At 38.8% G+C, this 144179-nt stretch overlaps 3 protein-coding genes across 11 annotated transcripts in view; 1 reads left to right on the forward strand and 2 right to left on the reverse strand.

Moving 5' to 3' along the window:
* The window catches only part of MPHOSPH8 (M-phase phosphoprotein 8), a 24412-nt gene extending 16139 nt beyond the window's left edge, over positions 1-8273 (reverse strand). Inside the window, exons 1-3 of the mRNA XM_014259666.2 lie at positions 8010-8273; positions 4258-4413; positions 2513-3358 (exon numbers count right to left, since the gene is read on the reverse strand). Coding sequence (XP_014115141.2) covers positions 2513-3358; positions 4258-4413; positions 8010-8273 — 1266 coding nt within the window. The remainder of the gene's footprint in view (positions 1-2512; positions 3359-4257; positions 4414-8009) is intronic.
* A 20904-nt stretch (positions 8274-29177) lies between these two features.
* On the forward strand, positions 29178-46577 carry CPAP (centrosome assembly and centriole elongation protein). Of its 7 annotated transcripts, none has more exons than XM_088051333.1 (17): positions 29178-29221; positions 30621-31131; positions 32110-32233; positions 33017-33247; positions 33903-34047; positions 35226-35331; positions 35629-37240; positions 39832-39964; positions 40784-40949; positions 42014-42253; positions 42863-42962; positions 44136-44233; positions 44921-45019; positions 45125-45265; positions 45368-45452; positions 45546-45666; positions 46271-46577. In XM_088051333.1, exons 2-17 carry the CDS (start codon positions 30754-30756, stop codon positions 46461-46463), a joined length of 3972 nt encoding a protein of 1323 aa, XP_087907459.1. In that variant the 5' UTR covers positions 29178-29221; positions 30621-30753; the 3' UTR covers positions 46464-46577. The 7 variants fall into 7 exon arrangements, with proteins under 7 accessions (XP_087907459.1, XP_087907460.1, XP_087907456.1 ...); XM_088051334.1 differs by having other exon boundaries at positions 46191-46438; XM_088051330.1 differs by having other exon boundaries at positions 45368-45666.
* A 1000-nt stretch (positions 46578-47577) lies between these two features.
* RNF17 (ring finger protein 17) lies at positions 47578-89010 on the reverse strand. 3 transcript variants are annotated; one of them, XM_088051472.1, is made up of 36 exons: positions 88887-89010; positions 88424-88502; positions 87740-87831; positions 87009-87067; positions 85962-86017; positions 84591-84690; positions 83372-83449; positions 81886-81983; positions 80245-80416; positions 78827-78903; positions 75179-75270; positions 73484-73645; positions 72684-72876; positions 72081-72246; positions 70570-70760; positions 69872-70010; positions 69255-69408; positions 68447-68562; positions 67373-67493; positions 66517-66634; positions 64683-64904; positions 63628-63778; positions 62467-62585; positions 61773-61863; positions 60808-60923; positions 60182-60483; positions 58877-59040; positions 57960-58079; positions 55426-55506; positions 54646-54771; positions 52307-52411; positions 51596-51746; positions 50553-50688; positions 49040-49229; positions 48615-48716; positions 47578-47759 (listed from the first exon to the last, which is right to left on the reverse strand). In XM_088051472.1, exons 2-35 carry the CDS (start codon positions 88495-88497, stop codon positions 48618-48620), a joined length of 4431 nt encoding a protein of 1476 aa, XP_087907598.1. In that variant the 5' UTR covers positions 88498-88502; positions 88887-89010; the 3' UTR covers positions 47578-47759; positions 48615-48617. The 3 variants fall into 3 exon arrangements, with proteins under 3 accessions (XP_087907598.1, XP_087907599.1, XP_087907600.1); XM_088051473.1 differs by lacking the exon at positions 88887-89010 and adding an exon at positions 88710-88813; XM_088051474.1 differs by lacking the exons at positions 80245-80416; positions 81886-81983.
* Between the last annotated feature and the right edge of the window lie 55169 nt (positions 89011-144179).

The raw sequence follows: 144179 nt of genomic DNA on the forward strand, positions 1-144179 counted from the left end.
ATTCCAAAGACCTTTCCTATTCTTGTCTCTATTCTCACAAACACTATAGCCTTGAACTATAAGTAAAGTATTTGGGTAATGAAGGACCATATCACTTCAATTACAGAGGCTCGTAATATAGTCAATACCTGTGCTGATTGCCAGGGCCACACTGCTGCGCTACAGATGGGAGTTAGTCCCTGTGGTTTAAAAGCTTTACAAATCTGGCAGACTGATATTACACACATTCCTGAATTCGGATGTTTAAAATATGTGCATGTGTCAATCGATACTTATTCCTCAGCTATATGGGCATCAGTACACTTGAGAGAAAAAGGTTGGGATGCCATCATACATTGGCAATTTGCCTTTGCTGCTTTGGGTATCTCTTATAACATCAAAAGAGATAATGGACCTACATATACATTACATAAAAGCAGACATTTCCTACAACTCTGGGGTGTGTCACACCACCGGTATTCCCTGATTAGCAATGGGACAAGCCATCAAAATCATCAAAAGAGCATATGGCACTTTAAAGCGCATTTTAGAAAAACAAAAAGGAGGAATGTGTGATGAGAGCCCACAGAGCAGTGTAGCAAAAGCTGTTTATACCTTGAATCACTTAACAGTACCAGAACAATCTCAGAATCCAGTTATCTTAAATAATTTTCTATCACAGCAGTAATCTGATGATGCCCAGTCACCTACACCTAAAATACTGGTAAGATATTATGACTAATAAGTGGGAAGGTCCGTGGGATCTTATTACATGGGGATGGCGGTATGCTTGTGTTTCCATAGAAACCAGAACATGATGGATACTTGCCAATTGTGTCTGCCCTGCCCTACGTCCTGCTCAGGACCAGAGACATCTTCCTGATGAAGCTCCAGCAGATGTCATGAAGCAGTGAGTTAAGACAACTTGTGCAACTGATACATGGAGATCTGGGACATCTAAGGTGACAAATTTATTTAAGGACTTTATTTAAGGACACACATATTTTATATATTTGAAGATGAGGAACTGAGGATTTTATATATTTAAGGATGTGAGTTGGAGACCTGAACTAAACCAGATTGTTTTCCTTGTTGGTACGTTTTCCCATGGTTTTAAAAGTTGAAATGTTTCCTGAATTAAGTTGTTTGTAACTTCCTAATAATAAACCTGTGGCATGCCAATTTGGAAGGTCATATTGTTGGTAATCCCACCTGACAGCTCCTGGGAATGAACATAACATCTTCAATGATATGTGGGATGCATCACTGGCTGGAAGAGGCTAAGCTTGTCCAATTAGGTAGAATCGTATGTGTCATCATGCTGTCCTGTCATTCTATCTGCAAAGGGTCCTTGCAGAGGGATGACAGAGAACACCCTGCAATTTTAAAACAGAAAGGGGGAACTGTGACAGCTACAGCTGGTCTATAGCTGCACAGGTAATTTGGCTTAATTCAACTCAACGTACCTAGTTTGTTACAGAATAGAAGTAAACCAGTCCCTAGGCATGTTGGCATGTTACTGATTGGTCAGATTCAAACCTGAACAGGGACTGCAGCCAATCCCTTTGAACCACAGATGCACCCGCATCATTGGCCAGGGAGCTGGGCAGAGCTAAGACTCTTAACCAATCGCGTTTGTAGTGTGGGAAATGTGAAGCCCCTATAAAAGGGGGCACCCAACAATAAACTTCGTCTGTCCCTGCGTGGACTCACTGTGTGCTTGTCACATTCCTGTCTCCGTCACCAACCACAGTCTCAGACGTGGGATATAGTCTAGTATCAAGGTGTGTAACAGGCTGCAATCCTGTTAAATCACAACATGGCTGCTCAATGTTTTATGAACTGCTAACTGTATTAGAACAGGCTGAAGCACCTGAAATTACATTCCCAGAACATTACAATAAACCTTTATTTTTGTCATATTTTTTTTTCTTTTGCCTTTACAATACTGCTTTTCTTAAAATTCTGCTGCATTAAATAAGGAAAAATATCCTGGTATTTGCTTAGCTCATTTCTTACAACTGGCACAGCATTTCTATTTCTATTTAATATGAAACCAGGTCATGAAACTAAGCATTTGCTATAAGCACACCAGGAATTCTAACAAGACAAGCCTACTACACAATTGTCTTGGACAACAGGGCTTCAGAAGTGATTTCACCATTCCAGTTCTCAGGCAGATGCAACCACATGTAAGCCCTAACAGAATGGCCGGTGTCTTGAGAGAGCAAAAGCAACAGGATACCTTGCAAGAACTGGAAATTTCATTCTAAGACGCCATAGTATACGGGAGAAATTTATCCTTAAATATGCTCTCCTCTCCTAAAGAATTCCTCCCTTTAAAGTGTTCAGAATTCAGAAATTTCCTAGTCTCTGTTATACATTGCACAGTGGTTGTTTCTTTAAATTCATGCAGCTCAGTACCTTTCCAATTTGTACTTTTCTCTTTGCCATCATGAACAGTTGTGGTTTGAGGTATCTGTACCTCGAAATGACTGATTTTACACCCCAGCCACCATCCTACCATGCTCACCTCCTCAGGAGAATCAGTGGGCTTGCACACCCTTTCAGCAGAGCTCAATTTCAAACCCTTCTGCACTGGTGAAGGAACAGGTGACACTTTCTCCAGCTCTCCTGGTACTTTTTCTTGACCTGTTTGCTTTTTGTGCGTGCTCTTCTTCTCTAAATGAGTATCCTGAATTTCTACTTTTCCACCTTCTTCTCTACAGTCTTCTACTTTCTGAATTTTTTTCTTCTTTCTTTTAGCCCTAGTATCAATACTGTCATCCTCATTACTAGCTGAGCCATCAAGATATTTATCAGTTATGGCATCTTTTTCATCAATTTCTTGTTCCAATCTCTCTTCTTCACTTGCTACCTTTTGTTTCTCGTCTTTATTTTCAGAATTTATGTTTGAATTTTCATTATCAGTTCCTCGATAAACTGAGTAATCTACAGTGCTTGATTCTGATTCAAACTGAACCTCTCCATGCTTCTCCTTCTGTGATTGTTTATTTTCTTTAGAATCTTCTTTAGATTTTATTTTTGAATCTTTAACTTCTCCCTTCTTTTTCTTGATTTCTTTAGTATCTTCTTTTCTCTGCTTCTTTGGGTCCTTTGAATCTTCCTTAGTTTCTGAAGCCCTCTTTTTTGCCTTTGAATCTAAAACCAAAGTATCTGAGGAGTTCTCACATTCTGTTCTGGGTTTTTCCTTGAGTTTTGCAGACTTAGATTTTTTCTTCTTCAGGTCATCTGAACTTTTATCTTCTCCCTCTTTTGACTTCTTCTTTTTCTTCTTTGGTGAAACATCATCTTTTGTTTCACTTTGCCAGTCGCTGTCAGACTCTGCTTCAAATATATCATCATTTAGAGACAGTTTCTAAAAGGCAAAGAAAAAGAAGTTTTTCCTTCCCCAATAAACTATCACTTTAGATGAAAGTATAAAAAAATGGTAGTGGTTGTGCTTGGGAAAAGTAAATTTTTAAGCACTTTAATCTTTTGATCCCTGCCAAGATCATTCCTCATTGCCAAATTGCAGAATGTGACAATACAATTCTATCTTAATTACCTAAATTGCATTACTAACTGCTTGGATGAGAATCAATACACAAACAATTCAAGTAACCCAACTACACATCCAACAACCAGATTTTAGAACAGAACTGAATCTGAGCTGTTTTACATCAAAAATAATTTATCTGATTTTGTAGGATTTACCTACAGGTTTCCCAGAAGCAGGGTACCAGTTTTCAAAAAGGATCCTTTTCAAAGGATCACTAATTTTTCAAACTGACTGAGCAGTTAAGAAAAGAAAAAGCCGTATTATGCCCTCTGGCATCTAATCTTTCTGTATTCCTCTCATACTAAATTTAATGACTACATGTTAAAACTCATTGATCTCCTACAGAAAGCAGGAGGGTGGTTGGAACAGTGTGCTCAGCTTCAGTGACAAGACAATATGCATGTGGGTAGGGGAAGGGGTTTATTTATGTTGTCAAAAACAAACTAAAATGACCATACATTACCTACATAGTCCCATTAGAAATGGAACTGAAGTTTAGATGGATTCAGTCTACAAGCAAACTTCTCAGCAAAAAAGTCCCTACCAGACAACGGCAACAATATTAAGTTTCACAAGAAATAAAGCAGTTTTAGGTGAGATTCCTGAAGTCTTCTTAATTCCACATTGCAAATGCCTTCCCTTCTCCCCTCCTCTCATTAGTAGAGTCTAGATAGGGATTATGTCTCCAGTGTAAGACACTTAAAGTTGAAACACACCTGTATGTCTTTTTTAACAGGTTTAGGCTTATTATCCACAATCTTTTTTCTGAATTCAAGAAGCACTTCTTTGCAGGCTTTCAAGTGAAACTCTGGTTCCCAGGTATCATCATCAGAGGTGTATCCTTTCCACCGGACTTTATAGAGAGTTTTACCCTGCAAGAAAAACACACAATATTTAATACAATATAGCATAGTACTGCATCAGCTAGTCAGTTCTTGAGGATGTCAGTGGATACACAATTATGTGTGTATAAAAATCAGTATTTCTGTAGTTGGAATAGTTTTATCCAAAATACTTGCAGTATGTAACATTTGTTCAGAACCAGAGCTACAAATGTACATATCATAAATTCCCAGTCAGTTCATCAAAATGCATTTTCTGACACTTATGAAACTATTTTTTAAAATTTTAATGCTTCTTCCATAAAAAATTCAAGCTTGATTGCTTTCTCTTTGCTGAATTACTTGATATAAGCCCTAAAGACTTCTAACTAATTAATACCATTCACCAAGTTTCATATTGGAATTTATAATTTATGCTACATTTGTAATCAATTCTATTTTTGATAAACTGAAATACCAACAATTAGGAAAAAAATCCCAGCAATGAGATCAAGTTAAACCTAGACAAAAATCATAGTGTGTGCATCTCAGTGGACTTAGTTACAAAGATTCTGATAGATTACATACAAAAATCTGAGACCAATTGTTTCAACAGTATTGAACTTCACTGAGGGATAAAATTGCACTTTGGAGTCTCTATCTAGTTTCTTGTACTAAATTACAAAGTCCTTCACCATTAAAAAAATATTTTTTCAGCAAATGTGCTAAGGAAAGCACCTTTACAGAGGCAAAATAGTACCTCTTGCTTTCAAACGTAGACTGATAATGCTCTGACAGAACTTACAATGCTAACCAAGCCAGGAGAAAGGAATCTTCAGAAGAACTGCCATTTGGCACTTACTGTTAAATGTCTATGCATAAATCTGCCTGAGCATAATTAACCTTTGACCAAGTGTGTACACATGCCACTGAACTTCAGCAGCCAACTCTATTTACAATCTTCTGTATTTTGCCTCACAGACATCTAAATAAATAAACAGCCTATATTCAAACACCTTAGTTTAACATTTCTCTTAAAATTTAGCTTAACTCATCTCTCTTCATTTAGGAATTAAGTTTTAAAAATCGTATTTCTTCCTTCCTTCCTTTCTCTCTTCTATTGGCATTACTTACAAAATAAGCAACAACTTCTTCAGAGCATAACTTTCTCATTACAGTCATAACAGAGTGTGTTAGGTTATAAGAGCTCTCCAGAACTAACAAGTAAAATGCCCTCTCAAAGCAGGACCACTTACATCAGATATCTGCCCAGTCAGTGTATCCATGCAGGTTTCCCTGTCTTCCAGGTTGTGTCCATTCTCTGTCTCATCCTTTCCCTGTGCACCCCCAAGAAGGATCTGATTCCTAACTGTTTTCATCACCCTCTTCTCCGGTATGTACATGTCTCTTCTGTCCTGGGGAGCTCAGAACTTCACACAGCACTCAGCGCTTCTCACCACTCTGAGAAGAGGGACTGAAGCATCTCTTGATCTTCTGGCTACACTCTTGGATGCTTCTGGCCTTCTTTGCTGCAAGAACTGCTGACTCACGTTCATCTTACTTGTCTGTGGGGACACCCTTTCCTGCAAATCTGTGTCCTAGGCAGCTGGACTCCCACCTGCCTGGTGGCACAGGATTATTCCCTTTCAGAGGCAGGACTTCTGCTAGCTGCAGTTAGGTACATCCTTGTAACTCAGGTACCAAATAAGCTACAAGTCCTTTTTCTCATTAATTGAGAAAGCTGCATAAAATAAAGTCTAATGCAAACGCAAAACCATTTGGCTGTTGAATGACTACATCCCATACATGGAGAGTGACAGAAAAATGCAGCTTAGGAGAGTGATACAAAATTCAGGTGAAGGCGGAAGATTGATTCTCACACTTAAGAAACACAAACTTACACTCACCTATCAACACTCTTTGACTACAATATTGGGTTGTTTTTTTCCTCTTATCACTTAGAATGCTTCCAAGCATTTTTATACTGCTCTAGCTTCTGTGAGAACCAGTGATGAGATAGAACCAACATGGGGTACCACCATGTCATTAAACTGCAGAGTCAAAATTTCCCGCTTCCACTGGGGAATAATTTGCACCAGAGCCTATTGTTTTAGTATAACAGAGATGCAGTAAAAAAGGCTTTATTGATACATGGACAGACTACATTTCCAAACTTTCACTGCTTATTCTCTTGAGTAGGACACATTAATGTTTTATTTATCCACAGTTCTAACTCCTCAGGCCAAACCCAGGAGTGCTGTTTCTCATCCTACGACTACTGCCAAGCCCAGTAACACCAGTACTGTGTGTGGGAAGAGCTGTGCAGGGCTCTCCAGCTGTGACACTTCTGTTCTGTGATACAGAACACCCCACCCGGCCTCATGCCACGCTGGACAGTGGCTGACTCACTCTGTCGTGACACATGGCTCTTCCCAGCCATTTGGGAACTTACACCTGAGAACGAGTTCCTGCCTCGCCCTGCACTTGTGGAGCCCGTGAGCACAGGCCCTGCTGCAGAGCAACTGAGAGGGCACCTGATGCATTTGGAGCTCATGCCACAAAGCCACAATCCAACGTGTGCTGGGTACACCCACATGCTGAAGCTCATTGCACTGACCCAGCCTGGAAACTCAGAACCTGCTGCACAACAGGCTGCTTGGAGGGGGATGGAAAGGAGACACCCTCTTACCAGCAGGTGCCAATAACACTTGAGATGGTACTTGATGTATTACAGTACTCTTTAATGGTATGTCTCACACCACGACCACCTAAACCTACAGATTTCAGGTGCCATCACTTGGGGATCGGTGCAAAAAAAAAGAAAAAAAAAAAAGAAAAAGGAATCCTCTTGTTTTCAAGCATGACTTATGCTGACCAACTTCATACAGGCAAAGCTATAAATACTGTATACCCTGAAAGCATAACATATTCTTAAGACATCAACATATTTCAGCTGAGGTGCAATTTAATAACATCACAAATATCGAAGAAAATGCTGATCTTAAGGTTCTCCAGCCTAAAGCTTTCAAGACTGATCTTTTTCATGGATTTGACAGAATTTTATAATGTCTTGTACTGACTAAAGATTAAAATAAAAAACATAAATTAGTTAAAAATCTTTCAGGTACAAAATAATAAAAAAAAAGTGTTAATTATTTTTTCTACTTGAGGTTTAGGAAAATTTTTCAAGAACTTCAACCAGTTTAGGTTGCTTTCAAAGAAACAAATGAAACTCTGGTATTTCAGTGTAAACAATACAAGATCACTACAGTTTATTATTTCAATTAGGAGAAGACTCTTATTTTAGGAGGTTTTCCCCCGTTTTCCATATGTGAACACGGTCCCTGGCAAGATACCTTGAAAACACTTCTAAGTTCTGTGATATTCGACCCTGCCCATCTCTGCACTAAAACATTTCACATCAAAATACTACCTCAGTTCAGCCCTAAGAGCCAAGAGCAGTTTAACACTGCAGACAAAACCTAATAACTTAGTGAAGACTTATCTTTGGCGGAAGAGACTGAATCTGGAACAAGGGACAAAAAGCCTCTCTGCACAACTGTGCACAGCACGGTTAACTTTGCAATTGTAACGTGATTACTCTTTTCACGTGCTCCTCGCTCAGGGTAAAAGACCCGCGCACTCACCCCCTCGTTCTTCACGTCAAGGATCTTCTCCACCTCGAACACATTCTCCCCCTCCTCGTCGTCCTCCTCGCTCTCGCCGCCGCCAGCCTCCCCGCCAACTGCTGCCGCAGCACCCGCCGCTTTGCCCGCCCCGCCGCCGTCTTTCTCCCCGTCCTCCTCATCCTCCTCCGCCGCCGCGGCCGCCGTCTCCTCCTCCTCTCCCTCCGCCCCCTCCAACCTGGCCGCCGCCGCCGCTTCGGCCGCGCTCCCGGCCGCCGCCGCCATCTTGGGCCGAGTTTCGAACGACAAGGGCGCAAAGCGCTGCGACATCCGCGCCCGGGCGCGGGAGGCGGAGCAGCGGCCGCTCCGGCCAATGGCCGCGCGCGCAGCCCGTGACGCAAGGGGCCGCGCGCCCTCCGCGCGGCCGCCGCTGGGCGGGGCTTGGGAGGGCCCTGAGGGAAGGTCGCGGTGCGGCTCCGCTCGCGGGTGGGGCCGGCTCCTGCGGGAGGCGCGCGCTCAGAGCCCCCTCCGACCTGGCCTTGGGCACGTCCAGTCGTGGGGCATCCACAGCTTCTCTGGGCAACCCGTGCCAGTGCCTCACCGCCCTCACAGGGAAGAATTCCTTCCTAACATCTAATCTAAATCTCTCCTCTGTAGTTTAAAAGCATCCTCCCTTGCCCTATTGCTATCTGCCCATCACTCTTCCTGTAGGTACTGGAAGGTGCTACAAGCTTTCCCTGGAGCCTTCTGCAGGCTAAACAATCCCAGCTCTCTCAGCCTGTCTTAGGGGAGGTTCTCCACCCCTCTAAACACCTTGGTGTCCCCCACTCTGGATTTGCTCCCACAGGTCCCCATCCTCCCTGTGCTGGGATCCCAGAGCTGCTGCAGCCCTGCAGGTGGGGTCTGAGCAGAGCAGAGGGGCAGAATCCCCTCCCTGGCCCTGCTGCCCACGCTGCTCTGGATGCAGCCCAGGACACCTTTGGCTTTCTGGGCTGGGAGTGCACACTGACAGCTCATGGCCAGCCTCTCACCCACCAGCACCACCAAGTCCTTCTCACAGGACTGCAGTTCTCCCAGTCTATACTCATGCTTGGGATCGCCCTAATTCAAATGCAGTATCTTCCACCTGGATTTGTTGGATCAAAGGTATTTTTTGCCTTCAGCTGGATGAGGTTTTGGAGAAATGCACAAGAAAGATGTACATGGACATCTCAGGGCAAGGTCCTGCTGTGGCATTGATATGGTTTCTTTCTAAGGAAAAAGAACTGCTTTTAATTCCATAGTATTTTGCACGTTAAAGTACTTGTCAGGTGTAGGTTTTTTTATGTAACATGTAGGAGGAAGAAACAAGAAGTCTTGTAATAAAAACCAAATAAACCACGCCTTATTTGCTTATTCCTTATTGCCTTTAGCTAGAGCCAGTGCGTCAGTATATTGGATCTCAGCAACAGATCCTTAGGGAACACACATCACTGAACCAAAACTCATGTTTTAGCGTTAATGTGTATCTTCCACACACACATACCCATGTGGGACGTATTACTGCAAGAGTGACAGGCTTACTGAAGAAAAAAAATTCTTCCTATTTTTGCCAGCACTAGCTTTCTAAGTAACTCTAGTAATGGATAAATTGACCTCAGCAAAAAAAGACTGAACAGCAAATTTGGAAGCTAGTTTATCATTGTCTATATTAAGAAATCTTTCTAAGACTAATTTTATTTATTAAGAAACACATATCCCAGCTCTTCTCATAGTGTAGTACAAATATTTCCTTTGCATTTTTATTAAAAGAGCCAGTCTCTTCCATCTTGAGAACAAGGATTCAGAGCACCTTAGAAACAGAAGGACATTGAGCTATCCCTCCTGGCAATGTCCTCTACACAATCAGGTGTATCTGCTCTACCCTTAGCATGTTTGCTTAAATTCTCAGAAAAACATCTATGTGAAAAGTTCTGCAGTTTTCCTCAGTAACCTCTTAGTTCTGTATAACTGCTAGGGAGCATTCTTCATTTGTAAGGGCAGCATGAGGCATTATCTATGGTACTGTTGAATCTCCTGCTTCTGAATATTTTCAAAGGATGAACAAGTCTGGAGTATGTTCCATACCCAATGGATCCCTCAGTGCAAGCCATTGTGCAGTCTCCAACTACATTTCATCAGATCACAAAGTACCAAAGTGTTGTTCTGTGCAGCTCCTTAATTTAGAAGATGTAGTGTGTTCATTAAGCACCTGTGAAAAACCCATCAAATTAAAATAAATGTTAGTCTGGTTTTGTTATTAGGTTACAGTGTTCGGTCTGGTATAGAATAAAATAAATTTATTTGTTTTTCATCAGCATAAAATCAGAACACAGAGTAACAACAGGAAAAAAAGAGAGAACTCTTTCCTCCTGACAAAACTGACCAATGTATTCACAAATTAACCTATGATCAGTAAGAAAACCAGTGCAGTAGAAAAATATCTATTCTGCTGTTTATGCATTTCAAAATTATAGAATTATAGGAATTATAGAACCACCCAATTAAGAACACTGATATGTTATAAGGATATTTATTTGTTCCTTGTTAATCACACTCTTGTATCTGCCAAAACATCTCCCACCATACTTAACTGAATTGCTACATTATGCTTTCTTTACTGTGCCATAGAAGTACATGAGATTTAGGAGAAATGAAAACAAAGATATTATATATATAAATATATAAAAGATATATAAGATATATAAATATAACATATATAAAAGTACTTTACAATGTGCAACAAAGCAGAAATTAGCATAAAAAATAAATATTAAGGTATTTCAAACAGTTACAGATAAGTAAAATATGACATATAAGTAAAAACAACACTTACTAACTGTAAGACCCATTATTTCCATACCTTAAAGTATATGACTGTCAAAGTTATTATTTAGTAACAATATAAGATCAAATGCCCTCAACTTACACATTGTATGTAAAACTGCAAGGAAAAAAAACTCTGTTATTTTCTTAAGGAATTATTTCATTAAATATTTTTTTGCAGAAAGATAATTCACGTTAGATAAACTCGATACCAAATATCTTCTTGGTAGCAGAATACCAGTCTTTCCCAAGTTCAACTTGATAACAGATAGATGGAAATTGACTTCTTACGAACTCTATTGCTTTCTTCATCAACACAAAAGCCCAATGAACACCACAGTGAGCAGAAATGAAGTGTCATTATAATAAAATCTTGTAAATCCACCAAAGGAGCAGGAAAAAACCCAACTTCTTCTAATGATAATTGTTTTAAAGACATAATTTTCTATAATGTGATGACCCAGCATGTATAAAATATCATCTTATGAAGAATGAGTAATATAATTCCTCCAAAGAGGAAGGAAGATTTCCAGGGCTCTGCTGACTGTTTCTGTATCCTTTTCCTATATGCCCAGTAAAGTATGAAGTGTGTAGATCTTTCCCTTTTGGCACATGGAATATATTACATATTGGTTATAATATTATTTAATATAGCCTTTGGATCTCCATGATGATATTAGCCTTTGTATGTTGAGAGGATTTATACATATGATTTTTTTTTAAAAGGTCACCTTCAATTAGTTGAATCTTCCAATTTCATTAGTGTTTTGAAAATTATCCCTTTCAATTCCTTTGGGTATCATATGAACTGTAGCACAAGAACAGCAGGAATCAAAGGCAGTAGCTTTTCTTTTCCGTTTGGAACCAAGGAAGAAGAAAAGGGAAGCAACATTACTATTTAAATGATTTATTGACAACTAAAACAGTACTCTCTGCAAAGGCCTTTAAACCAGCATTTGCCTAATGCCAGTTAATTGTTTCACCATGCAATCACTACTAGGGAGACAACTCACATTAGTGGTTTGTTAAACATGCTTCTGGGTTTCACACTTCAACTTGGTAATGGGTTATTGGGAACTTTGCAGTTTGTGTTTGCTAAGGTTCCAGTCTGCTTCTGGCACTGATGAAATACAGCACTAACCAAAACCTCCTGCCCTAAGTAGTCTACATCTGATCCTTTGGTGGCAAAAGCATTTTCCTTTTCACTGAATGTTCTTTGGTTTAAGTGCAGCCTTCACTTACAAATTACAAATTTCCAGAAGGAAGGAAATAATTTCTGCTATGAGCAAGCAATGAGAGGTATGACACTCCAAAAATATATTTAGGGGGAAGTAGTATTCAGATGTGACTGTGCTTGTTATTGAGGTAAATTTACTTCACATAGACTAAATTACAGAAAAATCTTAAAAGCTGGCCTAAAGAAAGAAAAAAAAGATGAAAAGTTGCATGTTAGATTGCAATGATAAGCATTCCATACAAAAAGCATTCTTTAAAACAGAACCAAAGTGATTTATTTACTGTAGTAAACCCCTTCAGTGATGCCAAATCATGTATGATGTTCACTGAAAATGAAGAAAATTCTGTGAAATCTATGGGTAAAGACTGATTTTAAGATCATTAAAATATAAAGCAGGGAGTAACAATATGGAAACACAAGCTTAAGATTTATGACTGGAATAGCAGAATAGAAGTATTACAAACTGCCACACGTTCCTGGTCGTGGTTCAGTGTGTTTTGCTGGTTTGATAATAATGATGTGCAAAAAATTAAGCCATGACAAGAAAGTAACAGCTGGCTCTTGGGTAAAAAGGAAGTAGAGGAACTCATCTGTTCCAAATTTGACTGTATTAATTCTTTCTCTGAAAAAAATTCCAAAATATGTAAAGCAGTTGTCTTTGCTTGGTGTAAAGCTGAGCCTGCCATAGAATTTGAACAATATATTAAAATAATAATTTCATTGGACAGCTGCTCTTCAACTGCTGTTTCAAACTCTGGTTGAAACAGAAGCATGCAAGCTTACAGGAGGAGAAGCAAAATCGTCAGGGCAATGGACAAATATTACTTCATTAGAAGTGTACCCAAACATCTTCATTATTCTTATTTTGGAATAAGAGCAGAATACAGAGTTTTAACAAATATATGTGTTTTGCTTCTAATGCCTGAAAAGTGAAAATTCCCTGTCCTTCACCTATATCCCAGGAATCACAAGAAAAACTGAAAAAGAAATTTTCTGGTTTCATGTCCTTATCCAATTTACTCTTCTGCAGGCAGCACTGATTCTAAATCTTAAAAAAAAATCACAGGTATAATCTCTTAGTCATCACTGCCACCATCAGTTTGTGAGAAGTACTAGAATTAAAAAGAATGTGCAAACCAGAAGTGCATACCATCCTTGCTAATAAGAGAGATGCTATAAAAAACAAAGGTTTGTAAAAATGGAACAGTGAAATGCCTGAAGAAGTGAAGGTGTTTCTACTAGGAAAGGAAAGCTTTGCATAAATAAGAACCACTTTCTCCTTTCCTTGAGGGAGTTGCTCTATTATTGATTGCAGTCATCAGAAAGAAATCCCAAAACTAATACATTTAAACTAAGCAACACTAATGAAAAGGAGGAATAAGTAAAGACATCATTATTGGAAAGAAAATATTATCCTATTAAGTATTATCTTACTCATTTTGGTCAATTTCAACAATGGATGGACAGATTAGTCATGTGAAGACTTTGCATTTCACCTCTGCAGCATTTTATTTTATGTAAGAAGAAAACTATAAAAAGGAGCTGAAAATAACTAATAGAGCCAGGGACTTAATATAATGTGTGGAAAAATAGTAAGCTGGAATCACATATTTTAAGATATTCTCTTGAGTTTTAAGTGTATTTCTCAGGCAAGGTGTTTCTGTGAGTGAAAGAGTGGTTGAATTATGTTTTCTTTCCTACCTAACCTTTTATTAATGTTTTCCAGTGGTGATAATGACCTTTTCTGTGACAGCCATACCTGGATTCTGTTTGTGGGTGCTTCAGAGTGCCAGAAGTGCCAGCTATGTCTTTTTCACTTTTTAGTGAAAAAGATTCAAATACGTTTGAGAAAAATCACTGCAGCAGCAACAACTACAGCAGAATGCAAAATTTCGTAAGGCTAAATGCCTTAGAATAAAATACTGTCAGATTCTATAAATATTTGTATGTAAATTGTAAATACAATCTTTAAAATGTAATGGTTTAATAATTTGTTTATATTTAATTAGTATAGCAATTACATGACTCATAGATGGCACTTAGTCCCAGCCTCAGCTGTGACTTGTTTGTTCGCATCCACTGCTTCAAATGTAACATCTGTATCAAAAGCTGTAGTCACATTTTTAGGAAATACAAACAGCAGCACAACAGTTGGGAAAAAAACCAGCTGTGATTTAACAGAAATAATTGGACACTGTGTTGAGACATTTTACTTGTATGAGGCAAAGGATAAACTCCCAAAGATTCTGTGCAACTGGAAAGAAAACTAATTTCTGGAGAATGCTCAGCTTAAGAAAATGGATCAAAATGCATTTCCATGGTGTGAAATACTCACCAAAACTAAGCTGTTTTTGTTTATGATGTTTTAGCATATTCATTATTACATCATGAACAGTATAAGTTATGCACCATGTCTTTCATTTTGTTGGGATGCTTCTCTATGAACTTTTGAGGTACGTGCACATGAGAAATCTAGATATTTAGATAAAGCCATGTTAACTAATTTAATTACAGCCTGGCAGTTTGTTTTCTAGCAGAGGAAAAAAACCCATCACAATATTTATTTAATAACAATATAGTGAGTATTAATTATTTTGTAAGGACAGAGAATGACAACAGTAGATTTAATAGAGGTAGTCCCAAGGCTTATTCCCAAAGAGGTTACAGAAAGCCTACAAGGTGCAGTTTCCATTTACATTTTATGTTCTTTAAAATATCATTTGCTTTCCCCAATGCATTTTTAGATAAGAAGACAAAATTTTTTAGATAAGAAAGGCTTCAAGTACAATAGAACTTTTCAGCTGAGAAGAACAGAGAACGAAGCTGCTTGCGAATGAACAGTAAAGAGATGAGAAACAAGTGTTTTCTAGGATAAAACTTACATTTTAAATACACAACAGAACTGTCAAGGCAGAAGCATGGCTATACTGAACTTTACCTTTATCTGTACAACTATGTATGTGTTTAATATTAGATGGTATCTCAACACCCATATCCATGGAATATGATAAATAAAGAGAAAAAAGCCATGAATGGCATTCCAGGAAAGTTGACGTTTAATCTGCATGCCGTGAGGACCAGCTATGTCTTCTGTCTTTTTTAACTCTTTAGATGAAAGTGGGGAATACCAAACTTGTTAGAGAAATTTTTGTTCCTAGGCTACCCAGAGAATAACCACCTTGATTCATTACAGCTATTCATAGCTTAAAAGGTTAGAAAGGTCATTTGGCATGATCTCCTCTATAACACATTACATTAATTTTCTAAAGCAAAGCTTTATAACATCCAGCCAGATTGGATTTTAGAGAAGGCGAGTTCATAATTTTCCCTGGCTAACAGTTCCAAACCTCACTGGTAAAACTGCATGTCTTTTTTCTTCTTTTTAGCTTTAATTTGCAGACCTTGCTTCTCTTCTTCCACAACAGCATTAAAAAGCAATTTGATAGGTCTAATAATACAATCAAGATACAAAAAAGACCCAAGACACCACATGATGTTGTAGAATCACCTCCCATTTTGCAGAGGTCAATATGTGCAGGCCAAAGGAGAAACAGCAGCACAGACACAGCAGATAACACAAAAAGATCTGTCAATGCAAGTCAATTTTCCAAGTCCTACAGGAGCAAATACATCCTCAGAGACAGTTACAAGGTCTTCTACCAATCACAGCAAGCCTAAGTTTATGGTTTAGTTGCTTTATGACAAGAATGATTAAAAACAATTATCCTCTAACAAAAGAGGAGAAATTTAAAGGAAAACAATCATAAGCTTGTTGAAGTCTCTTGTGTAACTACATTCCTCCAGGCATGGAACTTTTGCTTCTTAACAAGATGTTATTTTAAGACTGTGTTTTAACAAACCTGCATGTTTTCATTCAATGTTTTTTCCTATTGCCATAGTGACACAGAAGTTGGCATAGGCAAGGAGCTACAGCCATTCTGAAAGTGCAGTGCAATGACTGAGTGCAATAGGAGATTAGATCACAACTGTAGAACATGGAGATTAATTTCCAGCACTTATTACAAAACTATCCTAAGAAAACCCCAAAACATAAACCAGAAACAAGATTTAATAATCTCATTAAAGCCCATGTTTTCCAAAACAATAATTTAATTAGTGTTTAGAGGCACTGAAACGAAAAGCTAAAACAGAAGCTACTATTTGATATTTTATGATGAAGCGTTGAATTGATAATGAATTGATAATAATAATAATATGAAATGTCCAGCTTCTCATAATTCCTTCATTTCTGGCAAAACCTGAAGAATGGTATCAAATGTATGGTCTAAATATGCTTTAGTAGAAAGAAATTTCTCAACAAAGACATGACTCAGCAAGGAGTCTGTAACTGGAGAATTGTAAATTTTCTGGTAGGCACTAAGCCACGATATTCAATGTACTGCTGCATCTTGGTCCATTTGCTAAGCTCCATCACCCTGACTGATAGCTTTTTGATATTACCTATTCTTTTCATTCACCACTCTCTTCTTTAACCTATGAAAGATTTTTCCAAAATAATCCATTTAATCTATATAGACAGAAAACTTAGCCAATATTCTCTTAAATGACATGACTACATTGAAATACTGCTAAGTGGTGACAACAAAAATCATGAGAAAAACTAAGATCAGCATTGTACATCTTCATTACTAATTAAGTGGTTTCAGACCTTGAGATTGAAGGAACTACATCAAAGGCAAAGTACAATAATATTTTATCTTTCCAGTGATGGGTTTTCCATTGGTAAAAGCTTCAAATCCATAAACAGCAGCTTTATCATCTGAAGGAAAGATATATTTAGCTTCAACAGATTTCCTGTTTTAATTGGTGTAAGGCTGTAACATCACTACCTGAAATGAGTATTTTTTTGTGCAATACTTAAATTGTGATTAAAACATCAACACTTTCAGTGTAATACTGCTTTTCACTACAAAATGTCAATCATCATGCCACAATTAGAACTTCTATTTATACTTTAGAAATGAAGGTATAATATTCATCAGTGCTTGACAAATAGACATCTCCAGAAATACAAAAGGAGCTGTAGAATTTTAATCTCTAATTCGTTAATCAAATTGCTTCCAGAAGAGGAAAAGCTGGCCTTTTCAAGGTTATTCAAGCAGTGGCAGAGCTGGAGATGTCAGGCTATTGTCTACAAAAGAAGGCACTGTAGTAGTATGTCTATAAAAGTACAAAATCCATTATGTGCTTTTCACTACAAAATGTCAATCATCATGCCACAATTAGAACTTCTATTTATACTTTAGAAATGAAGGTATAATATTCATCAGTGCTTGACAAATAGACATCTCCAGAAATACAAAAGGAGCTGTAGAATTTTAATCTCTAATTCGTTAATCAAATTGCTTCCAGAAGAGGAAAAGCTGGCCTTTTCAAGGTTATTCAAGCAGTGGCAGAGCTGGAGATGTCAGGCTATTGTCTACAAAAGAAGGCACTGTAGTAGTATGTCTATAAAAGTACAAAATCCATTATGTGCTTTTATGTGGCTGCTTTGGCACTAAAACACCTTGAATACAGATTCTTGTGCAATGGGAAACTGGCAACCAGCTTGTCTGTGAGTCTGGATGGCCAACTTGAAGCTCTCTTGGATGGCATTTTTCCATCAACCAATGAGTTTCCTAAATTGGCAGACAGTGGTGGGAATAGGGAATTGTGTTCCTTGATTGAGGACCTCCCGGATGATTTGCTTAATCACCCCAGCATTGTGGATGGCTCTCATCCACTCATGGAAGTATCTAACCTACAGTTTTATTGCTCATGATTCTTATCTGCCTCCTAATCTTCTCAATAAGAATTTGAACAATATGGAATGGCTAGGTGGAGCTTCTGTAAGGATAGAGTTTACATAAATTAATTTTGTTAAGATTAATTCCTGTTCAGTTTTAGCGATATTTTAGTAAAGCTAAGTATTAATAGAATTAATTGTAAGTTCTGTTAAAATATACTTGATTGGATTATAAAGTACAATTCTTTTGCTATATTGCATATAGTATCTGATTCATTTTTGCTTAGTGTAAGTCTACTGTCTTGCCCCATATTGTTTTGATTTTATGTTACCTTTATATTCATAATGAAAACACACACACCACAAGTATCCCTCCTCACTGGGAGAGCCTGTAGATCTCTCAAGCGCCTGTTATACAACAGAAAGGGGGAGTAGAGGCAGTGTCCACAGGGGAGAGGCTTGCTAGAACTGTGTATGCAAATAATTTTTTAAAATTTCTAAAAAGACCTTGTTAATCATGTGGGGGAGGAGATATGCTTATATTTTCACAGGTAAAGGACCTCGGTGGACTCTAGCTAGAAACATAAAACCATACTTACCACTGCTGCAACAACACCTGCAAGAAGAACACCAGGAAGAATCCCCAAGGGAAGCAAAGACAGAGACCACCTAAGAAGTTACAGATGTGGACAGATTTTGGCTCCAGAACATAGCCTTCAAGGACTGGTTAAATGGATTGTTTAAAAAGTTGGGGCTTTTCAAGTTGATGGTTATCAAATATGTGAAAATTGGGATATTAATTCTTTTAACTGTAGTTGTTTCTTAAGATGAGTTTGTTAATTTTTATTGTAATTACTGTCATATCATCATAGTTGCTATGTTGACTAGTTATTTAATAAGAGTTTTACAAAATTTTTAAGAAAAAAATCCTATTATTATTTTTTGTAAAACAGAAAAAGGGGAGATGTGGGAGCTGGTCAGGCAGGGACTGACAGTGAATTGGCCTTAAGGCCTTGAGAAGTGGAGTGCTGAGAAGGAGAACATCTAGATATGTTATGGCGAGAGGAATGCATTTCCCAATCTGTCCTGAAGACCAGTTTTTGCAGGATTCAAAAGGTTTGCATTTGGTAATGCATAGGCTAAATAAAGAGTTTATGAAAGATTAAAAAAGCTGTTTTTTGAAATCTACACTTGGGAAGAATGATTGAAACTAATCCTGTATCAATGGCCCACATTCGTTTATGAGGTTCAGGCTGTCTATCTAAGGGATCATGAGTTCAGGATAGTTCTTTAAGCTTCACAAGGTCTTTGTTTAGAACCTCACAATTGAATTATTTAAAGACCATCTGATGATTTATGTAGAAGTACTTCCTTTGGTTCTCTTGAAATGCCCTGTGGCAGGAGTTGCGACTGCTGTTGGTAATTATGCCTGGAGGAAATCTGTTAAACAGATGCTATACAGATGCCACATGGTAACCACTAATTTGGTAACATCCACAAACAAATGACAAATTACTTTTTATTAAGTTTGCTTTGAACAAGTACTCAAGAAAGGGTTCTGGTAAACATTTATGACACTCAAGGAGCAAGTCAATATACAAACAGAAAAACATTCTTACTTGCATATGGTAAATGACATTGTAAACGTAAAATGACAATGACTCTGTGTCATTGCTCTCTTGCACCAGTTCCACTCCAACTGCAGGCTGAAATGGTTTTATTTGATTGTCAGCAAGGCAAGACTTATGGATATCCTTTGCCAAAAAAAGAGGCATCTCTGGCAGGATCTAAGGAATTTATATTATAATTGCATTAAAAGAGGGAAATTTGTGTTTTTTCTGTACTTACAAGAATGATGTAGCTGTCAAGAGTTCTGCCTGTCACCTCTCCAGAGGGTCTGGCAGCTTGGGCTCTGTGCCAGCCTTGTCAGCACAGCTGTGAAGCCCTGAAAGATTGCTGTGAGAAGGCTGCAAATTCCTGCCTCTCCTTTGCTCACCTGCCTTTGAGCTTAGGCTCTTTCTTACCCACGGTCTCTCAGCTGAACTATGTTGTCAATATATCTGCATGCAGCCTTGCAACTCCCTGGTTCTGCCCCAGCTCCTCATGGACTCAAGTTCCTGGTTTGATCTGGACCTGCAGAGGAGCCACCATAAGGAGGCCAAACAGACTGACCCTGGCTGCTGTCACCAGCAGTCACAGCCACCTGCTCCGATCCTCCTATCTGGGTACTGCACCAACAGAACCACTGCCAGTCCTCCCCAGCTGGCTGAGCATTTCCCCACCAGTTCCTGCAAAGACAAGGCAATGGACTGACTTGCAGCACAGTAACTGATCTCCTGGATGACTGAACTCCTACCCAGCCTAAAAATGAAGGAGCTGACACAGGAGCTTAGGGGGGGGAGTTCCTTGGAGACTGCCCTGGGCAGACCAGCTGTGATTAGGCCAGCTGGAAGGTGTTATCTCTCCAGAGATGTTAGCTAACTTGCTCTGACAATCCAGGCAGTCCAAGGAACTCCCCTGAGCAGTTTATGCTCTAGGTGAAGGAGGAGACCAAGATGTGTATGGATTGGTAATTTTAAATAATCTCTGGAAACTGTCCTGGCACATGCAGGAAAGGAAATTATACACAGAACAGTCTGTGCATGTAGTTACAACAGCTCAGATATATTTTCCATAGAGTTTAAGATAATCAAGATAAATTGATTATGTATATGCTGGAGTATTTGTTAGGGTCAGCTGGAGGATGATTATAGCAGTTCCCTGATTCTCCTTTGATCCAGCTGAAGATGCCTTCACAATTATTACAATGGAAGCTCTTGTCACCATTTAGAGAGCAACTTGGCTTCCTGATGAAAGCACTGAATTCTCCCCATGAGTGTTACTCAAATAATAAGGCTCCAAAAAATTAACTTTTTTTAAACTTACAGCCTGTGACTAGTTATGCAAACTATCCTGTCAGTTTATCTAGTGAGTATGTTTAGAACTGGTGTAGCACAGGACTTACAAGCAATATGGAAAAGTTATCTGCCAAAGGTCCTATTTTCTAGATAACAACTTTTTGGAAACTATTTACTCTGTTTCATTTTGGTGATGTCTAACTTGATGGAATTCCATCAGCATCTTTTATAGTACCTCATCACCAGTTCCCTCATCCATGCATCTTTAACTTGGAGTAAAACACCTTCTGCTTTGCCCACCTTTAAAAGAAGAGACTGTTAAAATGAAAGCCATTGCAAAATTGCAGAAAGAGCACAAAGCAACAAATACTGAAAGTGGATAATTTAATTCCACACTGAAATAAAGCTTTAACTCTTGTTACTGTAATATCTATGAAATATATTATTGCAGCTAGAATATGAAAACAGTATTTAACAGTTGGATATTATCCTGCCCTCATACTGGGCTACTTCCAAAGTACCTCAAGTATGGCTAAGAGACAGTAAAATAACCTCCCTGAAATAAGATGGAATATAAAACAGATTGAAAGAGAACAATATTGTGTTGATTCACATTGCCAGCTTTAATGTGTTGATGAAATAACATAAAGAAGATAATAAATTTCTTACTAAATGTTTAAGTACACCACATGATCCTAAAACACACAGTAGAAGCCTTATTTATAAAATGCATCCTACAGATGAATTGATAGTAACAAATGTTCTATTATTTTGTTGTCTCAAGGCAAGAGGAAAAAGGCAAAATGCTTTTTAATTTACATGAACTACAGGCAACAGCTAGTGAAATGTTGATATAAGAGGCTGCATAGCAATGTCTTACCGCAGTTCAGTACTGATCCAAGAACTAGTCTCTCTCTCAAACGCCTTTGGGGCAAAATGAACTGAACAGCATCCCACTTCTTAATTATTTTGTGAATTGTTTTTAACTGAGATTTTTTTTTTTCCTTCAATACAAATGCTATTTCTCTTGTAAATTAATTGTAAGTGGGAAGAGATAGTAAAAACTTTTTTATTGTATTCTTACAGATAAGATGCAATAAGATTCAGAATCTTTATATCTCTGTGGTTTAGTTCTTGTAAAAGCTACCAGTGATTGAACATTACTTACCAAATACTTACCAAATTTAATCTACCTGAAATATGTCAGGAATCTAAATATCCAAACAATTGCATGTCGTAAAAAGCATTTGCCACAAATAGCATTTCCTTGTGTCTTTGCTGATATATGCAATGTAGTCATTACAGTTTCTTAGTACATTTATACAATATTGCTAATGTACTTCCTACTCACCAGAACACATATATATATTATTTCCACATTTAAAAGTGAAAGGAATACTTTTCTGCCATATAGAAATTGAGGAAGAGCGTCAAAAGTGAGTTTTTAAATTTAATCTCTAAGTGAGATTTAAATCTAATAAGATTTAAGCAAAGTCATTCCAGAATTATGGAACATTTTACTGGCAAAGCTCTTCCAATTTATCATAATTTTGCCTTCAATTACAACAGAGATGAACAAAATTCTTGCCTTAAACAGTGATTTTCTTTTTTTTTCTTAAGTCACAGTTGTTTGTTAGGTCATAGGAACTCAAATTACATGAATGAAGATTATCCTCTTCAATGTTTAGATAGCAAAGTAAAAGAATTGAGGTATGTGGGAAAGTGGGATTAAATGAGCCATAGGTTTAACAAAAGGGTGGAAAGGCAGTTGCTCTTAATAAGAGCTGTAATATCCAAAGGCCTTCAGCAGTAGCTGTGCATTAATTACATGTCACCTGATAATCCAACAAGTACTATAATTAAAACTATTTTTCCATTACAAGGGAATGGCTGACTGGAGGATGATTGAAACCTGCTGCATGCACTGCCTTCTGTGACTATCTTCTTACATGGCTTGATTTGTCTCATGAAAGGGATCCTAAGAATTGTGTAAATTGCCATAAAATAAAAAAGTCATCTGCCATAGGGAAGTACGGCATGGTTTTAGTGTTATGACTCTAAAGCAAAATTTGAGATAAAAGTCTCTGAAGCAAGGATTGGAGCAGACTGCATGGGAAGTGATTGAGTCACTATTCCTGGAAGTATTTAGAAGACGTGCAAATATGACACTTAGGGACATGGTTTAGCGGTAGACTTTGCAGAGTTAGGATGGTTGGACTTGATGAGCTCAAAGGAATCCTTCAACATAAACAATTCTATGATTCTGTGGATTTCCTGAAGTACAGAAGTATCAAAAGTGTAATTACCAATCCCAGTCTGAAACACAGTGTACATATTTGCTGGGAAAAAATTACTTCTAATAGCATTTACATATTCACCCTCACAGAATAACAAGAATTAACTTACATCATTTAAGTTTAGGTTGTTTACTGATTCAATTAGGAAACAATCCAGGCCTTTCATAGAATTATCAGGTACATGGACATAACAGTCTGCAGACCCCAAATTCTTACATTAACAATAACATAACTAAAACCCAATTCAGTGATGTGTTTCTTGATTCAGAGTTTCCCCTCTCCAATGAAAGAACAACAACAGCATGGAAATTCTAGCCAAGGGAAAAACCCTCCCTGGTTCTTTTGTGGAGAGAGAATATTGTATTTCATTTCTTTAAATGACATTTCAGTACTACAAAGTCACATGCATTTAAAATGTAAATGGAATATTTTAATTTAAATACTGAATCAATATATAATCCCTACAGTTCTTTTTTCTCTACATAACAGCAAAATTCTGCAACACTTGCACCACTTGATATTTTCCTTCTGAAATCTCAGAAAAATGTAAGGCACTTAATTTGTGATTAAGCACAAAATTAACTACTCTACCATTTTCTTTCATGGATGTTTTCAACTTGCTCTTCTCCTGAACAAGCAAGAATTTCAGTTTAATAAAGAATACACTGTTTGCAAAGATTGCCATTGCTGTCCTGTTAAAAGAGGTTTTTTTTTGGCTGAGAAAACTTCTGTTCCCACTATCCACCTAAGTAGTCTCTCATATTCTTGCAATTCCAGGGAGTTCCAAAACAAATCCCATTTTATCAGCATGCTATTCAAACCCACTCAGAACATATCTTAATCAGCTTTATTAATTTTGTTTACTTATGTGGAAAATTTAGTGTGACCTACATTTTCAGTAAAATCATGGCTTGAACCAAGTGAATGCTCTTTTCTTAATCTCTTGCTGCTAATATGTGCTGCTAGTAATGTGGAATTACCTTAATTTGGACTGGAACACCCTCACCTTCAATTCTCCTTTCACACAGAACCATTATAAAATAACTCTTTTCCAAGAATGCAAATTGCACTTCATGTTTCCACTCACTGATTTATAATCTGAAAATATTAAAACAAACCCCAAAACAAAACCCTCACTGCACAACATCTGAAAAGAACTTTGGAAAACTGCTCCAGACTAAACCAAATGCAGAAAACACACAACACACACCTAAAGTACAACAAAACCCCCAGACCCAAGAGGACAGTATTAATCCAGATGTTTTCTGATAGAATTCACCTCTGGCAGAGAAAGTGAGGGTGAGGCAGGGGAGAGATGGAAGTAAGAATGCTGCTCTTCTCAGCAGTGTCAATCTAAATAATCTGTAAAACAACTTGAATGAAAATTGGCTGCATGTCATTTGTGACAAACTATGCTAAGATATGAGAGACTGGGAAAGTTTCATTTAAACAGGAGTAGAATTTATGACAACAAAATGTCACTATTTGGCTTAAGGGATTAAAATGTATCATCAATGTGTATTTGTTTTCCCAGACACTTGTGAGTGTGCAGTTATTTTAAAAGCTGATTTTAAAAGAATGATAAACACTGTGTAAATGAACACACTGCACAGAGCACTGACCTCTTTATATAGCATATGAGCTCCTCAGCATGTCATGGGGCTTTCTAGGGTTTCAGAGCCCATCAGTGGTAAATAAGTCTTAAGTCCAAGCTAGCTGGTCTTATGACTGGGTGGGTTCAGACAGAACAAAGCCAAAAACAATGCCCCTATTAAGCATATTTGAAGCACAGGGCACAGTTTAATTTTCTCTGAAAGGCATTCAGAGGGTATGCTTCAAAACTACTCTGAGAACTTAATCAACCTTAGGCAGCTCTTGATTTTGGTTTAAACTGCATTACTGCTCCAAGCCAAACTAATGCAGACACCCTGGTAATGCTACAGTAACTCGTATGAAGAGAACACATGCTTGTAAAAAAAAAAAAACATTCAAGTTTTCAAATTCATAAATTTTTTCACCAATGAATGTTTGGATCCCAGTGCACTGTGTCTGTATCTCATTCAGAGGGTTTGTATCAGTGTCACTGGTAAAGACTTTTGCTCTATTTATATTTCTGAAAAGGCTACCTGATGATGTAAATTTTCCACAGTGACCTAAGGCCAAGCAATTTTATTTGTGAGATAACTGGACAGAGTTGACACTGTAGAATACTTGGCCCCTCTAAATACATCCTGCACTTACAGGATGAGGCAGAAGAAATCAGAAGCTGCTTGTTCAAAGTTAATGTGAAAGGAATGCAGTTATTGTGCTTTGCAAAAACATCTTATGTTAAACTTCCCTCTCTCTTGGAGAGGCTATTTGGAACAAAAGTGCCTTTTCTCTGTCTTAATGAGAGATCCACATAATCTGAAAATTCTGATTACACTTCTATCCTTCTAAAAATAAACAACACCTACACTAAAGACGGCAAAAAAAAGGAAATAAAGGAAAGCAGGTGCTGTTTGAAGTACTTGTGCTCATTTCCTAATTCACATTTTTCTGCCCTATGTATGTGCAAATGGGGAAACATTTATTAGAATGTTTTCTTTAGACTAAACCCAAATAACTTAATTACCCAATAGGTCCTTCTGGCTTTAAAATTATTGGTCAAATTGTGCCAGAACATTTACAAGATCAATAAAACCTTTGCATCAACTCTGCCAGAAGATTCTGTCTTAGTGCAGAAAGAGAATAAATCAAGAGACAGTGACAATGCAGAGGAAATGTTTGAATGGCCATGACATCAGCACTCGACAATCTCATATAAGATTATTATCAAGGGCCAAGTTGAGAGGACATGATTAGGATAAGGTTTCAGATAAAAAACAAGTCCAACAAAACACATTACCCTGAGGTAATTCTAGGCTGAGATCAAGAGCATGTTACTTTCTCTATATGTAAAGGAGTATGTTTATTTTCTTACTCTCTGACCTATTTGATTTTCAATGTATGCATTGTTTCTTCAGCACAGTAAAAAAGAACTCAGAGGGACAGCTACTGTGGAATAATATAAATTATTAGCTAAAAATTAAGTTGTTAGTCAAGGAGAGAGAGCAACATACTCCATTTGAATTTGGGTTTTTATTAAAACCTGGAAAATCAACACTATGAGATACAATTTTACCCATGTCTGTATATGCTACACACCTGATGGAACTGCCAACTCTATGATGGTAGTAGGTGCATTTAGGTCAGGTAGATAACAGATCAAAGGGCACATGAGGTCAATATATACCTATATATTGTGGTCCTTATTTTTGGTTGGTTGTTTTTGCATTACTAGTGTTTTTGGCATAAAAGTACTCTCTGCTCACACACACGCACAAAATGGGACAATGCAGTCATCAGTCACAGCCAGCATGGGTTCATGAGGAGAAAGTCCTGCTTGACAAACTTCATTTCTTTTTATGACAAGATAACCCACCTAGCTGATCAAGGGAAGCCAGCTGATGTAATCTTTTTGGAGTTCAGTAAAGCTTTCAAAATTGTCTCTCACAGTGTTCTCCAGCTGAGGGAGAGGACTGTCCTGCTCTGCTTTGAGCTGGTGTGGCCTCACCTTGAGTCCTATGTGCCGTTCTGGGTGCCACAATATAAGAAAGACAATAAACTATTAGAGAGCATCCAAAGGAGGGCCATAGGGATGTTGAAGGGCCTTGAGGGGAAGCCTTATGAAGAGCAGCTGGTGTCACTTGGTCTGTTCAGCCTGGAGGGGAGGTCTCATTGCAGTCTGCAGCTTCCTTGTGAGGGGAAGAGGAGGGGCAGGCACTGATCTCTTCTCTGTGGTGACCAGAGACAAGACACGAGGGAATGGCCTGAAGTTGTGTCAGGGGAGGTTTAGGCTGGATATTAGAAAAACCTTCATCACCCAGAGGGTGTTTGGGCACTGGAACAGGCTCCCCAGGGAAGTGGTCACAGCACCAGCCTGACAGAGTTCAAGAAGTGTTTGGACAGTGCTCTCAGGCACATGGTGTCATTCTTGGGGATAGTCCTGTTGAAACACAGGCCTCACTTGAGGTAACTGACATAAGCACTGTACCATAGGTATGAATTAGCAAAAGATTTAAGTGTAACTGCTGTGTCTGACTGTAGCCAGCTCAAGCCCGGGCTTGAAAGTGGTAAGAAGGGAGAGGCATGTTGGCTGTCACAAAAGGCTAGAAAAATGCAAAGTCCTAGGGTTCATTTTCTTAGATAGAAAATAGAAGAATAAATCATGAAGAATCAATAGAGAATCAAGAAGAATCAATAAAGCACAGTTAAAGAAGAGCATAATAGCAGTTAGGTAAATGTGATGGATGTGTTAGATAGGAATTATGTACTGTGTTTGTAGCCCTAGGATAAAGAAACCACAAGTTATGTAAGACCCCAACCCTTAAAGCTTTTAGATAAGCAAACAAACAAGGGCAGATGCCAGAACTTTAAAGCATAAAGCCTGTGTAATATGAACATCAGTCAGATGTGCACATGGAGGTGCTAACCCCTGCATGATCTCTGGGCACCAGTAAAGCTGTTTTACTTTACAGGACCTGCTGTGCAGTATGTGCCTTTGAATCACTGTGCAGAGCCAGGAGCTGGACCTGATGGTCCTTGTAGGTTCCTTCCAACTCAGGATATTCTATGAGCCTATGAATTTTGGAATACCTGACAGAGATCAGGAATTTGAGTTAAAACCTGTTCAAAGCATGTACCCAGCAGCTTTTCTCTTGCTTGAGTGAGAAAGAGTCTCCCTGATCTCTATCAATTAATGCTATCACTGGATAGTGGGCCCTTTTCTCCTATTTCCCTAGAGAATGACATTTCTTAAGAATTTTAGCAGTGTTTGACTTTATAAGTTTTAAATGGCTAAGTGTACAAAATTCAAAATCAGAATTTGTATTTAAATTAAAACTATTATATTTAGTCTGTGTGTTCAGGATTGATTAGCTGCTAATAAAAACTTTTATAACTGGAATACTGCGTTGTTGCAGCATCTAATAAGGAAGTTATGCAAAGTCGAAGTGCTGACAATTTTCCTCGTTTTAATTCTTACAATTTTATATTGGTGGGGATCCTTAGGGTCCCAACAGCCTCAAAAGGATTTCACACAAACCCTCAGGCCTGCACTTCATGATCAAACCACGAATTCAACACTACTGCCAGTAATGGATTATATTTTTAGCACGTAGAGGGACCAAAAATAAATTTCTATCATCCAACAACAGACCTTCAACAATACGTAGCCAACACAAATTAATAAATTGGCTATATTGCTTGACGTATTGGCAAGACTAGCATTTTCAGTTTTAAGAACCCCTCTACTAGTATTTTCCTACTAAAGATGTCAAAGGGGCTGAATGTGATACTATGGTTTAGACAGACACAAGTACAAATCCTTCTATATTCTAGCACATTAGTTTGTCAGTGCTAATGAAGATTGTCTGAGGACAACCGTGTAGACACTGTATTTGTCCAGGAAAAACGGTGGCAGTACATCAGAAGGAGCCCTATGGGGCCACAGAACGAAACAGCGAAAATCAGAAGTCATAGGAGGCACCTGAGAAGGCTGTCCCGGGCTCACGGAGCCCCGAGCTCGGTGTCGGGCCTGCCCACAGGAGCCGCAGCACCGGGACACAGCCAAGCACGCTCCCCAAGCCTGCAGCGTGATGCTCTACCGCCTTCTGGAGTTTAGAGGAAAACACTAATTTCTCTCAGTAAGACAGAGCGTGCCTAAAGCACAGAATGTCACAAAGCCTGGGGGTGCCTTTTGCCTACTTATCTTTGCGTTCCTCCCGTCCCGCTGCTGTTTAAAGTGTAAAAGACTACGGGTAACCGCAGCTAAAGCACACTGAAGTCCGCAGCCTCTCCCCAGCAGCAGAGCGGCACTGCCCCAGGAGACCTCCGCAAGGGGCCAGCACCGGGAGCGCCCGGGAGCGGCCTCCGGGAGCCAGGGAGAGCCGCGGCCCCGGAGCGGATCCCGCCGCCGCTTCCCGCCAGCACGAAGCGGGGCACGGCCGCCGCGGTGGGTGCCCATCAACGGCCTTCCCGCCGCGGAGGCTCTCGGGAGCTGTAGTCCCACTCCCCTGCATTCCCCGGCTACCTGCGAGGCGGTCCTGCGGTGCTCGAACTACAGCTCCCGGCATGCAGGGCGTCGGGGCGGTGCTCGCCTGTGGCGCTGGGAGGCTGTGCGATGGCGGCAGGTTTGTAATAGAAAGAGGAGGCTGTGGCAGTCGGAGCTGAGCGCGGTTGCGGTGGCGGCCTGAGGAGCGGCGCCGGGGCACCTACCTCGCTGTATGCGAGGGTCTGCGGATCGGAGCTGTCGTGCTGCGGGTGCCTCGGGGCCGGGGGTGCGCTTGGGGCGTGCTCTGTGAGGGCGGTGTCGGTGAGGGAAGGAGGGCGCTGGGCCCGACGCCTCGGCTCGGCTGAGCAGCGGGGCTGTGCTCCTCTCCGCGATGTCGACCTCTGGGGAAGCCCCTTTGTCCCTCCTCCCCTTCCCGGGAGGAATCGGCCTGATCCCTGCCGGCTGCTCCGGTTGGCACGAAGGTGGTGGTGCTGTGAATTTCACGGGGAGGTTTAGACTGGCAGGCGGTGTCCAGAGGGTCTCCGAAAAAGGGGACGGGTAAAACAGAACGTGAAACTCGCAGTCTTCAATTTGCCACTGCAGAAATCTGCACCTTGCTGGGAAACTTTCCTTTAGCGTCTCAAAACAGAAACCAGTCATTTCTATATGAAACATTTCTATAACGTTTCTCCCAGTCGCGGTTTCAAACTCGGGCTGGAAGCTTAAGTATTTTTACTCCGGGAAAGTTGAGAGCTGGCATGAACTGATCTCTTGGGAATGAGGAAGCTTTAAGAAGTCATTTACTGATTAGCAGGATTCTTGAACCTGGGCTGCTGTGGTTGTCTGCCCTTGGTGCCCTGGCCCCTTCTCTCCTCTGTATTCCCCCTGGCACACCACACGCACAGGCAGAGAATTATTTGCCCTGGGATTAGTTTGAGGAAGCACGCCTGAGGGGCCCAGCTCCTGCTGCCACACTGTCACCAGCAGCAGTTGTGTCTTTTTCTTCCTAAGTGAGGAAATCACTTTGGGTCTCCTTCCTACATGAATTCATTCACGTGTTATGGCACTTGCAGGATATGTTGCTGTATTTAAAGTTTCCTTTGGATGGATTTCAAAGAAGCTTTTTGGGAGAAGGAAGATAACACACAGCATAGTTATAGCATTTCCGTGAGAAACTAAGGAAGACATGAAAATGATAAGTGTTGCATTGAAATATGTGCAGTAAAGTGTTTCTATTTAGATGGACATATCTGAAACTTTGCATTAATATGAAGGTCATGTGGTGGAGATCTCTCAGCTCATCAAATAATTTCTTTTGTTGCAAGTGTTTAAAAGAAATGCACTCAAATAATATGATTACGAGTTGGATTATGTTGGTTTTCTGCACAGAAAGTGTTTGTTATTTGTTGTCCAAGTTGTTTCTATTGATTATAACTTATTTTTATAAATACACTAGGTTGGTTATAAGACAGTAACTTTCTTTAACTAGGAATCTGTTATTGTAGATTTCTGATTTTGTTTATCTGCTTAATTTCTAGGTGCTAGAAGTAGATAGATAACCATCCATACCAACTACCTGGAACTCTGAAAGTTATATTGTCTTAACCCTACAGAACGTAATATTATTGTGTTAATGCTGAGCAGCATAGAAATTGGAATACAATTTGCAAGATGCCAACTGTTGAAAATCTGAGCGGTGAGCAAAACTTCAGTGCACACTGGATGTTCAATAGTTCCCATGCTGGAGTCTTATTAGGTCCTAGTTTTACTGGTTTGAACTTCAAGAAGGAAAATTTGTTACCTGGACTTGGAAACACCACAGCTTTACCTGAAGAAGTGCAGCACCTTTCAGACAGCTGTTCTGTAAGTGATGACTCCCTGTGTGAAGAGTCTGGCAGCTCTCAGACACTCCAGCAATGTACCACTGGAACACCTTTTCCAGCAGCAGCTGGAAACCTAGAAAGCTCTAAACCAGACTTAGTCAGTGGTGAAGTGGATGGCCAGAAGAAATCCAGTCACAGTGATCCACTCTTACAAAAGCTTGAACAGGTAATAAATATACCTAGAATTCCTTGACGTACTTACAGTAAGATTTATTTTGTTCCTGCATATGATTTGTCATGCCTGTAAGTAAGCGAACCCCTGCAACGTGTAGGCCACAGCAAGCTTAAAGAGCAAATCCTAAGTTCTGGTTAGGCTCACATGAAAGTTTGTGTCCTCCTCATGATGTGCATTTACTGAGAGTGTAACTACTGTTTTTTCCAGGTGGCAAAAGTTCCAGTTTAAAGTGAAATCGTTCTCAAAATCATTTTACCTGGAAAGGTGCATACAATGTTTCTTCACTTGAGGCTGTGGAAATGGGGTGCTGGTCGTTACAGTGGTAGTGCTTGGCCACAGATATTCACAACACATTGGAGTTGAATGTTCTTGTATCTATAGCAACATCTTTTGTTAGTTCTCAAAGTAGGTGTGACATACCTGGTTCTGTTCAGATGAGGAGTTATGTATGTTAGTGTTGAATGTGTTAAAGTATCCAAGACATCAGGATAAAAAAAGGCCTGGAATTATAATTCTGTTATGTTACTGGTTTTTTTTCCTAATGCAAGTGTGTCAGTCGATTCACTGTAAGTGGCTGTGTGTTCACTTAAAGCTCTTGCCAATTACTGGATACAAGTTGTGTTAGCTGGAAGCCTTCAGCAGCACTTTAGATCTTGCTGTTAGGGACAAGGAAGTCCTTGTCCACTCTGCCAGCAGCTATGTGTGTGTCTCCAGAGTAGAATTCCATTAATTACCAGGTGCTATAAAAGTTTTCTTCTGTATTTTATGTGATAGGAGAATACTTACCCACTTTTAAAATATTATCAGTAGTATCAATCAGTGGCTAAATAAATATTAGCTGATTTATTGGTATCTTAAGAGGAATTATTAAGCATCCTTAGAAAGTTATTGACAGTCTATAACAAAATAATTTTATGGTACAGTCTAAATAAACCTAGCCTCTAATTATTTATTTATTTGTTTGAAAAGCTGAAGGAATTGCAACAGCAGAAACAAGAACAGTTAAAGAAACAACAGATGGAACAGCTTCAAAGGTTAATGGAAGAGCAGCAGAAGCTACTTAGCATGGTATCTGGCCAGCCAGCAGCTCTTGGTAAGCTGAAAAAGAAAGCACATGATGTACTTGGTATAAACTGAAAAATTTAAGCTCATTTTCCAGTTAAAATCTGAACGTGTCTTCTGTGTTCTTAATTTTAAGATTACTTGATTAGTCAAAGATAAATACTGCATTGCTTCAGTGCGTGAAAGTTGAGTGCTACTGAAGAAGGAATATTGTCCTATTTTTATAAAATGCCAGCTGTAATTGTAACTTGATCAATATGTGCTGTGATGGGAGCCCTTGCTTCAAAGTATAAAACAATTACTTTCCTTTCTTATTAGCCACTTCTCACAGTACTTTTGATTGCTTTAAGCTTTCAGTGTAGCCAAGTGAAGTGGTCCCTCCTTGTTCGTGCTCACACATACCACATTCAGGTGATGAACTGAACTAGAATAGAGAGCTGATCTGTATTTAAAAACAAGGACTTGTAACCTGTATCATTTTTCCAGTCTTGTTTGCTGGGCGCAAGGAGAGGGGACAGCTCTTGGCTGGGAAAAGCTTTTAGAGCTGAGGGAGGGTACTCTCTGCTCTTGGCTGTGTCAGTCCAACCTGACTTAAATGATTGCCTTTCTTTCACTATGCCTACGTGAGAAGATTAAATTAGAGCTTATTTTAGGAGAAGAAAATTAAGATTGCCTTGTCACTTATTCTTGGTCAGTGACATAAGGTTGGAGGCTGTGTGATCAATGCTGCCCTTCAGTGCCATTTCTTTACTCCTGTGGAGCAGGAGTGATACAAATAGAATGACACAGCCATTTTGTTCCTTCTCGTTTCAAGGTTATACTGTAATGGCTGAAAGTCAAAAGCTAAGACCTGGACATTCTACAGGCTTAGCACCTTCCCCTCAGTTGCCATCGTCTGGATATCAGAATATCTTTGAAGACAGAGCTAATGCTCTGGTTGTTTCTTCCCATACACAAGACAACGACTCTTTACAAAAGCTGAACAGAGAATGCACCTCATCTTTGAAGAATAATCTTTCAGAAGTGTCTGCCTGTGAAAAGCAAGGTCTGTGTGTGCCTCTGAAAAGGCCAAATTGTTTGAAAAACAAGGAAGACAAATATATTACTGCTTAGTCATTTACAGAAAGATAACTTGCTATGTGGTGCTATTTTTCCCCCCTTGTCACTGAGAACAACTTTCTGCTACTTATTTTGAATGTTTTATGATTTTTGTTGGTTTACTTGGTATATTGGTTTGTTCACTGACAGCTTACAGACTTCAGAATATTCCTGTTGTTGTCCATTAGAGTTTGGTTAAAAACAGCATGTCAGAAATCAAATTCTTCTCAATTTATGCATGTATTTCTGGGAAACAGCTTGATAAGGGGGCTCATCAGTACAGCAGACATCAAAATTTGTTCAGTTATGTTTTTAAGCCATACATTAACAGTAGCAAAGCAGATGAACAATCAGAACAGATTATTTAAGGTCTGTGGAATTTTTTTTAATGCTTAATTGCTTGTTCCTTTAAAAAGAAAGTGCAAATTCAAATAAGAATTAATTTGGGGAAATCTTAGGACTGTTTTATGTAGGAATTCAGATCATATGGCCATGAAGCTCCCTTCTGGTCTTCACCTGACCTGAATGCTGTTTAAAGTATGTGCTGAAAACTGACTTGTTGTTGAGATGAAAAAAAAAAACCCAATCTGTTGCTTTCACAGGAAAAAACATGTGGTGTCCAGAAAAAAAGATGGAATTATTAATGGAGAGTGAAGGTAATCACATTGATCCTTTAGTTGTGGGAAGCGCAGATGTGTCTGAAAATTCCAGTGGAGGTGAACATTTATTGACTAATACAGAGGAAAGGTAATTCAGACTATGACTGTGCAGTTTTTATCAAGTTACATAAGTTTGGTTGACTTCTGAGTCCTGATTGAAAGAGTCTGATACTCTGAATTTGTGCAATTTCTTCACAAAGGATTTGATTTCTCTAGGTACTGTGGAGACCTGTGGTAAGAGAGGCTCTTGCTTTGTATTGCTTGTGCTATGAAAGATGAAATGTTGTGTGTAGGATGAAGAGGTGTGTGTGCATCCTGGGGTAATGACAGCTTTAGAAGCACCTTTCAGTATAGCTGGGTATATAAGCAGTTATGATTGCTGTTCCCAGTTTGATTTATTACAGTGTCCTATCCACTTACATGCTGAAAGTAGTAATGAGAGGGAGGAGGGCAAGGCTGTGACTTTTTAGTTTATTATGAGGAGTTAGGATTGTTTGAAATGTTCAAGGCCAGAATGGATGGGGCTCTGAGCAGCCTGGTCTAGTGGAAGGTGTTCTTGCCCACTGCAGGGGGGTGGGGAGGTTGGAACGAGATGATGTTTAAAGTCCTTTCCAACCCAAACCATTCTGTGATTATGTGATTCTATGAAATGTGGCTGCGTCTTCTCTGGATTTGGTCTTGCCCACCCCCAGCCTGCTTCCTGGTGGGGACAGCAGCATGAAAAATCAAAGAAAGCCTTGTTGCTGTACAAGCAGGGTTCAGTAATAGCTAAATATTTATTATGTTATCAATGCTGTTGTAGTCGCAAAGCTGAAATAGCTATGAAAAAGCTCATTCTATGCCAGCTAGACCCAGCACTCCTATGAAGGAGGAGGAGTATCAAAGGGGGAGACAGGGAATGTAATCTCAGTAGTATTCCTGAGTGGAAAGGTGATACTGTAGGAATTGGCAGTGTGAGTGGAAACTCACACTCACTCACTCACATAAACTATGAGTGGAAGTTTGGTGATCTGTCTGAAAGAAAGGGTCATTAAGAAAAGCAGTGAAAGAAAAAACCTGCATACAGTGTCTTTTAGTATGTTAATTATTGCAGGGATTGGATAAACATGTAGTGTTAAAATTAATTTCTCAGATTAAATTAATGCCTAAAGCACCTCAGAATTTGTCATCTTTTATGCAGTTACACCTTAGGTCTTTGAATACCACTGATGTTAAACATAGTTATTTTATACAGAATTATAAGAGTTGTTTTTGTAATTTCTCTAGACCTATTAAAGCTGCAATACATGAGAAGAAACAAACTTTTGAAGAATTCTTGGAAGAGCAGATACAACTAGAAGAACAGCGTCTGGAGCAAAAACAGAAGTTACAGGTTATTTATTATTACTTTAAAAACCTTCATTCTTCTTTATATATTGTGCAAATATGTGATAGGTGCTTTAAAAGTGTACAAGGAAGATGCTAGCAGGGAAAGATACCACTGAATGCAACATTCACATTCGTAAAAATTATAAGCCCCTAATACTCCACTTGCTTAGGTCTTCAGAAATCCAGTAGAAAGGTACCATGTAAATTTCTACTGGTATGTGGGATTTATTTGAAGAAATCTTCAAACTGTGTGAGGAGCTTTTTAACATTTTATCGTTTGCTTTTCTTTACTCATTTTCAGGAGACAAATGGATCAGCTGTCCAAAAACCAGTGGTGAAGAGACCCTTCCTGAAAAGAGGAGAAGGTTTAACAAGATTCACTAATGCCAAGTCTAAAATGACAAAACTTGGAGAAAACACCTCAAAACTTCAAGAAAGGGTTTCAGATGATAGAAATGTTATTAAAGCGCACAGATCACAAATACAGAAGAAAACTGTGCCTCTTGGCAAAGAACTGGTTTCTGAAAATCCTTTTGCACCATGTAAAAAATACAACCATCCCAATAAAGTAAAACATTGTCCTATTCTGAAGACAGTGGTACTCAGGAATCACAATGGAGAAAATATCTTGCCATTAGAAACAAGAATGCAATCAGGAAAAAATCATGATGGACAGATAAGAGATTCATACCCATCAGAAATTAATAACAAAATAGAGAATAAAGAGAACAGAGGAGAATTCACTAACACTGGCAAAATCAAAACCAAAGTACCTGGTGCAGAAAAGTCTCAGTTATCTCAAGAACTGACTAGTGCCTTTTATAATTCTAAATGTCCCAAAGGTCACCCTGTAAAAGATTCAGAACTGTCTTTTGAACTTTCATTTCAGAATAAACTAGAGAAGTGGGAAAAAGAAAAAGAAAAAGAGAACCTAGAATTAGATGAATTTTTGTTTCTCGAACAAGCTGCAGATGAAATATCTTTCTCAAGTAATTCCTCATTTGTGCAAAGGATCTTGGAACGAGACCAGCAAACTTTAAAAGGCCGTAGGATGTCTTCTACTCCTATCAAGGCAAAGCAGCAGCAAGTCAAAGCGCTGGCAGTCGAACTTACAAATGGGAGAAGTCAAAGGGCAGACTGTGTGGCACCCGAAAACATAAATGATAGCCCAGTTATGCATACAGCCTCAAATTCAGGAACAGATTTTAGAATGAAGGATCCATTGAGTAAAACAGATGGTGTAATATTCTCAGCTTCTTCCATGAAAGCAGCTCCTGCTTTAAAAAATAACCACTGGATTGTCAATGAAGATAAGAGTGAGGGCAATGGTGATATTACTACAGATTCTGAGAGTGAATTTGGAGCTACATTGAAGCATGACAACAAAGATGCTGAGACAGCCCTTGCGAACCACAGAGAAAGTGATCTAGAATTTTTTGATTGTGGAAGTTCTGTTACAGACATCAGTAAAGAGAGCAAAAATGGAGATGCTGACCTTGGCTTGTCAGACAAAGATTGCAGTGTACTGTCAAAGCAAAAGATTAGAAAAGTTACAGATGATCACAGAAGCATGTTGTGTATAAACAGGAATGAGTTTGAGTTTGATGATGAAAGAACATGGAGTGATCTTGATGAAAACAGCATTGATTTACCTGAAAAATACACTAAAACACCTTTGCAGATGGACTTTTCCTTTAAGAATGATACAATTGTCCCAGATAAAGCAATAAAGAGAAAAGTTGCCTCAAAGAAAGGAGATGAAATGTCCAAAGAGTCTGCAGTGAACAGTGATTCAGATGGACCTCCTGTATCAAACCTGATGATGAAACTGTTTCCTTCACTGAAGCCAAAGCAGAAGGCAGGCTGCCATCCAGAGCGTGAAACCAAATCAAATGTGGAACCGAAGCTGGGAGGTGAGAGAACAGCAAGGTAGAACACTGGTAGGAAGTGGTGACGAAGGCGTATTGACAAGTCTTCCCTACTGGTGCTTAAGCTCCAAGCTGAAATTACACCAAAAGGTTTAAGTACAGACTTCTACTTCAAGCAATGGCCCTAATCTTCCCCTGCATCTCTGGTTGCATGTCTTAGGCCAGATCTAAAAATTACAGAGCTTGCAGAATGAAATCTGATTGGCAAAAACTTCTATTTAAAAATCTATTTATTTAATTGGTGGGGTTTTTTTTTTTCCTTCCCTCTGGAGGTTTCAGCTCATTGAAGTAACTTGATCTGAAGCTGCTTGATCACTGTTTTTGAATGAAGGAAAATATCAAGGGCAAGCTGAAAATGAAGTGGTACCTTCCTTTCCACCACAGTGAATTTACACCACAGTAGGGTAATACTATTCACTGCTAGGTTAATTTTTTCCTCTTATGAAATATAAGTGAGTGGCAGATTTGTCTGAGAGTAGTATAGTATTCACAGAGTTCACGTGGAATATAGAAAATGTGGATTCATTTTTCTGCTTTGCCCAAGTTTGATTTCATCTATATGGTTACAGTCTGTGCAGGACTGCCTCTAAAACCCCCTGTTGCAGCTGTTGCATTTCTGCTATCATTAAAAATGGAGTTGTTCAGTGACAGCATGATGGCACAGCCTAGTATTTAAATATTTTGTCTGGTTGTGATCTTGGTTTCAGAATCTGCTCCACTGAATGTTTAGGATTTTGTTTAGGTTTTTATGGTAAGCCAGTTGATGCAATCTTTTTGGATTTCGGTAAAGCCTTTGATTTCATTTCTCTCAGTGCCCTTCTGGACAAAATGTCCAGCATTCAGCTGGACAAACACATCATGTGATGAGTGAGCAACTGGCTTACAGGTCAGGCACAAAGTGTTACAGGGAATGGGATGACATCAGGCTGGTGACCTGTCACTGCTGGGGTTCCATTCTCTGTCCTGTGCTCTTCAACATCTTCATAAATGACTTGGACACAGAACTGGAAGGAATACTAAGCAAAGTTTGCCAACCATGCTAAATTGGGAGGAGCTGTTGACTCCCTTGAAGGCAGGAAGGCCATGCAGAGAGACCTGGACAAATTGGAGGGCTGGGCTATCACCAACCAGATGAAGTTCAAGAAGGGAAGGTGCTGGATTCTGCACCTGGGATGGGGCAGCCCTGGATGTACTGGGGGATGAGATGCAGGAGAGCAGCACTGCACAAAGGGACCTGGGGGTCCTGGTTGGCAGAAGGTTGAACATGAGGCAGCAGTGCCCTGGCAGCCAGGAGGGCCAACCCTGTCCTGGGGGGCATCAGGCACAGCATCACAGCCGGGCAAGGGAGGGGATTGTCCTGCTCTGCTCTGGGCTGGGGCGGCCTCACCTCAGTGCTGGGGGCAGTTCTGGGTGCCACAGTATAAAAAAAGACATTCAACTATTGGAGAGTGACCAAAGGAGGGCAGCAAAGATGATGAAGGGGCTGGAGGGGAAACCATACGAGGAGTGGCTGAGGGCACTTAGTCTGTTCAGCCTGGAGAAGAAGAGACTGAGAAGAGACCTCATTGCAGTCTGCAGCTTCCTTATGAGGGGAAGAGGAGGGGCAGGCACTGATCTCTTTTCTGTGGTGACCAGTGACAGACCTGAGGGTGAAACACAGGCCTCACTTGATATCAGCACCTTAGCATAAATATGAATTAAGAAAAACTTAAGTGTGACTGCTGCATCTGGCTGAAACCACTTTTGCGAGCAGGGAACTACCTGTGGTGGGCTAAAGTGGCAAGAAGGGAGAGATGTTGGCTGTCACAAAAGGCTAGAAAAATGTAAACTTGAAGGATTTGTTTTCATAGATAGAAAATGAGGGGTTGGGGTTTTTTTTACAGCATTTCAGAATATTTAAGGGTGAGAAAGGAAACCACTTACACAGCAACATCAGTATTTTGTCTATTCTGTTGCATACTCAGACTCTGAGACCCTGGAGATTATTAAGTAATGACTGAACAGCAAACTGGGATGGGAAAAAAGCCTGCAAAAACCCCTCCCTATTATCAAACTCTGCAGTAGATTCCCCATCAGGGATGGGTGTGAACAGACTTTGTAGTGACTAAAACTTGAAAAAATTTACAACCATAAACTTTCCTGTTTGATATACCCATCATACATGTACCTGGCACATATAAATGGTATGTACCTAGACATGTGCCATATGCACTCATTCCACTCTTATACCTTCATTTTATTTCTCTGGTTTGACATGAAGCCCTTCATGTTCCACTTCCAAATACAGCTTTAGTTCTACCAAGATGAAAGATACATTCACTACTTAAAAGTAGTGCAAAAGCAATGGATCTACTCCATATTTGAAGTATTTGAGTAAATAGTGCAGAGTGTTTTAAAACATAACTTCTGTGTTATTTGGTCAGTAGAAGTTTTTTACAAAATTACTGATGCCTCTAAAATAGTATTTTCTTGTTTTTTATTTATTTTTAACAAATTTTAAGCTGGTGTGTGATAATGGTTTACTTCAGTTTAATGAATGCCATTTAGATAATGTGCATGTGGCTGTGCTTTGACAGGAAACACTGTTCCATCCCAGCTACTAAGAGAGAGACTTGCCGAGTTGGAAAATGAAATTGAGAGATTCCGAGCTGAAAACACAACTCTGACTAAACTCCGTGAAGAAAGAGAGCACGCCCTGGCAAGTATCAGGTAATTTTTAATTGAAACATTTTGGTGCATTTGCTTCCATAGTGTGTTGCAGACTCTCCTAATTTCCAGTTACCAAGGTAAACAATTAATGTGCTCCAAAAACAGTGGGGATAGGTCTAGACACAAGTTGTTGCCCTATGTGTATATTAAACTGTAATTATTCCACACAATTTATAATATTAAGAACCTCTGCTCAGTTACTATGATGTCCCTAAAGGCTGTATTTCAGAGAATGTATACTTTTGTTCTAAAGGTTAACACAATCCAAAATTTGCCGTGCAGAACTGGTCTTAATGCTTTTGCTTTGGATTTGGTATTTATGTGTACACACTGAGAATCTTTTAATTTGTACTGAGGCATTTATAAGTGGCATATAGAACAGAATAATTACCTCTGATGACATAAATGGGCACATCTGTTCCTACCACAGCCACCTTTGTTTTGTTTGGGAACAGCATTGTGTCTTTAGGTAATGTTTAATTTTTGACCTCCTATTAGCAGATTCTTTGGTGCTTTTGGGGGATGATGTTCTAATGTTTTGAAGAATGGAGTAAGATTTTAGCCAAAGCTTTTCTGAAGTCGGATAATGTTTATGAGTAGAAGATGTAAAAATATATACTGTTGGACTTCAAACACCCACTGTGTGACAGTTCTTACTCCTTAAATAAGTAATACCGTTTCTATGTAAGTCTTCCTGGGGGCAATAGTTGCTGAATTGCAACCTGTGACCACAAAATACTGAGTCTTCACTTTCTTTTGTAAAATCCAGATATGAAGGAGATTTGGGCTAAAAACAACAACTTTGTTTCATAATTATAGGAAAGAAATTGCAGACTTTGAACAGAAGAAAGTCCAAGAACTGGCTGAAATAGAAGAATATAAAAAAAAGGAAATAAAAAAACTGCAGAAGGAGCGTAAAGTTTTTGAAAAATACACCACAGAAGCTAGAGCACTTCCAGATAAAAAAGAACGGGATGAAATTCAGGTATAAGAATATATTATTATTCTAGTCCAGGAATATGCAAGTTCACTTAAAGGCAGTCAAGAACTAAATTCTAACTTAGTTAAAAAATTACAAGTGCTTTCAAGATGGGAGCTGCTCACAGATGTGGGTTAGTAGTGAACTTGGCAGTGTTGGATTAACAGTTGGACTCCATGATCTTGAAGTTTTTTTTTCCAATCTAAATTATTCTAATTGAGGAAGGGAACTACAGTTTTCACAATGTTGTTTGACAGTTTTAAGGCAAAAACTCCTCATGAGCAAATCTTTTTGTCACATTTACATACTAAAAACTGCTGGTGACTGATAGAATGATCTTCAACTTTGAAACAAAATGACTGAAGTTAAAATATTAAGTTGTAAGTTTTTATTCATGGTTGTGGATCAGAACACAAATGAGAACTCCACAAGGGTTTTATTCTGTCTATAACTCTTGTACAGTCTATGCAGTAATCTACAATTTTCAAAGTTACATTATATTATCACTTATAGGTCTTTAGGTATCAGCAGTGTAAGGAACAAGATCTGTTTGTTCCTTCGTTGTTAGGACGTATATAGTACATGATACATATAAACAAGCCATATTAAACACCACACAGGGATTTCCCTCTTCCTTCCCTACAAATTTCCCTTACTTCAAAAAACTGAATTGACATTTGCTAAACTAGGCAGATTTACATGTGTTTTGTGTGATTTGTGTCCTCCATGTTTTCCTGTGCCAAGATTTTTGAAGGGCCCTCCAAGAGTAGTATTAATGATTTTGTGTTTCTATCTCATGTGTATTTGTAGTGGCCAATCTAGGAAGTGTAAAGGATGGCAAGAAAGCAAGAAAAACAATTCCTGTGATTGGACTAGAGCTTATAAATTTGATAGTCTAAAATAAATAGGAAAGAAAACTCTTCCTTTCCTTTCACCCCTGCACTATTAAGCTGATTTGACTTTTTTGCCACTTGTGCCCTTTTTGTTTGTGTTTGTATTTCTGTTGTAAACTAAAATATATTTTACTATATTATAAATGAGAACTCTTTATAAACATGCATTTTTCTAAGGCTTTAAAACAGCAGATTGCAGAGTTACAGGAAGATCTAAAACGAAAAGAGGCGAAATGGTCAACCACCCATCGACGCCTGAAAGATCAAATAGAAGCTTTAGTAAACGAGAATTTTGAGCTAAAAGAAGAAATCAAAATTATGGAGAAGTTTCGTCTAGAAGCCTGGAAGAAAGTAGAAGCTGCTGGAAGCAAGAAGAAAATAGAAAATTCTGGGATGAGTCTAAATAGAGCAGAATCTGTAAGTTATTAATCTTAGTGCTTTAAATGCATTTGTGTGAATACTGGTGAGTTTTCTGTTACAGACTTGGACTCTAATAGCTACAACTTAGCTGTTTACTTTTAATTTACTGATTTGGGGACTACACTAGTGGTGACAGACAGATTTTTGTTCATGTCATATTCTCTGCAAGTGCCAATGCACACAATGTGCAGCATCCCTTTTGTTGAGGAACGAATCTTAGAAATTAAAAAGGATGAAAGTATGAAAGAAAAACAATTGATGGAATCTAACCTGTGAACCTCTGCCCCTTTGGGATGAACCAGGCAAACCAAGCAGTTCATGATTGTCTAAAGCAGTTATGTTAGGTTTTGAAACTATAACTATTACTCAGGATCTGCATGCATCAAATTAACATTCTGGAGTTGATAGTAAGGCATCTGATGGAGGAAGAGCTCTGAAGTGCAGCTTGGGCTACTTCACGCAAGCCCGTCTGCTGATCAAGTCTCAAAACTGTATAGTTTGTGAAGAAAGTTTCCAGTGAATTTCATGTCATATAAGTTTTGTTGAGTCTGTATGAACAGTTAGGATTTCATGTCACATAAACCACAAATACTTCCTTTCTTTTAGTGTCTACCAAATAGAGGCCCAAGAAGTCGAACTGCATCTCCGCTTCTTCTAGTACAGAAATGCAGCAAGATAAATGGCAAAAGTTATTCACAGGCAAAAGGTAAAAATACTTGTATATGCAGAGAATTCTGTTAAGTCTTTAAAATGAATGTGAAGTTTAGCTTTGTGGAGTACATCACCACGTCAAAAGGAGATAGAGCAGGAGCTGCCACAGGCTTGAGCATGTGGATAAATACCTCATAGGGTGGGATTCTGGAGAGATCTGTGATGCGACCAGTTTTGGAGTGAAAAATGCTTCTGGTCATACTTGATGGTCTGGAGCACTGCAGAAGCTGCTTTCTGTCATCAAAAATTACATTCATTACTGACATTGGTGTTCTCCAAGCTGCAGCTGTTAGTTCGATCAGTCACAGAAGGGTTTGGGTTGGAAAGGACCTCAAAGATCATACAGTTCCAACCCCTTGCCATGGGCAGGGACACTTTCCATTGGACCAGGGTGTTCAGAGCCCCATCCAGCCTGGCCTTGGACTGTTCCATGAATGGAGCATCCTCAGCTTCTCTGGGCAACCTGTTTCAGTCCCTCATCACCCTGACAGTGAAGGATTTCTTCCTAATGTCTAGCCAAGTGTGTTAATAGCATCAGAACTGCTGTGTCTCTTCAGAACCTTCTGTTACCTGGATCTGTGATCGTATGAGCAATGCTGTGGCAGGTGTTCCTTGTTCACAGTTAGGAGCAAAGGCTGTCTGCCTTCCTAGGGGATGATCACCTATGGAAAGTAACTGCAGGGCACTTTCTTGACACCTCTGACAGCTCATCTGACCATCATGTTATCTGTTAGAGGAGTATGTTCCAGAATTGAAGGTAGTTTTATTTTGGTTATTTGATAGGAGAGACATGGAAAAAATATGCTGATCAGTTCCTGTTAAAAGCTGATATTCTTCCTTTGTTCATTATAATGCATAACTAATAAAGTTGTCTAAATTTCTAGGAGAGGCAAATCCTTTGTAAATGTACAGAGATAAAATAGGAGAGGAAGTGCATTACATGTCCATTGTAATAATTCTTCAGTTCTAGCTTCCTGCTGACACGCAAAGCAATGGCAGTGATTGATTCTATTCTGGGCATGTGCCTATTCTTTTAATAAATATCCCACTTTCAGTTTCTACTGCAGTAGAATGTGGGTGTCCTGTACAGCTTGAATTCCTATATAATTGTAACTCTTAAATCATACTTTAATTTCTCAGTCCAGTTTAACTGTTACATGTGTCTCAGTAGGAACATTTTCGAGAACACCTGCATCAGGACCTGCTAATGACAGAAACAACCCTGAGGCACTGACAGCACTAGAAGCTTCTGCTCAGACTTCTATGGTAGTAAATCCTGTGTCTTGATTTGATTTTCAAATCAGGGGGAAAAAAAGCCTAAAATATAATAGCGAATGAGTGTCTGGAGGGTGACTGATGAGACTGTTGATTCTTCTATTTATGTTCTTGAACTTTTATTGTCATAACAGAAAATGGCTGTGTACCAGTCAATGAGGAGTGTTTTACCTTTGCCTAGTAGTTGTGTTATTCTTTAGCTCAGGAAAATAAAAAGTAATAATTGCCTGCTCTTTTGAATTTTGCAAAATGTTTTACCTTTTGGGAGGACTGAAGAAAGACGGATGTTCATATGCTCCACGTAGGGCAACTGTGCAAGGATCTTTTAAATAGTTTAATTAATTCTTACATTAATTGCTGTAGGTTATACTTAGGCATTAGAGAACTTGATTGTTTCGTACCATGACATGGATTTTTGAAGTAAATTGAGCACCATTTAACAGCACATCACTGAATTCCACTTCAGTCCACTGACCACAGATAAACAATGATTGCTCAGTCTCCATCTCTTATAGCACTTGAATTATACTTGGAGTTGCTCAAACCCCAGATTGTGTTTATGCCTCCCCGTACTCATCTTCCTTCTGTGATGCTCCTTGCTTCCTAAAATACGTATCAGCCTAGGAAAAAAAGTATATAAAGACAAAGCTTGATTTGAGTTTTTGCTTGTCATCTCAGGATACCTCTCCTAATGAAGCTTATGCGTCACTACCATCTGCTCCTGCATTTACAGGCAGTGAAGAGATACAGAGAGAAACTGCTTATCCTGATGGAAAGGTAAAATGAGAGCTTGGCACTTGGAAATTCTGGAAGACGGCTGTTGAGGAAGATGAGAATGTGCGTGTGAGGGCTCAATGCTGACCTTGCTTGTGTTTTCATTAGGTTGAGAAAGTTCTGAAAAATGGCTGTCACCTTATATTTTTCCCAAATGGAACACAGAAAAAAGTGGGCTCTGATGGGCAGACTGTAACTATAACCTTCTTCAATGGGGATGTGAAGCAGATTATGCCTGATCAAACAGTGGTAGGTATCCGATACCTGCATTTTCCAAAAATACTTACCTGCATGTGTACATTCATTTAAAATTTCTCATTAGTTACACTAAATCTCAACTGTTGTCTGCAGATTTATTACTATGCTGATGCTAAGACTACTCACACTACATACTCTGATGGCTTAGAGGTCTTGCAGTTTTCAAATGGACAAATAGGTAAAGAAATTATCCAACCCAACTTCTGGAATTATTGCCCATATATAGATATGTATTTATGTAATACGTGTATTATCTCAAAATACATTTCAGAGAAGCATTATCCTGATGGCAAGAAGGAAATAACCTTCCCTGATCAAACAATTAAGAATTTATTTACAGATGGCCAAGAAGAAAGTATCTTTCCTGATGGCACCATTGTTCGTGTGCAGCGGTGAGCTTTTCCTTCTTGGGTCCTCTGGCCTGGGCAGGGGATGGGAACACCTGGGGCTCAGGGACAGAGGCACACTCTGGTGCCAGGTGTGTTTCTACAGCTCCTGAAGGTTTACATTTCAATGGACTGTACTGTGAACACATATTTACTGCTCAAGGTTTGGGTTGGTTTTGTTGTTTTTTTTGGGGTTTTTTTGATACATGGAAGAGGCATAAAGACAGTGTATTGTCTCATACCCCAACACCTAAGAGACTTCTCTATTTGTACATAATTCTAGAAAAAATATCTAGGAACCTGGCTGCTGTGGGGAGCAGGTGTGACTGACAGCAGATAACTGATAGTGCTCAAAAGACCAAGTTTTAAACTTCCCTTGTACTCTAGTGATGGATTTGAGACAGATAAAGTGCAGTGGAGGTTCTCAAGTATAAACAAGTATCAGTTTTGCAGAAACAGGTTTTTGTGTATGAATCACTAAGATATTTAACAGATTTTTCCAAATACTATTAAAATCTTCCTTCATTTAGGCTTACATATCCGATGCTTGTTCTGAGAATGATCTTATACCAATGCGTAATCCTTGGGGTTCTTTTCCCCTTTAATGCAGAGATGGAAGCAAAACTATAGAGTTCAATAATGGCCAGCGAGAACTCCACACATCACAGTTTAAGAGACGGGAGTATCCAGATGGGACTGTCAAGACTGTGTACATGAATGGACAGCAGGAAACCAAGTATGTCTCTGGGAGAGTCAGAGTAAAGGACAAGGATGGTAATATTATCATGGACACTAAGCTGTAGACCATGTCAAAACTGTTGAAGTGTTACCACATCAGCAGAAATAATGTACATTTCTGTAAACAAGTGAAAATGCTTAAAGCTTGTTGTGTATATATTATTTATAGTTTTCTCTAAATAAATTTATTTTTCATTGGGTGCTACTACATCAGAGCTTTTCCTAGTTCTTTTTTCCATTTCATTTAAGAAACAGTCCATTGATTCAGTGTTCAGCCATGTGGTGTTAAAAGGATGCTTTTTAAATCAGCTGTCTGTGAACACTAACAGCTGTAGACCACACCTTATTTTAGACATCAGTTTACTTACTGCTTGACTTTAAAGACCAAAGGAATGGCAGTCTTGGGCTTTTCTCTCTCCTTCATCATCTTCTTTTCTTCATCTCAGACTTAGGAGGCAACAGCATTAGCAGTCTCTGCAGTGTCTGTTCTATAAACTGCTGTTCGGTACTCAAAGGCCTAGCACAGGTGAGACTGGGGAACAGGTTTATTCTCCAAGCTACTCAGAAACACCAGAAAACTACCAAAAGTCATCTCATCCAGTTTTCTCACCTAACAGGTATTTTTAAGCCCTTTGGGTCAAACTGCTTGATCAGCTGCTGTTACATAGTTCAGGGCTAAGTCGCTTTCAAGATGGGTGACAATGGGGTTTTGGTCTTTTTTAAATGAAAACATTTCGAAAATGAGTACATGCCTGAGCTCTGGGGTATTTGCCACTGCACTTAGGCCATGTCTGCTTAGTACCAGAATATGTACCTGCAAGTGTGGCAGGATCCTTCCACTGCTTGTCCCATTGTGCCTGGGCGCCGAGGTCAGCTTTGGACCCTTGCTTTCATGGGAGCTTGAAGGAATAAATGTGTGCAAGGCTCTGTGTATATGAGCACAGACTGCAGGTTCCCTCTGAACAGCAAGAGGCTGCTTTACTGGGAGGGTGACTGAGCCCTGGAACTGGCTGCTTGCAGAGGTTGTGGAGTCTTCATCATATTCCTGGATAATCTAGACAAAACTCTCCCTGGAGAGAGTGGGAGGGGCTGAGCTTTACAGGTAAAGGATTTAGTAAAATAAAGAGACACCCAAAGAAGCCTCACATACTATAGCGGTAAAGGAAAACAAGCTTTCAGTTGCATGCTGACCAAACTGTTTATTCCCAAACTCTGAAGTGAAAGGGGTGTAACACACCACCAGAAAGAGAAAACAGAAACCAGCAACAATGCAAATGTGTTTCAGAACAAAGACAGTAATGCAGCCCCAGTGGTTTGCTCCCTATCTGGTGCTGCGTGGAGATGACTGTCGCCAAATAAACCTGAAACACAAACAAGACTTATGTCACAATAATAAAACTATCATCTTCCCTCCAAGTCTTTAAACAAGATACTAGAACAAATGTCCCAGCATCAGGTTTTGATCCAATTCTTTACCACTATGCATTAGTTCCATCTACTACTATGAAAAGGGTATCAGGGAACAATACTTAAGGGTCCAAGGCCAGAAAAGATTGAGATGTGGATACATAGTTTCACTACTTCAGTATTAGAAAGTGTTAGGAACATCATCTGTTCACATCTGCTAGAAGAGTGCTTATTAAATAGGAAGGCAAAATATGATGTAACACTGTTGGCAAAGAAATGTGAAAATCCAAGTCTCTGGTACTCCCCATGGATAACACATAGTATAAAGCTCTTCATTAAAAATATTCCATGTTTATCTAGACATGTGGACACCAGTATGTTGTCATGGATGTTTGCCTGAGCAACCACTAAGAACCACCAGCACCTGATAAAGATTAAAAGCAGAAAATAAAGAAGATTGGTTTTGATTGTTCAGGCAGAGTACACTGCCACATCTGCAAGTTGCCCTCTTCTGGTGTTGGCAGAAGCTCTTTATGTTATACCACCCTAGCGTTCTTTGTTTCAGTGCCTGTAAGTTCTTAAAACTGGGGGGTTTTAGTCACAGTGTGTAAAAAGTTAATTTTTAACAGCTTTTTTGTTTTACATTAACTACTTTACTAAAAGAATGGATGTGTGGATAGAAGGGATTTTTTAAAAAATAAACTCTAGTCGTCCACATCTCATCTCTGGCACGTCATGCTTTGCTTACAACTTCTGAAATCATCCCTCCCCCATGGTATGAATTTGTAGTTCATGATCGCTGTACTTACGTGTCACTCATCCAACTCTGCAAGACCCATTTCTATCAGCTTTAGATGAACCAGATTTTTGTCATCTCCATACAAAGAAATGGTAACCTCTGGTGAAACAGTCTGAAAGTTTACAGTGTTGACAGTTACAGATTTAAATCTCAAGCTGATACTAGAAGATTTTACTGGTTGCACTCACTGTCTAAATGGAACTGAGAATATAAAAAGGATACCTCTGTTTTTAAGTAAAGAAAACTGTTTTCAAAATAACAGGAATGCCCAGAAACTTTGCATAATTAGGAACACCACACCATTTTCTCTTAGCAAAATTCCTTCACAGTAAATGGTTTTCAATTTTAAACTACGAAGGTTCACAGTAAAACAAAGCAGTAAGTATTTTAGGCTCAGCAAGAACTAGGAAAAAAAAATAAATAAGCATTTCTTACAAGTATGGAAGCAGAGAGACGCTTTCCTTCAACACAGTCCACCATGGTCCACAGTGCTTTCAGGCTCCACTCCGGGGAGTAAGGAATTCTTTCTACATTTTTGTCATCTGAAGCAGGTCTAAATCCTGCCAACAGAACTCGTACTGCTTGAACTGGATACTTCAGCAGATGACAAGGGATGTGACGCAACCTGAAACCGAAATGAGAAGCGCTTGCCCACAGCAATCCACCTGCCAGTAAGGACACCAGGATGGCTGAGTGGCTCATGCAGCACTTTTATGGTGTGGGAACCAGGACTGGAACCAGGACTACTCACCCGTAGAGAGTGCCTGCTCTATGGGAACACGCCAATATCAGACCCAACAATTCTTCAGACAGGGCTAGGGCCCTCTGAAGAACTTAGCACAGAACTATCAAAAACCATCCCAGGATCAGAGACCCATCCCCAAGAGCTGAACATGGATCAGAGCACAGGAATCCAAGTGCCAATCATCACAATGCAGCACCACAAACCTCTGTGGTCCAAATGCTTCACGCCTGAATGTGCTCTAGACACACTACTGGAAATAGGTACCTGGGGTTTACATTATCAACTCCCCATCCTTTATTTTTCTATCCAGAAGCAAGGGAATGGGGAAGCAGAGTAGGAAATGCAACTCTGAAATGGAAGACACTGTCTCCCAAGACCCTAACAGACCATAAAGCACAAAATCTGTTCAAATCCCCATTTTTTGCATCATCTTCAGCAAGGAAGTGTACATTCCTTGCATATATAAGCTTGAGAGCAAGTCATTGTGATTAAGCAGTACATATGCGTGTGTATATATGTACTATATATAGGTTCTATATATGCACTGTAGTACTATTATCATCCATAGATATATAAATGTATTTGTATGAAAAACTCAGACAGGCTTAGGAAGCCCCTAAAAGCCTGGGAAGTTTGAGACACTCAGCTGACATCTGTGTCAGCAGAGGAGCAGTCCAGAGCATCTCAGAACTGCACAGAACAGGGATTTACACTTCCATTTTCCACAGAGGCAGAGCAGGGTGTGTCCCACTCAGATACTCCCTTACCCCTTTTCTTTTATTCCCCAGATGTCTTTTGTGTAGACTACAGTCACACAGGATTGGGATTTGTTTGTACACCTGAAGGGCTCAGCCCTTGTTTTGAGTAAGGTTCTCAGGTGCAGAAGCAGATTAACCTGAGCCCACTCATAGGTTAAGTAACCACAGATAATGGAGAAATCTGGTATTATAATAATGGGCTTCTCAGAACAACCTGAAATGGAGAAACAGGTGCACAAACCCCACACCCTGCAGACAGAAATTATTTAACCAGCCAAACCACTTTAACTGAAATTGAATAGTAAATTATGGTAAAGAATATATATATGTAGTTATATAAAATAACATACATATATTTATTTGTAAGTACATATTTTATGATCTAAGTGTATACATACATACACACACACAGACATTTTACATGCATTTTTTCTTACTTATTTACCTGCTTGTTGGGGCAACTAAGTAAGTACCATAGTCAACGAACTGAACCAGAATCTGAACAGGGACAAGCTGTGCAACAGAGAGGAGCTTTGCTCTATACCATAAACCATCCACATACTCTGCAAGGCAAGGCAGTTCTGTAAAAGAACAAAAAAATCAAAACCATCACATAATACCCCACAGTACTCAGTGCAGTACAAACTTGAAAATCCACTTTACTTTGTGACCAAGATTAAGTCTCCTCTTCCTTATCAAAACTGGCCTATGATTTTGTTCCCTGCATCCTCCAATTCTCTCTGAACTCCGCTCCAATCAGTACAATGCAATTTAAGTCAAGTTTCTCTACATCACATGGCAATGGTGAGAAGTAACAGCGAATTGCTTGGTGAAAAGACAGTGATTCAAACAGTTTTATGTTCCAACTTTTCAACCTGGACTCATCTGCACAATCCAGTTAGTAAACAGACTGATCTCCAAGTGAATAGACACAGGTCTGGAAGACAGGAGGCAGATAATGCCAAAAATCTCACCCACAGCTTTATGAGCTGGCAGAATCAAGTACGAGGGAGAACGGTTTTTCTTCACCAGGTTTTAGACAGCCATACTTGTGTTAGTTTAGGCCCAACAGCTCTGGACGTTCAACTGGTGCTCCTCTGGGCTCACACGACTTCTAAACCTTTATAGCATGATTTTCTGTACATAACTTTCGTCTTTTGAATGTTTAATAAAATTTTCACAGTTCAGTGACAGATGCCTTTAGAGAAAAGTTTTATTACTGACAAATGTGATCTAAAGTCAGCTCATAATCTAACAGGCATCAGGAGTCTGAGTTCTGTCCATCATTTTCCAGTAGAGTAGAATGACAAAAAGCATCAATTTAATGAAGAGTAAAAACCTATTATAGTGTATCATGTAATTGTAGTGTGATGTTACCCCTTACTCTCCAAAAAGTTTATTTAAAAAAGACACATAGAAATAGAAATGGAAACTCAGGCTTTCTGAATATCTACATGAAACAACAGGGAAAATAAACACACAACATACCTTTTTTGAAGTTTGTTAGATGAGGAAGAGTCTTTACAATTTTATTGCACCACTTCAGGGCTTTAGTAAGGCTCTCTGAGTCACGGCTAGCAGCTCTCTCTGTGGCAGAGTGTTTAGTAAGGTTCCCAGAAGAACCGAGACAAATATAAGCCTATTTAAAGAAAAGGCTCTGATGTTACTATTTTTGCAGTTTAGAAACTAGGAATTCCAACCATTATTAAAAGATTACTTTTAATCCAAATCCCACCTTTGAAAGGTTCAGCACCTCCCCTTTCGTCTCTGTTTCATCATTCAACATTCAAAGTACATGTAGGAATCTTTTATTTGATCAATGCACAGGACATTCTGCCTTTTGCCTGGGAGATGGGGCAGAACTCCAGGTAGCTGTGTGGGCTTACACAGAATTCGCTACTGCTCTGCCACATTAAAATCCAATGACCTATTTTCTTAATAAAAAAGCTAAGTACCAGACTGCAGTAGTGTTAATTCTTTAAATACATTTTTCTCGAGAAATGATTAGAGTTTCACTGCCCCCACCTATGAGGTTATTTCAAATAAGAGTTCATTCAGAGAGCTGCCCCACACAACCCCCTGCCCCAATAGCTCAGGACCATTCTGCAGCCTCTAACACTCTAAGACTACCAGCTGTGATTTCCTTTTCACCAGCTCTGTGGGACTGCTGCATGTGAGATGCTGACCAGACACACTTACCTCCTTAGGGGACACCAAGTGGGTAACAGTGACAGGAAAGGTTTCTCCCGGAACAGGCAGTGGCTGCAGCAGGTACGAAGGCGAAAGGTCTCCTTCAAATACCCCCTAGACCAAGACAGACTTCAGCTGAGCATCATACTGATTAACAAAATAGAAACTAACTTAGGTGTGACTTCTGGCTCGAAGGGGTTACCTAAGAAAGCAATAATAAAAAAAAAAAGCAGCGTGCCCCTGATGGAAAAAACCCGACATTACAATGTACAGATAGAGACTTTTCTCAGCAGCATGGCGTTGTCCAGTGTATCTTCTTTTAGAACCATGCATTTTACAGCTTGTATTCTACACGTCATTACTGCATTTGGTTCACCACAAAATAAACCCTAGTGCATTAAATTAAATGTAATTTTAAAAATTTACGCTTTTAGAAGGATATACGACACACAGCTTAGCTGGATCATATGTCATGAAGAGACCTATTATCTCTTACCTAAAACATGATGTGTAGCAAAATGTACTATCTCTCAAAAATACATTTTTACACATTTACTTGAACACTCTTCATCATGCCCTGAGAAAAGTAGAGGCAACATCTGTAACTGGAAAATGAAACAATGAATTATGACCCTTTCTCTCCCCTGCAGGATCTGACAGAGGATGCAGTATAAAAAATCATGATGTTCCTCAAACTTTAACTAGGAAAAAATTACTTTGTCCATTCAAAGTATGTACTCCTACAAGCAAAGAAAGGATGTCTAACTAAATCACAGATACACAAACTGAATGCCAGATTTCGCAGAACTATCAGGAGCACTCTGAGTCAGGAGCCACCTGACTACACTTGGACACACACACCTGGAATGAATCACTGCTGTAAATCTCAGCACCCTTGGAGGTTCTGATGCATCCTCCAACATCCTACTGCCCTACCAAGAACCTTTCAGGCTAATGCCTAAGCTAGGATTGCCATATGGCAACAAAGACCAGCTCCTAAACTCATCAGCGCAGCTCAACACAAGCGCAGCTCAAAGACAGTGATGCAGCACTGCAGCAATGGGTGCAGTGAGCTCTGCAAAAGCCACCGCCAGCAGCTGTGAGGCTCGCAAAAGAGAATGAAGTCCTTAAAAAACGCACTTTAGCTGTCTTGTGAGCATGGCTGCTGAGCCTCTACAGCTAAAACCAGAACTGATTACATTTGAACGTGTTCAGAGCTGCTTGCTTCCCATTTCTGCTGTTTCTGAAGTGCAGCTCGAGTTCTGGATGCCTTGCTTCTTTTCTGGTCTACAACTGAACACTTCTGATGCTCATTTTCTTACGAAGTCACTTACTCCTGGAATTGATCTGCTTAATGCTATTAATTCCTCGAGGAAAGCACTTCAGGCATTCTGAATGCTTCTTGCTCACAACCTTCTTACACAGCTTTATTTTTGTTTTCCAAATGTAATTTTCGTGTTAAAGGTACAAATCTCATTTCCAAATCTATATTTAGTTTGCTGAAAGCTGCGTCATGCTGATTTTTATGAAAATGCAGTAAGAGACTAATTTACAATTAGTTTTCCATGTTATTCAGTTCTAATATAAACTGAGGGAATTTTCTAACTGCATCATGAGCCCACTGCCAGAAAACTTGAGCCTTGCACCAGCAGTGACAGCAGCAGACTCTGTACTGGAAAATTACTTTCTGAAGCAAAGATGAATGTTGGAAAGAAAAGTACATTGGCAGACCATAAGAGAATTAAGAGAAAAATGTTTATACAAAGTCTTAACCTCAGATTTCAAGAAACAAAAAAATTAAAATAGAAATTACTTATGTATGGGTGTTTTGTGTTAAGACAATGAAGTTAGGTGGAAACTTCAATTCTCCTCTAAAGAACATCAGATAAGTGTCCTAGACTCTTGGAATAAAGAGGTTTCTAAACTTCCCTATAAATCACTGGATTTATGATGAAACTTGACTTAATTTACTCCATCCTTGCATATATTTCTATGAGTAATTAATCCCTTCAAGTGATAAGAGTATTACCCTACTCTTTGTGTTTCAGAGGAACAAAAAAAATAGTTGGACTTTAAAAAGAAGTGCAAAAATCTGTTTTCATTACAGTCCTTGAACAAACTCTTGGCAATTTGCTGTTCCAAGAGTCTTATCAGCACATTGTAGCTCCCTGTGCTGTGCTGCAGACCTGTGTGCTTGGTCCTACTGCTGCTTACAGCACAAAACCACACAGAAATACTAAAAAAGTAACAAATCCTCCAAGGTTACAACAAGCAACTGAATAATCTTTCCAATGTTAGAACAGCAAAAGGGACAAACACACACAGACACACACATACACGTGTCTCACCAGCTTTTGTATGTCCTGGCAATCTTCAGCAACACAGTACTTCTGGTACGCCATGAAGGATGAAAGTGACATCCCCCCAAAATACAGGCTGATGGACAACTTGCCCCATGGGTTATCTGGTAATTCCTATTTACACAGGACAAAACAGGACTGTGATAGTAAAACTGTGACTGAAGCTATAGAAGTAATAACCAGAAAATTCAAACCTCTCATGCTGATATGCATAACACTCAGATACAAGACTGAGATGCCTATTAACATCAGTTATAAAACAAAAGGAAGTATCTCTCTTTCTGATATGGCTGCACCAATTGCTCATTCTAACACTGAAATATTATCCCATGTTTGCACACTCAAACCCTTCCCCTTCACAATTTATCATTAAACTGGCTTGTTTTCAGGCAGCTTTTTACAGATGATGTGTTCCCCTATAATTTTAATAAATAAATTTAGGCACATCCATACTTAATTATGTCAGAATTTTATCACTTAAAATAGAATTTACAACCATTTATGCTGCAGATAAGTAGGTTACTTGTCAGAATGACAACTCAGTATGAACAGGGTAAAAACAGCACTAACTCCAATGGACATATTTAAGACCTGAAAGCCATAATAAAGGTAAAGTCATGGGCGAAGGAAGCTTAGTTGTGTTTTTTGTTTTGTCTAAGAAATACATTTACTGCTGTACTCCTCCATGTACCATTCTTAATGCCAGTTAAAAGGAAGAAGACAACAAAAACTTTGCTTCATTCCACATCTGTGAATGAATTAGGCTACCTCAACATGAATTTCAACCTCTTCATTTTTCAGAAGTTCTTGAAGGTAATCCACTGCATCCTGCTGCCAAAAATTTCCAATCTATTTAGAGAAAAGCAAGAAACCCACACATTAAGAAGCTAACAAGCAATATTCTTCATGTTCTTGGGGTAGATGATAATGCATGACTATCATTAAAAAAAAAAATTGACTTGGAAAACATACATCATTAGTTTGATTTGTCTACAATGATTTAAATGCTATCTGCTATTTGGTGCATTAAAATTTGTGACAATGCAACCCACAATTTTCAGATCCTGAAATGGCTTAGAAAGAGATGCTGCTTTGCAAATCTAACCAGTATCATGTACACATAATAATATATGTGTACAAGATCATCCGAAGCATAATCCAAAGAATTACAGAATCTAAGATAACACATAACAAAACACAGAATACCTTAAATACTTCTTTTATTCTGTGCTGTATCTGCTTTCCAACCTGTATGCTTACAAGCCTGTCTTTCATAGAACCATAGTCTAGTTTGGGTTGGAAAGGACCTTAAAGATCGAGTTTCAACCCTCCTGCCATGGGCAGGGGCACCATCCACTAGACCTTGGCTGCTCCAAGCCCTCTCCAACCTGGCCTTGAACACTTTGGGGATGGGGCATCAACATCCCTGGGCAGCCTGTTCCCATGTCTTGCTACCCTTGTAGCAAAAATTTTCTTGCTAGTATCAAATCAAAACCTGCTCTCTGTCAGCTTGAAGATGCTCCCACTTGTCCTATCACTCCATGACCTTGTAAGGAGACCCTCCCCAGCTCTCTTGTAGCCCCCTTTAGGTATTGGAGGGTGCAGAAGGTTTCCAGGCTGGAGACTTCTGTTCTCCAGAGTGAACAGCCCCAATTCTCTCAACCTGTCTTCACAGGAGAGGTGCTCCAGCCCTCTGATCTTCATCGCCCTTCCCTGGACATGCTCCCACAGGTGCTGCTCTTCAGGCGCTCTCCTGCTGACCTGAGATGTTTCTCCAGGCTTGGCATGCCTATGGATCAAAGATGCTCCTCCTCTTCTCTGAGAGGTGGGCCCCGCAGCACCCCAGCAGACCAGATTCCTCAAGGTGAGTGCCATCATCCAAGCAGCCCAAACACTGGCTGTGGGAACAGTCCTGTAATCATTTCTTAACTCACCAGACTGGACTGCACCTTTCAAACACCTTCCCTCTGACAGACAGGACTGAAGAAAAAACTACCAGCAGACCACAGATCCTTACAAACACTCTTGGGATCTCCAACCCCTGCAGATACAGCCAGGAACAGTCTGAGGAGTACCACTAGCGCTAAGAGGAATAGGTAACTCTTGCAGCGGGTAACAGTAAGTGGACTCTGCAGGGCCTGGCAGCCTCTCAGCGATGTCCCAGATACAAACAGGCAGGAGCACCATCCCTCTCTAGAGCTCTAGAGAGTGTCATGTCAGCACAGGGATCCTCAGAACGTCTCTAAAGGGAGAACCCACTCTATCACCCACTGCCTTTTGTCAGCTGCACTGGGGGTTATGTGGGGAGCTGCCCTCCTCTGCCCCAGCCTCTGTCCTTGTGTGACTGCTTTGTCTTCAGCAGCAGCTTGCAGAGTGATGAAGCAGTGCTGCAAGTGCACCTCACACTCTAGGGAAAATCTCTTCTTCTTGCAGGTCCTTGCCATTGCAAGCTTCCATTCTTCTGCATTATTGTACTGCCCCTTCTCTCTTCTACCCGTGTTGCTGGGAGGGTTTCTGGCTGTTTGGCTGCAGGTCCACCGCAGACTGCACTTGGAACCAGCTATCCAACTCCTCCTCAGCCTCCCTGATGCTACACAGCCCTCTCACCACCTGCTACAGGAGGTTTCCTACCTGGGCATGCTACACTTCCCTGGCAGGTCTGCTGCCTGTCCCTGCCCCACATATTGCAGGCACCCCACTGCCCCTGCTGGGGCAGCAACCTTCCTTACTCTATCAGTTTAACTGCTTCCAGCAATAAAAGCAAGCTGGTTATTCCAGTAATTAACTTTTACTAAGTGCACCATTCAGAGTAAGCAAGGTGTGGTGGTATGTGAAGGTGTTATTTACATACCAATTACTTACTGACAAAAACCCCTAAAACAATTCACCTGTATTGGTTTAGGTAGTTTCCTACACAGCCAAATTCTGAATGTTAGAAACACGGTTTTGCAGGACTGGAAAATTTCAGATTGTCTGGGCATTCTGCATTAAGAAGTCCAGGACTTACTTTTTGTTGCTGCTGTTGCAAAATGAATTACCATTTCAGAGTATCCCTCTGACAACCCTGCAGTGTCCTGTCTCACAAAGGTTTAACTCCGCAGACAGCAACCTTTCAAGCATGGTCCCCTCATAAAGCAAATCTGTTGGGTCCTGATAAGGACCTGCTGAAACAATCCTCATGATCTCTCCTCTGAATCCTTGCAGGCAAGAGAAGATACCAGCAACAATTCTCAACCTTTCTGACTAAGCAGGGTATTGATTTGAGTAACCACCTACTAACACACAGATGTGCCATTACTCACCGGCAGAGTCTTGTAGAGCTGACATGGGATGCAAAATGGAGGAATGCTGGTGTAAAATGTAGTTGGATACAGGTGACACTGAGGAATGCTCTCTATGTAACCATGATCTATGTACTGTACCTATAGGAAATACAAAGCTTTCTTGAAATAATTTCTGGTTTCTACATTAAGTTTAGTAAGGGAATGAGTTCATTTACAGCATTACTTTTCTGGAGGGAAAAAAACCTAATGGTTTGATGCTAAGTAGGTGATATGACAAAGAGGAAAAGCAAGAAAGGATTAAAAAAGTAGCAGATTAGGAATTCAGTTTAAAAGCTTCTCTTGCAAGAATTCCCATCTTTTGTGGAATAACAAACATCAGCTTAAAATTGAAAGGAAAAAAAATTGTGACCTAGGATAGATTTTGCAAATCTGCATTCAATAATCATGAGCAGACTCAAGAGCTTAGGTAAGATTAACTGCTAATGAGAAGCTCTACACCTGTGCAGCAGAAAGAATTCAAAACAGACAAGTGATACTTTTTGGGTGGGGATAGAGGAGGCGTGGGATGCTAAACTTGATTTTCAAAGCATTCTACATACAGTAAGAACAGTAAAATAAAAAACCTAGAAAGAATTACTTACAGGAGATCAAGTGCAGCTTTTTACTTAAGAAAATTTATCATTGCTAAGGAAACTACAGGAAAAATTATGACAACTGAAATAGATAGACAGATTTGATCTTTAAAATAAATGTGAAAATGAGGGCAGTAATCAACACTTTTAAGCAGAATAAACATCTGCATAATAAGGTCAGCTGAACAAAAAAATGTGAAATCCATTATTTATTTTAGAGGATTAGATGATATGCCTTTTTTAAACATGCATATGCAGATATACATACACCCTCTCCCCTTCCCCCCATACAATCAAACTTACCTGCAGAGTACTACCGCTGACTTCTACAATTCTAGCTCGATACCACATAGTATCTGATCCTCTTACAACACAGGCTTCTCCCTTTTTCCAGCAGTAGGGTATAAGGAGACCAAGGCCTTTGAAGGTATTTTGTATTTCAGCCATCAGTTTGGTTAGTGCAGTTTCTTAGGAGACGGGACGAAAAAGAACAAATTATTAAAAATAGTCCCTAACATTCATGCAAAACACTTCCATCATTAAACCCCATCAGATTCAGATCAAGACATGTATAAACATAAAACACATGTGCCTCTCCAAAATATATTTTCCAACACTGATACAGTATGTATGTTCAATATGAGTTACTACTTAAACAGTAAACTGCATTCATTTCCAATTCTGAAGTCATTAGTAATTCTGAATTCTAATCTCAGAAGAACTTATACAAGAGTCTATAAACTTTGTAACTGACACCTAGGCAGCACTAATATCAGAGCCAAACAAAGCATGAACAAGACAACAACTCCCAGACCACTGTTTCAGTGGTAGGACACCACGAAATAACACAGAAGAGGTGTCCAGAAAAGACTTTTTTGCTATGGGTACAGCCTACAGCAAGAACTGCAGGAAGGATACACAGTCTTTTGTGCAAGTGAAGTTACTGTACTTTGAATTTCAAAGTTTTATGAATAAAAATAGCTACATAATCTAGTAGTTAAATGTACTTGTGGAGCAAAAAAGATAGAATTAATGTCCTCATATGTAAATATTTCTCTGAAGCACAATATACTAACATGGAACTGAAGACTGACACTTCAGCTGTCAGAAGAAAATAATACAAACAGAAAACATTGTGAGATATAGAATGTATCACAATGCAAATAAACAGCCTGAAGAAACTGTATACTGAGCTTAAACTGAAGGAAAAAAATACAGCAGTATCTGAGAACCAAGGTAACTTCCAAGAATCATTATGACTGTATCTTCATCATTTTGAAGTAAACTACTACATTTACTTTAACAGTCAACATTACAGAATAAAGCACTTGCTGCTTTATCCATTACAGCCTAGAGGAGAAAGGCAAGTAACTGCCCATCCAAATGCTTTGGGTTTTTGGATTTTTTTGGGGGTTTTTTTTGGGGAGGGTGGAAGGACAGAAAAACTGATTTAACGACAGAGAGAATCCTTGCCCCTCACACCAAACGACATCACCTCCCAAGAGGAATCTTTCAGAACAGTGAACATATACCAGAGTGTTCTAGTATACACTCTGATACTCAAGAGCACTCAGATTCATAAATGTATTTTCTTCTATGTAAACTCACCAAATGATTTTGGTATTATATAAATAGTTCCATCACTTCCAATACAACTCACTACAGCCTGGAATACTTTTGCTTCAGGAACAATGGGAGATTTATAAACATCATCCATTTCTGAATGCAGCAGTGGCTTGTCTGTTTTGAGTGACTTTTGTTCACTCTCTGAAAGAGTGGTATTTTCCTCTGGAACATTCTTGTTTCTTGCATATGTAATTTTGGAATTGCAACCATCCAGCTGCGCATTCTCAAAGCGTACCTCAAGATGCTCCTTGGAGACTAAGCAAGCCCCATCAACTTTACCAGTTCTAGAAGATTCAATCAAATATCAATGTATTAACTAACAAAGAACTTGAAAAGTGCAAAACTACACAATAATGCAAATAAGAAAACCAAACACACAGAAGTGGCAAAGGCATCTCAAAATACTGTCAAGCATCTCATCTACAAACTTAAGAGAACTGAAATGTGCTGTGGATACAAAAAATAACACCATACTCAAGGAATTCCATTGAAGATGGAGTTCTATTGCTAGAACTGTAGAACATGATCCAAATTTTTTGATTTACTTATTAGTTTGGTCAAATATGAACATCAGAGTCTGAGAGACTATAAAAAATAAGTATCCAAACCTTCTGTTTCTAAGAGCCAAACCCTGTTCAATAAGGAATTCAGAAGTATCAGTCATTTTTCCTGTTTCATCTTTGAAAAGAATTTTCACAGGCAACGCACAACCCACATCATTTTCCTGGAAAAAATTGGAGAGAGCTGGATAACATACTACAAATACACATTTCCTCTAAACTACAAGCATATTTTTCATTTTATTGGTACTGTCAATCAAACATCCTCGAACAACTGATGCCCACATGAGAAGACAAAAATTTATTTAATCCATATGACAGTTCCAATCATTTTATCACTTATTCTACACATGACATTAAAAAAGGTTCTAGAATAAAATATTGCTCTTTCCCTCAGCTTTTTTAATAGAATCAAGTGCCAAACACTTGTTTTTCAGAAGGAGATTTAAAACCATGCATAAATAACTTCACTCATCACTGCTTTATTTCCACACACACTGTAAAATACCACTGGCAGCTGCCAAGAGATGCTGAACAAATCAAACTCTTCTAATAATCCTGGTTTGTTTTTTCTTTTTTTTTAAACTGTGGAAGAGATCAATTACTAATGATATTCATATAGGACTGGATTAATTCCTTCAGTCTCTGAGGCCTGAAAATATAGTAATATAGTAGCTGCTGAAATCATTCTCATCAAGAACCTGAGCAGCTTGTTCGTCTGACAGAAAGGCTGTCAGCATCTAGTGACCCCAAAGATACACCTACTATTCTTCAGCAACCAAATCTATCAAAGATGAAGTTCTCTCCACACTGGGTAGCCAGCTGCTCTTATGCTCCAGTGAGTTACAAAAGTAAAAAAGACGAAGCAGCACCTTTTTCCCTAGAGCAAACAGCTATACAACCAAGTTCTATTCATGACATTCTGAAAGGTAAAATATTCAGGAAAAAAAAATCCCAAATTAGCAAAAAGCATAACAGAAATTTTATAAATACCACTGGTTTTGATTACAAACCTGTATGACTATTTTTACTTGTGCTCCGGTTAGGTAATAGGATAAGCGTTCACACACTGTTGCTGTCCACTGTGTGCTTCCACCTGTCGGTCTAACACAGAACAAATTATACTCTCTAGGTACAAAAGAAGTAGGCATCTCTTGAGTACAACCTCCAACTCTTCCCTCTGCTAAAAACTTGGCTTTTTTTTTTTTAAACTGACTAAACTGTTACAGAAAAAAAAAAAGAAACTCTACTGCAGTCAAGAGTAACATGAAATCATTATGAATTTCTGGATTTCTGCAAGAAGAAAAATTAAAAATGCAAGCACAAAACTTCAAAATGAGGAGGATCATGAGTTCTTGAAGTTATGACACCTGTCATAACAGTCTAGAAAGAGACCCTCATTCCACAGTTTCACAAGATCAAATTCACCTCAAATTCTGAGCCAAGAGAGTATTCAATGAAATAAATCTGTTCATTGTTTTGTGATTCAACCTATAAATATTATTTATTTCTACAGCAGTTTCTGCTTTACTACTATACAGTATAACCCTTAGAAAAACGCCAAACCTTTATTTAATAAATCACAGCCACCACCCAATTTCTTTATTCAAAAAGAAAACCACATCCAAATCTTAGATAATCAGTGCTAACAAATAATAAGTCATTATTAGTTTCTAATGCTGTCACTTAATATAAGGGAAAGACTACCTTATTTCTGTCAGTGAACACTCTATTGCTAATGTCCTAATGGTCTTCATGTTTTCCTCAAGTTTTCTCAGACAGCTCACTTCCACTGTTTTTTCAGCTCCAGAATCATAAAGTAGTACCTGTTACAGGCAAGAAACAACAAAATCCCTCTGTTATCTGTAAGAAATTATAATTCAAAGCATCCCTGAGGAGGTTAAAAAATTCCAAACATTACTGGGATTCAACAAATGCCTTTTGCACTGAAATACTTCATCACAACTCAAGCAACTACCACAGCATAGCAAAGGGACAAACTGTACAAATGTGCTCAAAGGGGGTTGAATAACTTTACTGACTTTTTGGTAAACCAAGAAACACTGAAGTACCTCCCCTCCACCCCTTGCTTTTTATTCTGATGGGGTTAAATAGCTGTTTGAAGGCTCTTAGGCTCAGAAAGCAGGTGATGCAAACCTCAAGTACACTAAGTCCCATTTCTGCTTCCTGATAAAAAAACCCCTGGGCACAACCTGATAATGGTGGGAAAAAAAATCAACAGCAATCCAGTCCTGGGTTGTCTGTGTGATCAAAAAGCCATTCTTACTTTGGAGACACAAGTATCTAGTCACAAAATGCTTATCCTGGTGCTCATTATTTTCAAAGTGGTACAACAAAACTCACGTTTCAAGCAGTGCTGTGTGAACTTAATTTGGAAAATGTTATAGCTACATGGCACAGTGCATCACCATCAGTTTAGGGTTCATGCAACTGCACTACCTGTGTTCCTGTGGTGTTGTACTTGGTTCAACTGGCTCCATCTTTTAACAAGGATCATTACGTTTGAATTACTGCGACACCCACTTTCACACACTTTCTGGAATCTAAAATGAATTGTTAGACTTTATCTTGGAAATCTCTGCCATCTTCCAAAGGGTAGGGCAAATAAACAGAAAGTCAACCTCATGAGCCTTCCTCAACTACCAGATTCCCTGCTAAAGGCACCTGAGCTTTGACAAGACAGTCAACTGATTTGCAGCAATGTACAGCACGACTTGAACTCTCAACAGAAGCAAAAGACTGCAAGAAAATATTAACACAGAAGAAACAAAGATATGACTTTATTTTGTTCAGTGAACACTTTCAAGTTTACAAATAAAAGTATGAACCCTGTTATAAGAGCTTTACCTCTGCACTTGTTTCAGAGACAATCCTGCTTATCTGACCTCTGTGCCACTGTCCCACATCGTGTACGTAAACAGCACAGTGCATTTCACTCTCCCACTTCACAGACTGTGGCTGGGATTCCTTGTAGATGGAAGCCATCTCCTCCTGTAAACTAACATTAAAATAATGCTGTTCTAGTGATAAAATCTAATGCAGGAAAGAAACGGCTTATTCAGTCACTGTTTAACTAGCATACAATGAAGTTCTACTTTTTTAACAGATGCACAATACTGCAGTTTTTCTTCATGACACAGAAATACATGAAATGGGAGTTACAAAACACATGCATCCTGATTAAAAGTCTATTAAAACCTATCATGTTAACTTAGACACTGGACTTAATCTGAGCAACCCTGAGTGCTTTGTATGGCATGATTTGAAAATGACACTGTTTTCTCCTGACAGCTTGAGTGTGGTACTAGATGTCATGACTACCCAAGTGGAACTCAAGGTAGTTACAACCAAGAAGATGAGAAGATAAATAAACAAACAACTTGCACTAAACCATGACACACTCCTTTAACTATCTTCTAAGAGTAGGCATGACTACCTGAATGTTACCTAAATATCTACCAAAGGCAGGCTGACAGACACCATGTCTAGAAATTGTCTTTAAACATCCTAACAAGATACTGGAAACATTTTGAAAAAAAATCCCTGCTATTACTAAGACTTGGGACACAGGTTTTATTTAACCAGATTTCTAATGAGGGAATGGGAAGGAGAGAAGAAAAAGAAGGAAGATTTAATCTTTTTGAACAGTGTTGCCCTCACCAGGCCCCAATACTTACAATAAAACTGATTTGAAATATGAGTGAGATCATATACTTAATTTGGAATCAGAGCTACTCAACAAGCCACAATATGGTGTCAATCTCTCTTCTGCTCCTATACTTTCCTCAACAAAGGTGTACACTGTGTCAAATGCAACTCTCACCAGAGTTTGTTCTAACTGTATTTCACCACCTCATAGTAAGAACAACTTAACTGAAGGAAAGTTCTTTGAACTTTAGTACCTTTTCATTATACTTTCTGATGATAGCAATTGAACAAAAATTTTACTAGGAGACACAACATGACTAATTCTCCCATGTAACTCCTTGTTACAGAGTGATCTGAAATCTCCTTCATCTACAAGTTCCGTGTCTATAGGAATTAAAGCTTCTGAGGTTTTAGAAATTTCTTCTAGAGGATCATCCCATATTTCACTGGGCCTTACTTCAGTTCTTTCAGTGTACCTGTAAAGAGCAAAAAATAATTAGAATGGAAAGTTTAAACAGATTTTAAACAAAGCGAAAAAGGCTCAACAACAAAATAACAGGAATTATTCAACACGAAAGAAAGTGAATTGTAGCTTAGACAAAAACATTTATAAGTGCTACTTCTGAAACACTGATGATAGTAACATTTTTATTCTCATTCAGAAGGTATCCTTGAACATTCAGGGAACAGAAGAGATAGCACAGGGAACACCAAGATCATAAGAACGGAAGATCTGGAGTGGGCCTCTTGCCCCACAAAATAAGGGACAAAGGCTTGTGGAGGGTCCATCCTAAAGCACAGGAGAAAAGAAGAAAGGATCAGCATGGCTAAACTGCTGTGTCCTGACCCCAACTCCCTGCACTACTCACTGCTTCCCTGAATGGACTGAGTGTAAATTAAGTGCATGAGAGGAAAGAGGAGCATGGAATAAACTTGACCCTGGGAATGGGGGAGGGTAGGTGCTACAAATGCTTGTCTTCTGTGCACCAATGCCTCAATTAGTAATTAAATATTTATGCTAATTAGTAGTAACTAAGTAAAATCAAGTCTGTTTTGCCTGCAACAGTACTTGGTAAGTGATTTCTGTGTCTTTATTTTGACCCATGAATTTTCTTGCTTGAGTTTCTTTTATTTTCTTCCCAGTTCAACTGAAGAAGGGGGAGTGAGCAGGGAATCATAAAACCCACTTTATTCAAGGGATCAGTGTTACACAGCAACTTATGCTAAAGGAATATACCTGACTGAAGGCTGGAAGCATACACCTAAATACAGATGGGACACAACGAAGTACCTTTGTGACAGGGAAAAAACAACTTGGCTCTTCAGGTTACATAACTTAGAAAAATCTTACTAAAAAAATGGTGACTGTGACAATAGAGTGTTTCTAAGATTTAGTTACATTTCTAAGCTACCAGAGAAAATCCACTTACATCCTTCCTCCTGAAAAAAGCAAATTTAGGAATTTCCTTTTGGAATGAAAACTTCCTATTTAATGAAGTATTTCCATCAGTATTCAAGAATTATTAACAAAAGAGTAATTATAGATTTTCATGAATATAGCTCATGGATTATCTTGGTAAAAAGCCAGCCATTTAAATTCAGCAGTGTTATCCTCATCAGCCTCATCTCCCCCACCACACTTCCCAACTCTGCTGTCTTCCCAACTCTTCTGTTGCTGTCACAGCTGTTTACGCAAGTGTTTTCTAGTAAGAGATCTCTCAAATAGATCATTAACCTTAGGTGCAGGTTTAAGACACAAATTCATTTTCTTACTGCATGGGAATGAGAACCTTAACAGTGAACACTTAGGAAGATTTGGCACTTAGGGACACTACAAGTATGATGCAAACATTTGATCTCCAGTTTTTTCACAGGTACCACTTCAATACATTATTCAAGATTTAGTTCGAAAAATTAACTATCAAACTGCAGTTACACTCTACACCAGCTGAAGAATGTGATTTGAAAATTAATTTATCACAGATATGGTAAATTCCAGCCCCTAGAGGTGACACACCAACACCAGCAGTTTCAATACACAAATTCTGTATTTCCAAGTACTTTAAAAGTTATGCATAGGGTATTTACCCAGGTATGTAGGATGCTAAGTCCTCCTCAACTAGCTGGCAGTTAATACTCAATTTTCTCCCATTATCAGCAGAGGCATTGAAGAGTTCAACAGATAAGATGTTATTTTCTAAAATTTCTGTAAATGAATAACGTCAACATAATTAATGCCAGTCAATGTCAGTAGGAAGACCATGGTTTTAGAGGAATGACAAACAGTACTAAAAGACAGAATTCTCCAAAATTACATTTCTTGTACAAAATAATTGATTCTGAACATCGACAATATGCAGACGGTTAGCTTTGCACATATCTATAAAATTAACTTAAAATACACCAATAATCACAAAATGCTTTTGTACAAAAATCCAACTGCTACACATAATTCCGTTTATTAAATGGGTTCCAAATCATCATTCCACAAGGGCTGAAAAGTAAGTAGCCACATATGAACAATATATGGTATTGAGAAAAATCCTACTAAGGCATATATGTGTTTTCTGAAATGATTTTAATTTTTTGGCAATATTTTAGAGCAGAAGCAATCACACTCCCAGCTACCAGTAATGTCAGGAAACATTAAGGACAGCTAGTACTTTTGGAAACAAACCTGTCTGAGTAACCAGAACACTTACATCATGTAACACTGGTGTGGTCTGTAAGACAAGACATGAACAGAGCTTTTGTTGCAAGTTTTATCTGTTATGCCTCCTCCAAGCAGAGGACAGAATTTAGGTATTCATACTCTGGGCTATCTCCAGCAGGTATGAACACAAGCATTTCAAATAAACACTATTTAAATATAAAAGTGATTGCTTCTATACTGAGTCAACTTAATAATACGAAAAGAGAAATTAATACACTACTGGCAACTTACCAATAACTGAACACAACATAAGCTTATCTTCAGTCATTTCTTTAAATCTTTCCTTGGCTTCTCTGTTCCACTCATTTGCCCCTTTGAATGGCTCAATGCAAGCCAGCCTACATCTGATTGCCTGAAGAATAACCCAAGATAATACAATAAGCATCACATACAGTTCAAGACCATCTCATTACAACTGGATCACTTTGTACTTTGTACTCATGCAAGACAGTATGACCTTGGCTTCTGGTTCCACATTACCACAACGTGATTTAATTCAAAATGACCCCTCCCTTCCCAGCAGCTAAGTATGAAACTCACATTCAGAGACCGTCTTGCTGAAACACAAAGAGCTTAAATCTCTTTGCCTCCCTTTATAAGGCATAGAACTGGTGCAGAGATCAGTAAAGATTATTGCATGGAATTGACAAAAAAAGCCTACTGGTGCCTTCAACTAGTTAAAAAAAAAAAAACCCTAACAACATAATGAAGTTTCAAAGTTCAGCATAATTATGATTGGTAATCAAAACTATCAAATGAATAGCAAAGACAAAAATAATTTCTATTTATGTGCATTTTTTTTATTTGATAGAAATACTTTGCCATTTTCATTCCCAGTCAGTTTTCCTCCTTGTCAAAAGGGGGACACTCCAACCATTCCTCAAGTTAAAAAAACACCAAATTTTAAATGCTATACACCAAACAAAAATGTATTAAGAAAAATCCCCTTATTATGAGATTATAATTTAGAATGGAAAGACTGCAAAAATTAATTTGGCTTACTATGGAAATAAATATAATTTAAGGGAATTAAATACACAGGTATATACACGTATGTATATGTCTTCTGCAGCATTTATACTGTAGGGCAACGTTAGATTTAATTTACACCTGAAAGGTTTAAAAAAAAAATAGATCTAAGGGTTTTCAATAAGCACCCAAAACATTGAGACACTTTATAGTGGTGGGCAATAAAGGAAGTTCCTTAACATTTTATTTATGTATTTCAGAAGGTGAACAACTTTCTCTTTCCCCTCTCATTCACTGAGATGCCGTTAATTTTGCGTTTTTAATCTAGTCATTTACCTTTTCTGGAAAGCTCAGAAACTCCTGCTCCACTCTGCGTATGTCTTTATTAGTTAAGTTAGCAATGTTGCCATAGTCAACATATTTTACCAGAACTTCCTGACAACTTGGCAGGCCTTCAAGGAAAACAACCCAAGTTATTTTAACAAAAAATTAGTATATGATACAGGTTAAAGCACCAGAATTTCAGAGCAGACCCCACATTCAGGCCATATGATCACACAGTCAATTTTCTGGAATTTTTATAACCCAATCAAAATGAGTATTCTTTAGAAGCCAGCTCTTTCAGGTCCCTGAAATGACAGCCGTGGTATTTTGGCCCCCTTTGTGAGACACTGGCATACTGAACACATGCCAAGTAAACATGTGAGCACAGACATGCTACGCTGCCCACATACAGGCAACACAGACTCAGCATAAGCACAATCCCCCAACTCCCTTTGGAATTGTTATGGAGAATTATTAACCAACACCAAATACACTCACTGGTTGGCTGGAACAGCCAAAGCTATGGTTCAAACCATAATAAGAGAAATACTACTTTAAATAATTATGTAACAGAATGTCAATCTCTAGAAAATGGAATATGCTGCATCTCTGCTTAAAAAACAACAGGTGTATAAACCAGTCTATTAACAGAAAAGAGTATGAATTAGTAGTACTGACTTTATGAAGCTACCTCGTAGCACCATAATTCCTAGTAAAAATACTGGCTGGATGTTACTGCTCATATCCAGTGTGCAACTCTGACCTACCAGCACATCTGATTTTGCAACCTAGCATTAGAGAAAAAGAATCAATACTTCACCTATAATCTGTGCTCTATACCAATTCCCATCCTCCTGTCTTGCAATGCAGGCTTGACCTTCAACCGGGCAGAAAATTTCCAAGTTTTTACCATTCTCTTGTTTATATATTTGCTGAATTTTCTCTGGAAGAGCTAAAGATTCCACACTCTCTCTCTGAAATAGAAACAACAAAACACATATGCACAGCAGATGTTCCTTCTTAATGGCATTTTTTCTCTTTAAAGGGATAATTTTTTTCTAGTACTGTACTTTCCAGTCTTCCCTCCAAAATTAAAGTGGTCATGAATACATAAAGTGAATTAAAGAGCCTAACTATTATTGAACAGTTCCCTGTTCAATCACCATTCTAACCAGTAAAATACTGCACACCCATGAAGGAATTAATCACGTTACATAACTGAAAAATTTTCTGGGATTTTAAGAATTCCTGGAATATACCTATGCTGAATCAAGGACTGTTGGAATTAATCTTACCTATTAACTCAAGGAATCCTATCACTGGTCAAGTGACAGAATTTAACAGAAGCTGTAGCTTATTTATTGTGGACTATAAATAGCTCAAAATTAAAATGTTTTTTCATATTTTCATCTAAATAGACTTCATTTCTAAACTTACCAGGCGGAGATAGAAATCACTCGGACTATTAATGTGACAAACCACAACAAAGACCTCTTCTCCTTCCTGTGGAATATTTGGTGGACTATAGTGTGAGATGGTGCAATTTTCCAACTGATTGGGAAACTGTGATTTAAACCTGAAGTAAACAAAGTGAAATTTTGAATAAAGACAGTCAAAATTAACTGCAAATGAACCCTTTTAATGTCAAACGTTTCATTAAAAAAACCACAAAACAATCTTATAAAAATTACTTGATTCATACTTACATGTATAGCTTAAACTTTCCACCTTGCAGGGGGTGCAGCCAATTACCTGTAATGCTTCTCCCACTGCCTACCAGCGAAATCAAACAGATCTCGGGCTCATTTCTGTATGGTTTTCTGTGACAGACCCCAAGGGCTTCTCATTTAGCCCTTCTGTTATTTAAAATTCATACAGAAATAAGTATTTTGCCATTTTCTAAAATAAAGTTTCCTATTTAAATGAAGCTTGACTAGTGCAAATGAGTGTATCATGGTGCTTACTGGTGAAGGTAGAAAAAGGAAATCCAACAGACACTGCTGAAGATTAATATATCACACATTAATACACGGAACACTGCAAAAGCAACCAACTAAGTAACCTTTATTTGGTAAGCATTATTCTGTTTTCAGTTACAGCACACAGGAGCATGAACCAAAGGAAGTCACACATACCTTGCCAAATCTAAGAAAACCAATGCATCCTTGAGAGACAGTGGGATGTTACTGTTTATTTCATTAAATGGAGGTTTTCTCAAATCCACAATGAGAACACCATCCTCTTCTCTGAACACCACCATTGAAACGACTTTATTATTTACCATTTCTAAAAATTTTGTCTTTGCCTCATCTCCCCAACCTTCATCCTGTATTAGAAAGAAAAAGTTACTGAGGATGTCAGAGAACATTAAAACAAAATACAAACTGTAATTAAAAATAAGATAAAATAAATGCAAGGAAGAAAGCACAGATGCATCTGAACAGATTAAATACTGAACATGGTCAGACTTGTCTAGTCCATAGCCAGGACAGCACTGCATAGAATTCTTTTATTATGGATTGGTACCTGTATTAAACTGTATAAAACTGAGTCAGATCAAAGAATTGCAGTTTCCATCATGTTTCTTCTGAAGATCCCCTCAGATTGTTTTAATACAAAAACCAGAATCGTCTTACCTGTTTCATTTCATGACTTTCTCATGAACTGAGAGAGCAGAAATGTAAGTTTATCTTCTTGTGTCTTTACACAAACGCACAACACGATTTTGATCAATTTACACATTATTGTTGTCCACAGCATCCTGTGTAACATTTTACCTACCTTGAAAAAGCATAAATTTATTTCTCTGGGATCAAGATAATGCAGTTCTTGTTTGATACTGCAACTCTGTGCTTTTTAGGCACAGAAAAAAATGAAAATGCACATAAGGAAGGCATTTTACCTACCCTTGTGAAAACTGTCCCAGAATTTGCCTATTTAAAGATATTTCAGTCAACATCAGACTGGTAAAAACCCCTCAAGACTGACCAACAGTTTGTACTGTCAGAAGTGCACAGCTGTACTGGACTTAGTTAATTTTCATGTGAATGTGGCGAGAATAAAACAAGCCTAATAAAAAGTGAATACTGAAAAAAATAACACTGAAATATATATGCTTTTTTTGGTAATGGATTAAAGGTTGACAGTACTTGTGGTTATACTGAAAGAGAATAGATAACACTTTACAATAGTAGCAAAAAATTTTAAGTAACAAGTGCAATCCCTGAAAAGATGCTGTTAGAATTTTTTAAGAAGCCATTTATTCTTTGTTTGGATGACTTCAGAAAGTTACTACTTGCACAGTTATCAGACGGACACAAAATAAGAGGATCAATTTCGAAATTAATTTTTCAACTTCACAAAAGAACATGTCTAAAGTACGAGCAGTGAGATTTACACATGAAACTACATTTGTAGCCTCACAGGCTTTTTAAGACAGACTGCTATAAGCTCTTGTTTCTATTCCAATGAAAGCGATGCAACACATCCTTTTACAAGAGAATTTAACTTAAAAAAAATATACACCCGGTATTCTTGAGTTTCCTTCTGTTTATACTGGGATAAGATAATTTTAAATTCCATATTTAAATTCTTTAACAGAAATCTTATGATTAAGTTTTCTATACTTCAAGCAGTTTGTACTTACTTCATTTTTCGGAACTACATCCTTCAGTGAACACCGTACTGCTAAAGGAGGAATGGCTGCAAGCTCTGCCTCAATGTGCTGGTCAGGTTTCCTCAGAAACAGACAAATGTCATGTGTTTCAATAGTTTGCGGAGTAGAAGAATCAGGCCTTTCAATGGGATCACATCTAATGGCAATGGGAATAAATGCAGCACTAGCTTAAAAGCAAAAAAAAAACCCAAACCAAACACCTAAAATCCCCCAAACCCCAGACTTTCATTTTAAGTTATTATTGCAGTAATTGGCATAATGTCATGTCAATAAAACAGAATTTTGAAGTCTCAGTAAAATGCATTTTTCAAAATCATTTAGTACTTACCTGTTCCCTTTTACAACTCAGGTCTCAGTTAAATATTTTAATGTATGCAGGCTTGTACACTTGTGCACTTAAATACAGTGCCACTTTTTCTGAGGGGAATACGCATGAAGAAAATACCAGAGCCACTTGGGTGTCTGGTTATCCACCTGTGTGAAGGTGAGGAAGGACTTGTTTCTCCAAAGAGAACCTGAATAACAACAGTCAAAGACAACTACAGACAAAAACCTCTCTCTTCATAAACATACCCTGAGAAAACCAGAACCACAGAGCTTCCAAAGTCAATCAGGAATACTTTCAGCAATGCAACATCACACACTTTGTATCTTATTGGACCACAAGGCTTCTTCCTCTGATTTTTACTTTCTACAGGAATTAGTTCAGTTATAGTTCCACGGCTCCACATTCCAGTTTCCTTACTCTTAATGAAAGTTCTAGCACCTACATGGAAGCAAATACAAAAGAACTAAATTCAATATTTTAAATTATTTCGCACTGAAACTATAATTACATTTCTGCATAAGGCTCCCCTGTTCCCATTCTCTACACAGGTAGTGAAAGTGCTACTGCTACAATAAAGACACAAAGAAAGTAAAAACCTTGTCTCCATAGCCACCAGAAGTTCCCTTCACATTCACTTACACAGTATCTTTAAGGCTGGCAGGCGTTTGACTTGTATCAAGAAGTCATGTCTGGCAAACTTTCTATAGCTCTGTGTTAAGTGGCAAAAACCCCACTGACATATAAAGTTACTACATGCTTTTCATCAGTTTTCTGAACACATTATGTGGAAGTGGATAAGATTATCAACACATGAGTTAGGATATAATTTTAATCATTTAAGAATGTATTACTGTATTTCATTTTGATTTCTAGAATGTTTTCTACTCAGTGAACTTTATAAGCTTTATATTTTTATTTTTATACTGCTTTATTACATAAAGGAGTGGAGGGGGAGGAGAGAAAAAAGAAAGAATATGATACTAAGGAAGGTATATTGCAAGGTAGTATCTTAAGCTGTGTAGACCTTTAGAAATTAACCATTTACCTAGTTCCAAAATGTCTGAAGGCAGGAGATAGGAACTCCTACTACAGCAGAAGTTTTCCAATTTCTTCTGCAAAGCAAATGCTTCTTTCTTCTGTGAATATCTCCGAATATAGAAATGGCATGGATTTATAACATGGCTTACAAACACTAATTCTGTCAAACCTGAGTAAGACATAACACAAATTATCAAATACCCTCCAAGTGACTCCAACAGGTATTATTAGGCATATGACTGAATTTATGTTGCATTAATCATGGTAACATTACCTGAAACAGATTTTAATCTGACAAGTCTGCTCATGCTTGTTTCAAACTATTACCATGTTTGCTTCCTGATGAAATTGTTCTTTTCGGCTACCTCTTCCTTATGCTACCCTCCAAAACAAAAGGCTGTCTCACAAAGTGGTAGTCTGAATTTAAGTGGGTAATTCAATTTTTATTCCCTCTAACAAAGACATAGAAAGCTTCTAGAAAGCAAATGAGAAATTAAGACTCATACCTTTAAGAACAGGTATGCTAAGCACTTTCCTATAGTTACTCAGTTCATGAAGAACAAAGAACTAGCCAAGAAATGACCCTATGTAAACCAGGACTCAAGACTAAGCATCTAAATCCTCTGTACTGCAGGTACCTCCCTCCATTAGGGATACAAAAGACAGGTTCCTCTTTCTGAAGCTACTCAACAAAGGCTGTTAACGGGCCAGACAGTTTTAGAAGCCCCACAACCCAAGTCTTACAAGAGCATTTTATACCACAAAGCTTCCTGCCAAGAGTGGACATCACAATCTAGACTGAATGTCATCCACATGAATGATCAGGGCACACCAACCAGACAGATTAGCAACATCCTGGAGCACTGCCACCTCTGAACTGCAACACGTCATGGGTGAAAGACTACACAGAACCTGGCATCTGAAACAATCTGAGAAGGTATCTGGGTAGAGACAGTTTATCCAAGTTTAGGAAACACTGCATCTAAAACAGAGGCAAGATTTCTCTTGGCCATTTCCAGTGTATAAGCTGGTATCTGAACAAAAGGTCTGAATGACTTAGAAGATTTCCCCTACAAAGACACAGCCTCTTTTGGATCACTCCTGGTCACCATTTCCAAAGAGTGATGAGTCAGCTTATTAAGGCTGGAAAACACCTCTAAGACCCCGAGCAGCTCCTGCACATCAGCCTGGCATGCTCTGCTGGACTTCCTTCTGTGCAATGGTGACTTGCAGTACTGCATGGTCCAATGCTGGACCAGATTCAGTCTTAACAGAGGGCAAGGATTCCTTCATGGACCCATCAGCTATACTCTTAGTAGCACAATCCAGGGAAAACCTGACAAACCGAGGAACTTGATTGCTCCTGCCAAATATCATAGGACAATGGCCTGGGAGAAGATTCAAGAAGCTGAGGTAACTGACAGAAAACAATTCTCCAGAAACCAATGACAGAAACTCTGAGGGGACTACAATAATCACAAGTCAAAGTAAATCATCGTAGCATAGTGCTTTCCACACTCAAAGAGATTGTGATAAAACTTTTCAATAAGCTCAACAGGTGAACAAAAAAATACCCAAAAGAATTGAAACAGACACCATTAAAGAACTTGCATGAGCCAAACACACAGCATAATACAAGACTCAAAAATAAGATCACACTCAACAATGGAACACTGAAAGCATGAGGTACTAAGACTCTTGCCTTCCAAGTCCTCTTCAAGTATTTCTTCTATTATGACATCAGGTGTTTCTTCCTGGTCATCAAGGATATGAATGTCTTGTCCATTATCTTCACTATATTTGGGAAAAAATTTATTCGGAAACAAATTAACATAACTCAATCTGTTTCCAGAAAACCACAAGTCAGAGCAAAGGTTTTATGAAGAATGCATCACTATGTTGAAAAATGCTTCATAAGAGCTGCTAGAAATAAACTGAATTCAATTTTTTAATACAAAGACAAAAAAAACCCAGTAACATAACTCCTGAATTCTAGAAAGAATTGTCACAGACACAGCACATACGCTTGGACACAGCTTACTACAAGAGCTACCCCCCACCTAGATGATCAGAGATCACAAGTACAAATATAAACTATTTGAACAAAAATGTTCACAATGTGGTAAGATAACTCATGTTGAAAACAAAAGGCAGATGCTTTTGTACTAACATATACAACTCACTCTCATATGTAGGATTTTCAAATATCACAGTATGCAATAAGCCTTTTTTAGCATATTCAGTGTTAACTACAACAGCCCTAAAAGGAACTTGATCCCATTTTTTCAAGCATTAGTCAAGGACTACAGAAAACAAACAAACCAACAAGAAACAACGAACAAAGAATCCTAATAAAAGAAAAGCAATTGTAATTTTAAAAACAAAAGGGTTTTCTTTGTTAATCTTAAGAAATCTCTTTTGACATTTGACACAATCAGTATTTAGACTGGAAATACTACTAATTTTAGTACTTGGCTGTTCATTTTAGAGATTAATTTGCACTTACATGCATTTTTATGTGCTGAAATTATTAATATCTCTATTGCATGTACTACAAACATAGTAGACACAGCACTCATGCAACATGGTTTAGTGGTTGCTTTGGCAGTTTTAGGCTTACAGTTGGACTCAATGATCTTTTCCAGCCTAACTGGTTCTATTATTGAATCACTTAATGCTAACTGAAGTTGAAAAGTACACATCATAATAAAATCTGGATAACTGAAGTGATTCAGCAAAATACACTAGGGCAGAACACTAGTAAAACCAAAATATCAGAACTGAAACACAAACTGGACTGACTGGAATGGTGACTGAAATACCAGCATATAAAGATCTGCTTTGCTTCAATATACTCTTAGAATTCCATAAGCACCTACAGTTTTTTGTATTTGATCTCAAATAAATACTTAACCACTAGAACAGGTAAATTACTGTACCTATTCTCTCTCATTAAAAAATACTTCCTTCCCTATCATTCTCCATTTAATCTCGCCCAAATTTTCTAATGAAGATGAAATCTCCGAAGTGTTCAGAAACAATCTCAAGAGAACAGAACAAATATCATAGAAGGTGACAAGAATACCTAAATCATTTTGACAGTTTTAGATCTATGGTGTTTTTCAGCACAATATTCATGGAGGGGCAAAGTAAGAGATAATTACCTACTCCAGTTTATTTCTTCCTACAAAAACCAGATTTGGCTGCTCATTTATCTTCATGTTCATACTTAAAAACTCTTGTCTTAAGCTTTCTCCCTCATGCAGAGAGTACTGCAACATTCACTCAGTTTTCACATCTATAATCAGTTTAGTTCAATACATTATTCTGCACAGAGACAAAGAATTTTCTTTTCTTTGTAAAGAACATAACCATAACTCAAGTCCAAAATACATGGTTCTGTTGACTGCTACACTATTAACTATTTTCTTTACCAATGAAAACCAGCAAGATATTTTAAACATTTTTACGTTTAGGTTAATGGAACTGTGAATATAACTTAAATAAATGCCTTAGTTTTTCTATCCAGTTTTAATCAATAAAAACTGAAAGGAAAATAGAACTGAACAGCATTCCACGCTTCCTTCCCACTGCCCCTTCAGGAACCTATCCACTCTTTCTTCTACAGTGTTTTATGTCTACAGCATGTGCCTCAGCATCTATGCACCTGCTACTTGTAATTTTTTTCACCTTTGGTGTAATTTTGGAGTTGCACAAGGTACGTAACACCTTTATATTTATCCCTCAACAGGTCTCCTTTGTCCCCTGTTCAGCTGAAGTTCTTAAAAAGTCTTCCAATGCAAAAAAAAAAATTGGATTTTGTCATGTTTCAGCTTTCTTTTAAGCTGGGAGAGTTTAGCATTGTGCATTTAAACACACTTCTCTGAAATTGCCATTTATCACTGACAGTATCTTCAAAGTGGTGACTTGGAAGGTAGGGCCCAAGTTTTCTTAAAGAGGACTTTATAGATTAGTTTATCCATACTCTAACTCAAGAACTCAATTTACATGACAGGAAGGGTCCCAATTTCTGCCTTGCATTGGAACCACCCACCCAGGGATTAGCTGAGTCACCATCCCTGGAGGTATGTGGCTAAGAGAGCTGGGGCTGTTCGGCCTGGAGAAGGCAAGGCACCAGGAAAACCTTACAGCACCTTCTAGAGAGACAGGAACAAATTTTCTGGTAGAGCCTCCTGCAGCAGTTTAAAACCATTAGCCCTTGACCTAAGGGAATGTCAAGTCAGACTAGATAAAAGGAATTTTTTACAGAAGAGTGGTGAAACAGCAGAACAAGAGGCTTGGAGAGGTGGTAAATGCCCCATTCCTAGACAGGTTAAAGGTTTAAGGTCAGATTGGATGGGGCTCTGAGCAACCTCATCTAGCTAAGGATGCCTTTGTTCACTGGAGGACACTTGGACTACACAAACTGTGAAGGTCCCTCTCAAACCAAACCATTCTATGATTTTGTGATTTGAAAGACATGCAAACATTACTCTTAAACACATGGCAGAGGTGGAGCTAGCAGTGTTAGGCTAATGGTTGGACCCAGTGATCCTAGTAGTCTTCCAATCTCAATGATTCTGTGATCCCACAAAAATTGTTTGCATTTAGCGCACAAATAATCAACTTGCTAAGCTTCATTCTCTCTGTGCCAGTCAGAATCATATTCCCCCCACTGTATTCCCAGAGTGGTTCCACGTCCTGAAATATAGCTGGATCCCCAAGATGTTCCAAAGTAGCACCATCTTTTTTCTGTCCTTGCATCATTTTTGAGAGTAGCCTTTATACACAAAGAACTGCAGCACTCTTGACCAGCCTTATGACCAAGTTGCATAGGGTCAGGTGTACCTCAGCTGTGATCTACTGTCTTACTCATTTCTGCTACAGAAATCATCAGTCACTTCCAGTGAGAACAGCACGGCAACTGGAATTTTCCTTACCTTTCTTCAGACATCAGTAAAGCAAAAAGCATGTAAGCATTTCTGACCTGAAGGTCAGAAACTGATTCATTAAAAAAATAATTCAGCCATTATTCTCTCAATTTATTTCTACTTTTAAGGGAAGGAGAATTTTAGAAGTGGCAGAAGTCTATCAATGAATTTTAAAATGCATGTGTATTTGCCTACACAGCAGCAAATTCTATGTGCTTCTCTCATGTCTCACATGAAGGGTGTTGCCTGTTATTCCTAAGAAGTTAATACTTATGTCTGAAGTAGTAGTTTTTCAGTCAACTGAAAAAAGTGAAGAAGCTCCATTTCTGCTGCTTAACTGTTACATGAACAGTTTCTGTAATTTAGATAACCAGTGCCTCCTTCTATGTCTCTGTATATCTCTCACTCCAATTATTTACCTTGAAAGTATTTTTTCCTTTAAATTCTTCACTCTTGAGAGCTCAGCCTCAACTGGAAGTTTCAAGTCATAAATAATCTGAAATTAAGAAATACAATCTTAACTTTCATTATACAGAAAATAGATTATACAGACACCTATTATCTATAGCATGACACCTTTAATTTTATGGTAAAAACCCTAAGAGTTCAGACAACAGCTAATTCTTAAATATGTCTTCTTGCCTTACTAAGACTTAATGGTTGAGATTCTTTAATCTAAGCATATAAACAGAAACAAAAGTCATATATTTCCTTTGTTTTAACATCTAATGAGAAAGTGACCTCTAAGTATAAAGGCAGGCCTATGAGAGGAGTGTCACGGCTGCCAGTTCCCAAAAAAAATCACACTGGTAAGGTGGAAGTAAATGACAGAAAAAAAGGAAGGATTAGACGTCTTTTCTGGGTCAGAAGACCCAGTTTCTTCATATGGAAAGTGACAAATGGATGCAGGTGGATGATTCTGAAAAGCACATTTTTTCAAAGAATGACAAGACCAATTATTCATTCTTTTTCTCAACACAAGAACTACAAAGGCTCCAAAAGAAATAACTGGGTGGCACATTTTGAAAGAACATAGGAAGCTATTTTACACAAACCTCATCTTAAATAATAAAAGGTGAAACTGACTGACACTACCTATGCCTAAGTACATATAATGCACATATGTACACACCCATGCACACCACCACAAGCTTTACAGTGACATTAAAGAAGTCGTTCCACAAGCTTATGACAGAATAAGGTAATGTTTAGTCAGTGTAATGAGCCTGATGTAACCTACTGATACTAAAACCCTTAACCTTCAGCCTCCCAGATTCTTGGATGCTTTCTCCAAACATCTTTCCTCTCCATTGCCAGAGACAGAGGACTTTACAGGATGGACCTTTGCTCTGATACAGCGTGGCAGCTAGCATGGGTTTCCAAGAACAGCAGATATGATGGGGAAAAGGAATGAAAGTAAAGGCCCGGGACCAAAAGGATCAAGTGAGTGTGGCTATGAATTCTGGACCAGTTCAGTTGGAGAGAAGGTTGTAGAGCTCTGGAACGATTAAAATTTAAGAAACTGAACTGATCCAAACACCACCCTTCACCTGAACAGCACTGTGACAGTTTTCCTATCCTCCCCCCGCCATTTCCTGTTTCAGATGCTGAACCCTTCAAGGCAAGAACCAACTTTTTTTGCTTCACATCAGTCACAAGACTGTAACCTGTGACCAAGACCAAATACAAATTCTGTGTCTATGAAAAGGCAGGGTAAGAATGTAATACCCCAAAAATGTCAGTACTGAAGTCAGCAAACTGAGACCATAAACTTTCAATCTAAACATGAATATATTCCTTAAAAATAAATTATTTCACAGTGCAAGAATGTTACCACCTGAGCAAGATCACAGCAGTTTCTTAGAGAATGTGAAAATTTTAATTCCTTTGCTGTCCTAATGGCACCAATCAAGTGCTGCTTCTTCTCTTCGATGGCTTCCTTAGCTTTTGCAACACTAGAACTGTAGTTGTTGATGTTCTCCTTTAATTCCGCAAACAATTTCTTTTTCCTGTGTTAAAAACACTACTTTTCAGAATTTAATATACACTCAGCTGCACAGACTCAAATCTGAACTGTAACACACAGCTGCCAGCCACAAAATACAAAGTGGATGCATCTCCCACACAAGGATCGTCTTCCCCAGTGTGAAGTAGGGGCATGGGAAACAAACTTTGTTATTAGAGGAACCACAAAGTTAAAGAATTCACACTGATAAAATATTTATTAATTATATATTAGGAGCACTCCTCCATTTCAGCCTCCTAATATTTCCAAACACATCCAACTAAAAAGTAAACAGTTGGGTCTTACAATTCATTCTACTAAGATTAAGACTGAAGACTAACACCCCCCGAGGCTCTTCTGAAAACCTGAGCTTTAACACCTCTCTCCCCTCAATCTGAAGACATAAGTATTTGTAAAAATCAGAAATGGAGTGTCATTGGTCTTCTATCAGGTTGAAAATGTGCAGAAAGTCAATTTAAAAAGCCCTGCTATGTGGTGGTACGTTTTATTGTTAAATTGTTTGTTTATACCAATGGCTGCCCCGATGGTTTCCCCCCTGAAATGGAGTGGTTTCAACCTAAGTTCTCCCCACCTTATCCTATGTCACTCACCCCAAAGTCCTTCCCTAATTTCCAGAAGGGTCCATGTCAATCCCCCCTTCTTCCAATCACCCCAGGTTTCTGGTTGCCCATCATTGTAAACCCTGCCTTTTGTTCTAGACCCTTCCCTGCCCATCTCCTAACCTTCGAGGCCCCATTGGCCTATATGACTGATCCTCTCCACCCCCCTCACTCCGGTTGGTCCCTGTGTTGTAACCCCCTCCCCTTGTTCCTCTCTATTAGGCTCACTATTGGTTGATGATTTGTACCCCACTCTTACTCCTCCCCTATATGTAAGTTGCTGTAGTCCTGGCTCTTTTTTGTCTTTCTGTCCCCGACTCCTCTGGAGAATAAACCCTCTGGACTTGATACCAAAGACCCCTCCTTTTCTTTTACTCTGGTCCTCGGCACTATCTCTGCAAACCGTAGAGCACTGTGCCTTAGCCCACAGCTCCTGAGCAAGCTGCACCCCAGCCTGCCTTACTTTCTGGGGGAAGCCCACTCTTGTTGCTGTGGCCACAGCTGGCCAGACTGAAGGATCAGGTGCAGCAACACTGCTATTCCTGCTGTTACAATTTATCATCCACAAATAACATATTAAAAAAGCTCAAAACTGAGCTTTTTCAGGAAATCAATATTACGACTAGTGTTTGCTATTTTTTAAGAGCAGAGACAGCATAAACTAGTGTTTTCCAGCCATGCAAACCAGCTCCAAGATGCCACAATGAAAGGGTAAAAATGAAAGACGGGTACTATGAAATACTGTTATGAGAAAATTCTAAACAAAAATCTAGTCATTCACCTGAATTAGAAAAAGGTTTGTGATTAAAAGTAACTCACCTGTGCCATGCTACTAAAAAAACTGAATTACTACCTTGACAGAAGAGTAATAAGTTCATCAAGTGTTCTATCTGCAGCTTCTGTAATTTCGTCTTTTTTATGCTTTACTTTTAACTCCAGGTATTCCAGCACCTATTTTGTTCAGTATGAATAAACATGCATAATTTATTATTTTATTATTCTCACAATACTACATCTTTTAAAATTCAGAACAGAAGCAGTAGGACCGTGATGGATACCCCAGCATATAGAGTGACATTAAACCACTTATAGCTCATTACAACCCTCTGTTTTCTGTAACTTGGAGTCAGCTGGCACTGTTTGAATCCTCCTCAACTGAAGCTCTTAGGTCTATGAAGCAAGAAACAGATCCTGGGCCTGCTGTCTCGCTTTCATTACCTGACATTCAAACACAGCACCATACACAGATAACAGCATGCTGAGATTTCCACTGTTTTTTAAAACTCATTGTGAGCACAAAGGAAAAATTTTAAAAAAAAATTCTTCCTCTGGCTAAACATCAGTTTTGTCACTACAGTTACATTTAATGAAGAGACTACAGGAAAATATCTCAATAGTGCAATACCACTCTGGCAGTGTCTCAGGCTCTGCTGAAAAGCTGCTGCAGAACCAGTCATACCCATGGGTTATTTTATTATATTATAGCAGCTGAAATGGAAAGTTTCTACAAGATTCTATTAGTGTATGAGTTAGTAATTCAGCATAGCTTTGCTTAACAGAAAGACTGGCCATTAGAAAGGGAATGGAGAACAGGCCTCAGTGACACTTCAGACCACAGTCAAGAGAACTTTTGAAGTTTTTTCAAGCTTTTGAAACATTAAGTACTTCATTACTGTGTATCTTACCAGTAAAATGCAAACAGATGGCAAAGAGAACTGTAAGATTTTCTACAGCACATGTAAGAAGAGTTAAAGTATAAATAAATTAATTATCACTGATAAAGGTCAAAAGTGACTCAATAAGACCAATTAACAGCATTATCTGGTATTTAAGGTTTCTTCCTATGTTTTATACTGTGCTTATAAATGTATTACTTGGTTTACATTTTTTCTGCACATTCTGGTGCATATTTTACTTCTGTTGCATTCATAACATTTTTTCCACCTTTAAATGCAGAAAGAGACACACTAGAATTAAAATTCAGAGTGGCTGCTAGAGCAAAAACAAAAGCTGACTTTTACCCTGATCCAGGGAAACACAAATTTGGTACTTTGACAGGCTTACATTGGTTCTGCTAAATGTATGTATTGACCTATTAACTTTAAATTATGCACGGGCTCATGTATTCCTTTTCAGACTACTTTTCAGGCTGTAGCCTGGACTTTAAGGCTGTGTATTCACAGAAATAACATGAACAGTTCAAAGACAAAACAGAATATCAAAACAAAGGAAGGAAAAACACATAAATAGAGTGTTAATGTGCGAGTATTCACAACAAAAACCTTCAGCCTAGGAGAGGATTTATCATTTCACGATTTATTTAGCTGATTTTCACCCACCTTGCTCGCATCATGGAAGTGGCCAAGATTACTAACAGCTATGCCCAAGGCTTCATCAATATCTTGCCCAGTGTAATCCTGAGGAAAGGTTTGCCAATGAACAAAAAAAGTTGCTTACACAACTAAAAGACAAGATGGTCTACATCAATTTGCCATTTTGACAGAGGCATTTGATGTGGGTGACTGATGAGCTATGTGAAGACAATGAGCAGCTCCACAATGACCATCAGGCACAAAATACTTGGCTCACCTGAATTTCAATGAGAACATTTACACTGTAGTATTTCTGAAACAGATTCTAAATTTGGGGTTTTTTTTAACAATTTAATTGCATACTCACATACAAAAACCAAATTAAAACAGTACATGAAAAAAAGGAAAATAAAGTTACTAATACAGAGAAAAAAAACCATGGAAGATTGAAGAATGGGAATACTGCAGCCTAGAACAAAAGTAAAATATTTAGGAATATCACTTGGGGAAACCCCCCACTAAAAATGTAGCTAGCTCCCAGTATTTTGCTGATACAAGAAAACCATTTTCAAACTTTAATGGGCACTGTAACAAAACTACCTAAGCAATCACATCAGACATTTGCAAGTTATGATTTTTTTCAAGGTCAGTGTACAGGAAAATCTATACAGAAGAAAACGTGACTGGCAGTGGATATATAATTCCTTTAAAATATCCACAGTGGATATATAGTTCCTTATAGATCACTTTAAAATATGCACAGTTTAAGTTCTCCTGGTCTAAAACTTCATAAACCCCATTTAGAAAGATGAGGTTAGGAAATTTAATAGAATTTTTAAAGAGAGATCCATTTGTCCAACAGCCTTGTTGCCCTGAATTACTGTTTTAAGGAGGTGAGCATGAGCCTTGCAGATGCTCCAAATTTAAAAACAAATAAAGAAGTCCCCAGCTCAAATGTTGTGAAACCTGGGGTATCTTTTAAGAAAAGCTGAATTCAAAATACATCATTTCACAGCAGCTGGACAGAACTAACAGTCTGCAGCTATGATCTCATGGGGGCGTTGTGTCTGAGCTGCACTTCTCTGTCAAGTTATTTTATGAATACTGTAGCTGCACATCCGTACAGTAAGACAGAACAATAGCATGCAACTGTTCAGGCTGCAGGGTTTTTCGTTTTAAAAGTGCACTATTAACTATGCGTGTACAAAACCAAGTGAGAATATAAGGAAATTCCATGTTAACACACCATATTGGATAATGGAGCTAGAGCTGATCCATCACTCAGCCCACCATTGGAAGAAAATGGGTGCTGAACGTTTTTCTCTTTGGTATTGTGACTGAAGGACCTGCAAACAAAAACCTTTTAAGAAAAGACCTATGCATTTTAAATGAAGTATCAAGCTTCCTACAAATACTTTACACAAGTATTTCAGAATCTCATTAAATACGTATACACACACCTACTTGTGTAACAGATTAATTCACATATACAGCAGGTACCCTATTTTCCAAAACAACAAAAATCTGCTTTTTACTATAACCCCCTTAAAAGTAGCTATTTTTCATTTGACAATTTTGGCAAGGCTGAACAAAACTTTAGTAGCTGGTATTGATTCTTACCCTCACTGAGAGTAAATGCATACCTATGAACATTCAAGGATTCATTTTTCAGTTGTTACTGTTAAAATCTTTAGAATACATAACCAATGACATCAAAATCATTTACTGGCAACCAGTTAGAAAGGCTCTTAAATACTATTGTATGATGACCCACAGCTGCTCTTCTACAACAGCTGACAAGACTGCCACAAAAGCAGTCTGCATAAACCAGCCTTATTCCAGGAAGGAAGCCTTGTGTTACTCTTCCTGGGCTCAGTTTGCTGTGTCTGACCAACGGTGAGAGCATCTGGAGAACACTGCTGCAGAAACTGACAGCCACACATGAAAACTTGCACTTTGGGCAAGGTTAGCTGTGTGTGTTACGTGCACCAAACTCAGAAGATAAATTTCCTACATCTTCCTTTCAGAACAGTTTCCTTATGCAACAGACCTGAAAGAATTATCTGGGACTATCCTTATTTGCACGAACACTAATCTTCACAGCAATAACACTGCAGGGGGAAGATACCCACTTTAAGACTTCCTTTAGGTTCACAATGACCGGGCAAATAAACAAGTGAATGTAATTTTGATTTGTCAATACCACAGAATATTGCTGGCATCTGATCTTTACATAGTTGTGACTAGTTATTGAAACAGAAGGAGCAATAGGATCCAGCAGGTGGTGGGGGGAAGGAAGCAGAGTCCTTCCTACCACAGCCTGGAATTTCACCAAATCTCTCTCCCTCTGAACCCTCATCAGCCATCTACCACAGGTGCTTAAAACTTTCATATGTTTTCAAGCCAAACCAATTTGTTTTTTGCTGCCTCTCAGTGAAACAATATTTGTACTCAATGTGTTCCCACAGTATTGGACACTCATACCAACAATGTGTTAGTGAAGTTTAAAGAACACATTAAAAAATCAGACCCAGGAAAATGTCTAGAATCACTTACTTGACCAAGTCTTCCCCCAGGATGGCATTTAAAGACATGACAAAATTTAATTGAGGTTTACCTTGCTCGTCTTTCCAAGCTGCTGCCAAACAACCCAAGTTTCAAGTCCACTGTGTTCTAAATTCAGAAGGGAAAAAGGAAAACATGTTCAACCACAGGGTTACAGCCAAATCCCAGGAACAGGTATTCTATAAATCTGTTTTCACCTTCAGTATTCACCCCTGCCACCATTTCAATTACACCAAGCTTCAAAGTGCGCGCTGTTGAATTGTACACAGGGAGGTCTAAGGAAAGAGCTCCCAAGTAGAACATCTGTAGCCATCAGTGCACCTCTGTGATAAATAAAAAGCATTCCTAGTAAAAGGAATCCTGACTTGCTGTTTGCACTTAGTATTTTCCCTATTATTATGCAAAACTTGTAACATACTGGATTCCTGAACCAGATTCTTCAATGTACCTTTTCAATTAAAGGTCTTTCAATTAAGCCTTTCAAGGCTTAATCGCAGGGCTGAATTGCCAAAGATCTGATTAATTTAGATTTTGCAATAAATAAACCTGAATTTCATAAGAAAAAAAAAGATATTTCACGTTTGTCCAAAATATAAATTTCTATGAAACAATGGCACTACCATGTTGTAACACATGAGTTATGACAAGAGTCATGCACAAGGCATTTTTTTAAGATGCAGAAACAGAAAACCTCAGAACTTGCACACAACTGGGCAGAGCAAAGCTGGGGTTTTTTTAGTATCTTTGAAGTCTTTCAAACTTAAAAAGTGTCAGAAAATGTAGATACTTATGAGCTGTTTTCTTGCACACTGTGTGCATGCAGGAGCATTGAACAGATCTGGCAATATGCAGCACTACTGAGAATTGTAAAAATCTGCCTCTCGAAACCCAGGCTCTGGACATCTGACATACACTGCACAGCTGTGTGACGAGAAGTGCACTTGCTGGGGATGTAGGTGGCCATAAAGCACAGACCCTGAGCTCAGAGGGGACCTGAGCCTGCTTTCGTCTCTCTCAATGAAAATTCACAAGATCCTATAATATTGCTACTTCACACCACCACAGTGACTACTGAACGGAAAGCTTTAGATCAACTTACTTCTGGAGAAGAGAAACAAAACAAATCAGTCTCTTCATCCTTCCCATCACCATGCAACACTGTAAAAGCAAGCACAGAAAAATCCACTTATGTAGGGCATCCTAATCCATGAGACAACAGGAATACACCATCACCAGTGTAGTCTTCTAAATAGTATTCAGCAAGTCAACAGGAATTAGGGCCCTAACTTTTTTTAATAAGAGAATTTAAGAGCTACGAATAGAAATGTAGACAGAGATAGATATAAAACTTAGCTGAGAATTATAAAGACTGACTTATGTGTACTGATTAGGGCATTATCTGTTATCCTTAGCTATGGATGTTACTACATTCAGCACAGGATAGTCATATGGAAAGAAAAAAGACAAAAAACATTCAAAAAGCATAGTTAAGTACAGGAAAAAAAAAATCACTTCAGACACACCCAAAAATACTACACATCCCATACAATTTTTCAACTCTTGGAAAAAAGTTACTCATGCAGAAACACTAAGGAAAATGAGGTTTCTTTTAGAACAAACTTGTCCACCACTTTGTCAAGAAAAGAAGCGGGAGAGGAATCAAAAGAATTGATTATTCTTGCTAACTACTGAGTAAGTAGCAAATAAACAATACGTTAATCAAATCTAACAGCCCATCTACTATCCTTAACAGACCATATAAAATAAAAATTAACAGTGAGCAGCGCACACAATAAAACTGCTGGAAATAAAAAGATCCAAAAGCCTTACCTTCTGCACTGAAAGCTTTTGACATATGACACAAATCACCATTTCTCTGATGTGGTTCTGTAAAATGCTCCTCTAGTAGCTTAGCAGATTGCCTTCAGAGATAAAAGTAAAGATTTACGATCATCAGGAATATTAGTAAGAAACAAATTGTGACTTCCAGCTCTTTTACAGCTAAGCATCCACTTTTACCAAATGACATTATAAAGAAGCTGCAGTTAACAAAACACACGACAAAAATATTTGTTACTTTCTCTTAACTGGGGAAGAACTTTAGTTCTGCAACAGTGAATTCATCATACGTAAAGGTAATACTACAGCTGTTAGGCACGCAGTATTTCAGGTAACTAGAACCAGCATGAATAAATTGTTATGTAATCAGTTTTAATCACATTAATTCAAGTTATTTAAAACACACTGAATAAATCAATATAGACCAATATGATATAGTATCTTACAGCGTACCAAGTTGAATTTAAAATGTCTCCCTCCATGAACCTACTCCGAATTGTTGTTGTGAAACTTTTCACAAACTGAGTATTTTACTCAGGTACATAACACAGAAAAATAGAGTCACAGCGTTACAGAACACAGACGTTACTTCGTACATTTTCTCAATTCCATTTCCTGATAATTACGCCATCAGAGCTTAAAAATATTAAAGCCACCATCTCAAAATTCACGTACCTCACACTTTTCATTCTACTTCTAGGAAGTTCTTTATTACTCTCATCCAACAAGAACTCTTCCATTCTACTCATGGTGCCTAACATAAAAAAAAAAAAAAAGACAAATTCTTTACAACACAGCCCAGGTCATCACTTGAGCCAGCACTGCAGGTTCACATCATTTTGTGAAGACCGAAATGGAAATTATAGACGCAAAAATCTTATTACGCATACACCTGTCTTCCTTGAAACGCAAATCTAAACGCAACAGAGCAGCAGCCTGCTCTGCACGCCGACCCACCTACCTGGCACATGAGGAAACACCGCTACTGCTCTCCCAACCTCCCTTACGACCGCGGATCCTCAACAGCAGGATGATTCCTCCTTTCTGCAGTTATCTCCGTAACCACTCCCCGCCTGCAAGCCACCCCACGGACAAATCCCGACTACTCTTCCTTTGGGACTGCCCCCGCGCCCCGCACCTTCCGTGGTTTCTTTGGTTGTTTCTTGTTTGGTTGCTGCCCGAGAGGAGCCCTCTCTCCCCGCGGTGCTGGCAGGGACGCGCGGCTCCGGGGCGCGGCTGCCGCTCGCGCCGCCTCACCGAGCCCTCGTGCGCCAAGATGGCGGCGGACCGGGGCGCCCCTTGTGACGGCCGCAGCCAATGGCGGGCGGGCGCGCAGGGCGGGGCGGCCGCGCCCGGCCGGGTCCCGCCGCCAGGGCCTCGCCGGGCTGAGGTGCTGCCTCGCAGAGATTGCGTTCTCGGCGCTCCGGGCTGGGACAGCGGTCAGCTGGCGATCTCTCACGGAGCTAGGCCCTCGCTACCTCACCAGTGGGATCGGGGGGAAAATTGGGAGAGTAAAAGGTAGAAAACCCGCGGGGTGAGGTTAAGGCGGTTTAATAGAGAAAGCAAAAACCACTCACGCAAGCAAAGCAAGACAAGGGATGAATTAACTGCTTTCCTTGGGCAGGCAGGTGTTCAGCCATTCTCTGGAGAGCAGGGCCCCATCACATACAGCGGTAACTTGGGAAGACAAAAGCCATCACTCCAAACATCCTGCCTTCCTCTTGTGGTCTGGAATGTCCCTTTGGTCAGCTGGGGTTGCCTGTCCTGGCTGTGTCCCCTCCCAACCTCTGATGCACCTACAGCTTCCTCACCAGCATGTCAGTACAAAAACTGACAATATAAAAGCAGAAAGGCTTTGGCTCTGTGTAAGCCCTGCTCAGCAATAACGAAAACATCTCTGTGTTATCAGTGCTCTGCTCAGCACAAATCCAAAACACAGCCCCGTACCACCCACTGTCAAGGAAATTAGTGCTCCTCTAGCCAAAACCAGAACACTTGTATTAGAAGCCATTAAGTCCATGCTTTGGGGTTACTTTATTCTACATGCGTTCTCACTACTTGCAGAAGAAGTAAGAGATATTTTTGCAGTGTTTTGCCACTCATGTTTTGGCTGTCACAAATGTAGCATGATATTCCCCAGCTATCTGTTTAATCACCTCTAGTGAAATACAGTTAAGTTTTAAAATTAAAAATACATTGTTTTTCCTCCGGTGATGTCCAGGTGTTAAAAAGATAAGTTTATTTTTGGTAGAATTGCCCTATTAAAGTTTTGGGCTTGACATGCTCAGGAGAAGGTTACCAAAAGCTTATCAAGGTTACCAAAACTTATCAAGAAGGAGATACCACTGATAGTGGGCACAGGGAATGCTGAAACACAAACCTTACCTCAAGGTTTTTTAATAACAGGGTGTACTGCAATTGGTGTGGCCAAGGCAAACAGTGTTTGTGTGGAAAAAAGCCAAAACAGGAGAGACTACCGTCCTGTCTGCTGAAGGGGCAGGAGAAGAATTTCAGGAGTGATGAGGAGGAAAACATGAAGAAAGGAACAGTGAAGTTCAAAAATTATGTAATTCTATGGACCATGGTCTCATCCACTTTTTGGTAAAACACCCAAATCAAACAAGTTTTCATGGGTTTTTTATCTACACTTGAATGAGCCTGATCTGTGTGTGAGGGGTGGAACTTTCCAGAAGTTATCTTCAAACTGATTTCCCTTGTAAATAATTTCCCTCAGATAGGAAGACATTAATCATCTCTCTATGTGACCCATAAGAACTAAACCCCCTTCTCCTGCTTTGTGAATACCAGTGGCCTTTCCTCTCCGATTCTCCTGCCACTTTTTGCAATGAAGCTAAAATCTCAGGTGTTTTCTCAACATGTGTTTAGATTTGGAAATTGCTTCCTTTACTTCCAAGGTGAGGGCAGGATTGCACACCCCAAATTTTGTCTTCCTCTTCCTTATTATGTGTTAATTCTCATTTAAAATTTAAGTCATGAACTGTTTCTTAAGATCATAATGAGTAACAGCTGAATAGTAAAACGTAGGATTGGTGGTGGCAGACCTGCTGTGGATGTAGCAGAGAAAGGAAAATGATAGGAAGATTTGCCTTGATTAGAGGTCTGAATGCAATTTTAAACAATCAGAAAATGATGGTCTAAAATGCAGTGTAACTAGCTATGAGAAGCCTGATTAGGCCTAATTAGCTATTTGGTGGGAAGACAGTTCATTCTTGCTTATAGTTTAGTTAATTGAACAATAGCAACACATTCCCAAGTCATGGTTTTCTTATTACTAATTGTGTCCAAAAAATATACAGCTTCACATTCTGCTCTCCATGCCTTTACAGAGAATTGTAAAGATGTGCATACAGGTTATGTTATAAATCAGGCATATATTTTGGGGTTTTATAGCTCTGTCAGCCTGTATCTGAAATAATAAACTAACATAATCCCTTCAGTTTTGCGCTGACACTGCAAACAGAACTGTTTGCTTTCTCTATTAAACTGTCACACGGCAGTTCTGTTAATCATTCCTAAAAAAGCGGTAATATTCCTGGAAGGAAGGAACACCTTGTACCTGTGCCATTAGCTGCTCAGGGGGCACTACCGATGTTCCCTGTTTTAGGCGGTGGTGTTGAAGCAGGAGGGCCGGTGTGTCCCGGGCGGGTCCCCACGAGGTGGCAGCATGGGCTAACGCTGGCCGCGCTCGCTCGCCCGCCGGCGGCAGCGGCACCTCGGCTGCGGTGTGGTGAGATGTGCGCTGCGATTGAGGGATGCTGCTGAACACACTGGCGGCTTGGGTGTGAACTCTGCGGTTGTATTCTAAAGTCATAGTCAAATGCAGATTAAAAACATATGTTAGGTCACGACGACTCCATGTAGCGCTACGGGATCGGGGAAGACTGGCTGGAAAGCTGCCCTGCAGGAGAGGACCTGGGGGTGCTGGTGACAGCAACTGATCACTATCCAGCAGTGCCCAGGTGGCCAAGAAGGCCGATGGCACCCTGGCCTGGATCAGCAGTGGTGTGGCCAGCAGGAGCAGGGCAGTGACCGTCCCCCTGGACTCGGCACTGCTGAGGCCACACCTCAAATGCTGTGCTCAGTTCTGGGCCCCTCAGTGCAAGAAAGACATTGAGGGGCTGGAGCGTGTCCAGAGAAGGGCAGCGGAGCTGGGGAAGGCTCTGGGGCACAAGTGCTGTGAGGAGCAGCTGAGGGAGCTGGGGGTGTTTAGCCTGGAGAAAAGGAGCCTCAGGGGGGACCTCATCACTCTCTGGAACTGCCTGAAAGGAGGGTGCAGCCAGGTGGGGTCAGCCTCTTCTCCCAGGGAACAAGCAGTAGGACAAGAGAACACAGCCTCAAGTTGCACTGGGGAGGTTGAGATTGGTCATCAGGAAGCATTTCTGCATTGAAAACATGATCAAACATTAAAACAAACTGCCCAGGGAGGTGGTGGGGTCACCATCTCTAGAGGTGGAGACTGCATGTGGCATGTAGTGCTGTGCTCTAGTTGACAAGGTGGTGATTAGTCTGAGGTTGAAGTCGATGATGGAAGTCTTTTCCAGCCTAAAAGATTCTATGATCCTATGCTGTGATTCTATGTTTTCTGGATAATCTTTCCAGCCATCTGTTATTTCTTCAAATGCATAATTGCATCTTCCTTTCTCATTGTCTGTATCTTGCCTTTTCTCAGCATGAATTTATGCTTTAAAAATTTAATCACTAAATGCACTAAAATTGCCCAGTTTTAATTTTTTTTAATTGTGATTTGAATGATAGATTCTGCAAACATGTCTCTCGGTTATTTGGTATGTAATTGCTATTAGATTTTTTCCTGTACTGTAGCTGTGTGATTAAGTGCTAAGCAGAAACAGTCTTCCCCTAGATGCTATGTGATGGGTTCCAGGTGTGTTTGCAAAAGGAAGGATACCTGCTACATTACTGCAGGCAGGGCCAGATGACACAATTCAGTAAAGTTTGTAGGTAGGGGTTATGCAGGTGTGTCCTGGGTTGATTATGATGTTAAATTGTATCCCCATTCGTCCACCTAACCCAGACACAGGTTTTGTATTCTTAAAATTCCATCTCAGAGTAAAAGTGAGTGGAAAAGAAGCACCGAGTCTGTTATCAGAGACTGTACTTGCTCCCCCCGCATCGGGAGTTTTGACTACAGCACAGACAGACAACAAGGGACAGATCGCCTTGGCTTTCCAACTAGCCGGAGCAGAGAGGTCTTCCTGGACTGTTTTCTTTCCCTTTTTTGAAACGAATCGAACCTGCTCTGGACTGGGGACTCGGGGGAGCACCGGGAGCTTGCACCCGTGGACTACCGGGAGCCCAGCCTAGGCAGCGGCATTTTCCAGCGCCAGAGGGACTGATAACAGAGCGAACACCTACAGGAAAGAGACCCTCTGAAGTTTGTCATCTCTTCTGAAGGGCGAGAGGTTTTGTAATGTGATAGCATTCATTTTTGTGCTGGGTAGTGCTGTGCCTGTGAAATAAACAGGTTTTTTCCACTTCTCTCAGAGAAATCTCTTCCCGAACCGGTTGGGGGGTGGGAAAAAAAGGGCCACGTGGGTTTGCTTCCCGGGGGGAGCCCCACTGGAGGTTTTCTCCCAAATTTTGCCCTAAACCAGGACAAGGTGTATTGGAAGTATGAATTCTTTAATTGTGTAGCATTAACAATTGAAGGTTTACACATTAGATGAATAATTTTAAAACGTTGTGGTGGCCTAACACAGAGACACTGATACCTGAGGGAGATGTACTTAATGTTAACTACTGGCTCATAGTACTTGTAATTACCTTTCTGAAGTATCACAGATGTAGGTAATTTATATCGTGAAAGAGATTTGACTCCATGATCATCAGATTTTCTTGTTAGACAGTATATACATTTGTGATTTCTAGATCTACTCAATGTGCAAAATTTCTGTTCTAATAGTACAGCTGGTATTTTCTTCCATGATGTTTATATGATGATAAATAGTTAATTTTTACAGCTCTTGCATCTGGCAGCAGTCACTCAAATAAAATTTAAGAATTATTGCTTACTTATATTCATTTACAATGTTGCTTTTATCACTGCACCTAAAATTAGTGTTGATCTAAACCCGTGCAGTTGCAGAAAGGGTTGGTCTTGCATTTTTCTCGTCCCAAGTGTGTGTTCACTCTTTCCTAGTGTTACCACTAGTGTTCCTGGCACCATTCTGGATGGATTAGTGAGCTGGTAGTTTAGGCTGCTGTTGAGCAACCTTTTTGTTCCCTCAATTCATACCAAGAGCCTTGGAGCCTTGCACTTAACAATGCAGTCAGTGGCTGTTCTTATTTGGGCTTAGTAGTACCACTACCCAGTAACCACTTATAGTGGTGCTTATGTTCAATAGCATTATTTATCTAATTTTCTGTGAATGAAATTCGTTGCAGGGTATGCCAGATATGTTTTTATCATTCACCCTCTTGGTTAAAACTAACAAACTATCTGTAAGTGTAACGGTGGACAGCTTGGTCCTGGGTATTTCTGTGGCATTGGTGCTGAAATCACACTGCTTCTTTTCTCTAGAGAATTCTCTAGAGAATCCTTCTTTCCTTCTGAAACACTGTGTAGGAAATCTGCTGAGTCTGTCCTCATATATATTAATAGTAAAAATATGACAAAATTCAGAAGAATAGGAGTGCTTAATTTAAAATGTTACTGTGATTTTTACCACACTATTAGTACTTGAATCAAGCAGCCAGACATGGAATGGTGAGTTAGTGTGATCCATTGTACTCAGCTGCTTGACAGAACTGAGACTGTTGAAGCTCCATCTCTCTAGGTCCAGCCAGTAGTGAGTTTTGAGTGTGTATTCCCAATTTTGATTTATTATTGAAAAGACTACAATGCACCTTGACCACAGTATAAGTAGTGATATCTGGAAATAAAGACTTGTTAAACAAGCAAAATGCCTTTTTCTGAACTCGGCTTTCCATCTCTGAAACTCAGTATGTCTGCAGCAAGGCACAGATTTGGGTCCCATTACACAAATGAATATCAAGTAGAGAGATTGCTGTATCCTGTGGGATCTGATATAAGCCTCTGCATGGGCACTGAAGTTGGTTTGGGAGTCTTTCAGTTGCATTTGTTTGTATAGAGAAGTATAAAAGATGTTGAAATCCTTCTGCAGATCAGCCATTGTTAGGCTCATTGAAGATGAAATTCTGTCTCTAGGCAAACCAGGCTTTCTCTTTTGTTTGTAAAATCTTTAAGAAACTTGGTTTCGCAGTAAAAGTTCCATCTGGTCCCGTGACAAGGAACACTCCTAACAAATGATGTTCTCTTGTTAAGAAACAAATTTATTAGAAGATCTTTCAGAATCACCTATACAAAGTGAAAGTGAAAAGATCAGCAGTATTTTTTTCAGTGCCTGTACACAAGGTTTCAGCAGTTCAAGGTGTAAATATGTAATGATATTCTCTTCACAGCAGATTGTTGCAAATATTTACTATGTGCATTTGTATAAATTTCTCAGCATCCCCCTGAACAACTCATGTGTGGTGTCCCTTATTGGACCTCCCCATAAGACAAAACCATTAGGTTTTTTTGTCTTTGATAATCAACATATAGAAAATTGCTGATGTCTTAAGAAGGCATTTAGAGGATTTATTAGAGTTCTTCATAACGCACTGAAAGTGGGTAGTGATGAGGGAAGAGTAAGGATTATTTCTATGGTTAATAAGGCTTTATCTGATGGTTAAGAGCTTGACTACTGAAACCACTGAAATGACAGTTTAGTACCATATTCCTCCACTAACTACTTGCTGGACCTCAAGCTACTTAGTTAATTAGTTAATCATCATTTCCCCTTGTTTATTTTGTTTCTTTGTGTGATGTTCCTCCAAAAGTATAGACAAAGGAGTTGGATGGCTGTTAGTATGGCAAATATCACATACCATTGGTTCTGAATTCTGTTGCTTTACTGATGAAAGAGATGTTGTTTAGAAAGAACAGGATTGCCACCCTGTGGCACAATCATTCCAATCCCTGTCATTGTAATTACTATCAAATTAATTCTGGCTATTCTAGGAAAGATAAATTATTTTACTAGAAGGTACTCTGTGTCTTAAAGTTTTTGTGTTATTCATGCATAAAAAAAAGGAATGAAGTCAATGACAAATGGAGAATCTGAATTTAAAATGACTGCTAAGCAAGTAGAGCACATTCTCAGAACTATGAGTTGATGACTTTTCAATCACCACAAAGCATAATATTGAAAATCCAAGAAACAATCTGTCTGTGGGCCCAGAGAAACAGAATTATATGCCTCTTGTACCTACTCTTCCTGAAAATTATCTTTGTATTGTTCATTTTTGGGGGTGCACACCTGCTGTTTGAAAGAGTACAAAGCATTGCTGTTCTGTATAGAGCATGTGAGAATTAATATGCCCAGAGCTTTTGTGGAATAAAAAAAGAAAAAAAAGAGGAGCTGTATTATAAATTTCACTTCCTTAAAAAATACCAGAAGGTATCAGGAACAGAAAGTCTTTTGTTTATTTTGGTTGATATAACTGTCCACTTTATTTTTCTTTTTCTTATTTTTTTTTCTGGAATAATAATTGAAATGCGTGGTTAATAACTTCTATTGATGTAAAAGCTATCTTTTAGTATATTCATATGATGCTGAGCATAAAATTGAAGTTGATAATTATACATGAGGAAAAATTACTCCAAATCACAGGAGTATTCACTTTTATCCTTTGTATTTGAAGGTAAAAATTACTGTGAATGATTAGAAATACACAGAGATTTCTGTAGAAAAAAACTTCCATGGGCAATAACTCTTAGGATGGCTGTTGCTGAGGAATGGGGTAGAGGATAGAGTATTCTGAAAGAACTTGGCCATGCATAGTTGTTCATTCCTTCTAAGTAATGTAAGAACTAGAAGGCACCTGATGAAATGATAAAATGACAGGCCTTAAGCAAAAAGCACTTTTGAAAACAATCTGTAATTAAACATTAAAAACTACTTCCTACAAAATTATAAAAGTATTAAGATATGATCAGTCAATTTTGTGCTCCATGAATTAGAACTGTTAGAAAGGATGGTGCACACATGATCGACTGTAATTCTGTTAGTCTCTCAGTGCTCACAGCAAGTTTACTAAGGGAAGCACCATTCCTTAATGGTCTATTTTTATGTTTGCTCTAAACACCCAGTTATGGCCATAGCAAGAGATAAGCCCACTTTTCTCTAATTGTCTCTTTGTATGTGCCAATTTGCTTCTATTTCCACACTAATAAATTCTGATCACAAGAATCTGGTAAAGGTATAATACAAAAAGTTAATATTACAGAGTGATTTAGGAGAACTAAATTCAGACATGGCACGAGATTATTAAGTATAGATACAATAAAATTTTAACACACATATACTTATTTCAGGTGTGTGATTAATTTTTTATACGTGGTCTAAATGCCCTTTCAGCGAGCGCATCTGTGCACTTGTATTAGCAGTAATAAAGTAGTTACATCATCTCTTTGTTATCATCACTGAAATACATTTTGAGCTTTAGTGTATTCCATGGCTGGGTAATTAGCCAATTAACATATTGTCTAATACACTGAGTTCAGCAAAAATGACACTATGAATTGAGAACAGGAAAAAGGTTTCTTCACATGAAGATATAATCCTTCCAATAAAGACTGACTGCTTGCTGTTGGAATGCAGCGGGGAATCATTAAGTTAAAGCCCAGGATTACATTTCTTATGGTAGTTGTTCTAGCACCTTATTTCATTTAGATGAGAGCTTTTTTGTGAATTCTTATAATGTGCCTCAGGTGTGTAGTATTTTAGAGAGTATGCAGAGAAAATTTATGACATATTCTTAATCAAGGGCTAAAAAACTTGAGCATTTTCCAGTATCTGTTTTCTGTAAAGGAAACGCTTTGCTGGATTTTCTTTCTATGTTATTTTCTCCATTTTCTCAGTCCCACTTGTCAGGCTGAAACAATGCATGGAAGCTCTTTGCCATAACTCGCTTATGTTCCAGGAATCACTGGAGTTCTAAATGGAAAATGTGAAACCTGTTCTTCTAAACAGAACAACATATACAGCCAGATTGGAGCGGTAGAGCAGTGGCTGGAACGAGGAGAAAAATAAATCCAAAGTTTTTAAGCAGACTTCAGTTAAAATAATGGAATCTACTAGAATATTAGCAGAAATGCTAGAAAGTCTTCAGAGGATATTTCCATGTATTTACAAAGCAGTGCTCGGTTACATTCTAGGCAAAGTTGATCAGTTCATCCCTGGTCAGTTGTTTTCTGTCCTTCCAAGAAGGTCATAGGTCGAAGTGTCCTGGACACAGGTTTAGAAATTCAAATCAAATTGTTTTCCTGGAGCTGCTGATGAATCCAGGAAAGGGCCTACACATTGGTTTGAAAGTGTAGATTTTTGTGTTGGTTTGTTGGGTTTTTTTCCAGGTGCTTTTAAACAACATCCATCTCAGATGTGGTTCTGCATGGAGTTTGCAGTTGAGGAATGCCATTAGGTAAGACAGCTTGTTTCAGCAGCTTCTGGATGTGGGTTTGAGGGAGATTACTTGAGAATGTAGAAAAGAGATATGGTCTTTGTGAAAGTGTAGGTGGGAAGAAGGGACTTAAAGAGAGAAAACTTCACAAGAAGTATATTCATATCTTCCCAAAGTAGTCTTCTGAAAATATTATGTGGTTTTACTTAGCTTGTTCTTTGTGTTTTGCTGATGTAGCCATAGAAGCTCTTCCTAGGACTGGTAAGATCCCCTAAGTTGTAAAAATTTTTGAGGCTAATGACAGCATGGTGTTTTTCAGGCTTCCTGCAGTATTATTTAAAGATACAGCTTCAAAAGGAGTTCCAAAGCATATACAGAATACTGGTAAGCGAAGTTTGCTCTCCATTACAATAGTTATTTTGGTAAGGCTGAGAAGAAATGAAGCTGGCAAAATGTCAGTATGCCTTCACAGAGGTAACTTAGAGAGACCAACTGAGATTGGAACATCTGCCTTACAACTTGTGACTGACGTGAATTCTGTCCAGATGATTCAGCTGTTAAATAATATGTCTGGGAGAGTTTTCTCTTCTCCTCTTTTCTCTCCAACCTGTACAAGTTCTTTTGCATTCTGTCTGTGCACATTAGCCATGTCCTGGGTTTGGGAGTTATTAATGTTTTCAAGCATGACTGAGAAAAGACCAAAGTGCAATTGGTTACTACAAATGAAATTTTGAAGGAGTATGCAGAAGGTGCTGAACATACTTGAAATCTCAGGAAAAAGGTTTCGTTTTATGACTATCTACAACTGACTTTTCAAAGTCAAATTAATTCAACCCAAATGGTAAAATAATCTGACCATAGGGAGTGCACACATAGGGTGTCTTTCTTTCTAAAGAGTAGATAAAAGAGAATTTTTTTCATGCTGCAGTATTAAAGAGACCACCTTTGTGCTCCAAAGTCATGTGTTTTTATCCACTCTGATGGCAGATTTCGGAATTATCCTTCTGGTATGAAAATTTACAGAACATTATTTTTCATATATTCGCATTATAGCTTTATAAAAAAAAGATGGGATTATGATGCTATTACTGATTTCTATCCTTTGAGTCTAAAATCCTGTACTGTAAATTTATTTGCAATTTGCTGGAAATTGGATTAATATAACTGCCATTCTAGAATCATTCAATTAAATTAATAACATTATCTGAAATTACATGTTAACTTTTTGCCAGGTTTTTCCAAGATAGTAAAAATTAATTCAGTCAGCTTGGCTTTTCCTTATTTTCTTTGTTTCTTTGTGTAATTGTGTTTTCTGTTTGTAATTATTAATCTAATCAGTTGATAAAGATTTATGGCAAAGAATTAATTAAAAGCCATGCACAAGAAAAGCTTGTTTCTTTTTTTTCTAGTAAAATATAGCATTTGCTTTCTTATTCAAGTGGCAGGTTATGTAAACATTTCTGTTTCTGATCCTTCTAAGGCTTTTCTCTCTTGTCTATTAAGTATTTTGTGGGGGAAAACATGATCATCAAGTCGGCAATCTGCCTAGGATTTCAGAATGGCATGAAAATAAATAATTACACATGATGAAAACATTTAGGATATTACATTGTGATCATTTCATGTCACTGGCAGACCCATTTCAGGAAGAAAAACAACATTACATAAAGTCTAGTGGTACAGTAAACAAGTGGATTAAAAGACTGGTGGCTATCACTGTCTGTTCTCTCACTAGGGTAAAATATCAACTGTAATACTTTTAAAATTCTTTTCCCCTTTCCCCTTTCCCCTTTCCCCTTTCCCCTTTCCCCTTTTCCCTTTCCCCCTTCCCCTTTCCCCTTTCCTTCCCTTTTTCTTTCCCCTTCTCTTTCCCTTCTCTTTCCATTTCATTCCTCCATGACAGAGAAATCTGCAAGTGTCTGATACATGCCTTGGCTTTGGCAATCTGTAGTAGCTATTATTGGAACAGAGGACCTAATTACATAGAAGGATTTCCCTTCAAGATAATCTGAATTTGTAAACATCTTACCTTGCCCACCTACCTAATCATCACAAGGAACAGACCTGCTTAGTTCCAGACTCGAGGTCTGAATAGTAGAATGTCTTCGTAAAATTCATAATTCTCTTCAGAATCCAAATATATCTGTTATTCCCCATTATTTATGTCTTTTATCCTTGCTCTGAATATAATTCTAATACTCATCTGAACCTCTGCTCAGAAGGAAGGTTTTACTTATGTGCTGCATCAAAGAAGAAAGTGAAAGTGATCATTAAAAGACAAGGTGGCTTAATGTAATTAATCTAATTAATGTAGAACATATGTAATGTGTTTAAAATATCTTATGTATGTCTGGTTTTCAGAAGTATCTCACTTCCAGAAGACAGTAGAAGACAGTGGCATGCTTATGAAACAATTCCTATGCCTATAGGCATATGGAAACAGAAGCTTTTAGCAACTTATATGGAGCTATATATTTATCTATACTTTTAAATATTTATCTTGACCTCTGATCTTACAAACTGGATCTACTTAATAAAAATCGCAACTTGAAAACCATTTTAAACAAGGTTCGAGAAATGTAGTTACATCCTTGTTTTTTATCAGCCTTTGTGCTTGGAAACCCTTGGAATCAGGAGAGCAACTTCCATCCTTCTTCTGGTGTGAACCTGTTTTAATATGCCTGGAGTCACCTTGGCTTCTCATATTTGGGCACTGCCTCCTACTGAATGAGTGATAGAGGATCTCTGCTTCACATTGCTCTTACCCTGAATTAGTGGGAGTTCAGTGAAAGTAGATTGACTGAACACATTTTCTCTCTGAAAGAAACATAGGAATTGTAAGTTCTGTCAGTAAGGAGTCATGGAAAAAAACCAGGTTATTCATACGAGAAATTGCTTGCTCTAATTTGTGACATACAAATTCTATTTACAGGGGTGGATCTTGTGGGCTTTTTCTTCAACAATAGCATAGAAGATAACAGATACTGTATGCTATGTTAATGTGAGATTATACAGTTAGATTCACTTCAGAGAAAGGCAGGAATTCTTTGGGGCTGAGTGCTTCATGGTGCAATAGGTTTTTGGGAAAGAGAAATGTTTTGCTGTGTAGAAGGAACATGTCCTCTCCTGCCTGTACCATATTTCCTCTGTGACCCACCTGTTTTCTGAGCGACAGCCTTTTTCAGATGTTTTTCTGTCCCAAGACCATTAGTACCACTTTCTTCCATCAGACATTGCATTGTGGATGTCCTCAAGTAAGATGTAAACCAGACCTGTAAATATTCTGTGAAAGATTTTACAATCATGTAGTTTAGAAGTCACAGAGTAAATGGGAGTTCATAAAGGTATGTTACTGTGAACAAGGCAAGTGACATCTGAAAGATCCTTAATGTACTTTCTCTATTTTTCGGGCCTTGCTGCTCTATTATGTCAGTTTTTGGGGAAGCACATGAAGAAAAAGATGGCCTGGTTGGATAGAGTCCCAGGGAAAGCAGCCAGACTTGTCAGGGAACAGAAAAGCACAGCCAATGAAAAGAAAATTAAAGGAATGAGAATAACAGTAAGAATTTGGACTTTAGCTGAAGCGAAGACTAATTATGTTAAATGCTATGGAGAAGTTCAAAACTAAGGAGAGATAAACACTTAGTGGGATAATTGATATTCAAAACTACTGCACACCTTAACAATATATTTAAAAAACATCTCTCAGGAGCAATATTTGACCCTAGTTTAGAGTAAGATATTGGACCATGATCTTATTTGTTCTCTTCCTATTGACAATGATTTTTTGGTAACTACCTGCAACATTTACCTGGAAAAGGCAAAAGCTTAGAGTGCCAGTTTATAAGAATAGCTGTGCTGATCTTGGCTGGAATAGAGATAAATTTCTTCACAGTATCTGCTATGGAGCTGTGTTTTTGATTTATGCTGGACACAGTTTTGATAACACAGGGATGTTTTTGTTATTGTTGAGCAGGGCTTACACAGAGCCAAGGCCTTTTCTTTTCCTCACCCCACCCTACCAGTGAGTGGGCTGGGGGTGTGCAAGGAGCTGAGACAGGGCACAGCCAGACAATTGACTCCAGCTGACCAAAAGGATGTCCCAGACCACGTGGTGTCATGCTCAGCAATAAAGTTAGGGAGCAAGATTGGTGAGGGGGCAGCTGCTTCTCAGGGACTTGCAGGGCATTGGTCAGTTGGTGGTGAGCATCTCTTTTAATTTGCATCAGTTTTCTTTCTCAGGATTGACTTTTTTCTTTGTTACATTTTACTCACAATAAGGATGACTATTATTATTAAATCTTAATGATTAAACTGTCTTTATCTCAACTCACACATTTTCTCACTTTTTCTTTTCTGATTCTCTCCCCTATTCCACCTGCAGTGCAAAATGAGAGAGCATCTGGGTTAATCCACAACAGCATCCTTACAGGATCATTCCAAAGATTGGACTAAGCCAGTAAATCAGCATGACCAAATACCTCTCTGGAGTTCCTCTATGCTGCTGCATGCTCCATGGGGAGCAAAAAGGAGGAGTTATAGCACTGCATCTAACTGCAGGGTTAAATTTCATGGTGATCACAGCAACAACGTGGGATAGCTGTGTTGGAAGAGCAAGTCAGGAAGACAAGAAGGAGGAGTGTAAGAATATGATGCAAAAACCAGAACAAGTCCACAAAGGGTCATGTAGATGATTGAGCACTTGAGGCATCTTCCTTATGAGGAGAGGCATAGAGAGTTGAAACTCTTTGTCCTGGAGAAGACTCAGGTGTCCTAATCAGTGTTTATACCTTATGGAAGGGAATAAAGAAGATGAAACCAGAATCTTCTCAGTGGTATCCAGTGAGAGGACAAGAGGCAGTGGCACAAATGGAAAAGTGGGGAATTCTGTTTAAACATAAGAAGTTTTCTAGCTATAAAGGTGGTCAAACATTGGAAAAGGTTGCCCAAAGATTGTAGACCATTCTTGAAGATATTCAAAACCCACCTGAGAACAACATGTTCATGCTGCTTTGAGCAGATATGTTGGAGTAGATGATCTCCACAGGTCCAACCTTACTGAATGTGTGACTCTATCCAGTAGTGATAAATAGTGGGTGTGTGGAGAAACATTAGAGGTACACATTGCTCCTTTTCTTGGTTTGTCCTTTTAGCTTCTGGAATCAGTAGGTCAGGTATTAGTCATGTTTAATAGTCATTGATGGATCTTCTCTGCATAGATTTGTTTAATTATTTTAAATCTATTTATGCGTATGATGTCTCTGGCATGTTGTGATAACAAATGCCACAATTTGATTATGCAAGACATAATTCATGCAGCCAGAACTATAAAATCAGGCCAGTGAATTCTCCAAAGCACGAAGTTCTTAGCCATTGATACTGGTAGGAAGGTTACATGGGAGTCAGAGGGAGGTTGTGACTCTCTGTATTAACTAAAAACATCCTATAATATTCAGTGCCTTTTGTTTACAGTTGCAGATCACTGAGAAAATGTGGTCTTCTGCTGTGTTTGCTTTGCTTTGATCTCTCTGCTCCTTCTTTCCCTTCACTGTCTTTGAAAGGCTTCTCTCTCATTTGTGTAACTCGCAGCTGCTGATGGAGCCATTTTCACTTGGTGCCCACCCTGTCTGAACCACTAACATGACTGCTTCTTGATGGGAGAGTTTTGACTCCAGGTGACTTTTGTGTACTTTAAAGAAGAAAGTCCAGCAAAGGAGGAGTTAGGATTGTGGGAAAATAATGTTGGATGAACTTGCTTCTCTGCAACCATGATAAATGCTAACATCTAAAATAGGTTAATAAGTGGATTTCTAGAGATCTTTATATACACTTTTCTGTGGCTACCTAAATGTGTTGTGCTATCTCACATGTTTGAAAGACTTTCTGTAAAGACATGTGAATTTAAAAGAATACAAAAGTGCAAAGTCTAATATTAGAATATGTTTATACTTGGACAACACCATCTAATTCATATATTGAGTTACAGTCTTAGAAGACTACTCTCAGAGCTTTCCTCAAGCAATACAAAATGAATAACTAATGAATTTTCAATAATGTAAAAAATAAACTCCGCCTTTAAAAATACTTGAAATGCCATTTAAATTACTAAAGCTGTTTTTTTATTGCTCCGGTTACTACAGTCACTACCAAAAATAACAAAGCTTTGTAACTGGTCCTGATCCAGTTGAAGTAAAGATTGTTTTTCTGTGAAAGAACCTGGTTAAGGATTAACTGGAGTTATATTGGATGAAATCCATATTGTTTTTTTAAAACTAGCATTCATTATGGAATTTAATTTCTTGTATTTCTCTCTGCTAGTTTGGAACATTATTGTTGTGTTTTAAATTAATGTACTAGGAAATACTCCAACTCTTTTTGTGCAATTTTTAAAGTTACTTGAATTTTAGGGAAAAAAATAGAAAAATAAGAAACAAAAATGTGAACTGGAACAAGATAGAGAAATTATGTTAGAGAGGCTGTATTATTAGTAAGTTCCATGCATTATGTGGGAGGAGAATGGCTGGCTGTGGAAGGTAAATTTACTCATTTGGCCTTTAGCTCGGGCCTGGCTTCATAGCTACAGCTTTCATGGGCATGCGTGGTTCAGGCAATTTTGCTCTGTATCAAATTGTAGGTTTCCCTGTCTGTCCTCACATGATTGTCATAGCTGACTGTCTATGATGCCACAAGATGGGCTGCAAGTGTGCTGTCCAATCTGATTAACTCCCATCCTTGTTACACCCAGATCTGCTTGTTCTGCTCACACTGGGGCCAATGGAGAGAAAGGCAGAGGGGCCTGTGTGTGAAAATTCATGTGTGAGGGCCTGTGACGGAGCATGTGTTTCAAAGACTGCACTTCAACATTAATATAGTCCATCCAATGAAACTAAAATGGCCATGGAGGCAGCTTTGGAGAAAGAAGTTTACCTAGGATAAGCTACAAAATAAGAGAGACTGGGATTAGGAATATTTCCTGTGAAAACCTTTCCCTGCGTTTCACTGACGGGGGGGTGAGGTACATGCACAGCAGGCAAAACACGGAGGTGGTATAACCCAGCATCCTGCAGAGCCACAGGGCATTAATAGCATTACCTTTCTGCTTTCATACCGTGCCTTTCTGCTTCCCCTGGCCCTCCCTGAGTCTGGTGATCTGTAAATTACAAGATGACAAGCATGCAGGGAGCACAGCTTTCCCATGTGTGACAGAGTCCAAGCAGATGGATATTTTCAGCCTAAGAGATACAGGAGGGCTGGAGTCTGCTGTGTCTATATGGAGGAGGCCAAAGAGCATCTCTTAGCATCTCCAGGATGACAACCTTCCCAAGTGAGCATGAAGGCTGGCCTGCTGTGCTGGAGGGGTGAAGGAGAATGCACAGGTCCAACCACACTCTAGCACTGGCTGTCAGAGGTGCTGGGGCTTGCATAGCATGCGTATTCCCTTGCATACTGGGAATGCTCTCAGAGTTCAGACCAGTGCCCTGCACACCCCAAGAATACTACTGTGCACAAGACCCTGGAGAAGATCATTATGAAGAAACAGGAAGGTAGAACAGGTTAGTAAGGACAACCATTGATAATTAACCCACTTTTTTCTTTAATAGCTTTACTTTAAAAAACTGTGACAAAAAGGTATTTCACTACATTTCTGTGGAGAAACAAAAGTCAGAATCTTTTGAAATGATTGCCCCTTTGACAGCCTTTCCTCTCGGTTTAAACTCTGTTGTGTTGCTGTATGCTGTGGCAGAGGGCTTCCAGCACTCAGCTCATTCCAGGAGAGGGAACCAATAGAGAGGGGGATGTGTTCTCCCACTTAAAATACACATAAAAAAATTAGCAGCTAGTAAAATCAAATAACATCTAATATAATATTTAGCATGGATTTTTCATTTAAAAAATAGGAAGAAAATTACCTTTACTTTGACAATATCAAGCATGCAAATTTGAACTGGATAAGGAAAATATCATTGTTATTGCCCAAAAGTTTTGGATTACTTCATCTTGTTCTACTAAGAGATTTCCTATATTTTTTTTCTCTCTGATATCTTTTTTCATCTTATGTAACTCTTGTGAAACTGTTTTGTTCATGGTGAAAAATAAATACAAGGATTAGAAAGAAGGTTCTGGAAGAAAAGTAAATAAATAAAAGATTCAGTATAAATCCTTGTAATGTCTGTCAGGCCACATTAAGTAGTAACTATAGAAGCATAAAGAAATTAATTCCAAATGGAGTAGCATATTTCTTACTCCATGAAGGTGAAAAAGTTCTCGAAATACTGAGTCTGCCAGAGGCTACCAGGCAGTCATGAACCAGTAACTGCCATTTAGAAATGTGAGCAATGTAGAAAGATACACAAAATGTTGTCAGGTCAAGCCTCTAGCATAGACAGTCCATTGGGAGCAGATTCTTGTCCTATTGATGTAGAATTGCTAGTCTGTAAGCCAGCAGGGGATTTGCCTCCAGCAGTTTAGCTCTGGCTGTCCCCAGCAGACTTGTGAAGAGCGCTGGATTTGTGTGCGTGATATCTTACAGAAGCCCTCTCTGTCAGCTACTATCTGTGGTCTCACTACTCCTAGCGAGTCTTAATATGTAGCATCTTGAAAGTATTCCCCATATACTTGAGAATTTAAAACAAAACCTTTGATCAAAATGATATATTTGGTAATCAGCAGGTTGAGTGTCAGCATCAACAATGAAGACAGTCTAACAAGTGAGTTTTACTGAATACATACACAATTCTACATAGTCAAGAGTTTATTGTTAGCTGTGTGATCATCAGAAACTAAACTGTACCTGCAGTTTTGCCAGTTGGTATGAATGATTGTTCCTCCCAGGCTGCTGGAACAGATATCTTAAAAGTTATGAGAGAAATTAAAAGTATGGGAAAGTGCATGGAAAAAGAAAATCTTCATGCAGAGCTGTTCTCTTTATAATTTAAAATGTTTTAAAATCTGTGCTTGGAAGGTATTTTAAGTTCCTGTCTGCTTTTTACTAACAAGAGATGAAGAAAGGATTTCTGAAGAGAATGCTAGAACTATATGAGGATACTTAATTGTAGTGATCCAAACTCTTCAAAATAATGCCATTAAGATGTAACAGCTATGTTAGAAAATATATATTAAAGCATTTTAATAAATACATTATTTATCAGGTTTTTGTATTTTTATTCCTGTGTCCATCACTGTTGAATTGCAGATATGAATAACCTAATATGAGTAAACAAAAGAACTTGAATGTCAAAGATGATATTTTACGAGATAAAGAACAAGTAATGCTTGTATCTTGATACTATGCTAATATAAGGCATCATCTATCAGAACTAAAATTTGTTCCAAACAGAGCTAAATGAAGCAGGTAAAACTTGTTGTACAAGAAAAATGTACATTATTCAAGGAAGCAATAGATGTTACTGCTCACAGGTTTTACTTTCATGGTAGTGAGATCGCAGTGTGCCTGAACCCTGATATCTGTGCATCCTGCTGAGATGTGTCCAGCTGTTGGATTAGGTGAAATTTTGTACTGGACCAGGATTAACTTGATTTGAGTTTCTTCCTCTTCTACTTTGCTCCATTTGTCTCATCTGAAAATGGACATTTTCTTGTTACTTGTTCTCTGCATATAATGTGACTACTTATATTCTACTGCTAGTGATTAACATCAACAGAAAAAACATGTTTGAGCAGTTGCATGTGGGAAATACATTTGCAATGTTGGATTTTCTTTAGGTGGTAAGATGCCACTTGCTTTGGGAGGGTAGTCAGCTGGAAGTCAAACTGTCCCAAATATGTTCTAGGTCAACATATGTAGTGCTAATGCAATAGTTTTGAAAATCCTTGCAATAACTTTTACGTCTTGTAACTTTTGTTATCAGTTATGGTAGGCATGATTTAAGTGTGCTGAATTAAATAAAAGTTACTTATAAAAAATAACTCTTACAAGTCCTCACTGTCTTTTGTGCTAGTTACTAATGGCTATGAGTATTAATAACCTTTAAAACTGCATCTAGGTTTGCTTTTAATACTGTAAATTTAAAATTTAAATTTAAAAATAAAAAATAAAATTTTTATTTTTAAAAAATAAATCACATTTATAAGAAAGGTTTTTATTCCTTGTTAACAGTTTTCACCTATTTTTAGGCTGAAGTCTCCAGTTTCCATATCTAGATATTGAATCTCATAATGTCTTTTCTAGCTTGAAGATTATTCTACTTTCAGAAATATCTCTTGCTGTTTAGATATGTAGACACTGATCAGGCTCTGTTTGCCTTCTGTTTTTAATTCTTTGATAGCAAAGCTGTATCTGGATGTGCCACTGTAATTTTAACAGCTTTCTGAATGTTTGTTTGACATGAGTACCAGAAAAAGTGCTATGTACTGAATTATTACTACTTCACCACTTCAACTGTGTAGTATCTGTTAATGCATTGTGAGGTTGCCTTTTTGCTCTCAGCTAAAATTAAGTTGCTCTCAACTAAATTGAAATCACTCTCAGCTCATACTCGGTTACTCTGTCACATCCATGCCATTTTCTCTGCTTTCTGAAGCTATCATCTGCCAAATTAAACAAATTTGTTTTTCCGCTCAAGTTTGCATACACAAGTTTGTCCAAGCTATGTATTTATTTAGTTAGTTATACCTTTTAAAAGGTACTTAAAAATATCATTATGAGTGTATGAAGATTTTTATGACAGTATGTGGGGGAAACAAGCAGAGATCTAAAATTCAAGTTCTTCCTTCTTATTCCTTACTCTTGTACTACAGGTTCCGAATCTAAAAGTGTGATGTGCCAAAGATAAATAGAGATAAGAAGTCAGAGACTGTGTTAGCTTCACCAAGAGGTTTTGCATGTGTACCAAAAAGTGTAATGACAGGTGGTCTTAGCAGTATAGTTCCTATAACTGTCAATGTACCCACACCTGCCTGATATTTTCAACCAAGCATTCTGAACAAAAAGCTAAAGTTTCTGAATTGACTGCACTGAATGGGGCTGAATCAATATTTAGGGGATTGATTCCTTTTTTTGGTTTGCTCTTTTCAATTTCTGCTTAACAGTTTGTAAATGTCCTTCTGCAAGTCAAGTTCAGATTTTCGGGGTCACTTATGGAGGCACCAGACACCAGGGAAGTGTCAGTTTTGGTTTACATCTGAGAACAGCCCCAGATATTGTACTGTCTGAAATATTAGAGAATGGCTGAGTTGTTTTTTCCTTAAGTAGAATTGACTTTACAACTGTTGAAGAGTCTAAGATATCTTACAGAAACGTTCCCTGCAGAATCTCAGAAATCATTATTGGCTTCATCCTTGTGCTGTATTCCTCTTTTAAACTTTCTTTTTAAAATTACTATTCTTTGAATGTAAATGAAGTCAAACTGGTACAAAATTAATGTGAGGGAATTGAAGACCAGATAGTCTCTGAGTGCACTGATGTATTGTGACTGGAGTACTGTGTTCTGACATTTAGAGAAGATAGTGTAACTGTGAAAATGTCATGTTCATTATCAAGATCTGAATGTCATCATCCTTTGACCTCAGAATCCTGTAAAGTTTGTTAACTGAAAAAAAAAACGGTTGTGTTTTTCTTCCCCATTTGTCTTCTGAGTAGAGTCTCTGCTGCTTTGGGAACAGCACTGACATTTGCTTCAGAACTTGGTGGCAGGCACAAAGTCAAATCCTGAAAACAAACAGAAATTTGTTGAAACATGCTGACAGCTAGATACTTTCAGCTGTACTACTTCTGAGATCTCTGTAGACAGATGTTTTGTAGAAAATGGATGTTACAGAAGAGATGTGAACAATTTGGATAATACTGACTTCTTGATGCTCATGAATTTCTTGACTTCTCATAGATTCTGCTCAGAGTCCGGGCAGGAGTGAATGTGAGAAAGATGATGGGTTCTGTACATGGTAGCTTGTCTGGCAAGCAATGGACTTGCACAGCCTCTAGAACAAAACCTGGTGTATTGCAAATGCTAATGCAGTCTGTGACCTTTGCATAATAAGAACATTGATAGCGGATTTTCCAATGGTACGCTCATTAATAAAAGTGTAGGAAATGGGACTGGTGTGACGGGTGTGAGGCAGATAGAATTAGTCAGGATCTTTAATCATCTCTTCTTGATGACTGAACTCTTTTACACATGTTACTCTTGGAGGCATGGGCTGGAATTATGTATCGGGTCTCTACAATGTCACTAATATCCCAGAAGGCTAATGTGCTTTTCAGGATGAATCTAAGCACCTTTCTACGTGGCCTGATGTCTGAGGGGCTAAAGGCAGTGAATTCTAACACACATGAAGAATAACACAGGAGATATATATAGATAGATAGATAGATAGATAGATAGATAGATAGATAGATAGATAGCTATATTAAGAGATCCAGTTTGAAGTGAGGATGAAGGATTATCATTGCAGAGTATTTTCTAGAGTTGTCTGACTTTAGAAGTCACCGGCAACAATGTTCGCTTAGAGCAGGACATCAATTAATGAATTTTCGTTGAACTCTTCTGCCCATGATCTGCTAACTTGTATTGAATCTTCCTAACAAGAAGCAGAATATTGACTCTGTGTTCACATGGCAAGGAAGTTACTGCTGCTGGGAACAGTGCTTTCCAAGAAAAAGGTAAAACATGAATGTGGTAGATGGCATGTATTTAGGCAGTACTTAGAGGCGTTAGGGTATATTAGTAATGTCTGTATTGCGCACAACAAAATCCTTCTGTGGCTGAGTTAACCTGGAGGAGAACACTAGGGCATGCAAGGATTTAGCAGAATCCAAAAAATAAGGCAGTAAACGAAGGAAACAGTCTATGATCAGCGTATGGAGTTTATCCTTTATTCAGATGAGGATGAGGCCATTGCTAGAAGCTTTGCACATCCAACTGGTATAGAAATAGCCCAAGAAGGTATATATTAACCTATAAAGCACTGAAGAGGACTTTATTGCAACTGTGTAAATGTGTGAGAAGGCTGAATGCAGGCTCACTGCTTTTGTTAAAAGCAATTTGATGGTCTTTTTGAAATGTGGATCCGAGATCCTCAGTAGAGTCCTCTGGTCTCAAAGTCACTTAATTTTTACTTCACTACGGACTTATTTTGGTGCCTCTTTAGTGGTACAAGGCTTTACATTCACTCAGATGTTTCCTGGAAGACATTTGTTTGAGACTAAAATTAAGTTCACGGGTGGACTGAGTAATAAGCTGAGGCTGAGGATGTTGATAGTGATCTCCTTGTTGACAATGTGGAAAGGTGTAATTATTATTTCTGGAATTAGTTTAGTTATTGTCAATTTGTTGCCAAATGTTTGTGGCATATACAGTATTTTAACAAAATAAATGTTGCCATGGACACATATTAAAAATATGTATTACCTGTCAACCCTCTAAAGGCTGAAATGCCATCTGTAATAAGGAAAAAGGTCCAAAGTAAAGAACAAAGAACTGCACAAGGGATTTCAGATGGTATGGAGTCTGCTCTGAATTTCTCCAAGTAACACCTATTACTTCAGCTTCTTGTTTCAATTACCTGTAAGAGAGAGTGAGAATTAAATTACTGTAAATGTGTATTTTTTGGAAATAAAGCTATAAAAAAGTAAAAAGAGCAAAGTGATGAACAAGAGGCCTGTTTTCAACAAACCATGTTGCTTATGTGCTCACATGGTCCCACTCCTCTTGTGTCCATAGTGCCTGGCTCTCCGAGTGTATTTGACAACACCTTTGTCAAGTGTGGGTGACCAAGTCCTGGAACTGATTGCCCAGAGAGGTTGTGGAGATGTTCAAGAACTGTCTGGACACAATCCTATGCCATGTGCTCTAGGAAGACCCTTCTTGAGGAGAGAGGTTGGACCAGATGACCCTACCAGTGGCCCCTTCCAACCTGACCCATTCTGGGATTCTGTGATGATGAACTGTTTACTTTAAACAACAGATCCAAAACACCCAGACTTGCCCTTCAGCCCACATACACAATCTTCCTCCAGTGTCTATGTATGTATGTATGTATGTATGACATATTCCCCTTCACTGAGATCACAGTGGGATATCTGATCCATTCTGGAGTCCCGTGATGCCAGGATGTTTGGATAGCCTTTGCCAGTACTGTGCATATTTAGAGGAAGTAGTTTGGTCTTTCAGCTTCTACTGTATGTACTTGCAGCCAGTGTGTGTACTTGGGTCTTTTTCTCCCTTTCTCATCAGACAGGGAAAGTTGTCCCCAGCTGCTGTGTTGCACAGAGGCACCAGCACCATCCTTCGCTCCATGGACATGTACAAACATGCAGACAGCATGCCTGGAAAAGGAGTCAGAGAAGCTGTTTTCCTCTGGACACAGGGTGTTCTCATTCTTCCCCATTGCTGCAGCCCTGCCTCCTCTTCTGCTGCCTGAGCTGCATTTCCAGATGCTGTTGAAGGAAAGGACACTGCATGGCCCCGTGTCACCCACCCAGGCCAATGGGAGGTCCTAGCCTTTGGCCTGGCAGCAGCTGTTGTGGGGTCTAGTACAGTGTGCCCTCAATGGCCAGGAGTTATTCTTGGGGATGGACACCATGGGAGTCAGAACTCCCAGAGTCAGTCCAGCTCCTCTCATCATCGGTAACATTATGGAACCCTAAATGCTCTATCCTGGGTCCAATGATATTCGCTCTTGGGTTTCTGTGTTGCAGTGAGAAAAAGCCCAGTGTGGGCATTCCTCACATCAAAACCTTAAAGGGATGGGAACTTGCATTACTCCTGCCATCATGTTCTTAAGGAGAAGGAACTAGTAAGGTTTTTGGGGCACCTAGACAGATTAAAGAAAAGAATTACCAATTCCCTCTCAAACAAAGACTGTACATACAAACTCATCTTCCCATTAGCGCAGTTCTGAGAGGACTTTGGGACTTGAATCTTGCAGGCAGTGCTTGGGCAGTGTGACCACTGTGGGAAGACCCAGGGTCCTCAAGGAAGATTAGGACATGATTTTCATGTTGAAATTTTGGGTTTATAGGGTGCTATCCTCCTTCTGTCTCAGCTGAGTTGCCAGGGTAGACACTCCTGTGTTCAGACTCTAGTAAGCAGCTTTTTGGTCATACCTGTTCTTTATGAAGTCTATCAAAGGATTCTGGAGGGTCTGAGATGCAGGGTGGCAGCCTTCCCTCCATGAGCCAGCCTTTTCAAGGATACAGACAGACCTGTCTAAAAGCTGAAACAGAACATGAAATCAAAAAAAGCTGTCCATTTAAATTTTTTATATGCTTACTGCTGGCTGGCCTCCACACTTTCCTTTTATTGTTGACCTTATTTAAAGTCTCCCTAGCACAATTGTTGGGGTTAAACCACTTCCCCCATCTAGTGCAAATTACATGGAGCAACATGTCTCACAGGTGTCTTCTAATATGTATGTAGCATCCCCTGGTACTTCAGCACATATCACATAAAGACTTTCCTGAGGTGCCCAGGGAAATAAAATCTGGAAGGTTTTCTTCACTCTAACAGCAGACTCCCTTCTCCTTTTGGAGATTAAATTACTGTTACATGACCTGAAAGCACTGGCCTCTGCAGCAGCTTTGTGGTGCTCTAGTGGTTCTTTCTGTCCTTCATCAAGGTATGGTGTTAGGAGGATCTTCTCTTGTCAGGGTTCTGGCAGCCTGTACAATAAATCTATATAGAGTCAGATTTTTGTGTACATATTTGGTAGCAAAAGGAAAATGTATTTTGTTTCCATTAGAGAGACACAAGAGAAAATCATACAGTTCATTATGAAACATTCTTAGAGTATTTAGGAGAAATCACATGGTTAGAAATGACACCACCTGATTATTTGTGAAATCATAGAGTATACTGTGTTCCAGGGAACTGAGTGGCTATAGTGATCAGATTGCAGCTCTGGTATGTAGTATGCTGGAAAACACTTGCGCTTACTTCATTATTTTCTAAAGCAATTCAAGTTCTTCCCCTATTTGAATCTACAGGCCTCTGGCTTGTTTTCAAGGAGTGTCATTCTCATTTATCCAAAAGGTGATTTTGCTTGACTTCAGATTGCCATTTCAGGGTTGGTGTTTGTAATTCTGACAGATGTTTTCACCACACACAGCGGTTAGAAATAACAGTGACACAACCTCTGGGAAATGACTTGAACTACATTAACCATAGAAAAGTATTTCTTAGGAATTGGACAGTTCTGATTTCCCTCCTTTCTGTAATTTTAGGTTTAACTGTACTGAGCTTGATCTTTCATTTTCTCCCTTGATCACTCAGCAATAAGACCCTTCTGCGTTTCTGCAGTCAGTTGGCATCTGTATTACTTTGCACACCTTGGTATTCTTAACAAATATTGACAACTCTTAGGGGTATTATCTATCTCTTTAAAGATATGGTGAACACTGGGGCCCCAGGCAGGGCTTCATAGCAACTTCCCAGTCATGAAAACTAAGTAAATATTCTTACCCTTTGTTTTCTAGTCATGTAGCTGTGTGAAAACCTTTTCTCTTGTTTATTTTAGCTTGTTTCTATAAAAGTGTCTCATAGTAAGCCCTGCCAAATGTGTTTTGGAAATGAAAGTAGATTATATTAAATGCATCTTCTTTGTCCACATGTTTATTAAACTATAATCAGAGAATTCTGGCTGATTTCTGATGCTTGATCTCTGTAAAGACTGTGTTGATCTTCCCCACTTTATACCTGCTAATTCTATTCCTGGGAAGAGTTGCTACCAATTTCCTCAGTGAAATGTTGAGGTTACTTGCTTAGAGTTCCTCAAATCTCTTTTGAAAACCTTTGTAAAAACCATTGCCACTTTTCTGCACATGAAGTGGCTTTAAAGGATTAAGTGGTTTGGCTTTTTATCCTCAAGAGTACCTTTAGCAATTGCAAATCTTATTGTCTTGTCCCATCTGGTTGTTAGCATTCTTTCTTTTTCTTTACTTCATAGCTACTCCTACTGATGCCTTGGGTCAAGACAAATCTTCCACATGCTTACCACAAAAAAGTTTTCTGATGGGTGCCAGCATATCCTTTCCTCACCCCCACCCTTTCCCCAAATGTGCTGTTACTTCGTTTTTTGGCTATGGTTTCATTTTTTTTCTGAGTCTTTCTGTTGTAGTGTCATCATCCATTGTCTCTGAAGAGTCTCTGATATATTTTTTTGCTCTTATTATTGTGTTTGAAAATTTATGTTTTTGTTTCTTGCCATGTTTCTGTTCAAGTTATTTGACTTCATCTCTTTATGTACCTGAACTCTGACAAAATACTGCAGCTATCATCACAAGAATTGTTGCTTGTATAAATGTCTGCTTTTCTTTCTTTTCTGGTTTACAACAGGGCAAGCTAAGAACAACACCAAAATCAGTAGAGTTGTTCAGTGACCTCTTCAAAGGAAAAGAAGATTTACAAACCTTGAATTTGCCAAAGCATTTCTGTGACCTCTAGATACAAGAATCTCACATCTGTTGGTCAAGCAACCCCAGGATGTGGTTATACCTCAATCTCTGATTTAGAAATAATGATACGTAACATTTCAGCCTCATGCCCTTTTTTATCCTCTTTTTGATTCAGAACATAACAAATGTTTGACACATGTTCACAGACACAATACAAGACTTGGCATCTCTAAGAGTTTGTATCTAAATGCTTACTTGCACCTTCTCACCAGCTCTGAAGCCCAGTGAGGGGACTGTGCACCATTTGGCAGAGAAACTACAGTCCAAGTAGTTACTTGTACCAACTACAGTCCAATCAGTTCTATTGTTCTAGACCTGCAATTTTATGGAAAAATCTGCTTTTCAGTTTTTGAGTGTGTTGTTTTTTGCTAAGGCCATCCAGAAGAATTCCAATATATGGGGTCCAAAATTAACAGGAGCATTTGAAATTCTAGGCTTATTATTCTAGCTTTCAGCTAGAGGAATACTGTAAAGAATAATATTGTTGCAAACAACACAAATATATCCAAATACATCATGTGATGTACATAGTGAAATGTCTTCAGGCACAATTGGCATTTCAGACTTTCCCTTTCTAAGGCTCATTCATGAGCATGATATTGAGCTGGCTAATCAAGTTTGAAAGGCTGAGGCACCCATTCTTTGCTAATGAGCTTTTGCTGGAAGCCCAGCAGTTGAGCAGAGTATGTTAAACTTAAAATATCAAAATGGAAAGATTTGAGTAGTCTTTTTCTTCCCTGCCTCACCTTTCAGACCTCTGGCACTATTCCATCTATTCTGTATTACAGATGAAATCATTTAATGAGGAAAATGTGAGAGTATAAGATGTGTGGATAAACAGTTCAGAAATTAGGTTTGTGAAACGTTTCAGGCTCTATCTCTGGCAATATTTACAGTCAGTTAGGTAAAGCAAGCAAAATTTTACCTCTTTTGCAAAGAGTAAAAGCAGGTCAGTTTTGAGCAGACTGGTTTCACAGATTGTCTCAGATGAGTGACAGTGAGTTCTAACGTCTGAACTACAGTGAAAAGAAATAGAAATAAAAAAAAATATTTCTCTCTCTCCTCCAGTTTTTAAAATTAATTTGTGAAAATTTACTGCCTTTGCACCATAGAAAGTCAATTGAGTAAGAGGTAAGAAGAGGATACCTGACATATGGCTTTACTAAAATACAATATCATAATAACCATTTGTAAGAATAGTAATTGCCATACATTGCACTAATGCAGCATCTCCTTATAGGACATATTGCCTTTGATTAAGTTCTTGAGAATTTCATGCCTATAAAAGATGCAGAAGGTGATGTATTTAATCTTGGCCTCAAGGAGAGGTGTCTTTGCTGCTTTGCATGGGTGTTTTGGAGATACATTATCTCATCTGTATATCCAGGAGTCTACATTTTGTTATCACTTTCTCTTTTGACTCTTCTTCAAAAACCACAATGGAGACCTTTCCTATTTCCTTTATTTAGCTGAGAAGTACAGGAATATCTCCTTTCCTGAAGGAAACTCATTGTGGCCTTTGGTTGTATGCCTTCCTGGAATCACTTCTTTGTGCAGCAGAAGTCCCATGGCTTTTCCTCACTAACCAGAAAAAACATTCATTCAACAGTACTCAGAACAGTTGGGATGCTCTTCATGATGGGTGAGACAATCCCACTATGAGAAAGAAAGGTCCCTGTTATCAGTGTAGCTTCACACTGGAACCTTGTTTAGAAATGCTGCAGAGGCAGCTGCAGAGCCCAGCATCTTAATAACTTTGGCAACGAGGGAAGGGCTGCAGCTTTCCTTCCTCTGAGAGCCAGCTATGTAATACAGAATAGTCAAAACTTCCCTGAAGTAAGCAACAACTGAGACATGTATGTCAAGGGTCATCCTAAATGCTCTCATGACATGAAGAAATGCTTTGTGGGAATAAAAACTGTAAAGTTACAGAATCACTTCTGAACAGAAGCAGGAGGAACACTGAGACTTGCAACACTGACAACTGGCAGGCTATAAAATATACTTTAAGTAAGAAAATGTGTATGCAATCATATGCAATCATAAGGAGACAGATTTTCTTGTCCACTTGGTGTTCTTCGTCTCTGACTTCATGGAATCATGGTTTAGTCCAACCATATACCTAGCTCTGCCAAATCCAAATATTCTTGCTTGATATTCATGACCTCAGGATCTGTTCAGAAACTGAAAACGGGTCGCACCAAAACAGAGGATGAGGACAAATTGATAGCAATATGAAGACATGATTTTTTTAAGAAAGTGGTTATCTTTTGACTGTTAGCAGATGGCAATGCACTCTGCTTCTCAGCAAATTCTTTTAGCAGGCTCTCTGAGCAAATGCATGTGGGGGTGGAAGTTATGATGCATTTCTAAAATAGAAAAATAACTTCTAACTCAAGCTTTATATATTTTAAGCTATTATGAGCAGCTGTGAAAACACTTGTTTATTTTGACTATTTGCCTTAGCTTCAAAATTTGTAATTGGAATGAGAAATCACAGGGTGTTCCCTTTCTATTTCCTTTTCTAAGGATTTGTGTTCAAGGCTTCTTTACCCCTTTAGATTCCACAGCTATAAGTAATGCAATAAAAACTTGATCTAAATCTCACTGAAACTGGCAAGTGGCTATCCATGGGCTTTATGGGGCTTTCTCATGGACTTTCTCTAGCTTTGGACCAAGCTGGATGCTTTCCTGTTTTCACAGCCACATGAAAAGCTTTGCCTATTTTGAAGGTCTTGTCAGGATGCTGGGGCAAGACATGTCTCGGTTTCAGCCTCTGACATGCCTGCAAAAGTTGCACATCTGCCACCTTCCCATTACAACTCTGTCTACCAGGGTTTAAACTGAGCTAGAAATGACAGCGTGAGGGGCCTAATGTCTGATCTGAAATAGGTTTTATGAAGATACTAAACTCTTGGACTGTGTACTCTGACTATGCACCAAAGCACAGGGTAAAGCAAAGAGGATTTGTGGTTCCACCCATCCAACTGAAAAGTTTTGGCAGTGATAGGGTAGAGCCTTCTGACTTGGTTATTGGATTTGGAGACATAAGTTTCCTCCACAATACCAGTGTGAACACTTCTGCATCCTGCTATTTTAGTGTTTTCCTCATATAGTCTGCCATCTGTTTCACCCACTTCATTTAGCAACTGAATGAAAAAGTTGTTTTAAAATCCAAATTGGGACTGTAGGATTATTCATGACCAGGTATAACAGGAATAGTTCAAACAAAACTCATTTGAGAGTTTGTTTAAATTTTGGGAGTATCGTTCCAGAAGGTATAAGAACCTCTAAACACCAGAAGAAATAAATTCTATAAATATGAAGGAATCATAGATTGAAATGTAGTGATGAGCAGTTCCATGTTACTGACATCATTATCTAGAAATGAAAAAGGAAAGGTGTTCTTCCTCTGTGGACCTACATAATCCTGTACCTGAGTGGGGCTGCTTTGGGGAGTTACAGGTGTCACACTATTATTCTGTAAGATATTTACTTGTATTAAATGAGAGCAGCTCCTCAGAGAAATACATTGTTTCAAGAAATGTCAAGTTGCCAGAGGTAAAATTTTCTAGGAGTTTCTAGGCTCTTAGGATTTAATTTTTGATGTTGCCACTTGGTGTTTCACAATGAAGAGTTTTCACTGTTCTCCCATATCAATCCTGTAAAATTGTTACAAAATGAACTTAGGTTATAATTAATCTCCTCAACCTGTATATTTTTTATAGACAAATGGGCAAAATTCTATATTTGTAATACTTTAAATTTAGTTTTTTTGGGGTTCATGAACTGGATCGTTCTAATATTTTTCTCATTTTGTGTTTATTTGGTTTGGGTTTTTTCCCCAAATAAAAATACAGTTAAACTTCTCATTAAATTGAAAAAATTGCTTAGTACTTACATGTTCCAGAATTACTCTCAGCACTGTTGGGAAAATTCTCTCTTCTTATCAAAGTATCTTTAGCAGCAGGAAACATTTTCACTTTTCAAATGTAATCGTTGAAAATACTTTCCCTTGAAGTGTGAGCATACTTTTCACTTTTTTTTTTTCATGATCTTGAAATAGTTTAATATTTTGAGATCAAGATTAAAAATAGCAGAACACATGAAGCCCACGGGTTGCTGTTGATAACACAGTTATGGATAATTCTGGCCATGAAGGCTTGCCATCATATTACCTTTTCCAAAATATGAATAAACATGTGCCTATGACTAAGTTGTCTCATACTTTTATTCGCCAACAAGAGTGAATATTATGAACTCCCTTTTCCAAAAGTATAATTAAAAAGTATAATAAACTAATAATTTGCAGTGTAAAACAATTGTTTTGTAAAACAATTCCCCTTTACATTTGCTTTTCAATTTTCAGTCATTTGTTATTTTTTATAATTTTTGGTTTCAAGTGTTTTATTTACTCTGAACTGTTTCATGTGTGGTAGTGAAATGCCATTTAAATGCTCAGTTACTTTTCCATAGAACTAAGAGTCCATAAATATCTTGGACTTGGTTCACCATTTTAAAGGAAATATGTGGGGTTTGATATAACAAAATAGTTTTCAGGCATTGAGTTGACAAACATACTTGATTTTGTTGTTTGTGGAGCTTAGGTACTCTTTTCATACAGTGTGATAAGGATATTATTTGTAATAGTCAATATTGTCTCAGAATTCTGTCATTTATACACAAAGTAAATAGTATTTTTCTTTGCCCAAGTTATCTTTCTGTATATATTGATATCTTTCAGTATATATTTTATGATTTTAATATAATATCTAAATGGTCTCATTCATCTTTAGCTGTATCCTGTACCATATTTTAATGCGTTAATACTCTTACACCTTTATTTTCAAGGATGACATAGCAGAAAGCAATATAGTTTCTATTATTCAATCCTTGTCAGATAGGAGCTTTCCATATTGATCAATGGAACATGGGATCTGGTAATTTATTAAATAGTAAAGTCAGTCTGGTCCTTGTTGTGCATCACATTAAAGTGAATTACAAGCTTTGGAAAGGATTGTGAATTCACTACAAAAATGAACTTGTCCTTCCTCTCAATAGTGTAATATCACATTACTTCAGTCAAACATGTAATTTCCTAAGCATGCTGCTCAAGTAATAAAAATTCTTCTTTCTTCCATTTTGAAAATATTTTTTTTTCCCACACCTTTCAAAACAGCATTTAACAGTAAGCACTCCACATTTTTAAAAATAATGGTTTGTTCTTTCATTCAATCAATCACTATGTGCTCAAGTATTTACCATCTTTGAAAACTTCTACCAGTGTGTGGTTTTCCATTTTCACCTCTAGACTTCACCTTCATGAAGCCAAACAAGTATCATGGTGTATGTACATGTTATGCCATTCTAGCAGGTTCTTCATTCCTTCTCTTCAAAAGTTTGTGGTTAGGAAAGCTTTGTATAGATGTGTCATGAAATGAATCTTTTTATAATCAGATGTGCTGTAAGCATTATTATTGGTGCCCACAAATCTCTCTCAGGGCCAGTGGTGCTTGTGTTTAATTACTTCTGGCTTCACTGGCACCTGCAGGGGAGACACTCCTTGGGCTTTTGTAGCTCTGGAGTGAGGTGTCTGAAGGAGATGGACAGAAGCTCCCCTGTCCTCTCCAGTTTATTTCAGTTCCATCTGCCTCATTTTCTTTATAGCCTTTTTGGTTCTTGTTTTCTATTTAATTTATGGTGATGTTCATTCCATCTTCTGAACACTTCTCACCTCTATGCCACCTTAGACATTATCCTAGGTCGACAGTCCTCTTGCCCAACCATCTGCACTTCTCTCAAAATAAACTCTTCAGGTCATTTGAGTAAAATATTGATAACAACTCTTTTCTTTTTATTTGTTTGTCTTAACAAAACTAAAGTCTTTAGGTAAGTATAAAGAGATAAATCAGAATGCAAAAAAATAGAGACTAAGCGAAATTCCTGGAATTAAATATACGGTACTGAGCAGGCAAATAATTTTCCTATAAGTTTTTGGGTTGTTACATTGGTGTAATGTTACTAAATTTTCCTATTTAAATAGTGAATTATGTAAATCTAACTAACAAGCATGAGGAATTCCTCAGAGCTGATGTCAGCAAGAGACTTTCAGTAATTTCAGAGGGGAAATATTTGTAAGCTGAAAAAACATTTTTATTGTGTTTATTATTAGGATTGAGATAAATAGACCTATTATTCCAAAGCCTTTTTTAAAATGTAGTTGCACAGTATTAAGACAAAATTGAAGGAACCTTCTGTGAGGTAACACAAACTTCAGAAGCATTCTTATCCAAAGATGTATTTTACTGTAATACCTAAAGCACAACTGCCTTGGACTGTTTTCTACGGTGGCAGCAGAACATTTTTCATCCTTACACCTTCCAGTATACAGATGGCCTGTGTCAATGCAATCACCTTTCTTGCTCATCAGAGAACAGATGATAGAATTTAAATTAGAAATGTGAAAGTGCCAAGTAAGAAAGTGCGAGAGAGAGATCTGCTCATTTCTCTCACCTCCAAGTGTGCAGCAGCCTCCGTGTACAAAACCTGGAGGTTTGTGGTCTGCAGGACCATGAGGGGTGACTCTCAGAGGGGCTGGAAGCCTTGAAAAGGCAAACTGGTTGGCACTGGCTTCAAACAGACCTTGATATGTCACAAAGGAAAAAGAGGACAGTCTTCAAAAGTGCAGTAATAGAAAAGGGGAAAAAACCCAAAGGGAAACAATACAAAGCAGGAATAATAGAAAAGTATTATGTGCAGTTATTCAGGAATGCAACATTAAGAAAGACCTAGCTAGAGGAAAAGAGAAGTGTTGTGAAGACCTGGATGTGATTAGTAGGGACCATGGGACCAGCATGAGGAACAACTATTACAGCTGTGAAACAGACAATTTTGTTCAAACAATGAACAAGGCATGATATTTCCACTGGATATAATCTCACGAACAAGTGTGCCCATGGAGTGTAACTCTCTGCTTTAGCTGGGAATGCTCAAGGAGGAGTTAATTGCAGAGGAGTAGACACTGTTTAAAAAGGGCTGTTTGCATGATGGAAGAGATAGAGGCAATCTTTCAGAGAAATAAAAAATATCTTAGTTTCTTCTACTGAACTGAATTTTGAATGTGGACATTATTGCTTTCCGTAATTTAACTGGAGGTGGCAGAAAGGAGAGGAGGTCATGAAAGAGAAACATAATACTGGAGAAGAAATAGGATTATTTAAACAATATAGACAATTTTGGCACAAAACCTAGTCTTGGCTTGAAAACTCCCAGTCACACAGATGAAATTATTTTGCTGGAAATAGGGCCCTTCAGGCAGTTACTCAGTTTTGCAATAAGGGCAGAGTAGATGCCATAAAAGAGCAGGAAAGGATGGGCACCAGGAGTCTTCCTAGGTGGCTCTCGGGTTCTGTGGGTGCATCAGGGAGAGGGTGGGAAGGGCTGGCCAGTTCTTGTGGGGCTGTGGGAAGTTGAGCTAAAAATGTTTTAGGGAAAGCTTTCAGTCAGACAATAGGGCAGTATCTTCCTAGGAGTTGGTCAGCTGGGAGGTTTGGTCATAGTCTGGTGGGAAATTCTGGATGTGGGTAAGGTGATGGGAGACACCCATTTCTGTGTGCTGGGGAAGGCTCTCTTTGTAGGTGGGGAATTTTTAACTTTTTTCCTCCTGTGCTCTTCAGAAGGATGGAAAGACTTAGCCAGTCTCCTTATCAAGGTTTAACAAACCCTCCCCTAACCTCTTCAGTTCCCAGCCTACTCCTTATCCTGCTGAAAGAATACATATAGTTAGGAAATGAGAAGACTATTTTTCTGCCATCAGAAACAAGAACAGTGGAACCAAAATAAATAGCAAATTTTGAGGTGAAACTAATTCACTTCATAAAGGTCTTTACAGAACATTACTGCAGAGCAAGGCAAGACCCAGTGACCATGGACATCCTTCTCAGTGATGCACATCTATGAAAAAAATAAGTTTTGTCTTCTGTTGCCTTAGATAAATGTTTTATGCTCAAAGAAACAAGATAATGAAAGCACTACTAATGCCCATACACAGTGGCTTCTACAGAAAAGTCACAAAGCTTGGAGAGACAAAGGGGTGCCCTAGGAATTAAAGCACTTTTATGAGAATATCTGACCCATTCAGTGACCCTCTCTTCTATCTTGCTTTACTACAAATCTGACATATCATACTGGAGCCTCTCTCTCTTAAGTTTAAGCAGGAATAGAGGGACAAAACAGAAGGAAGTGGTGCTTCCTCAAGCTAGGTTTTCTGTTCACACTGTAGCCTTCACCAAATCACTTCAAAATATCACTGGATTTTATTCCCTTTAAGATGAGGAGATACTGAAAAAAAATAAAATCTTTAAATTCAAATCTCTGTAATTTTCCAAAACTATGAAATGCTGCAAATGCCGGATTATTTCGTAAAATGCAGGTAAATATTAACAGCATGAAACTGAACAACAACCAGTCAAGCCTGTCATCTTTATCTACATCAATAAAGAAAATATTTTTTGTCAGAAAGAAAGCTTTGGCTGAGTGGTCATGCCCAAAGCTTTTGACATCTATTCTGATGAATAGCTATGCTGAATTTTCAAGAGACAGCTCTTCTGTCAGACATAATTCTTCCAGAAACAACAAATATGCTTTGAGTATATGTTGTGGAGAGAGGTCAGCTGTGATGTGAACTAGAAAAATCTGCTGATGCTGGACTTGACTTTCCTCTCTCATGCCAAAATTAGTGGTTTATCATCTGCAGCCTTCAGGAAAGGCTGTTAGAGGCTTTAAGGTTATTTTCACAAGGAGGTCTTCTCCTTTTTCCCAGCAAGACTTCCCCTTTCATTTAAAGTACCTGCCCAAATGTAGATTAAACATCTTTTAAGAAAGAAGAGGAAAAGTTGTGATGGATGTTGAAGCATTCAGTGCTTCCTAAGCCAGAAAACTTTCCACAAGGCAATTGGTGTTGGCAAGGAGTGCAGCCTCCACCCCAAAGCTATTCCTTGGACAGTTAAACAAAATGTTGGACTGTTTTTGAGGCAAAATATAAGGTTTCACTTGGAAAGAGAAAATCAAGATCAATCCATCAATACCATTAGCAATCATCAATAGTAGATTTTGCAGAAGGAAGATGGGCTGGATGGATGGTTACAGTCATTACCCCAACCCATAAACATTGCACTGCTGAGGTCAACAGAATTGTTTAATTTTTTTATTTTTTTTTTTTTAGTATGAAGAGGGAGGACAAAGGTTATGCAGAAATCCCTGCTCTTCCTTCTTCTTTATGAATGCAATCAATAGAGCTGCTTTAAATTAAGGAACCAGTCTTTCCTTTCTGCTGTCAAGGATTAACATAAGTGTTAATGAAGCCAGCTTCTCTTTGGAAGAGAAAGTTTCTCCCAAATCAACAACTGAGATGTAAATCAAATCAATGATACTTTGAACTCCAGTGACATTATTTACCTTTCTTTTTTTGAACACTGGGAAAAACAATTTTTATTACTTGCTACACATCGGGGCACACACATCCAGATGCAAATAGAAATGTTGTTTGGCCAGTATGAGGCTGGTTTTCAGAAAAGTGAAGCATCTATAGCAGACATTCAGGTCAATGTGAAACAGTAATGCTCAGCACCTCTAAAGAAACCAAAGCCAACTTATTTTAAACTGAGTGTTTCTTTGCATGAATGAAGTTCATGAAAAGTAGTGTTTAGTCTGAAAATGTGTATGCCAGTGATTTCCCCATATACACATTGTACCTCATAAAGTACTTGAAATGGCAGTAGCAATTTAGTCCATCTAGCATTGTAGTGGTTCTTTCTCCATGTCTTTATTTTCTCTCAGTTTCTCATGGGCACAATTTTTAATCATTATTCATGAGAAAAATTTAAACACTGTCATGGAGTTACTTTACCTTTAAGAAAGTTTAAGTTGCTGGGATCTGCCTGGCGTCTTTTCTCCTGACCAATTATCGGTCATTGCTGAGAATTGACAGCAGTTTAGGCCATTGAAAAGTGGGATCAACTTGTGAACCCTACCTTAAAGTGTAAAACCAGAGCTTTCTTGGTGCTCTTTGTTTTTCCTGGCTGGGAAGGGCGGCAGAGCCCCAGGCTTCCCGTTCCCTGCCCAGGCCATGCGGCCGGGCGGGGACTGGGCTGGGCCCAGCGTCTCCCGGCCGGGGGATGCGGGCCCTGTGGAGGGGGTTTTCTCCGGGCTCCGGCCGGGCCGGGCCGAGCCGATCTCTGGCTCGGCTGCAGGTTTTTTGCTGTAACTAAATTCACTAGAAACTGCTGAGTGAAGAAGGAGAGAGGGCTCTGGGCCTGCAGCGGGCTGGGCGCGGCGCCTACACTCTCCAGAGCAGCCATGAGGAGCTTTCCATCGCAGACGGCTCCAGCTCCTGCACCGGCCGAGGCCACAGAACTACCTACAACAGCTTGGGCAAGATTTTAACTCTTTCATTTCCCAGATGAGACTTGCGGATTAATCTTTTTATCCAGACAGAGAAAAGAGAGTGATCAACATGAAAAGAGACTTTATAAACTACTAGTGACAGGAAAGAAAAGAAAAGGTAGAGAATTAAGAAGATGCTTTAATTAAGCTGAAATATCTTTCTGTTAAAACTATGGAAATGGACAATAAGGTCTTGAAAACGCTCCTTTAATTCATGACAGTATATAGGGAGGAATAGAGTGTTCAAAGTGTAAATTTTGAGTAAAAAGTAGAGTAATTATGGTACAGTGAAGTGCTGGAAGATTTGAAGCCTTGAGAGGCAATGAGAAAACTGTTTTCTGGTGAAGCTCACGGAAACAGATGAAGAAGACTTTTTGCCTTTGAATAACTTATCCTTAAAAATCCCATCCCTAGACTCATGGCCCATACACACTTGGGATGTGAAAATGGGAGGAGTGGGCTCTAATAACAGCAGCTCTGGGCAGCTAACATTAGAGCAATGGAAAACTATAAGAAAAATAGTTTTTCTTGTGAGAAACTCCATAAATTAACAGGAAGAAACTTCTGTTTCTCTATAAAGACTGGTGAAAAGACTGTAGCAAGAATTGGGACTGTTTTAACCATCAAAGTTCCAAAGGTTTTGTCTCTTTTGTCATGTGAACAAGGGAATAGTGGGTAGACAGGGGATGAAAAGGTTTTTCTGGAAGTTTATTCTGGTGTTCTTATTGTAGTTTGTTAATAAACTTTCTTTTTTTTCCCTTTTAAGTTTTATGCCTGTTTTGCTCTTGTTCTAATCCATATCTCACAGCAAGAAATAAGTAATTTTCTTAGTTATTGGTTTAAAACCACGACAAACACAAAGGCAGTGACAGGAAGGTATTTTTGGTTTTCAAGCCACCTTTGTACAGATTAGCAGGGGACATACTGAGTAGCTGTTTCAGCATACAGGACAGCATAGAGTGTGCATGCACTTACATGACCATTTCCATCTGTGCACAGGATTCTTCTGCTAAACAGTCTAGATTAAATTTATATTGCTAAGGGAAAAATTACAGTGTGCAACACAAGGAGCATCCAACATCAAGGAATGGCACATCAAGATTAGGCTTTAGAAGAAAAAGCCAATCACCTTCTGTTTTCTTACATTGCAAGGAGCACAGCAAGAGGATGGAGGTAGGTGCTCTCCTGTCTTGCTAAGTGCTCAGGTTAAGTGGGAAAAAGTAAGCAAAGCTGGGAGAATAGCTTGTGCTGCTATATGACAAGGCTCACTGCTGTCTGTTGGGTAGAAAAGAAAGATAACTCTTTGTTTGCATAGCTGCAGAAGTGCTGGAATAAAGACATGAAAATATCCTTACCTTTCGGGACAGGAAAAACTGTGGCACCAGATCTCATAAAACTTGCTCTCAACCTGCTCTTCATTGTGGTCTGTACTACAGCAGCCACAGCAGCAGGTCAGGAATGTGAACTGACTTTTCATGCTCTGGCAACTGAATTGCACCTGGGGTTTAGGCCTTCCTGGTGCAAAGTCTTGGTGGAGACCCAGTTTGCTGTATGAACCATCCAGTGCTGCCATGCTCACCTGACAGAATTGCACTAGCACAGCTGCACCAGTGGCAAATGTGCCTCCAGATAAGAGGTGTGTTACAGACATTAATGACCTCAATTCGAGGAGCTGCCAGCTTTCAAAACATGTTTTTTGTGCTGGCTGGGACATCTGCAGCATGTGCTTCCTGCACATTGAACATTAATACCCCATCAGACAGCATTAGCTTCTTTCATCTTAGCACATGCAGGTATGTGTGGTTATGATTAAGCAATCACATGGCAGAGCCTGTGTTAAATGTGTTCTCTCCTTCTCCCTGCTGATTCTTCAGCCCCCACTGACTGTGTTCCTGTCTCTGCAGTCAACCTTCCAGGATGCTCTGCTTCTTTGGGCCACAGCTGTTCTCACGTAATTCTGTGTAGGCATCTTTACCTGGCACAGTGAGCTGTGAAGCTCATTTTGCATTAACTTGCTCCACGCTCCCTCAATCAGCAGTGTGTGAGACAAAGAAACATGGGCCTTTATTGTTGTCCTTACTGTAATGATGATTACCCAGGGAAAAAGGGGAGATAGTTAGGAGCAAAATCTAAATGGCAAGATTAACATGCCATTCTAATCAAGTAATTTTGTTTAAGTAATTGCATTATGAATACTCAGAAGGTATTAATTTTAAGATCCGGAAATCTCAATGTATGTCAGGCCAAAACCCTGTAGCTTTTGTGTTATTGCTGCAATGCATAGTTCATTTTATGGACTAGATATGGGAAGAGTTTTTTCTAGAGCATTTGTCTGCAGTGGAAGCAGGTATCTTTACCATGTATAAATAACTTAAAATAATCCCTTTTCTAAAATAAGAATTTTCCTTTATTTTTTTCAGATTTTAAATACAGGTACATTTAAATGTCTACGGAAAATTTCTCTAATCTCTTCTGTGTTAAAACTTCTATATAAATGTGCAGCAGTTAATGGTAACCAATATTTTGCCTAGTGTTCCAATATCTATGTAAATCATAAAGATTAGCTAAGGAATCTTCCTTTTATGCTTAAAATATATGTAACACTGCACAATAGCTGAATATAGCTATTTAGTGTTACTCTGCTGTTTTTGAAATACCTGTTTACTGGCAGGTTGTCAGGCATTTCTAATGGCAGTCATAGTAAATTTAAACTGTTTTGTTCTGTTACTATCTCATCTAATTAGTTTAAGCATATGGCAGAGAACAGAACCAGCAATCAGTACTAGACTCAAATTGCAGTTCTGGGCTCAGAGCTGCATAATTAATTTCTTTCGCTGCTGAAAAAATGTGTGTATGGTTCATCTGCGTCTATCAGGTTATGTTAGATTGATTACTTGAAAAGTTATGTCCCTTTAATTTTGTTCTGCTTCATAGGAAACCTTGTCCTCAAGGATGTCCTGCTAGCTTGATCTGCTGAGAGCTTCAGGGCAGCCCTCATTCTTAGTGAATGAACCTTCAAGAAGTGATTGGTATGATAAAATGTCAGATTTAGGGCTCCTGCTAACCTTCCATGAACCTTTTCCTTCATTTCTATGCAGGGGCTCTTCCCTAGCCCTGTCTTTCTGACTGTCATCCTCTGCACTGACTGCATCCAAGAATACCTGTATCTCTTTGCCTCTTCAGTCTCCAGTTCTCTGCTCTTCTTTTTCACTTCTCTCAGACATTGCTATTTTCCCCTGTAGCTGTGTTTTTACTTCTGTAAAGCCTGTTGGACACAATTTACATAGAAAATGTTAGACAAAAGGGACCATATTGCACAAAGCTTGGGCTTGCTCTGCATCCACAGCTGTTAGGAATAGAAAAACTGAAACATTATGAAGTTGATTATGATACTGCTTGAATAAAGAGCTGTGATTTCATCTACAGTCTCTTTTTTATTTTTTTTTTTTTTTATTAGAAAGCTCTAACATGTCTTTCTGTGCAATTTCATTAAAAAGGCACATACTTCAGTTTTGTTTGGCAGGAAACAATGGGCACTAACAGCCCAGTGACCAGCATTTGGCAAGTACGCTGTCCAGAACACGTATTTGCTGGGTCAACATGTTATATGGAGTTAGGAAACTGCTGACTTGATGGTGCAAAGACTGTGAATGTCTTCTCATGTAGAAAGCATGCAGTCCCTTTCTCATAAACCCTACAGGTAGAGTATGTGTCATTCTTTAACGCTGCTATGGGGAAAATTGCAAAATGGAAAAAATACTAATAAGCTTTTCCAGATGGCAGTATAAAAACATTATTGCTTCTGCTACCATGTCTGTTATTTATTATATCTCCTGTTACCCAAGCATGGCTTAACTCTATCATAAGTTCTCCTGAGTTCAGTTCTGTTGGAAATGCCTAGGACAGAAATATGGAGACTGTTTTCTGCTGAAGGTAGATTAATTTTCGCATAAAATTTTTTTTTTTACTTCGAGACAATTTATTTCATTCTGAGGTTTGCAACATTTTTTTTTTTTCTTAGTTTGATTCTAATTCCTGTATTAGCTATTCCATCAGTTTTGACATCAGCTGGGGAAGGACACAAAATATCAGTGCATGGAGATACTTTTAATGTTATGGTTTAGCTAAACTGTTTTTTTTTCTGAGTGACAAGCCTTTTTTTGTCTGAGTGACAAGTGATGATGACAAGTGTGGCAAGAGGTGATGCTATGAGCCATCAGTGCGTAAAAGCTCTGCAGGAATTTCTCAACGCTCAGGTGTAAGTCAGGGACTGTGAGGGAAAAGGCACTTTCTCTGGGAAGTCACACTGAAAACCATTGCAGAAGAAGGACTGATGGCCAGGAGGTGCCCAGTGAGGAGTTCAAGAGGAAGAAGAGGTCCCCAGGCAGCTGTAGGCTGAATCCAGCCAGCAGGAGACATCATACCTATCTCCAGATGCCTGCAACTTTCTGACAACTTTCCCAGTAGTCAAGGTTAAAGTCAGAGCTGCCATTTTTGCCAAGCAAGAGATTTATAAGGTGAGCATCAAAAAAGATTAGATAGAATTTTCCATTGTGGACTCTTCCTCCAGAAGAAGGTCCTGGGAAGCCTCTGAGGACTCAAAGACTGGTGCCAGGTAGCTCGCCAGGATGGGTGAAGTTCTTGCTCATATTGCAAAGAATAAACCCAAGCTTGCCATCTGAAATTTAATAGGATCATTAAGGATGGATTTCTGGACATCAAAAGGACATTTTCCTGTAGGTGTTTAAGTCTCGTAATCTGTGAGTTCAATGCTTGATCCACTTATTTTAGAAGACCTCTGTTACACAAGGAGAACCAATATCCTGAGCAAGGTTTGTGAATTTTTCTCCTCTCTGCTATTAGCAACTTCTGTCATTAAAAAAACCTGCTTGGAATCCTTTTCCGTAGATTTATGGGGATTTGATTTTCCTGAGAATGTGCTGATGTTATTTGTATTTGGCATAAATAATTTTGAATTGAGTCATTACTGAGTGTGAGAGATGGATCAGCTGCATCTTGCTGGCTTGCTTGCTCTTTAACTTAATGGATTGCTGGGTCAGGTTCTGAGAGTGTTTCTGGGAGAACAGCTTCTAGGAAATCTAGTCCTTGATTTGTCCCAGGGCAGATGAATGTCTATAATTTCTAACAACCCTCTTCCCTTAGTGGCTTGAAGTATGTGTTCTCCTAGGCCAGTCAATTGCTTCCCTTTGTCTCCTGCTTGCAGCAGTGCCTTAATCCCCTGAGATAGCAATCAGCTGGTGTAGTAATGGCATGACTAGTACAGAGGAGTTAGATACTGATCTATCTAGAATTAATAGATTGATTTCTATTAATAGAAATCTATGATTTCTATTAATATGAATATATTGATTTTTTTAAAAAAATCTATTAATTAAAGAGTTAGGAAAGATTAAGAGTGAAAAGAAAGATAGATTTTATCTGAGGAGGGAGATAGAAATTATTCTGTGAAGGGTGTGTGCCATTTGTGTCCATATGCATAAAGGGAGCTGGAAGAAACTGAAGACCCACCACTGAGCTGTCTAAATTAGTCTTGCTTTAGCTGAAAGGGTAAAAAGCTTTAAAGAGACATTTTTAAGACTGTGGATGAAGATGAGTCCATCCTACTTCTCAGCAGAAATACCTGGATTAGGGAAGGAGCTAAATGAAGCTGGCTGTGTCTGTGAAGTCCAGTCAATTTTCTCACACACCCCTTAAAGATGCCAGTTACAAGCTGCTTTGGATTAGGACCTGGCAATGTTTGATCTGCCCTTTTCTGGGTTTCTTTGCACAGAAAAGCTGATTTAAATAGCTTTTCCTTCCTACATTATGCAGCCTGTCTGAGTAAAATGCTGCAGGACTTTCTCTTAACCTGAATGTTGAATGTCATAAAAAGAAAGCATTTAGGGAAACAAAAAAAAAAGCCAAACTACAAAAAAAAAACAAAACAAAAAAAACCTACCCAAAAAACAAAAACCACAAAAAACCAAACCTTGAGAGTATGTTTAGCATGTCCTTCCTCACTAAGCCAGGATTAAGTTGTGTCTATATAATTAATGATTCCAAATTATTCAACATTTTTTTTAAAGCTCTGATTGCAGACTCCACAGTCTTCTCAGCTGTCCTCTTCCTGTGCCTCACTGTGCCCATAAGTATGGAGTTTATTCCAGCCTGCTCTTTTCTAGATTCCCAGTGATGACTGTTTCTTCATGTACATCCCCAAACCTGGACCTGGTGCTCCAATCAAGGTTTCACCAAACCTTTTGGTATATCACAAGCTGCATTTTGCAGAATCACAGAATCATTTAGGTTGGAAAAGACCTCCAGGATCATCGAGTTTAACCTTTGGCCGATTGGACAGTGAATTCACTACCTCCCTGGGCAGCCAGTGTCCGCTGCGTGACAAAACTACATGTTTATATGTTTGCACTTCAAATTGAAAAGAACATTTCATCCTTCTGTAGGTTAGTGACTTGATAATACTCAGTCAAACACTGGAGTTATATTTAGCAGATTCTGAGAAATGTAACCCCAAGGGATATTTTCAAGCTGGGAAGTTCTGATAGTGGCATCATGGCAGGCAGGTTGAAAAATCTTTCCTGAGTTGAAGATTAAGAAATCCTGTTGGGGGAAGGATTTGAATCCAAATAACTCTCTTAGTTTGGCCTGGGTTCTAAAAGCTGGCTCTTCCTCTGTGGAAGCAATCTAAAAATGTAATAGAAGATCTCCATTCATTTGATTTTACAGCCTATGAAAAACACTAAAGAGAATATGGAAGAAACACACTGAGCTGTCAAAACTGCTCTGTGTGTATTTTTATGTGATGCTTCTGTAAATGTGATGATCCTAAATTTCTCCTGTTACAAAATTTCCTTCCTTCTATGTGAGAATCAAAACTCATGTGGTCCCTAAGCAAATTAATGACTTTACAATAATGTATATACCAAGAGTCTCATTTGTGTTCCTGATAGTACTGCAGAGCAGTATTTGAAAAGCAGGATTTGAAAAGAAGAAATGAAGGATGGGTACTTTTTTAGGACCTTCTCTGAGTTGCATCTCTGTGTTGGATTTTATGGGAAATGTACTGCTTTTTACTCTTCAAAAAATGTTATGGGTAGAGAGAAACTTTTATATGGGGACAGACTAGAGACAAATGTTTGGTTTCTGCATCATTTTGCCATTCATAACTTCATTTAATATCAAAGAAGCAGAATTTCCTGTAAAATTGAATTTGTTTTGGCCCAATATTTGTTGTGTTAGGAAAATATTAAGAGAAGATACAAGAATGACAGAGTAAAGGGCAGCAATGGTTGAACACCTGTGCACTAGCAAACTGCAGCCAGATGGAAGAGGTTTGGTACACCCTGCCATGTGATGCACACATGTACAAGGCTGTCCTACACACTGCCCCCAGCACTGAGGTGGGAGGCTAAAAAGTCCTGCTACCCCTTGCCCCACACTGAGAATGTGTGGTGCTCTTGGAGGTTTTAATGTTCTTTGGCCTTGCCAGCAGTGTTTCATCACCTGGGCAGGCAGAGGCTGGAGATGGTGTTCAGGTGGATTGGGCTGTTCTAACTTCTGCATTTCTAAAACTGGAGACCATGCCTTGCCCAGCAGGTTGGTTTTCTGACTGATCTGCTTCAGTGTTGTGACTCCTCATGACACACCAGTGTGGTATGAATAGCAGAAAAAGGTAAGTGAGGTCAAAGATGAGGACGAAGAAATACAAGGGTCCTCTTCTGTAACAGTCTGTCTGGTCCCTTGCAATGGGTCTAAACAAACACAACTGCTGTGAACCTGACTGGGTTTGCCCTCTGTGCCTTCAAAAATATTGGGGAGTTGCTTAGGCTGCTTCTACCACTGAGCTGATGTGTTTGTTCTGGTAAAAGCTTTTATTAAAAAAACCCTTATAACTGGAATACATAAAACATTGATATGTGTTGTTCCCAAAGGAATGAATTTAAAGACTGTTACTGTGTTAGAGCCAAATGCTTTAGTTGAAGCTGTATACTCAGCTCTTCAGAGAGTCACTCTGAGCACAGCTTTGTTTGCAGGAAGGTTGGTGATCTGCCATGGTCTTGGGTACAGGGAGGCTCAGTTATGAGGGTAAAAAGATTTACCTCTTCCTACAATCCTTCTTCCTTGTTTAGCTGTTGAGGTTGCTGCAGATACATAACTCTGCTATGTCCCTCCATTGAAAGAAATACTTCTGAGACAGGGTATCCAAAAATAGATAAAAGGTGAAAATAATAGGAAATAAAAGTATTTATAGGGAATAGCACAATAGAACTTTTTATCCAGGTTTAATTTCCCAGCAACATTAAATCAGCTACTTCTTTTCCTTTCTACCATATTTATGTCTTGAAGCAGGCAAAATGTTTAGAATAATCAAAATAAAGAATGTTGGGAAGCTCAAAACTGAAAAAAAAAGGCTGCTTTTGACTTGCTTTTCCCCTGTAGACTTCAAAGTCACAAATACCAAGCGTGTTTGTTTCTCTTTTGATGTGATTAATGTCCCATTCTTTCAATGTGCTCCATGAACTGGTCAAGAATTGGCAAGTGATAAAATGTTATTCAGTGGCTTATCAGAGCCATTGCCAAAGCATATGACTGGCAGCCCTTGAGGTAAATAACTAACTGGCTGTCCCTGCAGCTTGAGGAGGATTGGGGCATTCTTTCCTCATCAGCTTTGACTTTTCAGAATAAGCTGTTGGCGTAGTTCTCACTGAGTCCTCACTCATACTAGAACTCTGCAGGATGATCTCTGCCTCTTTCCAGACACTTTATTGGAATTATCTGAGACAAGGAAACTGCTTGAGCACTGGCTGTCACTGCTGCTGCCCTGCTGGCTTTGCTAGATGCTGATCTGTACCATGGCAACAGTAATGTTGTCTTTATTGCTTTTAACCTTTTCATATTCTTGCTGTGCTTTCTTTTGATTTTCTGACATGTGCTGTCACTTACTAATAATAAAGATGTCAATGGTATCAACAGTGGATCTTTTAATATGGCATCAAGAAGACTGACAAGAGCTAAGGAAATGCTAGATTTCTTGTGGCAGGTTAATTTATTCAAAGTACTATGAAAATTATTTCTCTTCCTGAGAAATACAGGTGATGCCCAGCAAGACCAAGGCCTGCAAGATGGGATGCAGGCTTCAGAAGGATTCAGTGTGTAGGAATTCTGTCAAGTAAATTATTTAGCTACAAGCCAAGCTAATAACTAAAATCTGTTTGCTAAATATCCTGAGGGAGAGCCTGTAGGAATAAGTTGGAATTGCTATTTATTTGAATAGGCTATGAATCAAATTTTCAATTCCCCATCCATATTCCTAGGTGGTCTCAGCAAATAGATAAGCTGTTTCAGAAGAGTCCAGCACAGCAGCAGGCTTTCCTGGGAAGAATCATTTCCAGAGGATGCTGAGTGCTGCTTTGTTCAGCATCTGCTGAAGCACATGACACTGCTCGTTTTAAGGAGTATTTTTCAGATCTCCTACAAGAAGATCTGTTAGTAAGTGACACTCAGAAAACACTGGAAAGGAATAGTTTGCTTCAGTACATTAGAATTACAGTGGTAAATTTTGCTGGGTTTTTTTTTTTTAATTTTATTTTTATTTTAAAGTTCTCATATTTTTAAGTCTGTCTTTTGTGTTCAGACAGCACCTAGTTTATAGAGGGGAGAGGTCATTGCTTTCTGAAAAGGAGGCAACTTCAGGTATCTCCAAAACGAGGTGTTAATTGAGTCCATTTAAACCAACTCTTAAAAGATCTGGAAAGCATGCTTATGGGATGCCACAGAGTTTGGAAACATCTTATGCATCATTTGAAGATTAACTGGGGATTTTTTTCTGATACTGGATTGCAGTCATCAGAAAGATAAAGTAGTTATTGTAATTTGCAAAGAAAGACTTGACTAGCCCTCACTGATAGTTTAGCATCCCTTAGCTGAGTTTTCTTTGTCACTAAGGAGGGCAAACGCGATAGCAATGGTTTGGAACTGAAGTGAAAGGCAAAATGGATTACATTTTGGAACAGAGTGAATTTTGTTTTCCTTAAATTTTTTTAGAGCCAAGAGGGAGCAAGAGACCAAGAATAATATGGAAAATTAGGCCATCCACAAGCAAACTGAATGAGTAAAAAAAAAGGCTAGCAATCTTTATGCTTCAATGCATAGGCCAGTGACAGGGCATAAGAAGACTATTTCATCATTCTGTTTTCTATGAAGCATCAAGTAATTAATTAAATCGGACTGATTTGTTCCACTGTGTCAATCTCCGTGTTCTCACGACAGATAAAGACTGTATACAGCAAATCATGCATTTCAAAATCAACTCCTCAATTTAAAATAAATAATTTTCACCTTTTAGTCTCTCCTACCCTCTCATGACTCTCTTAATACAGGCCTTCTTAACAATGTCAAGCACTGCCCAGGATTCTTCCCGTTCCTAGTGCCTCCAAGGTGTGTTTCGGTGTTTTGGCTCAGGGATGTGCCGTGTCTCGGGAGCAGAGCTGGAGATCAGGTGCGGCGGCTGCACCGGTGAGCCCAGCTCCAGCTCCGCTCATCCTGACCTTTCTTGGTGCCGTGCCTTGCCAGGCACAATGACTGCTTCCTTCTGGTCCCTCCTAGTGCCCTGTGGCATTCAGAGGGCATGGGCAGGGTGTGCAGCAGCAGAGCTCATGCTGTGCTGTCTGACCCTGTACATTTCTCAGTCTGCTTTTCCCATCTCCCCTGCAGACTGTCCTACATGCCCAAGCTCTTATCCTACCAAATCCCAGCTGACACTGGTTTGCATGCCTGCTGGCACGGACATGGTTATTTTTGTTCTGTTTACAACAGTGAACAACTCTGCCTTTGAGTACATTATTTTTTGAGGATATTACAGTTAACTTCTCTTTTCACTTTAGGCTGAAAGCTGAGTTAAAACATCAGCAATAGGAGAAGATGCAGATCCATGCACTTGTCTCCTTTTCTGCCAGAGGAAATACTCCAGCTGGTAACACACCTTCTCCCAGCAACCTGCCATCGGTTTACTTCTCTGAACATACTTATTAGAGGACCAGCGTTCCTCTTGGTGTGATAAAACTGTTTCTTTTTCATAAATCCTGTAACTTCTGACTGGTCACAACAGAATATTGCAAACTTCCTCTCTGCACCCTTTCTGCTTCCACTGTCAAAACCTCACCCTGTGCAATCCACAGGTCTGTATGTTACAGAGGAGTTAAAAATCCTCAAAACACTACCCACAAAAGTTCAGGTATTCCAAGGTGGTCAAGGGTATATGTTACATTTGTCTGGTACTTTTGAAAATTATGTTCATCACAACTATAAGGGAACATGACTCTACGGGTGTTTTACTATGAGCAAATTTTTCTGGTTTGTGCTTAGCTTGTTTTTTTGTTAACAACTGGCAGATGGCAGTACCTCAGGAGGAACAAGTCCTTTGAACAAACATGAAGATCACAGAAGTCCCTTAGTCAAATAATCATGGAAGGCAATAGTATTGGTCAGCTAAATAAGGTGTTAAATGGTTTTAACTGGTAGATATTTCAAGCTTTACACCAGTACATGTGTTGTTCAAATCAGACATATTAAAATTGACTAAATTCAGCAATAATTACAAAGGCTATGATATGGCAGGCAGGAATTTTTCATGAAGTTTTGGTTTCTGTACGGTTTCTCCTGATGATATGCAGAGACTATGACAGAAAATGTCTTTCAGAAGAGTAGCAAACAGAGGTGGGGCTTCTGGGAACTGGCATTTAATCTGTTTCTTCAATGTCAGACTTGCATGCTGTATATGAGCAAAGTGCTATTAAAATAGAGTAATCTGTAATTACAGTAACTTACTAAACTTTAGTGAAACATTATGCTTTGTTTACTGCACCTGAGAAGTTCGTACTGCATTCATTCAAGATACTTTTCCTGTCATCTCCATGATCCAGTAAAAGATCTCTCCAAAACAGGAGGATAGTTAATCTGAAGGAGAAGTGATTAAAGCATTCCTTTTATTGCTTTAAATGGATATGAAAAAACATGGGTGCCTGTTCCTCCTCTACCTTAATTCTTTTCATCTGACATTTTAAGAGCTTTTCACACTGTTTTCCAGCTGATATGAGCCTGCAAATCCAGTTCAGAATTACATTAATAGCTGGCAATCATGAGGAGACTAGACCTCTGTATTGGATAGGTCCTGTTGGGTACAACTCTGTTATCATCTAGCGTCTAAGAAGTGTGATATGGCTTAAGCAAATCATCCAGGCTTCCTCATTCCCTGTTTTGGAGAGAGACGGGGTCCTCTAAGGCATAAATAATCCCATTTTAAGACAGGTCTGTGATTTTACCTGGTCTCATTTTTCCTTCAGTTTTCCATAGAAGATAATGGCACTTCAGCAGATGTCTCAGGTCAGTTGTCTCAGAAGAGCTCCTACCTCAAAACGCAGGAGGCTGTGTTAGGGTCATGGACCCCAGTTTCGTGGGCTCCTAAATCAGAGTCCGCCTTTGGAGCAAGACAGATGAACTGTGGCAAATTTAAATAGATACCTAGCTTGGAACAGGACTGAAATCCAGCCATCCTTGGGGTTGTTTTTAGTTCAACACACTGAAAAAATCTGAAGGAAATTTTTTCAATAAGTATTTTTTTTAATGCCTAGCTTCAAAGACATGAATAGACTAGAATTTGGGAGATTGGGATTGAGCTTCCAGTTTTGTGGCTGTGTGGCTGGATGAGGAACATTGCCTCTGTGTTTTGTTGATCCTTCAGCTCTTCATCTGTTGTCCTTCTCTCTGGTGACCTCCTTCACTGTACTTGCACGAGGTACAATCACAGTTAAACCAGTAATGCGTTTATTATATATAAGTAATAATTTATTAAAACCACTAATAATATGCATTTATTATATACCAGTAATAATTTATTAAAACCAGTAATAATATGCATTTAATAAGCCTGTCTGCTTCTACATTGTATCATTTGTTAGCAGCCTGATAAATATGTCTCCGTTTCACACTTAATGAAGTATTCATTTAAAATAAACTTCAGTGTAATTCAATGCACTATTTCTTCATTAAAGAAAATCTATCCTTTTTGTCTGATCAGCGTTGATGATGTCTAAATATTTAATCTAGTCTTGTTTTTCCTGCAATAGATGTGCATTTGCATAACCAACATTTACAATACTTAGAGATGATTATGCATCCTCTCTAAATTAAAAGTACAGCCAAACTCTAAAACACTGTAGATGTTCACAGCCAGGTGAGTGGAACTGTGTTTATCTACTAACAGCAGACAATTCATTGCCCAGCTGGCTGGAAAGCAACTTGGCAGGGAGCTCAGACTGGCTGTGGACCTGAGTGACCTGCTGTAGGTGACCCTGCTCTGAGCAGAGGCTTGAACTAGGTGGTCTACAGGTGTCCCTTCCGTCCCCAGCTATTCTGTGATTCTTAGCAACTCATCCACTGTAAATACAGCAGAAAAATGGCATGCAAACGTTATTCTATGGTTATTCTGTTCACCTCAAGATATTTTACCTAAACCTAGGCATAAGAATCCTAAAGTATCTGCCCACATTGTTCTTAGTTCAGTAACAGAATACTTTTCAGAAGATTTTATTTCGAGGTTTTTCTCCAGGATAAGGCTCAGTAACAACCAAAAATGGACAGGCAGAAGAAATAAAATCTAATTATTTATTTGTATTTAAAAGTGCCTGCTCCCATTAAGTCTGTGAAGCAAATAAAAACCCAATTAGTGATGGAATTCCCCTACTATGGGAGAAGCCATGAAACATAACCTCTAGCTGTAAGAACAGACATCAGTGTTAGCACAATGCCTTGGAGATAATAATTGTTATTAATTCTTTTTCTCATCTTTCACTTGACTTGTATGTGATTACTTCACTAAAACAGGCTAATTCTGTCTTCTCACACGTGGGTTTCATTGCTTTCCCCCACTCCTTCATGCTGGAATAATTCCACTGCTAATATGGATTCATAAAGACAAAAGGAAGGATAGCCCCCCCCTTTCTGAACATCAGGCAATACTCATGAAACTGTTCATCCCTTCAGCTTTAAGATACATTTAATTTCTCTTCAGGAGTCAAAAAACTGTGCTTTGTTTCACTGCAGCTCTCACTGCAATGACGGGGCTTTCAGTCACATATAATTCAGCTCAAGGTGTGTTCTGCCACCAGGAGATTACACATCTTTTCTTTTTCACAGTAACATGCCACCTGCTGCAAGATGAAATACTTCTGAGAATTTTTTTGAATGAAGCAAGGATGTATTTTGAATTCATTTTAGGACTGGTCTTAGCATTTCTTATATCCCATTTGGGGTTCAAATAAAGAATGAATAGATTTTGCATAACTTTGGACACAAGGGTAAATTTATTGTGGTCTGTCTTTCAAATCAGCTTTGTTCCTGTATGATTCCTTTACTCAAGCAGAAGTAATTTCTCTTCATGCCTTTTTGAGAATCCTCTCAGTTAATATCATTATCTGCCTCATAAATAAGGATGTGCCCTTTTGATGCTTTGTTCATGCTCCCTTAATGCTTTATTTGTGTAAAAATGCATGTTTTTATCTGTATATACATTTTACAACTTCAAAATTGCAAGCCAGTCCCATAGCTCTGTTGCAAAACTAACATTCATAGAATCATAGGATGCTTTTTGTTGGAAGGGACCTTAAAGATCACCTGGATCCAACACCCCTGCCACGGGCAGAGACATCTGTCACTAGATCAGTTTGCTCAGGGCTCCATCCAACCTGGCCTTGAGCCCTTCCAGGGATGGAGCATCCACAGCTTCCCTGAGCAGCCTGTTCTAATAATTGCTAGTAATTTCTGCTGATCCAACCTATTTCTCTGTGAAAGTGTCTCTGCCCTCTCAGAGAGCCCAGTGAACAGCAGGGACTCTGTGCCAATGCATGAAGCTGTCTGATGAATCCACCACACCTTTGCTTGCTGGAACTAATGGCAGTGCAGCAAACCTGGCAGTCAGAGCAGATAGATTCTCTGTTGCTTAATCTTGCCTCTGAAGCCAGAACCAAAACTCATATAGATACATATGATTTTCCCTTGTCTGTGTTTCTGCCTGGGAATGCACACAGACCGTTCAGGTTTACCCAGGCACATGTTCTGATATCAACAATATATAAATTAAGGCCAGATGGGGCCATCCATTAGTCCAACCTTTTTATTCTGTAAGTCATAGGATTTTGCTTATTTCATGTATATCTGATCTAAAGCAACATTTTTGAATTTTCAAATACACATAGAGGAGGACTCCACTGTGACCCTCAGGAAGCCTTTGCTATGGGTAATTGCTCACTCATTTAACTTCAGCTTCCACCTAGTGGACCTGTATTACTTGGGGTTTTTCAGCACAATGAAAAAAAATAGAAGCAACTGTCAAAAGAACCCCATTATGACACTATCTGAGATATTAAAAAGTGATGAGCAAATCTCTGTAAAACATCTTTCTTGGAAAATTGAGAGATTTTATCAGTTTGGCAGCTTTTAGTCCACATAATACATGCCATGTTGATATTGTGTGGTTATTTTTTGTTTAAAATGTCATACAGCCTTAAGCCAACTTTCTTACTTAAGTCTGCTTTTATTATGTCAACCCTAGACATTTTATCATCCAAATATATAAAGCCATGAAAAAAATTCATTCAGCTGCTTCACCAAATGTTTTCTATAAATCCATACTCATATTCAAAGATTGCATTAATTTCTGTCATTCTGTGTTAACTGAGTGAATGTCACATGCATTCTTACTTCCCTGGGAATCAATGCCAAGTTAACAAGCTTGTAAGTGCACAGGTCACAGTAGCCAAACACTATTCCTCTTAATGCCAAGACATTTTAAAAGGCCCTAGGTGTTTAAAGATATGCATTCCTTAAGGACTTAACAAATAAGCTCAGCATGAATAAGCCAGAAAAGTCCTGGGCTGGCTCCTTCAAACTCTCATATGCCATTTAGACAGACAAGCTTAATTAAATATTTAACTTTATTTACTTATTGCATAATTAACTAATGAATTAAAACTAATTATGGTGAATGAATGAAAATGAATTAATAATTATTTTATTTACTTGTTAAATAAGTAAACAACCTATTATTTAGTTATTAAGTTTATTTATTTATTACAGCTACTGATTGACATTGTCACTTGTTGCTCTGTTGACATAAAAGTATTTTGACATCAATTTGAAATCAATATATTTTTTAACCAAAGAAGAATCATAACATTTCTTGAACACTTCTGCCTACTCTTCATAATTGCCAAAGACTAAAGTTTATATACAGCACAAGAATTTAATTGTTATTAAAGTTGGTATTATACCTGAGATGCTTAAAACCCAGCATGTTATTCATAAGTCTGAAGGTCATGGAAGTGTATTTCTGGCTTTGTTTTCCTTTTCATTCTTCTTAAATTTTTGTGGGTTAATGTGAGTAGGCTTATTTGCATAACCATTGTCCCTGTGTTACTTTCTCTTTTCTTTTTCTCTTTCTCCGGCTGATTTGTTAATTAGGTCTATTTTTCATTAGGAGGTTGGCCATTTGGGCTCCTTGGGAGGACCTCCTTGGGAAGTGTTCTAAACTTCTCTCAATGATAATTCATGTAATTTTTCTTCATTGTCATAACTGATTTAGTGAATAACAGACTTTGGCTTTGTGCCATGTTTAGTGGTCAAGACATTTGCTGCATGACCTGTAATCAATGCTCAAGCACTTCTTCTGGAGCAGCCACTACGATTGAAGCAACCCCTTCCATAATCAGCTCTATTTTCTGTGTCAAGATGAAGCCTAATATAGATTTTTTTTCCACAAGTTAGGAAAGTGAGAGACATTAAAAAATTTTAGGCATCAGTTAGTACTGACAGCATAAAAAAAATTGAGTGCATGTCACTTAAATCAATAGGTCTATCAGAATGCTTTTCTTCCTGCTGTATGAATGATAATATTATTTTAAAATATTTTTTGCTATGTAGCAAGATATCAGCTATTGTTCATGACAGTAATAGTTGAATCCTCAGCCCCTACCCTCATTTCTGGGAAATGGACTGTTTGTAACTAGAATTAATTTACTAGTTCTCTCTGAAATTTCTGTGCAGAGAAGTCAATTTGCGGTTTTTCGTTGTTAACCACGTTGAGACAAAGAGTTTGCCTCTTCTAATTGTGCTCCATGGTAAATGTAATTACTTCATTAGGCAGAGTCCCTGTGTGCAGCTCACTGGTTTGCAGAGCAGAGGGCTGGGTGGGATGTGTCTGCTTTCTCCACTAAAAATAGTGACAAGGAGATGTCACTATCATCAGGAAAAAAAAGCCCTGCCCTGGATATACGGTGTCAGTATGATGCCTTGGAGTGGATACCTAAAAAACAGAGGTTGAACAACATTAAGAGAACGAAAGCGGGTGTTTCTTGAAGGCCTTCAATAGGTACACCTTGGGCAGTCAGAAGCCTCTGAGGGGCTACACACAACATGGATGACAGTCATGAGTTTTCCATAGAGTTGTAAGTTTGGTCCATTTACATATCAGGGGTTAATCCTCCAACTATCCAAGTTTTGGGTAATGAAGTCATTCACTCCAAGTCTGGCCCCCCTCAATTCACTGTTGTTTACATCTCTCGGGGCTGAGACAGTAAGGTGTCCTTGAGTTTCAGGCCTAGAGAGGAATTGTTTTGTCTGAATAAAATGGGAGAACAGAATTGCGAGATTACAAATATATGAAAAATACAAAAGCTAAAATTCTAAGGCAGCAAGTAAATCTGATAGAGGACCCTTTCATTTGATGAGCACTGTAGGGTTTGAAAGGCCCCCAAAATCCGTATCTTGATTTCCTATTATTGAGAGGTTTTGAGTGATTTTCTGTTCTCTGTATCTGGATAAATCTACTAAATCTACTCTCCAGAGACACACAGTACCTTCTAGACAATGCTCCATTTGGGGTGGTTAAAATCTGTACTTGTTTTCATACCCATTACTTTTCTTCTGCTCAGTTGGCTTCCCAGAAGTACAAGGCTGTGATTTTGCTTCCTGAATCACCACCGAGCCTTTCCTTTGCTCAAAGGG

Source organism: Pseudopodoces humilis, chromosome 2, assembly GCF_049639895.1.
Source record: "Pseudopodoces humilis isolate 2021_Gansu_Grassland_sample_001 chromosome 2, ASM4963989v1, whole genome shotgun sequence".
In the NCBI taxonomy this organism is placed as follows: Eukaryota; Metazoa; Chordata; class Aves; order Passeriformes; family Paridae; genus Pseudopodoces; species Pseudopodoces humilis.

What these genes read in the sequence shown, in the direction of transcription:
- RNF17 (XM_088051472.1), bottom strand. Translation starts at nt 88,497, where the DNA reads ATGAGTAGAATGGAAGAGTTCTTGTTGGATGAGAGTAATAAAGAACTT. An exon ending in TTTGTTTCTCTTCTCCAGAA is followed by an intron (nt 86,018 to 87,008) that starts GTAAGTTGATCT and finishes TTCTGAATTTAG; the next exon opens with AACACAGTGGACTTGAAACT. An exon ending in GCCAGGACATACAAAAGCTG is followed by an intron (nt 52,412 to 54,645) that starts GTGAGACACGTG and finishes GTCTTGGTCTAG; the next exon opens with GGGGTATTTGAAGGAGACCT.
- CPAP (XM_088051330.1), top strand. Translation starts at nt 30,754, where the DNA reads ATGCCAACTGTTGAAAATCTGAGCGGTGAGCAAAACTTCAGTGCACAC. An exon ending in CACGCCCTGGCAAGTATCAG is followed by an intron (nt 39,965 to 40,783) that starts GTAATTTTTAAT and finishes TCATAATTATAG; the next exon opens with GAAAGAAATTGCAGACTTTG. An exon ending in AAGAACGGGATGAAATTCAG is followed by an intron (nt 40,950 to 42,013) that starts GTATAAGAATAT and finishes CATTTTTCTAAG; the next exon opens with GCTTTAAAACAGCAGATTGC.